The 144,179-nt window shown below is 40.5% G+C and overlaps 1 protein-coding gene across 5 annotated transcripts; it reads left to right on the top strand.

The window, feature by feature from the left end:
* Positions 1–63,695: 63,695 nt before the first annotated feature.
* On the top strand, positions 63,696–142,568 carry FGFR1 (fibroblast growth factor receptor 1). 5 transcript variants are annotated; one of them, XM_075207042.1, is made up of 18 exons: positions 63,696–64,246; positions 78,545–78,710; positions 97,755–98,018; positions 105,733–105,819; positions 115,806–115,972; positions 119,124–119,247; positions 122,477–122,667; positions 124,112–124,262; positions 128,685–128,878; positions 132,228–132,373; positions 132,476–132,597; positions 136,355–136,465; positions 136,747–136,937; positions 137,865–137,987; positions 139,000–139,070; positions 140,147–140,284; positions 140,890–140,995; positions 141,094–142,568. In XM_075207042.1, the coding sequence occupies exons 2-18, from the start codon at positions 78,620–78,622 to the stop codon at positions 141,256–141,258; spliced, it is 2,442 nt and encodes an 813-aa protein (XP_075063143.1). In that variant the 5' UTR covers positions 63,696–64,246; positions 78,545–78,619; the 3' UTR covers positions 141,259–142,568. The 5 variants fall into 5 exon arrangements, with proteins under 5 accessions (XP_075063143.1, XP_075063140.1, XP_075063144.1 ...); XM_075207039.1 differs by having other exon boundaries at positions 105,688–105,819; XM_075207043.1 differs by lacking the exon at positions 124,112–124,262 and adding an exon at positions 125,813–125,957 and having other exon boundaries at positions 63,697–64,246.
* Positions 142,569–144,179: the final 1,611 nt, after the last annotated feature.

Below are 144,179 nucleotides of genomic sequence, written 5' to 3'. Positions count from 1 at the left end.
TGAGAGACAATTACAGACACAGGATAAAGAAAATATCCTGTCCCTTCCAGGAGGAAAAAACAAATATATTTTCCCAAGATATATTTTCCCTTTTTCCCAAGGGAAAATATACCTTCTACACAGCCCGAAACAAGGATGGATTGCCCAAGTCTAAAGTCTACCACTCAGTTTCCTGTCTACTGCCTGTAGCTGGTACACCAATGATGGCCATCATGGGCACTACCCTTGTTTCAACCCCACCAATCTAGTTCCCTTTACACTGACTCAGCCCAATGTGTCACCCTCTGTGTCTGCCCCTTCCCCTCTAGATTGTAAGCTCGTGTAGCAGGGACCTCTTCCCTCCTGTCCTCCTCCTTTCATTACCTAATCCTTCTGCATGTTTTGCACCTCCTCCCTGGGTTGTCTGGCCATAGTCTCCACATCTCCTTTGTCTTCGCACCTCAGTCAATGACGCTGATCCTGTTAGCTGCATCCATGCTCCCGGGCACAGGTTCAGCTTTTGCTGATTCATTTCCTCACCTCTCCTTATTCTAGTTATAATGTGTTGCTATACAGTGGTCAAAGTGGATATTTGGAAGTGTTGGTATGAAAATGTAATGGAAATGCAAGTGAATGGAATTTGATAGTTTTACAATCAAAGCAGTAGGAGAAGTGGCGGTATGGCACACCACCGTATACCATAGTATACCACCGTATACCACCGTATACCATCGTATACCACCGTATACCACCGTATACCATAGTATACCATCGTATACCATCGTATACCACCGTATACCATAGTATACCACCGTATACCACCGTATACCACCGTATACCACCGTATACCATAGAATACCACCGTATACCACCGTATACCATCGTATACCACCATATACCACAGTATACCACCGTATACCATCGTATACCAGCTCATCTCTACCACTGTTGCTATACTGCCTTGCACCTCATTGCCCTGTGCGGCTAATCATAGCTGCCTTGTGAATTGTACTGCAATGTGTATATTGTTTTGTCCTGCAATGCTATGGACTGTTTTATTGCATGCTCTCCGTAAGGCGTTGTGAACCCTGTGTACCACCTGATAAATAAAGTATAATAATAACAACCACTAAGAGGGGAACCTACCTATTAGTAAAGGCAGCTGATGGTGGACTGTGTAAACATCGTTTACACCAGGGACCTGGAACACCCCTTCCCTTCACCCCCATTGGTATCGTGGCCAGAGCCTATCTGGGGACCCTGACCTGCCTCTGTAATGGTAGGAGTGTGAACACGTCCCTTTCTGTGGTTATGGATGTGGACCCAAGAAGTTGCAGCACCGGGTCCCAGAATTCCTCTTGTTGGCCCTTCACGTGGTGAGAAGTAAAGATTATAAGCTCCACTAAGGCATGGACTGATATGAACGCGTAAATATTTCTCCTGCATAATATGTAGGCGCTATATAAATAACTGTTAACAATAATTCATTGTACATTAAGTTTTAGCTAATTCTGTTTGTGTTTACCTCATACATTTGGATGACACATCATAACATTTTTACTTTTACCATCTGTCCTTGCACCAGGCAACAGGCAACGCATTATGATGAAAAAAAAACTATTACTGCATCACCTAAGCTACAAAGGAAGCTACTGTCAGAAGAACACTTATCTTTCTCATTAAATTCTGCTTAATTCTGCATTTCCGTCATAGGAGTATCTGCAAGATAAGCAGTTCCTGCCTTTTATAGCGTAACTATAGCATAAATCCATCAGGGATTAAAGGACTTTGTATTTATATTGTTTTAAAACAACAAATATCTCTCAAGTTAGAGTATGGTCTGGAATAGTTTCATTTTTATTGGAATATAATATCCTGTTTCTATCTCTAGCATCTATGGTACAAACACTTGAATGATTGAGGTTTAAAAATAGATCCTGATATAGCATAATAAACAGATTTTACAGTCATTTTCAATGAACATGCGTAACATTTGTGTATTCTTAATTATTGTTGAAATTACCATGTACAAACAGATCATAAATGCTGAGGAAATTAAATGTTTACATGTTATGTTCCGGAAAATATTAGCAGGTGTTTTATTATTTAAGTTTTTCAACGCCGAAAAACTTTCAAAGACAATAAGGGTCCATTGGCAAGGGTCTTCGATCGATTACTGAGGAGACCCACCAATTGCAATGGACGCTCAAATTTAAGTATTTGGGGATCTGGATTACATATTCAGTAACTGACTATATACCATTAAATAAAGACCCGGTAACCAATTACCTTAGGACCAAGATTTCTACTTGGAAGAGATTTCCTCTATCTGTATCTGGTAGAGTAAATCTAATTAAAATGGTCCTTCAACCCAAATTCATATATCCATTACAGTATTCCCCTACCTATCTTCCATAATGACTCTTCTCCCAAATTAACAGGTATCTTTCCGCTCTGGTCTGGGGGGAGAGGCGGGCAAGAATTAAACTGATCTCCCTCTGTTGTTCCTGTACAAATGTAGGTCTAGCCCTTCCAGACTTTGGGGTTTATTACTTTGCTACACAAATGGTGCATCTGCGAGAGTGGTTGGGAGACTCCCCTACAGCTGACCTGTTAAATCTCCTGAGACGATGGACAGGATTTGATAGAACACCCATAGAAGCACTATTGGGCACCTGCGCCACGAGAAAAGTCCCACCATTAGTTAGACAGGCCTTGCTTAAATGGAATACCTTAAGGGGGACGCTAGGGACTGTGAGAATAGATGCCAACACCCCGTTATGGGCTAATTCTAATCTTCCTAAACTATGTAAACTAAAACAATTCCCTCAATGGCGAACTGTGGGGATAACCTCCCTTGGACAGATATACCATAATGGCAGTATCAAATCATTTGCTCAGTTACAATTGGACTTCCCTCTACCAAATTGCCTATTCTATACTTACCTTCAGCTCCAACATGCCCTGGTGACACAATTTGGAAGCTCCTCTCGTCTTCAGTCTAGATCCTCTTCGCTCACTCCTTAGACAGGTGGGCTCCATCAAAACCATTTCTATACACTATGCTAAAATCCTCTATCTCCTTACCACTGATAACTTAGAGGGATTATGCCAAGGATGCGAGACATATTTGGGTCCTGTTACTGACGAGGATTGGAGTTATATGTTAGACAGCACTAGGGAGGCTACCTCGTGTACCCGATACAGACAAATTCAACTATATATCCTACACAGAGTATATTACTCTCCGCGCAGGTTGCTTTGAATGGGTTCCAGATCAGATGCTAATTGCACAAAATTCGGAGATGCTGATGCTACCTTCTGGCACTTATTTTGGAGCTGCCCTATCATCGGAGAATTTTGGCCGTGAGTAGTGAAGGGTATAAGAAATACGGGTATCAAGATCCCATTGCTGTTCCCCAAAACATGTATCTTTGGTTTGGGACTGGATCTTTTGCTGGATAGAAGCGCTACCAGGTATGTTCTCAATCTCCTTGCCCTGGCCAAAGTAATTATTGCTAGAACGTGGATGGCCCAAGAGAAACCTCAATTTACTAGCTGGGTGGCCCTGGTCAATGAGGCTATAGGGCCTCATTTTCACGCATTATTCAGGAAATACCATGCCAAAATATTTTAAAGTGTGGTCCAGATGGACAAATTCAAAATATGCAGTGCACTCTCTGACCGCCAACTTTGATCTGGGTTAAGCACTCCCACCACCACCACCCTCGTCCTCCCCCTCTCCACATTACTAAATCCATACTCATATACATGTTCTATAAGACTAAACTATACTGAGACACTTGACTCATTCTCATTCATGGTCTTCGACATCTCCCCTCCAGGGCTAAAGATACCCAGTATAGATATGCATATACCTCTTAACACATCACATTACAAATCTACTTTAATATTAATAGAAGGTTTAATATCTAGAATTAATCTACTTAATACACTCATTATTTTGTTATTTTTATTTATGTTTTGTTTGGAAAAAAAGTCAATTAAAAAAATGTAAATATATAATCTGTGCCACAGGAGGCACTGTTTTATTGGAATCTGTCAGGTATTTCATGAAATATTAAAAGTTATTTACAAAGCTGTAAAAACTAACAATTGTCATTTCCTTATGTGCCTATTTTATTCACAAATTGCTCTGTTTAGAAGCATTTATACCACGGCAATAAAAACATAAAACGCTACGATAATATCACATGAAATAAATACAGTCCTAGGAGTAAATGTATTAAATTGCAATTTTTTCAACAATTTAAAATGGCCTCAAATCGCGAGAGTTTACCTGCAATTTTAAGTGCAAAATCACCATTTGTAATTACTATCTGTGATTTTGACTTTCCAAAATCACCCAAGTTTCAACAGAAACTGAAACACGCCCAACATTGAACGGAATTGAAAGCATGTTGTTTGAGCTATCTGGTCATGTTAATATAGGAGGAGGCACAAGTTTAAAGAAAGTATGTTTTTTGTTGTAGAGGGGCAAAAATGATTATTAATTTTCTTACAGGGGAAAAAATATTTTATACATAATTTAGTGGGCCATATTTAATTAATGATTACATGTAACAGATTTTCTTTAATTTTGTTATATTACAGTGGCTTAATATTTTATCACCAGTGGGGCAATATTAATATTTATATTTTTTTTTAACAAAATTATTTTTATTGGGTTATTTAAATGGTAAGGGAAAGGGATAAAGAAAAAAGGAAGGGAATGTGGAGGGGTGCATAGTGGGGAGCAGACAAATCACAAGATACATACAATCAAAATATGAAGTGGCATTAGTGCATGAGGGTTAATATACAAGGCATACTTCAAGCAGATATATAAGCTAGGACCAAACTATTGCATATCTCATTGGAGAGTTTGGAGAGGCTGATCAAGAGGATCAAAAGTAACAATGGTCGACAAGTATGGTGGGCATAACATCTTAGAACCCTCACCTTCAATGGTGAACACCTGCCAGGCCATTCACTTGACTAAGGGTGAGGATGGTGTCATAGAATAAAGAACCTCGTATGTCTCAATTTCATAACTGAAGTGGATTTTAGCCACTTCAGTAAATGGAGGGAGGAAAGGGTTGCTTCCACTGTTGTGCAATGGCTGCTCTAGCGGCGATAAGGATATGGTCCCACACATATCTATGTTGTTTCAGTAGTTGTTTGGGAAATAGGTGGAGGAGGGCGATGAGTGGAGATGGGGTTAGTTGCTCGTTCGTGACTTTTTCTGCTAGTCGAAGAACTTCTACCCAAATCGTCTGGATTACTTTTGAGGGACCAGAACGCATGTAGGATATCTCCGACTGCCCCGCATCTGCACCAGCAAAGCTGAGAGTGAGAAGGCCATATCTTATGTAGGTGGGACGAGGTTAGGTAGGTCCTATATAAAAGTTTACTAAACATTTCTAGGTGATTAGTGCATTTAGACATCTTAGATAAATTATTATAAATATAATCCCATTGAGTTGGGGAAAGAGATATATCCAGATCGGATTCCCACTTTGTTTGAGATGTATGTTTAGTCGTAACAAGGAGAGTGGTGAGGTAGGTATACCAGATTGTAAAGCCTCCTTTATTGTTGCCTCTAGTCAGTTTAGAATAAAAGAGGGGCAGAGGTGGGTTCAACGGGCAGGTCCAGCGGAAAAGGTCAGTGATCCAATGCCACAGCTGCAGGTACTTGTAGAAGTCTTTAGAGGGAAGGCCAAAGCTATCCAGCAGCTGTGCAAAGGAGCAGAGACCCTCAGTGCCAAATAAGTGCACCAAAGACCAAAAACTCTTGGAGATCCAGCCAGAGAGGTCAAGATGTGGGATAAGTGCAGAATCACTGGAGAGAGAGATATTACTGGTTGGGGGTACAAAATCTGAGAAGGATATAACCGTCCTATCCCAAACCTTAAGTGCATCCCAAATGGAGGAGGGGGTCTGCTAGGGATGAGGTCTCAGGAAATCAGAGAGCCAGATCAGTTCAGTTATGTGAAATGAAGGATGAAAGGCACGTCAGGCCTTTTGGCAATTAATTTAACATAGATCTCCATGTCAGTATTGAGAAAAGCAATCGGCCTGTAGTTTCGACAATCAGCTGTATCTATGCCTGGTTTCGAGATCGTCACTGCTTGAGCTTCTAGCATCTCCTCCGGGAAGACCACAGTTAGTGCCCGCATTATATAGTTCAACCAATATGGGGACAATATCTTTACTAAAGGTAGCATAGAAATCATTAATGTACCCATCCGGACCCGGGGCCTTACATTCCGGGAGTTTTTTTATCATTACAAAGAATTCCTGAGGGGTCCAGGGGGTATTCATTGATTGTAAGGCATCAGCATGTAGAGAGGGAAGGTTAAGTTGTTGTAGGAAGTCCTGAATGTGGGTAGGTGTGGGTTGTGGGATGGCTGGGTCATGTTTAAGCTTACAGAGGCTCTCATAATATTTAGCAAAAAGATTGGCTATGTTTTGGGGGTTCGAAATCTTTAAACCGACGGGTTTGGAAAATATGTTGAATTCTGTTTCTGGCCTGTTGGCCCCTAAGCTTCCTGGCCAGCATCCATCATGCCTTATTGCTTGTGGTGTATAATTTATGCAGGATACGAGAAAGTGCAGCCTGGGTACGGGCCAAAAAGAGTTTTTGAAGCTGTTGCTTAACTTGGGTCAACTTCAGTTTCCGTGCCAGCGAGAAAGAGGATTTGTTGCGAGCCTCCAGTGTTGAAAGATTAGATTCAAGTTCCTACTGAAAGAAGGCATTCACCTTTATCACTCTAGAGCCCTCTTGTATCGCTGTCCCCGCAGGACTGCCTTAAGAGTGCACCAATAAGTGAAAATAGAAGTGTTCTCAGGTTTGATAGTGTTCATGTATAAAGTAAGGGCTTCTTGAAGGGCTAATTTACTCTCTAGGGTTTTGAGGAGGTAATTGGAGAGATGCCACGGCCTAGGTGGAGTGGTTTCAGCAGAGGGGGACCACACCCAAAGTAAAGGGGCCCTGAACTGACCAGGTAATTGGGAGGATGGAAGACAGTTTTAGAGTGTTGTAGGGATCATTTGTCAATGAGTATCATGTCTATGCATGAGTAGGTGTTGTGGATATGTGAGTAGAACGTTTAGTCTTTTTGTAGGACGTGTAGTCTTTTTGAAATAAACTTGCGGAAAGCCAAAGACGGGCCAGTGATTTTTGGGAAGGTGTCGTACCAGTAGGGTAGGTCTTATCTAGTTGGGGTTAATATTTCCTGGTGGGGACACCATTAAAAGTACATACTTGTGGCATTACAATTGTCAGCATGCACATGAGCGTAGCGCGTCACAAGTGTGTAGTTCAAATGGTGTCCCCATCAGGAAATATTAACATAATGAGAAAAAAAAAACTGCCCCATTGGTAATTAGATAGTAAGCCAATATAGTAAAATAATTTAAAAAAATAAATACATTTTTTTTTACATACTTTCAGTACAGAAATTTGCACTCATCATGTGTAGGCATTGAATTTGCTCTTGGTAAGGGACATATTTCAAAGATAAGTATATGTCAAAATACGATGTATCTCAAGGGGAAGGGTTGCTTAGCATGCACCTTACTATACTATAATATCTGAATACCCCTTATTTGCCTCTTGAAGTGAAGAGGCTACAGGTGTTAGATACATGCATCTTAAAATAATTGTGTAATTTGGGCATATAGGCAGTGAAACACATTTTGCAAAATGTACAAAATTACAACTTTCTGAAGCATTTACAAACAACTCTAAACTTTAACAAATGCAAATAGGCCATCAAAAAACCTGCACCAACATACATCTCCTCTCTTGTCTCAAAATATCTCCCAACTCGGCAACTCCGTTCTACACAAGATCTGCGTCTCTCATCCACCCTCATTACATCCTTCCATTCCCGGTTACAGGACTTTTTTCGGGTTGCACCCACTCTATGGAATTCTCTCCCTCGCACAATAAGACTCTCCTCTGGTCTACAAACTTTCAAGCGTTCTCTGAAAACCCACCTCTTCAGACAAGTTTATAATATTCCTCAACCGCCCTCTTAACTACACTACCTTAGCCTATTACCACCCGTTACACAATTTCACACAAGACAACTACCTCCTGACCAACATTGTTGTGTGACAGGATCATTTAGCCTATAAGTCACTTTTACCTTTACAGCCTGGCTGGGCCGAAATGCAAAATGTAGCCTTAGCCTCACGTGTCAAACTCCCATTGTCCAATAGATTGTAAGCTTGCGAGCAGGGCCTTCTCACCTCTTTGTCTGTTTTACCCAGTTTGTTTATTAGTTTATTATGTCTGTCCCCAATTGTAAAGCGCTACGGAATATGTTGGCGCTATATAAATAAATGATGATGATGATGATGATGAAATAGGTAGATGCATACAGGTGTTGCACAGTAATGTCAGCCACCAATGCCTATTTTTGTGAGAGGATCATAATGCAGATGGCTAAGAATAGCCACAGGCACTTTACTCACCAGCAGCTACAACAGTTTACCTTAAATATTAATTGTTCCCTACACCTCTTTTTTATTGTAAAAAATTTGGCCAGGCCCATCTTTACCTTCTGTTCCGCTTCATTGCAATTAACTTTTTTGTGTCATGATCCCTCAAATTTTCATCGATATGTAATATGTTGGTGCTTTCTACCTAAAAGATAATAATAATAATAATAATAATAATGTAACACATACTCTAGACTGACTAAAAAATATTACATAAATGTGCTCAACGAATTTATTTGTAAAACAATTTGTTACCTGTAAGCTAATTTATAAACATGTTTGCCCCTCTCCCTCTAAAACATCAATCATGCTTTATTAAAGCTCCCATTGTACCTCCTGTGATATTAACATTGCCCAACAGTGTAGCAGTGATGTGTTTGACAATCTCACCTATAGCAAACAGCAATATCACAGCTTCAATATCACATCTTCATACATTTGGCAATTTGTATAGCTAGAGTGGCAAAACATTGGGTACTGCGATTTGTAGCGATTTGTGAATGGCGATTTTGAAAGAAACACTTTTCTGGCAATTTTACATCAAATCGCCGTTTAATAAATCGATAAGTTTAAACTCGCCTGAGAAAATAGCTGGAAATGCAAAATCGCAGCTTGATACATTTACCCCCTGGGATTGATCCTAAAGTGATAGTAGGCAGGAGTTTTAAGTTACTATTGTCAATATGCACATTTCCATTTGGATTCACAGTCCCCCAAAAGTAGGGACAGAGTTATCGGAAAGGTTACCAGAAGTAGAATGTGGACGTGACAAATAGACACATGTATCATAATTAAATGTGCTTGAACTTCATGGATTATACCCCTATAGCTATAATGCCCAAACATGTAGCTTGAAAAAGATTGTGAATATGAAAATTTACTTGTAGCAAGAGTATGTTTTTTTCTCCTTAATGTATCATTGGCATGACATGAAAGACTGCTTGCAGCGTTTTATCTTGTCAATACAGCCATTACTTTTGTCTCTCTCCCATAATCCCCTCCTATATTACAATATCATGAAGCATAACCTAGTGGCAGGGGAGTGTGGTATGTCATAATTACAGATATTGCCAGATCTGGAAGTCAGACACAAGTCAGACACAAGCCCTTAAGTATACTCATAAGGCATGATTCATTATGGAACACAAAACTAATGTAAATTGCGAATCGACACTGATGTGTGCGCTCGAGCTTTGCACGCCCTTACTGTACATTGACTATGTGCATACGCCCATTCCCAGGGCCTGATCAACCAGTAGGCTGATAATTCTACAGCCTGGGAAGCTGAGTGTTGGGGAGAGCAGAGTCGGCACACTATAGCAAGCATTTTTTATGAGGGAGTCCCTGACTGTCACTATCCAATAAGGCTGAGGCAGGCAGCTAACAATAAATCTGATGAGGTTAGCTGCCCTGTCAGTGAGGCTGTGGGCTAGATGGAGGAATTCTCTACGAAATGGAGAAATTTTCTGAGCTTTAACTAATTTGCCCGCTACGTAGCAGGGACAGCAGTACCAAATGCTAGCAATTTGCGAGGCCCAGGTGGAGAGTAACCGACTGCTATGGGCGGAGCTCAGTCAGATCCAATAGAGTGAGCATGAGCCGGCTGTCTTGCAACAGATGACATCCTCAGATGACATTGAGGCATTTCTGTTGTCATTTCAAAGGACAACCATTCAGCTTAAATGGTCAACAGGTAAATGGTTGGCGAAACTGGCTCCTTATTTGACGGGTGAAGTCCATTGGGCCTATGTGGATATACCTGAGGACCAGACAGCGGACTTTCAACAGCTAAAGGCTGCAATCTCAGCGCGGATAAGGGCGAGAACAGCAGTAACGAAGGAGCCAAATATAGTTCAGTTTATGGCCCAATTATACGATCGACTACAACAAATTGGTTCATTGGTAAAGCAACATCTATTGGAAGCACAGGGACTGCAAAAGAAGGGTTATGATACCCGAGCCAGCTTACACATTGTTAACCCAGGTGACAAGGTGCTTATCCTGGTACCAACTCAAGAGAGCAAATTGTATGCACATTGGCAAGACCCTTATGAGGAAGTAAATTACCAGGTATGAAAGCTGAGTAGATGGGGAAAAGAGCAAGTTTATCATGTTAACTTGTTAAAGCCACGGGTGTAGGAAACCTCATCATTATCGTTGGGAGCAGTAAAAGTTGAGGACTGCATAGTCCCTGTGGAGTCTTTCCTGACACAGACTCAGAGTCGATTTTTAGCTCAGAATAAGGGTGTTTTTTAGGCTATTCCAGGGTACACCAAGATTATTGAACAGAACATTGCCACGCCACCAGGGGTTATACTTAACAAACAACCATATAGAATACCTGAGACAACAAGATCTGCAATAAATGGAGAGGTAGAGGGCATGTTGCAACTTGAGTAGTGGAGGAGTCCTCCAGCGAGTGGAATAACCTCATAGTCCTTGTGCCAATGCATCAGGGGCCATCCGCTTCTGTAATAATTTTAGCAAATTAAATAGGGTTTCAAGGTTTGACACATATCCGATCAGGGCCGGATTTACCGCTAGGCAACCTAGGCAACTGCCTAGGGCCCAGCAGTACCCAGGGGGCCCTGCCAGAGCCGACGGTGAGCAGGGTAGGCAAGGCAGAGGAGCGCTCTCCTCCGCCTCTCATCCCCCTCTGGCCGCCGGCATAATATACAAGAATCGGCAGAAAATAGATTTAAGAAAGAAAAAAAAAAACAAGTCAGCTGACCGCTCATCGAGTCCCGGCAGCCTCTCCTCCTCTCAGTGTCTCAGTGATAGAGAGAGAGGAGGAGAGACTGCCGGGACCCGACAAGCGTTCACGTGACTCTTTTTTTTTTTTTTTTATCTGTTTGGACTAACCGAGGAGGAGCAGCGCTGCCGGAGAAGAAAGGCAATAGAAAGATAAGTAAAACAACGGAGGGACAGAGGTGGTGATGGTGAAGGGCACAGAGGTGGTGATGGTGATTGGCACAGAAGTGGTGATGGTGATTGGCACAGAGGTGGTGATGGTGAAGGGCACAGAGGTGGTGATGGTGAAGGGGCACAGAAGTGGTGATGGTGATTGGCACAGAGGTGGTGATGGTGATTGGCACAGAGGTGGTGATGGTGAAGAGGCACAGAGGTGGTGATGGTGAAGGGGCACAGAAGTGGCGATGGTGATTGGCACAGAGGTGGTGATGGTGAAGAGGCACAGAGGTGGTGATGGTGAAGGGGCACAGAAGTGGTGATGGTGATTGGCACAGAGGTGGTGATGGTGAAGAGGCACAGAGGTGGTGATGGTGGAGAGGCACAGAGGTGGTGATGGTGAAGGGGCACAGAAGTGGTGATTGGCACAGAGGTGGTGATGGTGAAGAGGCACAGAGGTGGTGATGGTGAAGGGGCACAGAAGTGGTGATTGTGATTGGCACAGAGGTGGTGATAATGAAGAGACACAGAGGTGGTGATGGTGAAGAGGCACAGAGGTGGTGATGGTAATGGGCACAGAGGTGGTGATGGTGATGGGCACAGAGGTGATGGTGAAAGGGCACATGTGATATTGTGAAGGGGCAAAAGTGACAATGAAGGGGCACAGTGTGATGATAGAGGGACAAAAGTTACAAGAACACATACTTGAATTTATACATATTATTTTTGCAAACAACTTAAGAATTTCTGCCCTGACTTCAATATTTATTAAGTTGTTTTGACCCAACTACTTAAAAAAACGGGACTGCTCGGTAATTATTTAGGGGTGCCTTTTTCTGCAGCAGGGTGGCCTTGCTCTTTTCACATGTTAGGTACGCCCCCAAAGATGCAAGCCACGCCCCCACCTCCTTTGGCGGCACATGCTTTCACATCTACTTAACTAAAGGGGTATATGGTAGGCATGCGGCGGCACATGCTTTCACTTCTACTAAACTATAGGGGTATATGGTAGGCTGCAAAAATATAGTGCTATGAATTGTTTCAGGGAGGGGGCCCAAAAACAGTATCCTGCTTAGGGCCCTATGAGGTCTAAATCCGGCTCTGTATCCGATGCCGCGTGTGGATGAGCTAATGGATAATCTGGCAGTAGTCAATATCTGACTACCATAGATTTAAAAAAAGGACACTGGCAGATACCACTCACTACCTCAGCCAAACCCAAAACAGCCTTTTTGACACCTGTTCCAGTACAGGGTGTTGAGATTTGGCCTGCATGGGACACCAGCCACGTTCCAGTGGGTAATGGACAAACTGACCGCCTGAATTACCCGTCAGCCAATCAGACTTAATCCCTCTCTATCTAATGGTGTCAGAGTATTAGATCACACTTCCTATGCTCCAGCGTTGCTTGTCTCATGTGCTGACACTCTATATGATACATGGTTTGACTTTGGCTTCTCCTGGACTCTTCTTCTGGTTACACCTTGGTTCTGACGTATCAGAACGGCTTTGGAGAAAGTCACGTCCTCATGCTGACTTCCTCCACTTCAAGTTCATGCTTGCCTTTTATAGTTCAGCCCTATCCCTCTCTAAACAATCTTTCTTCAAAGCTCTCATTTCTTCACAATCCTCCAACCCCCATCGGCTTTTTGCCACCTTCAACTCCCTCCTCTCCCGTCCCCCTCTCCCACTCCCCCCCCCACGCTCTCTGCTGTCGACTTTGCTACCCACTTTACCTCCGAGTTTGAGTCTATACGTCATGACATCTCCCAGCAGTCACTTCTTACCCCACCCCCTCCCCCCTCCATGCTCAATCTGTCCCCCTTCTCACCCTCCTCTGCTGCTGCTATCTCCTTCCTCCCCTCCTCTTCAGCTAGCTCACCCTCCTTCTCCGGTATCTGCAGATGAAGTCCATACCCTTCTCTTTTCCTCTCCCCCCTCCACTTGCACACATGACCCAATCCCCTCCCACCTCCTCTGCTCCCTCTCTCTCTTGATGCCTGCTCCCACCTTGCACTCCTCCTCAACCTCTCCCTCTCCTCTGGAATCTTCCCCTCCTCTTTTAAACATGCTCTTGTCTCCCCTATACTCAAAAAACAGTCCCTTGATCCCTCCTCTCTCTCTAATTACCGCCCTATTTCGCTTCTTCCTTTTGCCTCCAAACTCCTTGAACGGGTTGTCTACAACCGCCTCACCTTCTTTCTTTCCTCTCACTCACTCCTTGACCCGCTCCAATCTGGTTTTCGCCCCCTCCACTCCACTGAAACTGCCCTCACTAAGGTCACTAATGAACTTCTCCTCGCTAAATCCAATAGACACTATTCCCTTCTTATCCTTCTTGACCTCTCTGCTGCCTTCGATACCGTTGACCACGCACTCCTTTTGCAAACTCTCAAATCTTTAGGCCTATGTAACACTGTCTTCTCCTGGTTTTCCTCTTACCTCACCAACCGCTCCTTTTCAGTCTCTACTCATGACTCTACATCATCCCCTCTTCCCCTACCCATTGGCATTCCTCAAGGCTCCGTTCTTGGCGCCCTGCTTTTCTCCCTCTACACCTCCTCCCTTGGTGTCCTCATCCACTCCTTTGGCCTCCAGTACCAACTCTATGCTGATCATACCCAAATCTATCTTTTATCCCCTGACCTCTCCCCTTCCCTTCTTTCTCGTGTCTCCTCCTGTCTCTCGGCCATCTCATCTTGGATGTCCCAACGCTTCCTTAAACTCAATATTTCCAAGACCGAGCTTATAGTCTTCCCCCTGCCAGGACTCTCCCACCTCCCCCCCTTTCTATTTCTGTTAATAACACTACCCTCGTTTCTGTCCCCCAAGTCCGATGCCTTAGGGTCATCCTTGATTCCTCCCTCTCATTTAAGCCTCACATTCTGTCCCTCTCAAAAACCTGCTACTTCCACCTTCGGAATATATCTAAGATACATCCCTTTCTCACCACGGAAGCCACGAAAACCCTTGTTCACTCGCTTGTTATCTCTTGCTTTGACTACTGTAACCTTCTTCTCTCTGGCCTACCTGATTCTCGCCTTGATCCTCTTAAGTCTATCCTCAATGCTGCTGCCCGCCTCATTTTTCACTCCCACCGCTCTATCTCTGCGGTCCCCCTCCAACAGTCACTACATTGGCTCCCCATACCCTACAGAAATTTAAACTCCTCACCCTCAGCTCTTAGTCAATCTTCCCCTCCCTACATCTCCAATCTCATCTCTACCTACACTCCTACCCGCCCCCTCGGCTCTGCCTCTGACCACCGCCTCACTACTTCACTGATCACCTCCTCTCACTCTCGTCTTCAGGACTTTGCCCGGGCTGCTCCCCTGCTGTGGAACGATCTTCCACGTTCCATCAGGTTAGCATCTACTCTCGAAGGCTTCAAGCGTGCCCTTAAGACTCATTTCTTTATTCAAGTCTATCAGTCCTCCTAACTTCCTTGTCCTGGCTCTCTCTTCCAGTTAGTACCACCCTTTTTGTGTCTCCCCCTTGCCTTTAGGTTGTAGAAGGATAGTGTTGCTGATTAGGAAGAGTTGGTATACAAATACTGATTACAGAGACAAGAAATAGGCTTTTTTGATGAACAGGACTTCAGGGAGAAGAGCAATAAGCAGTGGAGAATCTGATATGGCAGAGTAGAGAATTCCAAGGATGGGGAGGTTAGAGGGAGAAGTCTTGCAGCCAGGGCCGGTGCTAGGGTCCACGGTGCCCCAGGCATTTTTAAAAAAGCGCCCCCCCCCCCCCCCCCCCCGCAAAAATCGCCGCCCTTCCCCCCCCCGCAAAAATCGCCGCCCTCTTCCCTCCTCCCTCCTCTCCTTACCTTGTCTCACCACCGCCGCCTCTCTGCTCCGTCTCCTCCCCTCCACTCACTGACACTAGTAAGTGGAGGAGAGGAGACGGAGCAGAGAGGCGGCGGTGGTGACAAAATAGCCTCTTCCCCCCTCCCCATCCATTTGAATGCTGTGCGGCGGCCGTGACAGGTATGGTCAGAGGTCGCCGCACAGTTTTAAAGTCTTTTAGAATTCTGTGGCGCCCTCCAGGCGCCCTCCAGAGCCCGGCGCCCTAGGCAAGTGCCTAACCTTGCCTAATGGGAGCGCCGGGCCTGCTTGCAGCCATGTATGGATTGATGCTATGTAGCAAACATAAGAATGTCACCAGAAAAGCACAGAAGGCGACTAGGAGAATATTTAGCAGTGAAATCAGAATTGTAGGTTGTACAGGGGTTGCGAAGGGGTTTGTAGACACAGTAATATTATGAAAGTTATGGGAAGCCAATGTAAAGACTGACAGTGAGAAGTAAATGTGTAATGGAGGGATGTGTACATGTGCCTTGTCATCAGCAGGCCAGAAAGAAGGAGTTTTAAATAGTCAAGGTGGATCAAGGAGCTCAGCGGCAATCTAGCATGAGGAAGTAACAGTGGCTTAACTTGGTGATTGCACTTTCCTTTAGCTTCATATGCAGACAGTCCAAGGTAACACAAGGGCAACAAACTTGGAAAGTTGGTAGGTTAATATTGCTATTGATTGTTGTAAGGTAGAGGTTTAATAAATAAGCCACCTACCTGCCGATCCAATGATAGGTTGTTTTTTTATAGACACCATTTACCACTCAACTCCCTTCATTAGCAAAAGCTGCTTCTTTGTAAGTGCCGTTTGAAGTCCTTTACTCACCATAAGCAAGATCCTAATAAAGCTTAGCTATTAATTAAAGGGTAGTATGGATAATAAAGAAAATAGATGGGCAATATATGACCCATTTGAATATGGTTCTGCTGGATTCACTGAAATATAATATAACTTTACAAGCCTAAATAAGGTGGCATTTACTTTACTGTGCATTTATGCAATTTTTATTAGTTTGTTTTCACAACTCTAGTATGTATCTCCTTTGACCTCCAATATCACCTCTTTGCCAATGTCCCTCCCGTGTGTCCAGCTGCCTCTCTGCCATCTCCACCTGGATGGCTGTACACTACCTCAAGCTCAACATATCCAAAACTTAGTTTATCATCTTACCACCACCTAGCGTCACATCCTCTTAGCTGATCTCCCTTAGAGTTGATGGCGCTGCCCTCTCACCTGTTCCTCATGCATGCTGCCTGGGGGTCATCAATGACTCCGCACTCAATTTCACTTCCCACATCCAGTCCTTTGCCAATTCCTGTTGCCTCCATTTTTGCAACATTGCCAAGATTAGCGCTTTCTTCTCCTTTGATGCAACCAAGATCATTATCCATACTATTGTCATCTCCCGCCTTGATTATTGCTATCTTCTCCTGTCTGGCTTGCCTGACAAATGTCTGTGTCCCCTGAAAACTGTGCTGGATGCGGTGTTGCGACTAATCTTTCTCCTGACATTCCTTTTCCGCTTTGTCTCTCTGCAAAATCCTCCATTTTCTCCTCTACAGAATGTGATTCAAGTTGCATACCCTCACTTATAAAGCCCTCTTTAATGCCTCCACCTACTACATCTACAACCTTGTCAAGAATTACTCCCCTACTCAGTGGCGGATCACCCCGATCGCCCCCCCTAGCAGTGGCTTGCTGCCGGCGGCTGCACACTATGTGCAGGTCCGTTCGGCAGTGACAGGCAGGGACAGTGTGCTGCCCGGCTGCTCTGATTGTGTTTTAAACACAATCAGAGCACCAGGGCAGCACACTGTCCCTACCTGTCACTGCTGAACGGACCTGCACATAGTATGCAGCCGCCGGCAGCCTCAGATGTAAAAAAGGGGGCGGGGCCTAAATCCCATTCCCCCTAAATCGCCCCGGGTAGAAGAATTCTCTAGATACACCCCTGCCCCTACTCACTCACTACGTTCTGTCAATGACCTTCGCCTCTCCTCATCATCTATCACCACCTCACACTCTTGCCTTCAGGACTTTGCCTGTGCTATTCCTCACATTTGGAATTCCCTGGCCCACACAATCAGACTCACTCCCAACATCGAATTTTTCAAATGTTCCATCAAAACTCACCTTTGCACAGTTGCCTAAACCACCCCTTCCTAATACAATTCCCTCCTCATGCTCCACATGCCCCTTTCACTCCACCTCTATCATCTCTGTTTACTACCCTAATCTTCTTAATGTTAACTCTCAGAAGTTTGTTTCTCTTTCTCACCTATCTCCTCATCCTCTTTAGAATGTTTCCTTTGTTCTAGTTGTTTCGTCTTATGTAATTGCTTTTTCTGTTGTCTCTTGTATTGATTGTTACTGATTCTATTGTTTCTCTTTGTCCTTATCTGTATTTTTTTCTGGGTTTTTTTGTTCATTGTGCAGCACCACGGATTCTGTGGTGCCAAATAAATAAATATATTAAGATGATTATGAGGCTAAACTAGGCAACATTTTAGGAGAAAAACTGAAAAGATTAATTTAATGAAAGGGGTAAAACTAAAGTGTCAGGACGTTGCACTTTGATGTGATTTTTGCACAATGTGCCTCTTCAGAATTTTGCAGTGCACATCCAGCACCAAAATAATGCAGCGCACTGGTATGACAGGTGATTGGTACCATGCGGGAGTAAGCCAGAGGATTACACTCTGCCTACTTTCCTCTAGGCTGTGAAGCACACTTTTATACCAGGGACGTTGTACGGGCTCCTAGGTACAAGCTCCGCCCCCAAGCTGCAGGACGTGAGTGGTGAACGAGAAAAGGGAAGGATCCCACGGAGTGAAAACTTATTTGATTACTTCTGATATAGGTTAGCACAGTTCTAAATAGTTTGTTGTCATATGCAATATAATGCATTATAATATTTAGTATGCATTTTATATAGCATATTTTAAATACTTTTTTTATACACGGTAAGTTGGAATGTTATATTTTATATTCAGATGTGTGTTGTAAATTATGCATATTATACAGTAAGTAATTTATTTTGCATATATCCTTCTCACCTCTTTGTCTGTTTTACCCAGTTTGTTTATTAGTTTATTATGTTTGTCCCCAATTGTAAAGCGCTACGGAATATGTTGGCGCTATATAAATAAATGATGATGATAATGATGATGATATATCAAACTATACTATCATTTACATTCTAACATAGAATCGATAGTGAAGGGGACCAAAACACTACTCCTGCACAGAAGCCTTGTACTGCCTATGTCTGCCACTGCATCTTGCGTAATTCCCTGGCAGCGACAAGGTTAAAGATACGTGCCGCTCCATCGACAAATTAAATTGAGGAGACAGTCGTTCTGTTAATTTCATTAATACGTGCTCCTTGGCAAGCAGCCAGTAGGAGGTATAAGCGTAACACAATTAACAGCAATTAGGACGTCAAAACGAAGGACAGGTGCCTTCATAAACCTGACTCCACAGAAAATGCTTACGTAAAAATACAGAGAACAATGAGCATCTTAACAGTTTCCACCCTGGATTCATTATCATAGAAAGTACAATTTTATGCAAGTTTAAAAGGCACAGCTATACCAATTAACATGACTGAGTCACTAAATAATACTTTTCAAGAGCTGCTATATGCTGCGGTACTATGTATAGCCAAACATACCCATTGGTAGTTGTTTAGTAGCTTAGCACATAGCAACTAGTCAGCAAATAGCTTTGATAGATTGAATTAATGAATGAAAGCTAAAGCCTCATTGGATGCTATAGGTTTTGCACTTTGTTAGTAAATAATCCACAATTTTGTTTACAAATGCTTACCCTATACCATTGTAGAGAAAAAGATGGGGCTAAAATTGGCAGCACCACCAATCTACAAAGCAATGCCTCTAATCCGCCCAATCACTCCTACATTGTAAGGAGGCAATGCCCCTCAACTGCTAAGCTGCACCCCTTTCAGTCCCTGTAAATCGAGATTGTACCATGACAATCAGGAGTTACATGATGTACTGGAAATGCATTATGGACTGATTTGGTTTTCGTGTGTCTATAATGGGCACTTAAACTTAAAATAGTTGCCAGAGACACTGGGCCTGGTTCATTAAGGAAAGCAAAGAAAGAAAAAAAAAGGATAAATTTGCACTTTTGCAAAACCATGTTGCATTGGAGGGGGTGGTAAATTTAAAATTTTGGGACAGATTTATAGCTGGGATAGGTCCTATATCAACTTTAAATTTCAGTGTAAAAATAAAGCTATCAAGTATTTGTGTGCTACATGAAAAAGTAGCCAGTTTTTTCCATATTTGTAAAATAATAAACTAATTTCCACCCTGTGCATTGAGACATGGTTTGTCCAGGAGCAAATGTACTCCTTTTTTTGCTATGCTTTCCTTAATGAATCAGGCCCACTTTGTACCCCTGGTGACCGCCTAACTGTGCTTGCAAAAAAGCGGTCAGAGCAGACTCTGGTGCACCACACTCCCAAGATGCCATTATAATAATGTGCAGTGAAGCACATTATTTATAATGTCATTTTAAATAATAGTTAACAATAGTGACACAGAGACAGTCCCGTTATCCCCTCACTCTCATTATTAATTTAAGATATAACTGAAGCTCAAAAAAGCAAAAAGGAGAAAAAGGAAAAAATATAAGAGGGTGGTAGAATTTTAAAATGATAATTATAACTGTATGCATTACCATCAAGACCTGCGAACCTACTAGCGAGTAAGCACAGAGTGATTTCACCAAGAACTGATTGAGATTATGTATGCACTGGGCAACTAAAGAAGTACATCTTAGGGCCTGATTCATTAATGATCTTAAATTAAGAAGTATCTTATTTAAGTCTCCTGGACAAAACCATGTTACAATGCAAGGGGTGAAAACTAGTTTTTTGTTTTGCACATAAGTTAAATACTAACTGTTTTTTTCATGTAGCACACAAATACTTGATAGCTTATTTGTACACTGACATTTAAAGTTGATATTTGTGTGTTACATGAAAAAACGTGCTAGCCCAATCTCTGGTCTTCCCAAACTCTTTGTGGGTCAGACTTGACATTGTGATTTTGAAGAGTTCTCTATGAGCAGGATACCAGCTGAGATCTATCCGTTGAAGATTTGCCTCACAACATTTGAAGGTAAACAGTAAAAACAAGTTTGGGCCCACCCATAATCTGTCCAAACCACCCCCCAAACCACACAGCCATACCCGTATCCCCCAAACCCAGACAGTTGATTGATAGGCCACATGCCTGAAAATTGTGACTTTCGAACCAAAAATAAGGGTTTTTATTTACATGATAAGGTCAAAAACCATAAACCACCGTAAGTTTAATCATGGTTTTGGAATGTTTTTATTGAACATAAAAGGTGCTTTTGCATATTATATCAGGTTGTATTTTAGACTTTAGTCCCTTAATTGGTGATCTATTAACACAACAAAATAGCCGAATACTAAATGCACACTGAAACCTTCCTAGTAATTTCAGATTTTTATTTTTTTCCAAACACATTTTTTCAGATTAAAAATAACAGTGCGCAAACCACCTGTTGTAAAGCAAGTCCCACTGTGAATATTACAGTCCACTTCACAAGATCTACGTTCCTGTACCTTAGTAACTTTTTATTCCTTTTCTTTATAACACCAAGTAGATGCATAAAACAGTCAAAAGTTGATAAGACAAAGGGCACTTCTACAGCTTACATGAATTCATTTGATTTTTTTAATAAACACAATAATTATTCACTATTCCCATTTATCTATTGGGTACACTATTCCCATTGCCCACTGCACATTTCTGCTCCTCTGCAAAACATTGCAATCTTGCACTGCAAACCCATCCACTTTGGTGGAAAACTAGATGCACCAGTGCAATGCTTCACACTACCAAAGATATAATATTATGTACAAGCATTTATACATATATTAAGATCACTTGTCATATTACACTGCCATTATACCCACAGGTGTTCAACATCCATTATACGTGCTTTACCCATTTCTGACAAAGGAGGAGCTGCAGGAGCAGCAATGATCAACATTACAACCCTTTCAATGTTGTGAAACTATGTGCACCTCCTTTTCAAAATATGACATGTGATATAGATAGGGATGTTAACAAATGAATCATGGGCATTTGGATAATAGCGGTCACTGGTCATCTTTCTCAATGGTGACAAATGACAATGTTATCATCACTCTAATCATCATCACCCTCATCAAAGATGTCTACATCAAAGATACACCAAGTAGGCAGCATGTGTGACACATTGTAGAGGGATAGCAGCAATTTGTGGGCCAAAATTGGTGAAAATGTGGACAGTTTTGAAGAGATCATTAGAAAATAGATTGTAAATGACTGTTAATGCTATAAATAGTAATATGGGTGGGTAGTTAGGTACAAAGGACAATGCCATCTTCACTTACACCATTTAACATTTTCCCCTCTCATCATTTTTTAAATGTCTACTTATTCTGCTGTCCAGTTAAAGTCTTGTGTCCACTCTTGTCTTAATGAAGGACTTTGTAAATCCGCCATCTTTGCATTTGTTTTCTCAGATTCAATTAAAAAAATAATTAACCAGTCTAAACGGTTCTCTAACTCCATCACATAGCATAAATTATCAGCCATCATATCTCCATCTATACATGTATTCTTTGCCAGTGCTAAATTCTGCCCTCTTAATTTCTCAGAATATGGACTTCCTGATGTTTATGGCAACCGAATCTGCATCAATGTCAGTTATACACTTACTTGTATGGAAAGGTCAACCATTGGTCTATCTGAACTGTCTGGTCTACACTTCACTAATATATATATATATATATATATATATATATATATATATATATATATATATATATATATATATACATTACAATGGTCAACACTCATTTTATTTCAAATCATAACATTGGTGGAGTGATTTTGGGCTAACTTTGTGGAGTTGATTTTGAATACGACATCAGGTTTTCGAAATTGGCTCTATTTTTTTAAGATAATTGGTACCCCATTGAAAAAATAAAAATGTAAAATATTTTACATCAGTGTTAGGGCCCACGACCACAACGATGAGCTTTTAGAACAGATGGAGTAGAGATCTTCACCTTTAGCAGCCGCCTTTCCCGTATAGCTTTCTGTGCTCACAGGTGCTTAGATGCCCCCAGGTCTTAGAGTAGTAACAGCTCATCAAATATGGGCGTAGCCGGCAGGGAGGCTAAGCCCTCCCTGCCTTAAATACAGAAGAGAGCCAATAAGAACCCCACCCAGTAAATACCCCCAGGGGCTGCTTAATAAATGAATTAATAATTAGCCCACAGGCTTTACTAATTACCGCGTCCGGCTGCCCTGTATTTCCAGAACGCGACGCTCAGCACCTCGGCGTCCAGCCATTGTCCTAGCAACAGCGGGGCTGGAATCCGGAAGTGACGTCCCAATCGTCTAGGAGATGGCCGATATGCAAGGCACAGAGGAGAGCGGGCCGTGGCGGCTATGGACACCGCCGCGGCTCGTAACAGTACCCCCCACCTTGAGGAGGGGTTAGGAAACTCTGACACCCTGGCTTTCTGGGGAATTGTTTGAAGAAGTCTTTAATTAGTTTATCAGCATGAAGACTCTTCCGTGGGACCCAGGCACGCTCTTCTAAACCATTAGCCTTCCACTGGACCATGAAGTGAATCTGCCCCTGGCTCTCTTGGAACAAAGTATTTTTTCTATCAAAAATTCCCGGTTTCCTTCCACATTAACTGAGTGTGGCCTCTGAAAGTGAACACTTTTAAATTTACTAGACAAAATGGCAGGTTTAAGCAAAGAGCAATGAAATGTGTTTGAAGTTTTCAGAGAACCGCAATCGTAGTATAAACAACCACTTAAGTAAAACATGGTGCGACGACACAAGTTTGATAACACTGTAACCAGCCTGTTTCTTGTTTCTCACAAAATATGGGTTATAGCATGTACTTTTTATAGCCCTTGCTTTTGTTCCCCATCATTGTCTTTAAAGTGAAGCCAGGGGGTTGTGGGTAGGGATCAGGTTGAAAGATACTGGCGGGGCTAAACTAATTAGTGTCCATTGTTCTCAGACAGGCCATCTAGCAGGGGAGGTTCTGTGGAAGGACAGCTCATCTTTACTGCCCTCTCCAACCCCCCCTAGTCCAACACTGACCAACTTTTAAGAAGATTAGCCCCAGGGGTTTGCCCAGGGAGGCGAATAGACTGTGGAAATTTGACCCTAGATATAAGGAGCCATTCCAGGTGGGAGGGGGTGTTCATTCTGGGATTTCATTCATGGAAGGTGTAAGATTTGGTTTTGAGTTGTCATTTTCAACTAGAGTCTACATCATGGTTGCCAACTCTCCCGGAACGTGCGGGAGACTCCCGGGACACTGGGAAATCTCCCGGACTCCCGGGAGAGTACTCTAAAATCCAAAATCCCGAATTTCCCTGCAGAGTTTGCGGCGGAGCGGTGATTGCAAACAGCGCATGCGCCGATGACGTCATCAGCGTGATGACGCGACGCTCGGCCTCTCTCCCAGAACACCCCGGCCATTGCGGAGCACGGAGCTCCCACGCCCATGCCCTCTGCATACAATATATACAGCTGGAGAGTGGAGACGAGTAAGTGAGGACTCGGAGCTTGGAGGCATATATAATAACAATACCAACAGGTAATTACCATCTAATACTGCTTTCTAACAAGACAGCTTGCAGAAAAATATTGATTAATGTTTTATAGTGCTTCAAACTTACAGCTGAGTTACCTGGCACCATATACGGAGATGGTAGGTAACTCAGTTCTAAGTTTGAAGCACTATAAAACATTAATCAATATTTCTCTGCAAGCTGTCTTGTTTGATGATTTATTTTAAACAAATTAATAATACTTTTTAATGGGGTAGGAATGCTTATTGTAGTTAGGGGGCCTTTATTAGAGAGAGGGATGAGAGGGGCCTTTATTATAGATAGAGGCGAGTGAGAGGGGGGCCTTTATTACAGTGAGGGGGGAGAGAGACTTTTTTTTTTTGAGAGTGGCCTTTATTACAGTGAGGGGAGAGAGAGGGGGGCCTGCCTTTATTACAGAGAGGGGGGAGAGAGAGGGGCCTTTATTATAGATAGGGAAGAGAGGAGGGGGCCTTTATTATACAGAGAGAGAAGGGCCTTTATTTCAGAGGGGTGAGAGAGAGGGGCCTTAATTACAGAGGGGGGGGGGGTCTTTATTGCCGAGAGAGGGGGAGAGACATATGGGGGGGGCAGTTTTATTATAGACATGGGAATATGATAAAGTGGGGAGAAAGTGAGAGACCTTAAGTACAGAGAAGAGAAACTGAGAGATTGGCTTTTATTACAGTGAAGGGAGAGCGAGCAGTGCCTTTATCACATAGGGAGGGGGCCTTTATTTTATTTACAAATATTTTCAGTTTTGAGTCTGTTAATAAAGTGTGGAGTAAATGAAAACCTGCAGAGAAAGTCAATACTCATTCAGTATTACAATAGTTTGTTTATGTTGCATACTTGCCCTCTTTATATTTCTATTATGGCCCCCGTTGTGAAATAACGCAGTTGCCTCATTTCGTTTTGGGTTAGTAGGCACAACATGACGCAAATCTGTGGGCAGGATGCAGCAGAACAGGCTGCAGATCTTTTTTTTATTTAATCAAACCTCACTAGGGATAATTAAATTAATATATATATATGTAGAGCCGTGGGTGATATGGAGACACAGGTTTTTTGGACGTATAATTCCCTTCCCCAGTCATATCTATTTTTTCAAAACATCCCTAAGCCTAAATAATTACTCAGTAGTCCCCCGCCTTGCTTACCACTGACCCTGGCTGTGGCACCCCTGTGAGATTGCTGCTGCACCCCATGTCAGTGTGTACCCGGTGAATGATGTATAATTTTTTGCTCTGTTTTGAAATATAATATTTGTGCCACTCCTTTAGAGATTCTGCATTTGCATTCGGACAGCATTCTGCGTCAGATATCAGTACATCTGGGCCTTACCTCCCAACCAGGAGAAGGCAGGAGTTAACATTTTTATTTTTCACATACACAATTTGCTTTGAGTGATGTTTAATTATTTGCTCGGTTCTGAAATATAATTTTTGTGCCACTCCTTTAGAGATTCTGCATTTGCACTTGGACAGCATTCTGCGTCAGATATCAGTACATCTGGGCCTTACCTGTCAACCAGGAGAAGGCAAGAGTTAACATTTTTATTTTGCACATACACAATTTGCTTTGTAAGCTGTTCCAATGGTGGAAGACACTTTAGTACAGGGGTCGGCAACCCTTGGCGTGCAGCATCCTGCATTGTAGCACATTGATGGGCTATCAATGCAGCACATCTCCACTGATCTCCAACACTGAACTGTTGCACATTTTCTGTATTATATGACCTGGGGGCATTACAGTGGAATAATATGAACATGATGCACAACTATATGGTATGTTATGAATTGTGGCAACAACTATTTGGCATAATATTAACTAGGATTCTACTATGAGGCATGATTTTTGGGCACAACTGAGGCATAATATGATTTGTGAACACAACTGTGAGGCATAATCTGAATTGGGGGCACTGCTCTGTGGCATAACTGGTGGCACTACTGTGTGGCATAATATGAATTTAATTAAAATAATATGTGCTCTTGATTGTAGTAGATACTTTATAAAGTACAGGCAATAAGCTTGTTCTCAAAGTTTTTCCATATCCATATGAAGCTTAACCTCCACATTTGCCCGAATACAATAACACGAATTTATCTACTTTTAATTATTTTGCAGAAGACTAACAGTAAATAAATTAAAAATCAAAGGGACGGATCAGTTCCCTAAGAATATATAGCAAATTGGATATTTGAAAAAAACTTCAGAATGGATATTCGGAATTACTTTGGCAAACCAGGTGTAAAGCAGTCACAACCCCTTGTACCCCAACCAAGTGCGGAAAGTGAAACTATGATTGTAGCACTTAAATCACCTGAATGTGTACTAAACAGCGATGATGACAGCAATTATCCCAGCACAAGTTCCTATAGGTGTGAGGAGGATAACCAGGCAGAGCCTTGCTCTGGTAATAGGGAGGAACAAGATAAAACACAAAGTGTGCCTGCCAAAAAAAAAAAATACTATTGTGAATTTACACTGCGAGTGACAAAAACATATCCAGTGTTAAAGAAATCCACACGTGGAAAGAATTTTGCTTACTGCACTGTCTGTAAAAGTGATTTTGATATAAATCTGTCGAACAGCGCTATGTTATAGAGTTTTGTTAACTTTAGTAATTGTAATGTTATATTGTTGATGCCATAATTTAATTTATTTATTATAAAGTTAATAACTTATTGTTGATTATTTATATATAATTCTGTTGATAAAGTTTGCGTTACTTATTATAATGTTTATTTAATGTTTAAAACATGTTTGTTTTCATATAAAAATCTTTCTCTTTGGAAATGAGCAAGTCATTACTTTGTCACCTATACACAAACACATTATGATTACATGCTGATCAAACTACAGGCGGAGCTGGTCACTCCCAGTGGGCGGAGCTGGTCACTCCCAGTGGGCGGAGCTGGTCACGCCCAGTGGGCGGAGCTGGTCACGCCCGTGGTCAGAGCTGGTCACGCCCACAATGGTTTTTACAATCTCCCTGAAATGAATTTTCAAAAGTTGGCAAGTATGGTCTACATATACAGCTGAGAGAGATACATGGGTCGTCAAGTGACTATAGTCACCCAGGTGACTGTAGCTCCTTAAGGTAGTGGGATAAGGGACAGATGATGTGGTAAACCTGCCTGGCATTTATTTACTGTGTGTACATAATAATTTAGTGAGTGGTTTTGTTACAATAAATGTATTGTACTTTCTAGCTGCATTTGCCTGAGTGACTATTCGAATCCTAGAAGGTGCTGGGTAGACTTCCCTGGCATAGTGAGGTACCTGTGGGTAGTCAGCCATTGTGAAGTGGGTAATATTGTGCCAGAAAACACGGTCTCTTCACTCATGGTATTTGGAAGCTCAGGTCTTTCCTAACAATGAATGCTCTGCCCATTGAGAAGTGCATAGTGCTAGTCTTTGAAGTTTTTAGTATGAGTGTAGGCCACCTTTATCTATCATCATCAACATGAATTTATATAGCGACAGAAAATTATGTAGCGCTTTACAATTGGGTATCTACTTGTCTAAATATCTACTGATGTCTCTGTTCATCTAATGACATCTGATTGCTACTGCTTCTTCACTCTCCATGATGCATGCTGTCTAACGTTCCAAATTTAGTGTGTGTGTAGCATTTCAACATTTTTATCTCTCACTCCTTACACTCCATATACTAATTTTTTGGAGCTGTTTAATTTATCTAATTAAATTAATTTCCTATCAATGATACACCCTATACACTGCACTCCATCCTACAAATCCCATTGTTTGATTCACAAGGGCAGCATTACGGAGCACATCTACCGTAATCATAGCATAAACAACCACTTAAGTAAAACAAGGTATTTGAAAGCTGTGCTCTTGGCTAATGATGAATGCTCTGCCCATCAAGAAGTGCATAGTAGTAGTCTTTGAAGTGTTTAAGTATGAGTGCAGACAATCTTTGTCTGTCATCATTATCATTATTATTACAATTTATTTATATAGCGCCACTAATTCCGCAGCGCTGTACAGAGAACTCACTCACATCAGTCACATCATCAATATTTATCTATATAGCGACAGCAAATTACATAGAGCTTTACAATTGGGTATCTAAATATCTACTGATGTCTCTTTTCATCTAATAACATCTGATTGTTACTGTCTCTTCACTCTCCATGATGTATGCTGTCTAACTATCCAATTCAGTGTGTGTTTAACATTTTATTCTCTTGCACCTTACACTAAATTTTTTTTGTTGTTTAGTTTACATGTTCTACATGTGGTTGTTGAATGTCGAAAATGCCCACAAAAAAACCTCACATGCAAACACTCTTTTGTCCCAGCTTAATACAGATGTCACTGCCCCACACAAGATTACTTTCACTAGAAAAACTTACATTTTTAAAGAAATAAATCTATTTTTTTTTATTTGGCTGCTAACAGTCATACAACAAAAGCACACTGTTTTTCTCCACTAAATATACTAGTTAGTTCAGAATGACGTCTAACTCAGTCTATATACTAGTACTATATATATAACCAGTAACCACTACATCGCTAACACATTGAAATTAAAACAAATTGATCAGCAACCTATTCTAGTTGACTGATCCATACAGAACTGTTTTACAATAATCACAACTATTCTATTGTTTTCTGTGTCCCTCTTTCACCCTGAAGGCTATTTTCAGAGCAGAGCACTGTAGCTATCATCCTCCCTGCACACTGTCTGGTTTAAAATGGCGCATAAGAAAAAGAGGTATTACTATATATATAAAAGATATCAACTCTTGAGAGTTTTGCATCAATATTTTCCAGGAAATTACATTTGCCTCATTTTGAGATCCGAAATTGGCGTTGAAAACTGAGTCATGACGAGTTTTACTCAGAACCACAAATCTCGGATTTGTTGTCTTTCTCCAAATCCAAAGTTCTCATCTCTAGTAGTTACTCCCTGTCATCCAGAGATTCTAATTGGTAGAAAGTTGTTGCCACAAACCACCCTTATATATGTTCTTTGGCTACTGACCAGTAGAAAACACATATACTGTACATTTCTGAGTTTATAAGCCCTAAGACTAACTAGTGTTCAACAAGGTGTAACAGCCGAGCTTTCCAGGACCCTGTTCATCAGTTGTCAGAGCTGCTCTGAGGCCCTACTCTCCTTTGCGGTGTCCGCAGTCGGCAAAAAGTTTAATGAGAAACATAAACAGAGGAACCCTGGGAAAAGCTGTTTCTGTGTGTAGTTCCTGGGGCTCCTCAAGGTGAAGCAGGTCAGTGAAAATTTACCAAGTAACTGGTAATGCTGCTTTAAGTCCTAATAATTTGGTAAAGCTATCCCAACCAATTAATTTTCAAATTATAAGGGGCTATTCATTTTCCCATTTTCATGATTGTTAATGCATAAAACAATGAGGAATTTTTAGCATCGGTTAATTTAAATATTCCTTTTCTCACTCTCCCATGTAAAAAAAATAGTTTTTTGTCAATATTATTTCCTTATGCAAAGTATAGGGTAGGCATCAAAAGACCTATTCAATTCATTGTATGCATAACTTTCTCACGTGTGCAATAAATTATCACCTGAATTTGCTCACCACACAAAAGGGGAAGAAAAGATACAGGGACTTATATGTATGTATGTATATTAATGCAGGTCTCAAGCACAAATGTGCTCTGACCCGACTCTAATATACATATATAGAAATATGTGTAGCGTGGGCAAAGTGGGCAGGTGTACGGTGCAATGCCATACCACTGCATCTCCTACTGCTTTGATTGAAAAACTATCAAATTCCATTCATTTACATTTTCCATTCCACCACTTCTAAACTTCCACTTCGACCACTGTATACATGTATTAATAAGCCAAATTAGTTATTGGTGGAGGTGATAGCACTTCAAACACTGTGGCCTGTTAGGAGTCACGGCTCCCCGCCGGGCCGCCGCGACTCACTTCCGGTGCCTCGGACGTCCCGGCCGTCTTCATGACGACCGGGACGTCACTTCCGCCCCACACGTCCCGGTTTCCTGGGCAACAACCGGGATGCGCTGTCTGACTGCCGCAGCGCCCGGCCAGCTGTTCTACAGCCGGGCACATGCGCGCAATAGGTAATACAATGTTTTTTCCTGTGAGGTTTTTTCTTTATTAACGGGGATGTTAATATTGGTAGATGCAATCTCCTTCAGTTGCAGTTTAGAGGTTCCTTAATAAGTGGAATACCACTTACTATAATAATGTGTTACACGCTCTGATTTAAGTATGAGGAGGAGTCTCGCTGGCACTCTGCTCCTATTGGTCCCTCTCACTACTTAAGGCAGTGAGGACAGAGCCTCACTGCCAGTTATAGCTCCCAGTGTAGCTAGGCTCCTGTTCCTTGTTTCCCTGCTCCTGTGCTGTATTCTAGTTTGGACTTCCCGTATATGACCCCTGGCTTGTTTCTGGACTTCCTTGTATTGCCTGTGACCCCTGACCTCGGCTCGTTATCTGGTATCGCTGTCTGCTGCCGGCCCTTGACCTTTGCTTGGATCTCACGCTGCTGTGTACTGCTTTATGCTACCCCTGGGTTCTCCCCAGTCAGTGCACATTTCACGACCCTCCGTTCGTCTGCAGCCAAGTCTGTCCCCACCACTAGGGGCTCCAGCGAACACCAGGCTCCAGAGCAGACTCCTGGTTTTGTCGTGCTGACTGGAGGGGTTCCTAACATGGCAATGCTAAATAAAGAAAACATGGAGTCCCTGTGCCTGTCCTCCGCTATCAGCAACACAGTCGTTTTAGTGGAAACCAGCACAGGCTGTCTGTCACTGGGGCAGTTGAGGAATCGGGGGCGTGCTGCCTCTTTTTTTTATTTATCTATTAATTCATTCATATAGTGGTACGGCAATCCAGTTTGCAGAAATCTGTTGCGCGCCAAACTTTTACTTTCACGTCCAACTTTCCTCCCCAACAAACCCTGTATTTTCCAAGTCAAGTTCTGCGAGCAGACACTTTGTTTGAATTTGGGGATACTTTAGACGTGATAACTAGAAAGTCAATGGCAGCGGTATCTTGGCATGCACAAAAGCCCCCACTTATCCCGCTCAATTAACTCTGCCCCTAAACATATAAGACACTCTTGCACAACATAATGTATACTATTGGAAACAAATGAAACATTTTTGTTGAACTTGAGCTACCCTACTGTTGGGATATGGTTGCAATTCTTTGTTATCTGCAAAAAATTATGGAGGCCCACAATAAATTATTTTTACCCTTGGTCCACTAATGACTGAAAGAGACCTATCAGTAATGTCAATAAGACAGCAAAAAAAAATAAAAAAATAGTTTCAAATAAAACAAGTGAATCTTAATAACTTCATTTAATAAGTAACCTGGAAACAAACATGTAAATGGGATTTTTTGATGTGGGGAACTACACATCTGTGTACTTCCCAGGATGTGTCTATGAAGACTGTAAAGAACAGAAAACTACAAACAGTCATTACTGAGGTCTAAATACATGTTTTCCACAGTTCACAAACATTATATAGATACATGAATTAGAGGGAGCTCTCTAGTGTCCTGATGAATGGATCAACGACACAAGATTAAACAGTGCAGCCTGTCTGATGAAGACACATGTTTTTTTCAATTTATTAAAGCCAATGTTAAAAATTGTCATCAGTTTCACCGAAACTGAACACTCTTTAATGTTGTCTGTTTACTCAGAATACATGTACATTCTGTTTTACTTTTTTTAAATAAAAGAAGAAAAAACAAAAATAGAGCTTAAGGCTAGTACACACTGAAGCGTTTTCGTCCAATAATCGGGCAAATCAGCCGACATACGAACGTTCGGTCGGAAATTGGGTTAGTGTGTATAGTGACATGATGGTCGTCTCACTATACAGTATAGTGACACTTTGGAATAGTGACACTTTGAAAGTCGTTCCAAAGTGTCGTTTGTCGGCTCATTTTGTTGCTTGTGCTGTTTAATATTTTCCGACCAATCCACCTAACCTTCATGCAGTATGTATAATTTTCCGATCGATCCACGACCAAGTGCCGATAGTTCCTCGAACTGCGACTCCTTTGGGGGTCTGTGTATGTCTGTGTATTCTGATGCCTGTACCAGTTACACATAGTGTGGTGTTCGCACGTCCTTCAGTTTGTAATTAGGTGCTTCTAGCGGTAAAGCAGTAGCAGGTGTCTATTGCATTAATGCGTATAGCATATGTCTGCCAGTTTAATTATAAACCTTTGCCAGTATAGTCTTATAACAGAGTTTTATTTATATGTGTATTGCTTATGTCTGCCTCCTTAATTATATCTATGTGTCACTTGATTGTACACTCAATACACATTAATAAAAAGGTTACGTATGTGTATTACATTTGTCTGCCTGCATAATTAAATACATTTCTGTATATAAGAATATATATTGAATGTATGAAGAAAACGTCTTGCCTTCGCTTTTTTTTGAGGTTTGGGTGGTTACTATAGTCGTTTAAGTGTGTACAAATTCCTAATCTTTGTTCACGACAATATGGCGGTGAAAAGTCGCTTCCCGGACGGTCGGTCGCTCGTTAATCGTCTAAAACATGACTAGTGTGTACGCATTAATCGTCCAAGCGATCGGACCTTCGGTCGAAGGGAAAGATGTTGTAGATAACACGTCGCTCAAAAAATTCTTCAGTGTGTACCTAGCCTTAGAATTTGTTTTTATAAGGGTTTCTCAACTCCAGTCCTCGAGTATCTCGAACAGGTTATGGGCTCAAGGGAATTAACTTACTTGACTCAGTCAGTATCTTTCTTACTTTGGGAAGTTCTTGAAACATGACATGTTGGCAGAACTTGGAGTTGAGAGTTGACTTACATGACCTACAGCTCACCTGGTCTCTAGCACATTCTTGCTGCTTCTGAATTCTGTTCAAACGATTTGGCTAAACCAAAGTGTCAGAAAGTGAAATAAGTTTAATGTCACAAGGTTAAAAGAAGTATAATAAACCCAAAACACTGGGAAAAACATTGCTTTTGTGGCTAACAGAATTATTATTTTTCCAGAGCTCTTTTTTCTCAAAGACACATGAACATTTGATCTAATATTTACTGTCGGTAATTGAACAGAAAGTTGACTTGCTGTATGAACTAAACATTGGATTAAATGCCTCTATACAATCAATTCAAATGTTGACAACAACATTAGTCCTTTCTTTAAGAAAAATAATTACTTTGCAACCTCAACAAAAGTGCCATCTGCAGGCAGAACAAAAAAAAACAAAAATCCAGTTTGCTGCTTGATTCTACAAACTATGCTCTTGAGTTACATGGACTGGGCAGGTTTTCAATGAAAAATGAATAAAAAGCATCAACCTGGTGAAAAGTGCCTATGTAGTTTATGTGCAAATATTGGCAAATATCCTATTGCCTGGGGTAAGTAGGAGTTTGCCGGGCTGCTGATTGTGCAGATGCAGTTAGTGGAGAGACGCACACCATATATTATGTATTTTCATTTTGATTGCACTGAGAGTAAATTATTTCCATATGAACACAATTGCTTTCCCAACAGACGCACACTCCAGCTTCAAGAAGTTTTGTTTCGTATAATTAGATGTTAGCCACACACAGAGGATGTCAATTCTTAATAAAATGGGATTAGAGCAATCACCATTTATATTGCTCTTGATACGACATTACAGGTAAATCTGGCTGTAGCTTTCTGTCTCTTCCTCCTATCTAGTTATATATTTCAACTCTCTCTTACTATGTGCTGTGATAATTTGTCTCTATTCCATGATGACGTGTGTTTCTCATCTGTCACATCTCCTACACCAAAACTAATTCAGTGGCAGAATCACAATGTAATAGCATCGGTTTATACAGAGAGAAAGAGCTATATGGTTAAAGCTGCTCAAACTAGCAGTCAAAAAAGCACTGTAATAGAGGTCCTCCTGCACTTAGCGGCTTAGTAGTATAGTGAGCAGAGTGCAGCACTGTAATACAGGTCCTCCTGCACTTAGCGGCTTAGTAGCATAGTGAGCAGAGTGCAGCACTGTAATACAGGTCCTCCTGCACTTAGCGGCTTAGTAGCATAGTGAGCAGAGTGCAGCACTGTAATAGAGGTCCTCCTGCACTTAGCGGCTTAGTAGCATAGTGAGCAGAGTGCAGCACTGTAATAGAGGTCCTCCTGCACTTAACAGCTTAGTAGCATAGTGAGCAGAGTGCAGCACTGTAATAGAGGTCCTCCTGCACTTAGCAGCTTAGTAGTATAGTGAGGAGAGTGCAGCACTGTAATAGAGGTCCTCCTTCACTTAGCAGCTTAGTAGTATAGTGAGCAGAGTGCAGCACTGTAATAGAGGTCCTCCTGCACTTAGCAGCTTAGTAGTATAGTAAGCAGAGTGCAGCACTGTAATAGAGGTCCTCCTGCACTTAGCGGCTTAGTAGCATAGTGATCAGAGTGCAGCACTGTAATACAGGTCCTCCTGCACTTAGCGGCTTAGTAGCATAGTGAGCAGAGTGCAGTACTGTAATAGAGGTCCCCCTGCACTTAGCGGCTTAGTAGCATAGTGAGCAGAGTGCAGCACTGTAATAGAGGTCCTCCTGCACTTAGCGGCTTAGTAGCATAGTGAGCAGAGTGTAGCACTGTAATAGGGGTCCTCCTGCACTTAACAGCTTAGTAGCATAGTGAGCAGAGCGTAGCACTGTAATAGGGGTCCTCCTGCACTTAACAGCTTAGTAGCATAGTGAGCAGAGTGCAGCACTGTAATACAGGTCCTCCTGCACTTAGCGGCTTAGTAGCATAGTGAGCAGAGTGCAGCACTGTAATAGAGGTCCTCCTGCACTTAGCGGCTTAGTAGCATAGTGAGCAGAGTGTAGCACTGTAATACAGGTCCTCCTGCACTTAGCGGCTTAGTAGCATAGTGAGCAGAGTGCAGCACTGTAATACAGGTCCTCCTGCACTTAGCGGCTTAGTAGCATAGTGAGCAGAGTGCAGCACTGTAATAGAGGTCCTCCTGCACTTAGCGGCTTAGTAGCATAGTGAGCAGAGTGTAGCACTGTAATACAGGTCCTCCTGCACTTAGCGGCTTAGTAGCATAGTGAGCAGAGTGTAGCACTGTAATACAGGTCCTCCTGCACTTAGCGGCTTAGTAGCATAGTGAGCAGAGTGTAGCACTGTAATACAGGTCCTCCTGCACTTAGCGGCTTAGTAGCATAGTGAGCAGAGTGCAGCACTGTAATAGAGGTCCTCCTGCACTTAGCGGCTTAGTAGCATAGTGAGCAGAGTGTAGCACTGTAATACAGGTCCTCCTGCACTTAGCGGCTTAGTAGCATAGTGAGCAGAGTGTAGCACTGTAATACAGGTCCTCCTGCACTTAGCGGCTTAGTAGCATAGTGAGCAGAGTGCAGCACTGTAATAGAGGTCCTCCTGCACTTAGCGGCTTAGTAGCATAGTGAACAGAGTGTAGCACTGTAATACAGGTCCTCCTGCACTTAGCGGCTTAGTAGCATAGTGAGCAGAGTGTAGCACTGTAATACAGGTCCTCCTGCACTTAGCGGCTTAGTAGCATAGTGAGCAGAGTGCAGCACTGTAATAGAGGTCCTCCTGCACTTAGCGGCTTAGTAGCATAGTGAGCAGAGTGTAGCACTGTAATAGAGGTCCTCCTGCACTTAGCGGCTTAGTAGCATAGTGAGCAGAGTGCAGCACTGTAATAGAGGTCCTCCTGCACTTAGCGGCTTAGTAGCATAGTGAGCAGAGTGCAGCACTGTAATAGAGGTCCTCCTGCACTTAGCGGCTTAGTAGCATAGTGAGCAGAGTGCAGCACTGTAATAGAGGTCCTCCTGCACTTAGCGGCTTAGTAGCATAGTGAGCAGAGCGTAGCACTGTAATAGAGGTCCTCCTGCACTTAGCGGCTTAGTAGCATAGTGAGCAGAGTGCAGCACTGTAATAGAGGTCCTCCTGCACTTAGCGGCTTAGTAGCATAGTGAGCAGAGTGCAGCACTGTAATAGAGGTCCTCCTGCGCTTAGCGGCTTAGTAGCATAGTGAGCAGAGTGCAGCACTGTAATAGAGGTCCTCCTGCACTTAGCGGCTTAGTAGCATAGTGAACAGAGTGTAGCACTGTAATACAGGTCCTCCTGCACTTAGCGGCTTAGTAGCATAGTGAGCAGTGTGCAACACTCCTGCCTTCTTCTCCTCCAGGGCCGGACTGGCTGTGTGGGCCGGTCCGGTCCCCTGCACAGCGATCATGTGAGTATTTGTATACTCACATGATCGCTCGCATCCAGGACAGTCAGTGTCGGTGCACGCACCGACGCTGACAGCCTGTCAGTCAAAGGCTTTCTGGTGACTGGCTCCTCCCCAGGAACCAGCAACCAGATCACATGTGCCGTGCGCAGCGCCGCACATGTTCTGGCCGGATCGGGTCCTTAAAGCTGTCAGAGAAGCAGACACAAGAAGATAGCAGAAGACAGCAGAAACAAGTAGAGAATTGAGAAGGTAAGCACACTAAAACGGGGGGGGGGGGGGGGGCAGAAGTGAAGGGATGCCACACGGGGGGGGGAGAAGTGAAAGGATGCCACACGGGGGGGGGGGAGAAGTGAAAGGATGCCACAAAGGGGGGGACAGAAATGAAAGGATGCTACATAGGGGGGGGGGGCAGAAGTGAAAGGATGTCACACAGGGGGGGGGCATAAGTGAAAGGATGCCACACAGGCACACAGTGGAGGGGGGGGGGGCAGAAGTGAAAAATAGCCACATGGGGGGGCAGAATATGATTGGGGACACTAATGTATGCCATAGTATGATTGGGATACTACTGTATGGCATAATATGATTGGGGCACTACTGTATGGCATAACATGAATGGGGGGAACACTGTATGACATTATATGATTTTGGGATACTATTGTGCTATAATATCAGCTGGGGGCAGTATTGTGGTATAATATGATTTGTAGGCTCTATGGTGGCTTAATATCAATTGGGGGAATGTACTCAGGCATGAGGGAAGGGAGAGAGTGTTAATATAATGTAGTAGGTAGGCTATTAATTTTATGGTGGAGTTTAGGTTGGGGGCTATTTATTTAATTGGTGCTATTTTATGTGTGGGGTGATGTAGGTGACTTTAATTTAATATTGGGGCCTAGCAATGTAAGAAGGGATGATTGGACCTTTAATTTAATGTTGCGGTGGTTTGAGGGCTCTTATTCGAAAGTGGGGCTCTGGAAAAAAAAAATAACATCTATTTATTAAATGTGAATATGAATTATTTAATGGTAGTGATGGTTGCGGGAAATAGGTATATTTCTTAAAAGTAAATGCTATTTAATTTATTGCTGGGGTTGTTTGGAGGGAGGGAAATAGATTTATTTATTAAATGTGAATACTAGTATTTTAATGTTTAGGCTGGAGGGAGGCCTCATTATAAAACATGGATTGTACTGATTAAACACCAGGGTTGGTTGAAGTTTTTTAAATTACATGTACCCATTTTTTTTCCAAGTAGGGCCTCCAGCATCCCAGGATCCAGACAAGCAGCAACTAAAGACACCAGCAGCCACTGGTGGTGATAGTGACAAGAACAGGTAGGAGAGAGCAGGACTGTCTGCCAACTGTCCTCAATTTTGGTGACTGTCTCGTTTAGTGAGATTTGGGCCGACTACAAGGACAAGTCCCACTTCACACTGTACTGCTTGTGAAGGCAGAGCTGCATGCAACTAACAGTATTGCACACAGTATTGCCTGTGTATTTGTCTAACATTTGTCTAAAATGATAACCATGTTACATAATAGGGGCCCCCTGTCTTAAATACCCCGTGCCCCCTGAGCTTTAATCCAGCTCTGGTTAGCAGAAGAGAGTTGATAGCTGCTCCCAGTTCCCGGAGAGGACACAGCCTGCAGCAAGCCAAGGAGCTCTAAGTCTCACAAGATTTGATAATCTTGTGAGACTTAGAGCTTCCCTGCTCACTCTACAGGAAGTTCCCACCCTGATGGATGTCAGCAGCACCAGAAGCATAGATAAGTACAGTGGGCTGGGGGTGTGATAATGTGTCTGGGGGGATGGCGTGATGTGGCTGGGAGGGCGTGATAAATGTAATGTTTTATTATAATGTATGTAACAATGCCCCATGTTGGCCACACCCACAACACAGTGTGGCCATGCACTTTCCGGCACCGCTGCGCGGCGGCACACGTTTTCTTTCCTGGCGGAACTGAGGTGGGCCTGTGTACTTTAAATTTTTAGTCCCAGTCCGGCCCTGCTCTCCTCAGTCACCTATAAATAGGGCTTGGAAAATAGGGCTTGCTCACCCAAATGTTGGCTTTTATACGTATTTATACGCCTCATCTAGAGTTGAGACGTAAAAGTTAAAAAAAAAAAAAGGAGCAAATATGCAACATGATCTGTCCAGGATCAATCATATACTTTTTTGCTTTGTTCCTAACGCTATATGAGGCCCATAATGTCTCCCACTCAATACATTTTTCTCAGAGTTTTCACGCATCTTTGGTGAGTGCCGCTGACTTTGTATTTGTATATGAATAAAACGGTTCTATACATTTCAGAGCCTTTTCCATAGACAAAAGTTGGTATTTCAGTGACCACTGGTTACAAGGCACAAAAGCACTAGCACAGGGCTTCCAACAAGTATGACTAACCTTGACCATTTACAGTCTGGGTCAAAATAATATTTTGCACAATAGGCGGCCCGTGAATTGTGATGGAACAAGGGACAGAGGTAAGGAGGGAGTGTTGCTTACTACTCTATCTTCATGATCCAACTTCTATAACAATATAGTGATTGGTAGAACTATCCTGCTGCTTTTTTGGATATCTTATAGAATCCATTCTACAGACCTGTCAGGCAAGTGCTTATGTATTTAGCCAAGGTATGTAGCCCTAGATCAAAATCCAGACCCAAACACTATCAGATTTGAACCTGCAGGGTGGAAAACAGGTCAAAACTTTGACAAGTATAACTGATCAATGTCAGGCGCCATCCCGCGATCCTTCCGGGACGGTCGCCAGCTCTCCGCCCAGAGAGTCTGGTTGCTTAGCAAACTGCAGCGCTGATTCTGATTGGGGCACCCCTCTATTTAAACATCCTCTGGCACTCCTACCAGTGCCAGAGTATCAGGTCTTCCTGCCTCCAGTGTTTGTGTGTACCAGTCTCCTGTATTTGTTCCTGACTATCCTTGTGCTGCCTGTGACCTTTTGACCCGGACCGTTTGACCACCCTATTTGGATTCTCCTCTTGTACTGCGCTACCTGAACGTTATCGACCCGGCTTGTCTCACCATTCTTCTGGATTTCCTTGTGTACCTCGTACTACCAGAACGTTACTGACCCGGTCTGTCTGACACCTCTTTGTATCTCGCTGTTGACTCGCGGGAAGGACTGCGACCTGTGTGTCCCTGCAGCGGAGTCCATACTTCCTTGCGGGGTTCCTGGTGAATACCAGGGGCATGTTAGACTCTGCACCTTCCTCTGTGTTGCGCCAACAATAGCAGGTACGCTATATAGTTGTGACAAATCAACACTGTTACATGCAGATACACAAAAGATGATATGCTCATAATGTCTGACCTGACAGCAGTGACTTCTCCTGTGCCAGTACAGAAGACACTGGATAGGATGCAATCTTGGATTATGGTTGACAACTTTCCTGGAAAAAAGAAACTTGTCTTCTATCACTGATATGACTCTGCTTATAATCTCAAATCTTATTTGGACTCACCAAGAGGTAGCAATTCAATCTGTGATTGATATCAGTGGCTGGATTTCAATGCAATGCTTGCCTTTTACTGGAGGTTAATAGGGTCAGTGGTAGAAGCAAAACACACACTCCATTGCCTAAAGGCAAAAAAACAACTCTGCTGTTTATCAAAAGGAAACCACTGCATTCATAGTACAGAAGGACTCTGTACTCTATAGTTCAAAAGATCAGCAATAGGAATCTAACCATTAATGCATTAGTCCACTGTTTCCCAACTCGAGTCCTCATGGACCCCTAACAGTGCAGGTATTCCAGGTCACAAGTGAAATAATTATACCACCTGTGGATCTTTCAAAATGTGTCAGTTAGTAATGAATACACCTGTGCTCCAGCAAAGAGATAGGGAAAACATGCACTGTTAGGGGTCCATGAGGACTCGAGTTGGGAATGACTGTTTTAGTCCATGCACATTAGGAGACTGAAATATAAATATTAATGTGTTTTTGGATCACTATGTTTACTGTCATGACATATGACAGTGTCCTCCAACCCTCGGATTCAAAACCTCTAGCGTTCCACCTCCTCTACTTCCTTGCTGAAAAAGCAGCGGCCAAACCCAAGAGTCTTCACTCTCTCTTTTATCAGACTCACTGAACAAAGCTTGGCCTAACACTGGACACTGATGTACACTGGTCTGACAGGAACAAAAATCTCCAGTCAGTACTTGTGTCCTCTGCTATGTTAGCCTCCACTAGACAAGGGAGTGACACAATAGGGAGCAAATATTGAGGACAGTGGCTACTTAAAGTTGCAATTCTCTGTAAAAATGAGCTGTGTTTCTGTAACATGAATCACACTGGTTATCTGTAAGAAGGGAAATTGTTTTGCTCAAGTTTCATTATAATGATTTAATGCACGCCAACAGTATTTCCACATTATGACTATGACATTAAGGTAACATGCAGTAAATCTAGGGGGCATAAGCCATTATTAACCCTTGGTGAAAGGATGTCCTAAAAGGGCTTGACCTCGAATAGCTAATATGGTATCCACCTTCCTCGACAGCAAGATGACCAGTTATTTTATTTTCAGTATATATTTTAATTCACTTCTCAGAGTGCTGAGACAAGAGCTTCCATGTTTCAAAAATGTAGGCATTTATGAGTATTGAATGAACATCTTCTAGATAGAGAGACAAGCAAGGTCAATGAAAGGTAGGGCGATGTCTTCAGGCCCGTAAAAATGGCTAACTAGGACAGGAGCTTCACAATTATTCTTCTATATATGAAGCCTGGATAGGAGAACCATTAATGAACATCTATCTTGTGTCCTATGAATACACAAGGCAGTCTGTTCTTTCAAGTGAGTTGTTTTTTGACCAAGTTGATACCATGACTTTCATGGTCAAATAAAAAAAAGTAAATGTCAACCCATCCAATAAAATATGTTGAAGTCCCTCCGATATCATAACAGTAGGGTCCTGGAATATCAGAGATATTCAACAGGTTGGCTCCTTTGTAAACTCTAATTCTCCTGCCGTGGCATCTACAAATCTTATGACATATAGTATTACCAGTAGCTGTCCAAACAGTGTTATTAACCCACATTAATCCCTGTGTGTCAGAGGCGCTGAAATTCAAAATTCTCTTATTAGCCACTGCAGGAGAAATAGCTGTTATGGGTTGCTGGTGGGAGGGGAGGTATTTTAAAGAACCTCAACCTCAATTTAACAGTCTAAAATGCTAACCCTTATATCTACCTAACTATAAAAACTTCCAAATATTTCATGGAACTTAAAAGCCCGAGAATTTTCTTTTTTCCTCCTTTAGTATAATGCCACAAATTAAAAAAATGTATGTCTCACTGAAATGTCAAGTTAAATTATTTTAACATTTTTTTATATATATAATTTGAAAAACTTTAGAAACTTGTATTTTGATTGCAGTATTCAATATATAAAATAAGCTTACTTTAGATTATGCAATATCAAAATGCAGAAATTAACACAGAAACAGTGCAAAGACACAGTACAACCTTGCTCCCAGTCAGCGAATAACTTGCTGATCTGTGACAATTTTTAACTTGTGTGCTCATCAATAACCGCTGTGAAGTAGGACTTTGTAGCAATATGTGGATATTTTTTAAGGACAATTTTAGTTAATAAGAATGAGCAGTGATCTAATTTGCTGGTGATATGTTCTACTTAACCAAAAAAAATCCAATATTTAGCATATTATTGCTATATTCTGTAGAAAACATTCAATAACCATGAGATGATGAGGATACTACTTGCGTAAAGTACAGGAAAGGTAACAATATATCAAAACTTACATAATACGTAGACTTGTGGTGTGAGTTTAACCAAAACAAAGTGGGACACATTGCATGATGACTTGGAGAAAATGTAAGGCACTGTGGGGTATATTTACTAAACTGTGAGTTTGAAAAAGTGGAGATGTTGCCTATAGCAAATTCTAGTTATCTTTTATTTAGTACATTCTAAAAAATTACAGCTAGAATCTGATTGGTTGCTATAGGCAACATCTCCACTTTTTCAAACCTGCAGTTTAGTAAATATACCCTTGTGTCTCCTCATACTCACAAGCGAAGTGGATGTGATTACGGTGCGCCATGCTCTGCACCCCACCATTTGTTTCACTCAAACCTGCTCCACCTGTACATGCAGAATCAATCGTATAGGTATATCAATGACACATATGCCATCTGCCAACAGTGATAGCATTGAGAATAACAATAGCAACATGGCAATAACTAGAAGATGCTGGAATAGCATAGTGCATTGAGGGGGTAGGTTTAACATATACAAATTAACACACTCCAGTTGTTCTATATAGTTTGAAATGTCTCAAATATGAAATATCTATTTGTTACGAGTAGAAAGAGCCAACTAGCATTGTACGGTTTACAATCTAAGTGCAAATTTAGGGCTAGTCAGAGAAGCCATGTAGAGGTCCATAGTTTACACTAGTTTCAACTTGAGTTCCATATTTTAATATCTGTATTTAAAGCTGTTGGTCCTCCTAGTCAGACCTCCACAGAGGCCTAGAGCTTCGGGTTTTGGCCAAAGCTGCGAGTCATCGAATTATGGAGCCCCAGGAAATACACATACATTGAGCATTCCCTCGGGGTATAAGGACGGGAGATGGTAATGTGGCTTTAAGAGTTTTCTTTAAACATAGGACACATTTTCAGATAATTGTCTTTTTTTGGCTCTTTGCGCTGAGCCTCAGGATCACAAGTAGGTGGTCAGATTATGTGACATCTGGCCATTCAGAGTCATCTTCTGACTGTGTTTGCCAACATGAGTGCACTTCTAACTCTTTGGTCTCAGATTAAATTCTAGACACAGGAACAATTGTTTCTACAGTATCTGAAATGAATCCAAGAAGCCCACTGGTGTGTGTGTTTTTTTTTTTACAAGCCATTTACATTAGATATGCACTTCTGGCCACTTTACATTTCCAATACATTCCAATTTATCTAAAAGCCAGGCTACAATGTAATGCCTTTCTTAATTCCAACTGCTTTAGCTAAATGGAAATGATCATCAGCAACCAAAGACTCTGAATGCCAGAACCCGTGTTACATTGTTGGCATTCATATAAGTAAATTTGCTGAAAAGCATATTACTTGGCTATTAAATATCCCCATTTATTTAACATATTTTCCACAACTGACTTTAGTGATTTGTGTTTCAGTATTGTGAGTGATCTCATCTTTAAAAAGTTTGAACACTTTTGGACTATATTATGCTCTGTCCCATCATGTAACAAATAGTTAAGGGTCCAGGCAGCCACTGCAGTTCATATTGAATTGGGTGGGGGGGGGGGGGGGGCCATTGGGGAGGGGGCTTAATCAGTCCAGTTCAGTTTAAGAGATCAGAATAGAATAAACACATGGAAATGGTACAGACCTAATTGAACTGTTGGTAAATGTTTATAAAATATAAATAACTAAGTATTCAAATACAAAATAAAATATAAAATAAAAACATTTGTAAGAGTTATCCATACATCTGACATTTATAAATATGAACATTATAGTGATTTATGTGAGTTCTACAATTCAGCCTTTGCTGGAGCTGCCATGATGGGTCTGCTCAATATCCTAATAAAATCCTGTATTAACATAAAGGCTTTCCTCTGAGTATGAAGCGCAAAATGTCGTAATAATAATATGAAATGCTTTATGGTGACGCCAGGCTCCTCGATTTGTGAATGGGCACTTAGGGGCGTATTCAATTGTGAGCGTTAACGCTGCAAAACAAGCGCTCGTAAAATATTACCGTTTATACGGTAATATTGCGCGCGAAAAGCGTTAATACGGTAGTTTACTCGCGGAATTTCAGCTCGCCGCTCAAGGAGATTCCGCGAGTAATTACCGTATTAAGGGTAAGATTTTTTGAGCGCTCGTTTGTCAACGCTAACAATTGAATACGCCCCACAGGGTTATATTTACTAAACTGCGGGTTTGAAAAAGTGGAGATGTTGCCTATAGCAACCAATCAGATTCTAGCTGTTATTTATTTAGTACATTCTACCAAATGACATCTAGAATCTGATTGGTTGCTATAGGCAACATCTCCACTTTTTCAAACCCGCAGTTTAGTAAATATACCCCTGAGGCTTCCATCAAAGCACTTGTGTTTGTTGATTGAGACGTTGGCATTTGTGATGAAGTAGAAGTTCACATTGGCCAATCAAAGGTGATGGGCATCGTGAAGTTGTTCCTTGCAAAGTATAGGTGAGTCTAGTTTGGGTGAAAAGTGCAAAAAAAAAAAGATTTTGTTTTGCAGATCATGATTATTAAAGTATTAAATGGTGCATTTTATTGGCCATTTTATCTCAGCAGATGGACTTGATTTCTGCACCATCTGAGCTGGCAGACATTGAAATCCTATACATTTCATTGGAAGAGATACAAAAGCAAAGTTTTTTTGTGCTGCACATCTAATCCATTGTCATTGAGGTCCGACATCTATTAATCATACCTCATCATCATCATCATCACCATTTATTTATAAAGCGTCACTGATTCCGCAGCGCTGTACAGATAACTCACTCACATCAGTCCCTGCCCCATTGGAGCTTACAGTCTAAATTCCCTAACATACACACACACACACACACACAGACAGAGAGAGACTAGGGTCAATTTTGATAGCAGCCAATTAAGCTACCAGTATGTTTTTGGAGTGTGGGAGGAAACCGGAGCACCCGGAGGAAACCAACACAGGGAGAACATACAAACTCCACACAGATAAGGCCATGGTTGGGAATTGAACTAATGACCCCAGTGCTGTGAGGCAGATGTGCTAACCACTAGGCCACTGTGCTGCCTACTTTCTCGGAATGTCTGGAAGACTCTTGAATTCCAGGTAGTTCTCTCGGATTCCCAGGAGTGCAAGCCATCCTCCCACATTCTGCCCACCTCCTAGTGAAGTGGGCCGGAGGTGGGTCTGGATAACGCAATTTGTGGAGAAATGTATCATTCAGCCCCTCCCGCCACTATATGATGACATGATTTCAGCCATAATTATGCTAATTACAGCACTAAGTGAATTACTATTATATCTACACAGGTATCTCCCAACCCGCCAACTCCGTTCTGCACAAGATGTGCGTCTCTCATCCACCCTCATTACATCCTCACATTCCTGGTTACAGGACTTTTTTCGGGCTGCACCCACTCTATGGAATTCTCTCCCTCGCACAATAAGACTCACCTCTGGTCTACAAACTTTCAAGCGTTCTCTGAAAACCGACTTCTTCAGACAAGCTTATAATATTCCTCAACCACCCTCTTAACCTCACTACATTACCCTATTACCACCTGTTATACAACTACCCCGTGACCAACATTGTAGTGTGACAGGATCATTTAGCTTATGAGTGACTTTTACCTTTGCAGTCTGGCTGGGCTGAAATGCAAAATGTAGACTTAACCTCATGTGTCAAACTCCCATTGACCCATAGATTGTAAGCTTGCGAGCAGGGCCTTCTTTGTCTGTTTTACCCAGTTTGTTTATTAGTTTACTATGTTTGTCCCCAATTGTAAAGCGCTACGGAATATGTTGGTGCTATAAATGATGATGATGATGATGATGATGATGATCTACACAGGTAAAGAAGCCTGAAACATTCTGAAGCTCATTCAGCAATTCGCTAATTGCGGTGCTAGTTGCAGAGATTGCAAAGTGCACCCATGATTTTTTATTACTAAAAACATTGATTACTCTGGCCATACTAACAAAGCAGTACCACTTATTTAAAAGTAGTCATAAAATTGCCAGAATAGACTCCAATTGAACAAAATACCAAGTTGTGAATTGAACATGCAAATTGATTGAATGCTTACTGAATTCAGCAAACAATAACTTTTGAACAAGTTTGAGACATAGTAGTATCACTGTTTTATACAGTAACAAGACAAGTGCTGTAAAAATACATTTATTGTTTTTAAATAAGTAATGTTTCAGGATAATGGGCTTTTAAGTATTGAAAACTTCCTTGAGTGGCAAATTAATCAGTCTCGGATCCTAAAAAGCTGTCTTGTCTACTGCATGAAGTCCTCCAGTATTCCTAACAAACACATACATTACATTAGTCACAGTCGCTGATATGGATGGTTTAAGACCACAAGTTCTATTAAGAATAAGTGACACATAAACAGGGTCCTTAGCAGACAAAAGAGGGTCTTTGTAATGCAGTTTATGACAGGACACTAAGAACAGACAGTTATCTGATAAAGGATTTCGGTGACAAATTGCCTGGTTGAAATCAGCTGTGTAATGTATTTCTCTTTAAGAAATCCCCGAGAGGTCTACTTTAAAACATTCTTTCCAGTCCCATTGGTTTATTGAAGGATACTAGAAGGACTCTTGGAGAACAATGGTTTTAGCAACACATCACTAGAACCATGGATACGGGCAAGTATGTTAGCCTTGAATCAGGGCCGGAGCTAGAATGTCTTTTATTATAAATTATTTGTTGATTCGGTAATGCTTTTCTGCTTTTAATGCAAATCATATAATAACCTTTAATAAAAAGAGTAATACAAATAAATACATTAAACAGCAAACAGGTATTGCTATATGAATAATTTAAATGAAGGCTATTAGGTAAATTTATCAAGCTGAGAGTTTCCGGCGGGTTTGAAAAGTGGAGATGTTGCCTATAGCAACCAATCAGATTCTAGCTATCATTTTGTAGAATGTACTAAATAGATGATAACAAGAATATGATTGGTTGCTATAGGCAATATCTCCATAAATTTACCCCTGTGTATTAATTGTAATAAAAGGTTACATTTGTGGCAAATTAGTTTGGGGAAAAATATAGAAGAGAAAAAAAATGCCTCCCCCTTCATCACACTGTTCCCCCCCCCCCCCTCCTCATCACAATGTGCCCCTTCATAAGCACAATTTTGTCCCTCCATCATCACTCTATGCCCTCCTTCATCACATTGTATCCGCTGCTTCATTACACTGTGTGCCCTCCAACACACAGTACCCCCTCCATAACACTGTACCTCCTCCTTTATCAACACTGTGTGCCCTCCATCACACTTTTGCCCCATCATCACACTGTGCCCCTTTCAACACACTGTTTCCTCTTCATCACAATTTGCCTTCTCCTTCATCACACTGTGCCCCCTCCTTCATCAAACTGTTCCCCCTCCATCATACTGTGCCTTTACATTATTCATACTGTGCCTTTACCTTCATCACACTGTGCTCCCTCCATCACACTTTTGCCCCTTAATCACACTGTGCCCCCTCCTTCATCACACTTGAACTCCTTCATCACACTGTGACCTCTTTCAATACACTATCCCCCCTCATCACACTGTGCCCCTTCACCAGCACACTTTTGTCCCTCCATCATCACACTGTGCCCCTCCTTCATCACACTCTACCCCCTTCAACACACTGTGCATCCTCCTTCATCACACTTTTACCCCTTCATCACACTGTACTGCCCTTCACTACACTGTCTCCCTTCATCTCACTGTGCACCTCCTTCATCACACTGTACCCTCCTTCATCATATTGTGCCGCTTCATCATCACAATGTACCCTTCTTTATCACAAAGTGTCCTCTCCTTCATCACACTGTTACCTTTCATCATCACACTGTACCCTCCTTCATCACACTGTACCCTCCTTCATCACACTGTGCCCTCCTTGATCACAATGTGCCCTCCTTCATCACACTGTACCCTCCTTCATCACACTGTGCCCTCCTTCATCACACTGTGCCCTCCTTCATCACACTGTACCTTCCTTCATCACACTGTACCCTCCTTCATCACACTGTGCCCTCCTTCATCACACTGTACCCTCCTTCATCACACTGTGCCCTCCTTCATCACAATGTGCCCTCCTTCATCACACTGTACCCTCCTTCATCACACTGTACCCTCCTTCATCATATTGTGCCGCTTCATCATCACAATGTACCCTTCTTTATCACAAAGTGTCCTCTCCTTCATCACACTGTTACCTTTCATCATCACACTGTACCCTCATTCATCACACTGTACCCTCCTTCATCACACTGTGCCCTCCTTGATCACAATGTGCCCTCCTTCATCACACTGTACCCTCCTTCATCACACTGTGCCCTCCTTCATCACACTGTGCCCTCCTTCATCACACTGTACCTTCCTTCATCACACTGTACCCTCCTTCATCACACTGTGCCCTCCTTCATCACAATGTGCCCTCCTTCATCACACTGTACCCTCCTTCATCACACTGTACCCTCTTTCATCACACTGTGCCCTCCTTCATCATACTTTTTCCTCTCTATTACACTGTGCCACCTTTACCAAACTGCAGCTTTTATCACACTGTTGCCCCTATATGACACTTCCACCCTCTGTCTTTTACTTACCTTTCTATGAGCTTCTTTTATTTTGTCTTCTTCTGTTCTGTCCTCTTTCTTCAGTCTTCTGGCTTTTCTTCACACAGCTCCTTACTGACAATGTCGGGACTTGAAGACTTCACGCCAGACAGTCATTGAGAAAGGAGCGGTGAAGAGGGTGGAATTATTTTTTTACTGGGCCGGTGGACTGGACAATCGGGGAAGGCAGGTGAAGACGAGTGCCGCTCAGGCATGTTGGCCCCTCATCTTGCTTACCCTGTTCTGCTGGCCCTGCTTTGAATTAAAGAACAATTACCCCCAGAAAGACAATGACAATGTAAAACACCCTTTACCCAGTTAGAAGAAATATAGGTGCCTGGTGTCAAGGTCCCCCTCCATTTGTGAAATACATCCTCCACCCCTTCATCTCACTCCCCTTGATATCTACTTCCAATGGGGGATGTACGAGACATTTGACAAGCTTTGGCCAGTTATTCGGAATGTACTGAAGAATCAGATCCCTGGGATCCTCATTTAGAGGGACCTAAAAAAAATGTACTAAAATGGATCTGCATTTAGATTTGAGTGTAACTTAGACTTGCAGCCCCTTACACCTGGCAATCATAAGTTGAGATTTCTTATTTGTCATTTCGATATGGATCACTGCATGACACATGATTCCCTACATTTTATGTGGAAAATGCAACTTTTGCATTTATTAATAACACTGTCAAGACACTATTCTCCTTTATGTATATGACATTTCATTACATTACATTGGGGATTAGTCTGAGAAGTTGTCCAAACACAAAAGAGTGAGTGGGGTTCATCTATTCATGTGTTTTATTTGTTTTATTTTAAGAAACTGTTTTGCATTTATAGTTATGTATATCAATTTGTTATCACAATTTCCATTTAATAAACATTGTGATTTTTTAGTTATATTAAATCATATTTGATAACATTCTTAGAAGAGGCAGGTCAGTTAGGATTATTTTTATTATATTGCTACTTTATGAATTATTTGGTTTACAGTAACTAATTAAATTAGGTTGTGATTGCATTTTGGGATATGTCAGGGAATATGTAAAGACTTCCTTAAACTGGGTACACACTACAGGATTTTGTCCAATAATTGGACAAATCAGCCGACATCCGTTCGTTTGGTTAGATATCGTCTGAGTGTGTATAGTGACACAATGATGTAAAGTCATCCATAAGTGCCGATCATCTTTGCATTTGGTTGGTCATACCATTTAATACTTTCCAATCAATCACCTACTGATCATGTAGTGTGCATACACTCATGCTGACAATCACCATAGAGTTTACAGAGTCGGGCTCTTTTTAGCCGGTGTTAGCACTAAATATCAGAGTGAATAAATGTAGAGAGTGCTGTATATGGAATCATTTATTTGTTCGTCCTGAGACAGAATATTTTGTTTCAGAGTCACAGATGCTAACGAAATTCGTTAGGACATGTGGATAGCTATAACAAGGCAGTTTTAATCAGTGTGAAAATGTGACAGTATTGAATGAATGAATATTGTGCTGTCATTTTCTGGACTAGAGGAACAGATAAAGGACCAGATGAAGAGCACAGATCTGAAGGTAAATTGTGTCAGTGTGTACGCATGAAACGCCAGACTGATCGGACCTTCAGTCGTAGGTATAATCGTTTGAGATAACACCTTGGTTGGAAAAATTCTTCAGTGTGTACCCAGCTTTAGAGTGTCAGCTCTTGTACTAAAATTTACGAGTGACAGGATTCTGAGTTTCATTTTACATATCTCTAGGCTATAGCTGGGTGTAAGGATACACATTTGTACGCTCAACTTAGAAATAATGCTGTGTTTTGAGTTGGACATACCTTGAGATACATGCGACTCAAAATACACGCGCAAGACCCCAATTTTTGCAACTAATTTTTTCCCCCTATGTTCAGGATGCAAAATGCGGCAAACTAAGTGTGTAGCTAGCTCTGGTAAACTAATGATCTGCAATGTCTAAAGCTGGGTACACACTACACGGTTTTCATCCAATAATCGGCTCAATCAGCCGACATACGACCGCTCGTTCAAAAGTCGGGTCAGTGTGTGCAGTGACACAATGGTCGACAGTCTGCCCAAATGGACGATTATCGCCTCATTTGGTTGGTTGTACCGTTTTATATTTTTGTTCCAATCTCGTTTCCGCTGTGTAGTGTGTATAAACTTCCGACCGATCCACAACAGTGAGTACGAAATTACAGTCATTGCTCACCACAACATGGCTGTAAAAAGTCGCTAAAGGGACGTCCGCTCTTCCCTTTATCGTCCTAAACAAGGCTAGTGTGTATGCAGTCCATGGACCGAGCGATCGGACCATCGATCGCATGTAAAATCGATCGGCATAAAAAGTTGGTGGAAAAATCTGTAGTGTGTACCCAGCTTTAGAAGTAGAAGAAAGCAAGAAAGAAAAAGCATTAAGTTCAAAATTGTAAAAGTTGCTGCACGTAAGTAACTAACTCTGCCAGTGCATGCACAGATATTTATTGATCTCTTTTAAAGTGGCAATGGGTAAAATATACAATATTAATCATAGCACCCAATCTGTGGGTGCTAAAGCACCATTGATATTTGTGCTGTCTCAGCCAATAACCTTGTCTTTCCAATCATAGTGGTGGGGGTAACATGAGCACCCCCTTACATTTTAAAAATTGCTATCACTCTATATATCTAGATAGATAGATAAATATATATGAACAGGTAAGAGGTAAAATACAATACTGATTAAAGCTGTCTGCTGTGACGTAAATTATAGCTACTACCTTGGCAGTCTATGTAAATAACATTTAAGTGTGAGATGTATTCCCAGGATATATGACAGCAGATCGGAGATGTTTTTTACCTGGTAAGATAGTACAGTTCACTACCCATCTTCAGATTGTGAAAATTACTTTTCAACCTGTTCTTCAAGAGAATGCTGTTATGTTGTATTTATGGCAATAAATCAAAAAGTTTATTATTGATTAGTCTTTATTTTTACCAACTGATAATGTTTTTATATGCGACATGGGCAGCACAGTGGCCTAGTGGTTAGTATTTCTGCCTCACAGCACTGGGGTCATGAGTTTGATTCCCGACCATGGTCTTATCTGTGTGGAGTTTGTATGTTCTCCCTGTGTTTACGTGGGTTTCCTCCGGGTGCTCCGGTTTCCTCCCACACTCCAAAAACATACTGGTAGGTTAATTGGCTGCTATCAAATATTGACCCTAGTCTCTGTCTCCCTCTCTGTCTGTGTGAGTGTGTGTCTATATTAGGGAATTTAGACTGTAAGCTCCAATGGGGCAGGGACTGATGTGAGTGAGTTCTCTGTACAGCGCTGCGGAATTAGTGGCACTATATAAATAAATGATGATGATGATGATAACATAGTGGCTCACGCAGACATTTATTAGAAAACACAGCAATTTTTTACTGAAAGAAGAGTATTGATAATAACCTGCAGTCACGGTAGCTCATCATAACTGCTTGCGCTGAAGAGAAAATTGCTGAAGCAATTATGGACGTTAGTGTTGGCTATGTCTACAAAAACATGTGTTTAATAAGAAAAAAAGCATTCAATTGGGTATTTATGTTTTACATCTTAAGATGTGTGTAGGTTGTGGATGGAGAGAGGCATCATTTTACGTGCTGTAAGCTGGCATTCTGAAATAAAGAACCATACGTGTTCAGATACATTTTTGGCTGGCTCTTGTGTCTGCAGTTTGTGTAAAGGAAACAAACTTCAAGTGATGCTGACATAAAAAAGCAACCAAATGACCTACTGTTTCCTTTTATCACTGTTTCAGTGAGTTTGCTAATCACTTCTCCTTACGTAGTACTAAAATGCATTCTCTGAAAAGATGGAGGTCTTTGTTCATTTTTGTGGCTCAAAATCTATTTTCTTTATGAATAAACACAATTGTAAACGGACTATTTACATCAGAATGGATGGCAGCAGGAGAGACTACACAATGTCTACTTGTCATGACATGTCCCTGAGATACGAGTGGAACAAGGGACTGAGAGTTAGAAAGAATCCATTTGTAACCAGCAAAAGGTTTTAATTAGAGGGGTTCATGAAGAATTAGATGCAGACATAAAATGCATCCAGAAAATAATGCAATTACATAATTATGCTGATTTGCACACATTTCTTAAAAACATATATATATATATATATATATATATATATATATATATACATACAAGTTAACCCGTGCATGATACTCATGCATTCTAGTCAAATCAAGATACTTAAGGTCTTAAAAAGGTTCTTGTCATGCATTTGGGCCTAGCCCAGGCCTCCTCAGGGGAAGATCGTTACTTCCCGACGCAAGCGCCCTTTTTAATGTGTGTTCATGAGGTAAAATTACCTCACGAAAATGAGTTTGACCCCTCAACTCGTAAATTTAGCCTTTACTACCCCTCCCACAGGGGGAAGGGGGGATGATGGAAGTTAACTGACTGGACTATTTTAATTTTTTTGTCAAATAATGTCAGTATACCAAATTTCAGGTCAATTGGATGAGCCCTTTCTGAGAAAATAGTTTTTTCCACACACACACACACACACACACTAACGCACGCCTCTACACATGTGTGTTCATGAGGTAAAATTACCTTACAAAAATGAGTTTGAGCCCTACCAAATTTCAGCCCTTTTTGAATTTTTTTTCCCACACACACAAGAATTTAGTAGGTCAGTGTATAACTCTGCCCAGCAGGTGGCGCTGCAACTTGGTTTTTTTTTTTCACACACAGACGCCACTAAGCATTTATATATTATATATATATTAGGTTTGTGATGATCATCATCATCAGCACGGATCATGCACCAGATGTCGAGCACCAGTGACAGATATGATGCCTCCTGACATTGCTGCTTCCACCTCTGATTGCGCCACAATTACATGACCACATAGAGTTGTATAGATCTGACAGGGGCCCATGGCGAGTGACCCAGATGCACTTTCCTCCCTGTGATTCCCTCCACTTACGGTTTGGCCACTCATATCACACCATTACCAGAGGTCATATTCAGCGAGTTATTAACCATGGGTCAGGATCACTTCCTTTCTGTGTGTCAGTAGAAGAGATGTAATAAAATGATCAGTTCACCAAGTATAAACTATGGCTACGCGGAAGTCCTTTCTTCCCAATGGTGCCGACAACTCTACAGCCTGTGCGGTTGTCAGAAAGTGGCGGTGTGGTCTACGTCCTACCCAGGATGTCAGGGCTGCACATACTGTGTCCATACAATGGAAAATATGATTTTAAAAAAATAAATACAAATAGAACATTAAAATGATATAATTTTGCAACATTTATCACAATGGGCCTTAGTCATCAAGGCACATATACTGAGCACATCCTGTGTTTAGTATTAAAGGCGTGGCTCACTCCCAAACTCATGAAGGCATGGGTCTGTAGATATGTGTACTGCTAAAATTGAGGGCAGATTTGCTGTGCTCTACAATACAAGAAACTGCAGGATATGCACAATACTATGTGGATTATAAATTTGCCAAAGAACGCACAGAAAAAAATAGACTAATGTCACCAGTTAATAATATAAAGATAAACAGTTATAAAAAATATAGTGCTTTTTCCCCTATGAAATACATTTATTAGGATGTTCTCAATGTCTACTGAGCATAAAATAAATTTTTACAGATGCTCGTGATTTCAAACACATGTTACAGCATACATAGGAGACCGTCATCACTAGTGATCAGGACTTACTAGCCCTGTAGCTGGAGCAAGAGATACGGCAGAAAAACAAATAACTTGGAGATGGCCAGCGCTATGTCTGGACGTGGCTACATTGTCTTGTGTTTGTACATTGACTGCGACAAAACACCCCTCCCCTGCCTCACTCACTCCCTGAAATCGTAGGCTGTAATAAACAGAGCCAGATTTAGACCTCATGGGGCCCTAGGCAAGATATTGATTTGGGGCCCCCTCCCTGAAAAAATCCATAGCACTATAGTTTTTAGCATAACATATACCCCTATTCAGGGGCTGCCTGGCAGACTTTAGCCTAGGGGGGCAAGCACATAGCACTAACCCATAAGTAGCGGCCCATTTTTAAAGGTTGGTCTCACCGCCGGCCCTGGGAGGGCCCTCTGGGGACCGCTGGGCCCTAGGCAATTGCCTAGGTTGCCTAGTGGTAAATCCGGCCCTGGTAATAAGTGTCCTTTTTATACAAAGATGGGGACAGGACTGCGTTCACGGATGTATATCCCGGACCTGGATATGTGCAGTGTTATTTTGCATACGATACCCTCAAAATCGTCAGATACGTGTCTTGGTGAATCAGGCCCTGGTCTTGTGGCTCTAATTTTGCTGAATAGACCACAGGTCCTCTCATCTCTGAGAGACACTTTGTGCGTATACATATAATAAATATGGTTTCCTGAGCACATGTGTTTTACTGACACATCTCTGTTAGAATATAGTATATTTTGCAGGATGGTATGGCCAGGACCAGGGAGGGATAGCTGATATAAAAAGGGTCAGTTAACCTAATTTCTAAAACCTATTAAGTTGGGACTTAAGGGTGTTCTTGCAATCTGGTGCCATGTGGTCATCTCTGCATGCCCCCCCCTCTGACTTGGACACTCAGCTGTCACCACCTGGGAATAAAAGGTGGAAGAGCTTTGTAGTTATACTGTTTGGTTAGACCACTAAATTGCTCTCAGTAGTAAAGCAGAAGGTGAAGGTTTGGGATAAATGCAGATGAACTGTACAGCTGACTCTCCAGGGAGAACAGAAGGTGAAGATGTCATGCAGAGCGCAGGACCAGCTGTGCAGCTGGTCATGTCATGGGGGGGTGGAAGCTGATGGATTTAAGGAGTTTTATGATGGGCTTCCCTGGTGAGGTGAGGTGGACTCACTGATGGCCGGATGAAGTGCTAAATGGAGATGATGAACCACAATGCATCTCTCCCATGTGCATTCCATAAATCTACAGCAACGTATCTCTTACAAATGAAACGCTGACCACTAAGTTTGGCACAAAATGTAATTTTGATAAACACAACATTTTCCTTTCCAATCGAGCAATAAATAATTAATACAAATAGAGTAAATAGCTTAGTTTTGGCATAATATATGAATGTCTTTACACTGATGTGACCAGTGATTCATACAGAAAAATGTACAGTCTATGTTACACACAGCATATTAAACCACACAACCAGATTTAGCTTTTCTGAAAAAGGAGTACTGTATATAGATATACAATCCTCTTCCTATATCTATCACATATATATATATATATATATATATAATATATATATATATATATATATATATCTTCTATAGAATCCTCTTCAAGCTCCTCTCCCTCACCTACAAGGCCCTATCTAACTCCACAGCTCCTTACCTCTCCAACCTCATCTCCATTCATACTCCCTCTCGCCCTCTACGGCCAACCAACGAGCGCCGCCTCTCCTCTTATCTTGTTACCAAGTCTCACTCCCGCATCCAAGATTTCACCCGTGCTTCCACCCTTCTATGGATTGAACTCTTTCACTTCGCTTTCCCCTAACCTGCAAATCTTCTAACGATCCCTCAAAACCCACCTGTTCAGGATTCCCTACCCTTCCTTCGTCTAACTTCTCTCCTTCCCTTCACTACCCTCTTTCTTTATCATTCCTCACTTATCATTTTCATCTCACCCTCTTTCTTCCTCCCATTCTCATTTTATCACCCCTTTTTCTGCTCTCCCTTCAGATTTACAGTCCCCTCACTCAGAGGCGGGCTGGCGAATCTCAGCCCGGGGGGCGCACAGGCGGCCACATCACATGACAGGTAAGTATTAAAAAAAAAGTGCATTCCCGGCGGGGGGAGGGGCCACCCAAACAGGGGTCAGACGGAGTGGCCCGGGAGACCAATGCCCCCCTGCTACCCGGGCCAGCCCACCCCTGCCCTCACTACTCTAGTCCCCTTTTCTACTCTCCATTCAGGTTTCTAGTCCCCTCATCATGACTCCCCTGGTGTTTCCTGTTAAGTCTACCTCCTCCCGTAGATTGTAAGGTCCTGCAAGCAGGGCCCTCTATTACTTCTGTCCTCCTCCTCCTGTCGCTTCTAGCACCCCAGCTTCATTCCTCAACCTAGACTCCGGGCTCCTGCCTGGTTCTCATCCTCTCCCTTCCCCTCCATTACTAACTCTGGCCCTGCTAGTTGCACCCACACTCCTGGGCCCAGGACCATCCTACTTTAATCCACTCCTTACCTCGCTTCCTTCCCCTTTCTGGCTCTCAAGCATTCTTTATTCACTCATACCTCTCTGCCTGGTCTACCTGTCCTCAGCCGGGTTGTCAATTCAATTGCACTTTGCTTTGTTTTTGTAATTCAGTGTATGCTGTGTTCTGTTTTCTCCTATGCAATATGTACATCACTGTGGAACCTCTGTGGCACCATATAAATAAATATTAATAGATCTCCAAGTAATGGAGACATCCAGAGGAGTTCCTTACAACTCCAGGTATGCCTAGCTTCATAATAATAATAATAATAATAATAATAATAATAATAATAATAATACAAATAAGCATATTCTGATAACATAAGATAAAGCTTCTTATCCACTGGATAATTTACAAGAAAGAATAACATCAGGCAATATGATCCATAATGGCTTCCTTCCCTGGAAAAAACAACACAGGAGCTGATTATAAATGTCAGGACAGTTTTCCACTCACTGCGTAGATTTTACTTCAGACCAAATAAGGTTCCAGACTTTAACCCATTCTTCTCTCCCATTGTCCAAGCACAAAGTTAAAAATGCTTAAATCTATCCAGTGTGTAAGATTAATACCACATATGGCAATAGATGCTGAAACTTGTAAGCAATGTACGGCTTAGTACAGTATATTACAGGGCCGATGTTTGAGGTTGGTGCTGTTCTAGTCCTGCCTGGATAGATAAACCCTATTATATATGCACCCCCACATACAGGTGGTACTCTTCATAGCATCTTCTACTCTATGGTTTTGGTTGATAAGATTAACAAATGGCAAAATAAAAACTCAGAGATCCCTACCTGTAAAATGCAAATTACCAGTCACTAAATAAATTATGCTCAATGACTATTTACTTTCTACGGTCTAGAATTCTTAATATCAATGGATTGTTGTAAGTTGTTTATATCAGGCATGGGCAACCAGTGGCCCAGTGAGCCTTCACCAGTGGCCCCAGCTCTATGCTCCCTGACTGACTTTGTCTACATTATGTAAGACAGGAGCAGAAGGCTTCCACATCACTGTATAGGTCAGTGTTGGCTAACCTGTGACACTCCAGGTGTTGTGAAACTACAAGTCCCAGCATACCCTTCCAGCCATAAGCTGCTATATATTGGCAAAGCATTCTGGAACTTGTAGTTTCATAAACACCTGGAGTGTCACAGGTTAGCAAACACTGGTATGGGTCATTGATACGGCCTCATCTAAAATACTGTGTTCAGTTTCGGAGACCATATCTCCAGAAGGATGACAAGTTCTTTCAGGTTGTGAAGAGTTAAAGAGTCGTGACCACACGGTACAAATATCAATCTTTTATTGCAAACAAGTAAAAATATATTAGTCATATACTTAGCTTCGATAGTTCTCTTAGAAATATGTTTAATCAGCAATTATCCAGGGCCCCACTCTTATCTCTCCCGAGCTGGATAGACAAATGGCACCATTACCGACAGTCCAGGACGAAGCAACTTGTGTCGCAGCAAAATCAGCTTTTATAGAGAGGAAACTAAGGCTGTCGGATATTACTAACATGTAAGGTAGAAACAGAATTAATAACTTATTATTGGTACAACTATGAGTAATAAACAGTTTCACTTATTCTACGCAAGTGCAAAGCAGTGAAGTTACACAGAACTTTCCAGTACATGCACAAATAGCACTGGGACTACGCCTTGCTGATATATGTATATAGACATATCCCGGCTTTGCTTTGGTTACATAGCATTTCATAATACACACAATACAACTACAAGGATAATAAAATGGAGTTCAGCGGCCATTTTGTTTGGCCTGTCACAGACATAAATGCATTAGAGACTGTAGAAAGAAGGGTAACTAAAATGGTGCATGACGTACAGCACAACACTTAGCCAGAAGGACTAATAGATATTAATATGTATAGTTTGGAGCAGAAGAGGGAAAGGGGGGACATGATAGAAACTTTCAAATATATCAAGGGTTTGAACAAGGTACAGGGGGGAAACATTCTTCAAAGGATGAGAAGTACTAGAACATGAGGACATGCACTGACACTGGGGGGGGGGGGGGGGGGAAGTAGAATCAGAGGAACTATGAGGAAAAACTGCTTCACAGAAAGGGTAATGGATAAGTGGGAAAGCCTCCTATCAGAGGTGGTAGAGGCTAATACAATAGATCAATTTAAAACATGCTTGGGATAGACATAAGGATATTCTTACAAATAATGGATCAAATAGGGTTTGAGGTTACCATAGGTTAAAAAAATAGGCAGACTAGATGGACCAAGTGGTTCTAATCTGCTGTCAAATTCTATGTTTGTATCATGTGACCTCCTGTGCAAACGCAACACATCAGAGCAGGTGGAGGAGGGGGTGTGAAGTGTTCTGCTCTCCCACCCATCTACCTCTGCGATATTGATGACTATTATACAACTTCCTTCAGTGTTATAAAATATTCCAGGTATGTGTTAAAGCATTTCATGAAGCATTCATGTTTGCCTAAACCAGAAAATTTAAAACCATCTAATAATGGTCTGAAGGTGCAATATACCAATGGCTGGTCGCATGACAGCAGAACATAACTAACACATGTAATCCCTGCGGCTACAAATCCCTTGGAGAAAACGACAGGCCTGATACATTAACTCTGTGAAATAATCTGCACCTCCCATTATTAATCCAAAAACTAGCAAACAGTAAATGTTTTATTTTTTATGTAAATGTAATGTGCTTGGAGCAGAAAAACTATATAAAAAAAATACCTTGGTGTACTTTAACTGTAACTAGTTTTTGCTACCGATAAATACAATTAAATAAATTGAATAAGTGACTAATTAGTTAGGTTACTAGATTAGTAATTGGTGGTTACTGGGACGCCCAGTGAGTGGGGGAATGTGCGGATAAGTGGGGGATTTGATGTGGTTTGGAGTACGTTTTGTGCATACATGCCAACTTTTAAGATTTCTCCAGGGGGAAAAGTCATGTGACAAGGGGTAGGAGGGGGGGGCCTGGTGACATCATCATGTCACCATAGCCCCCCCACTATAAAATGCCGAAATTCACGGCATTGAATGGCGTGAAATTCGGCGAATGCGGGATCTTTGCCTACTCTTCCAGACTCCCCGAAATTCGGGAGCCTCCCGGGTATTCTGGGAAAGTAGGCAAGTATGGTTTTGTGGCATGTGGGGATCTGAGTAGCATTTGTGGTCAAGTGATGTAGGGGTGCAGAGGTCATTTTGGGGCTGTCCCCTCCTGAGATTAAGGATAATGTGTGATCCTTTTGAAGGTTGGAGATCTGCATATGGCCTTTGAGTATTGCCCATCACTGGTTTATACTAATAACTAGGGGGTATATATACTAAACTGAGGGTTTGAAAAGTGGAGATGTTGCCTATAGCAACCAATCAGATTCTAGTTATTTATTTAGTACATTCTACAAAATGACAGCTAGCATCTGATTGGTTGCTATAGGCAACAACATCTCCACTTTTTCAACCCCGCAGTTTAGTAAATATACCCCTAGGTGTGTTTTCCCATTGCTGATCCACTTATGAACTCCTTTATGGAGCACAATTAAACATGAGCGATTGCAGCATTTTGCTGCCTGAGTGATGCTAAAATAAAGCGATTTGCGGTGCCACGCCTCTCCTGCACTTGCCACTTGATCTCCCCTCCAGGATCTTCGCGAGATGAGATTTTTAAAGACGGCGAGTACGATTTCTGTCAGAAGTCCATTTTGCTACCAGTATGTTTTTGTACTGTGGGAGGAAACTCTAGCACCTGTAGGATACCCATACAAACACGTAGAGAACATACAAACTCCACAGAGATAGGGCCCTGGTCAGAATCCAACTTAAATAGGACAAGTGACAACTTGCTCATAATAACTGTTACGGATGGTCAACAGTGTAGGTGTTTGTAATACAACTACTATACACATAAATAAGAATCGAGTAACAAACTTTTTTTACTTAGCTTTGTAGATATGCGCATTTACCTTGTAACCTTTTAGATCAGGCCTGCCCAACCTGTGGCTCTCGAGGTGTTGAAAAACTACAAGCCCCAGCATGCTTTGCCCTTAGATAGCTAGCTGATAGCTGGCAGAGCATGATTGGACTTGTAGTTTCACAACACTTAGAGAGGCAAAGGTTGGCCAGCACTATGTTAGATACAGATTAATATACAACTAGTTATCATGTCCTTTAATGCAAACAATGTCCACTGTGTCCGGTTGTCATGACACTGGTGTGTTTAGCAGGAGTCAATGGAGCTTATTTTACACAGCATCAATATACTAAAAGTAACTCAAGAGCATTCAGTTGCATTTAGCATAATCTCATTGGGGGTGGGGGGGGAGTAGCAGTGTCCCAGTTTAGGATTTTTAATTGTTGAGAGGTATGTAGAGTAGCTGATATTCAGAGGAAACCCAGACTGGCCCACAAAGCAGGTAGACAGTCCCTAAGATAGGTCATATAGAGGAGCAGGGACTCAAACAGGAACAGGTTCAGATAACAGGAGCAGAGCAAAGAAAATATTCAAGCAATAGGAAATACCTATTTATGCGCCCAATCAGGAACCAATATGGATTCTTCTGAGGTAATTTGCACCATCACGCCCTCATCACTTTCTGCACAAGGAAGAGATTTGTCCACTTAGTGTGGGATCACTCACTTAGTGTGGGTGGCTTTCTTTCCCTGGAATTCAGAAAAACACCCTGAAATTTGGGAGTCTCCCGAACATTCAGGGAGAGTAGGTATGTATGCTCCCGGGTATCTTGTCCTTCCCCAGCATCTAGCACTCTAGCTTCCTCTTCTGATTTCTCCTCAAGGACCCAGTATTCATTCCATTGCTGCTGCCACAGATGGGAGCCAACCTCTAATACTATGAAATCCTTATCCTGGTTGCTTCCTATTGGCCTGATCAGAAAGTGCTTGATAAACAGCCAGTGTTAATGTATGATCACTGGAAAATCAGATTTGTCATTTCTCACTCACAAAATTGACAAATTGGGAGCCTATCACATGAATGGTGCAGAAGCAGAACTACCCTAAGGGGTATATTTACTAAACTGCAGGTTTGAAAAAGTGGAGATGTTGCCTATAGCAACCAGTCAGATTCTAGTTGTCATTTATTTAGTACAATCTACAAAATGACAGCTAGAATCTGATTGGTTGCTATAGGCAACAACATCTCCACATTTTCAAACCTGCAGTTTAGTAAATATACCCCTAAGTGTAGTCTGTGTGTCTGCATAGAATTCAGTGGAGAATAGAGAACCCTTTTCTCTTTTTATTGCATACTTTTTTTTTATTATTATGGGGATTTGAGGATGACTGAAGTGGAACAATGTGGTAATCATTGTAACTTGTTTGCAATATAAGTGTAAGCTGTTCAATTGCCAGTGGGACCTTGTAGAATTCATTAGACAGATAGTGTTGTAGACAGTGGAGGAGTTCATATTGAAGGATCTATACATAAAGTCAAAACATAGCACAGTTTGAATGGCAACAGGGATAGGGTCATTTGGGTACAAAACTCTTGGCCCTTCCGACTAAGCCTGGGTACGAACTTCAGGATTTTCAGCTGATTATTGTGCCAATCACATGATAAACGACTGTTAGTTCCAATATCGCATTAGTGTGTACTCTCCCACGTTCATGTTTTATCGTTCCAGTGCACATCGTATTGCTTGATTTGATTTTATAAACGGACTAAAAATTACTATCAACAAGGGAACGATGTCGTTCCAATTCTGCAGTGTGTATGCACTCACCACCAGCAGTGTAGGCAGATCTCCATAGAGCTTACAGAGTGACAATCTTTGCAGCAGATGTTTAGGACAGATGAAGAGCACAGATCTGAAGGTAAATCTGGTAAAACACATATAGCGTGTACACAGGGATCGGAGTGCTGATCAGGACTTTCAGTCGTTGGTAAAAATCGTTAACGATATCGCGTCGGAAGGAATTTTCTGTAGTGTGTACCCAGCTTTAGCCTGACATGAAGTCATAAAATCAGGCAGTGAATACCAATGGGAAAAAGGGTTATATCCTATACTCAGTGGTGGATGTGGGCTGGCATACGATGGCATGCCATACCGCCACTTCTCCTACTGCTTTAATTGCAAAACTATCAAATTCCATTCATTCATAGTTTCCATACCGCCACTCCTAGACTTCTATACCACCATCTATAAATTTCCACTTCGACCACCGCCTATTCTAATAAATTATAGCGAGACATCTTTCCGACAAACTTCCATACCAAAATAGCCTGGGAGGGTGTGAAAAATGATCTTAATAATTTATATATGAAATGACAAATATGGTAGCTTTGTACAAGGGTAAAGGAGGTGCACATAAAAATGTTTTATTATACAGGTCACGAAATTCTGAGGTGACTTGTATACATCTCTGCTGTGTAAAACAAAGTCACATCCACACACAAAAAGATAAAAAAAAATGTTTCAATGTTATTGTTAGGCAATGTATAGGCAAAAGTATATGTTTTAAACAATAATATGGCAAGTATGGGTTTTATCAGTGCCTATGGAAATTCACTACACCTTGGTAGAGAAACCATGGTGGTAGTTAGTAATTGTGTTTATATACATATACTACAGGATTAGTTCCATAAAAGTAAGGCTAATGAATTAAGCAGTACTGCTGTTAGATAGATCCAGCAAGGAGTGCAATACACTACCGCTCACAGCTTGCTGCCAGCAGCTCCCATGATCCGTCCGCATGTGGATTGAATTGCTGCGTTAACCTGCGTTTGTACCTGTGTTTAATGCAGCTTGAGAATGGAGAATGCCTGCCGTGAGTTAAATGGCATGTAAACTACAAACCCCAGTGTGCAAATGGAGAAATTTGAGAGGGTAGGAGGGGTTTTTTTTTTAAATGAACTCTGCCTGGGAGGGGTTGCAAATTCTTGTAGGGAACATGGGGGATGGGACTGCTCTGTATTGTTAAGTCTGAATAGGAACTGGCTCACTTCTCCATGCTCAAGGAATCTTGCACACTTGGAACTAGCCTCATGCACATTTTTAAGAGAGGTGGAAAAATTGTTTTAGGAATCTTCGTTTAAAGCAATAACGAGATCCATTTTATTGGGGAAAAAACTGACTACTTTTCAAGAGTTTTATGAAATGAGTCGGTTTGTTTGAGTCTTGCAACTTTCTTTCTACGATCTGGATTTCTCAAGGTGTTTTTTTTTTTAAATCTACATTTTTTTTTTCCTCCTCTTCAAGGCACCAGATGGTTTAAATTAATCTCTTCTTTTTCTCGCAATAGTTGAACTATAGAGTTTTGTTTTTTTTTTTACCATTTTTCTCAATGTAATAGATGTCGTAGGAGGAAAAACGTAAGAGTGAACATTTTCTACAGTCTGGGAGAAACTATTTTTTTTATATATATTTTTTTCAACGTTTTAAGCTACATTGTTACTAGTTGTTTATATCTTCGGAAGGCTTCTCTGGGAACTTGAGGATCAAACATCTCGAGGGTAAATATTTTACTTCTAAATGTACATGTTGTATTCTGTAAATATGAGCTTAGTTTTCTGTGTTTTTGTTGTAAGACCATATTGTTTAATGTAGAAATAAGCGTATGAGATCTGTGTAGTGTTTTTTTGCTTTTTTATTCCTTTCATGCCAGGAAAATCAGTCTGATCCATTCTGCACATATGTTTTCTATCAGGGCTTCCTGCTCCATTCGGTATGTTTTCATAATTGTACAATAGGTGACTTTAAAGTCTGACTCCTCCATGAGTCTCTGTCCAACTCCCATCTAGAGCTTTAAAGTTTGGTTGATTTATTCTTAAGTAACTGAGAAATGTTTTCTTTAACTTTAGTGTTTTTAACTTTCATCTTTTTACTTATTGGATAAGGAGCATGTAGTTTATTTTGAATGGGTTGGACTGAAATAGGTCTTGTTAGTTTACTGCACCATGTGGTATCCACTGGTTTTGTGGACAGTCTATATAGTATATCATTCCATACAGCCTGTTATGCTGCACCATGTGGCTGTGATACATCTTCTTTTGGGGACTCTGTTTTTTTTTTTTCCTATACTGTTAAGTGGCACTCACATTTTTTTTTATCCTACATTTTACATAAAGGAAATGTTAACTTCAATCTTATTTTTGCAATATTTCAAATGGTCACTCAACATAGGGGACATAAAAAAAACTCTCAAAGGCTTCTGTATTAGGGGTAAATGTAACCCTTGCCCCATGCAGATGCTAGAGCACTCTTTGCCTGCACTCCTCTGTATCCCCACCCACACTCTCTGGCAAGGATCTTAGTTACTAAGTTACCCACCTTTCTATCCATGTTGTGCTAACCATAGTGTCAGTCTTAACCAGGCTTCATATCCCAGCATGACCTGCCAGCCAGGTTACTGGTACTTGTTGTCCCACAATAGCTGGTGATTTGAAGGGCACATAATCCTAGGTTAGGATGACAGTGATGGTCCTATGCATGTCTCATCAAAGATTATACACCATCCTGAATGCCTGGTCTGCCTATGTGGTCGTTGCTGTTTCTACAACTTGCTGAGTGGGTGATCACTGAATATGAAGTAAAGAAGGGATAGCTATTTCTGCTACAAGAAGACTGTGAACAACACATATATTCATACGCTGGAGGCTCAGTGTTTTAAATGGATGTTTGGAAATTATTTGTCAAAACTTATTCAATTACAGCACTTTAAAACAGTATATTTATGTGGTCAGTCATCTATTTCATTCATCTTCATATCTGTATATCGCCCATAGCACCATATTGATACATTCTGATCCCATCTACTGCTGGGTGTTCCTACTACACCCTGAAATCATCCAGACTCCCTGATATTCTGATTTATGTCTGATTATATAAACTAAACACAGGTACAAGGCAAACTGACTGCTGCAAACTGCATGGAATTTAGAAGCCAGGTACAGCACTAAGTACACTATTAACGATAGGCCAATAGCAAGACGGCAGAGACATATTGCACAGTGCTGTAGCAAAGCAGACTGAAAATTGCCTATTAAAGGAAAGATTTTGAAAAGTACTTGGCAGAATTTCCTTTCTACCGCAGGCTTAAATACTCTGTGGCTCTCCACTAGTCGTGGAACTAATAATCCTAGCATGTCTTCTAGCAGGATATGCTGAGTGTTATACAGCGACTGAAGAGTCACAGATCACCTGTCAAAGATCTAAGGCTCTAGAGCAAAACCACCAATGGTAATAGTGTATTCTACCTAGTCTTTATATAGCTGAATATAATTAATCCACTTATTAATTCAATCCGTGCCCTTCCTTCCCTAATGCCCAGACACACTGATGTCCTAATCTGTATTACTCTGTACAGTCTCCTAGGTAAGATCTCATCACAGGAAGTTTGTTGTGAGTCAGAATTACCAAATTTTTATTGACTATTTTATAAACCTTACCGATGGCTAGCTCTCTGTTACCGATGGCTAGCTCTCTGTTACCGACACGTCATTATGATCTGTCAATATGTGTGACGTGCTGAGGGTGACAGCAGCATGTGCCACCAAAATGTCTCGGGATTGTAAGTAAGAGGCTTACAACATTACTCAATCACATAATGTACATTGAGGTCGCACTTCTCTGTACATTATTGCTGTGTTGGGGACTGACTTACTGACCACTAGTTTCTTCTTACTGACGGGGGAAACGTGACTTTGTTACTGGCCATGCGTAACACTGCTATGGACCCCAGTTCTTCACTGTTCTCAAAGTATTGTTAAATCATTCTTGTTTTTCTGCCAATTCTACCACCGACATGATTTGGACATCATGGTAATGGTGGCACTTACTTTGCAGTCACTCCTTCCCCAAAGCACTGCTTATAGAATCCTGGTTCTATTGTTTCCAGGCGAGTGTTGTAAATGTCTGAATTGCAGTAAATAATTAGATTAAATGGTGGCGTTTTGAATACGTTGATTTCTTTCGCTCATCTTCCTTGTTGTGACTCGGTGGCAAAGGAAAGTCTGTCTAACCTTCCAGTTCTGTTCATTATGGTGACTCTTCTAGACATGGACTTTTTGTTCTAAAATTGTGTGATGTATGCCCCTTCCATGTAATTATGGTATGTTGCTGCAATTTATTTATCATAAAGCATACAGTGGACTTTTCTGTAGTTAGCATTAATATTTACCCTTGGCATTTTGTTTTATAGAATCAGTAAATCTAAACTGATGTAATTCTTAATTAACTGCCCCCACTGCGTCCTATTACCCTGGCAGTACAGGGCTTCAGTGAAAGACTCTGTTAGAGAAACATAGCTACTCCAGTCACAACTATGCCCATGTTCAGCTGGTCAGCCCTGCCAGCTGAACCCAACTGACACCCACCGTTGACTACCACTCTTCTGACCTATACACCAAGGAGATGGAGTGGCTGGGATTGAGGAGTTGGTGGCTGGATCTGACCTGAGCACTTGGAATTTCCTTGTATGACTTCATCCGTCCATTGGAACATATAACTGTGTGTGTCATTGGCCGACTAGGTTTGACATCTTTTCTGACCAGACACAATGGACAGGATATTGGATCTATTGATCGTACATGCTATAATCTTGGCCCAATATCTTTCGTGTGTGTATAGAGACCTTTACACAGCACTTGGATATAAAGAATTATTTAATTCACTATACTGTATTCCATGTCACATATCCCAAGGAATACGGAATAGTGATTAACTAGAACTGTTTGTCTCTTTTCATTGTCCCTATTTTTAAAAACAAAACCTAACAGCACAGTCCAACTTTTCCAGTACTATCTGCAGGAGGAAATTCTCAGATCCTTCTTTTATATACTGTAATGTTTAAGTATTACATTTTTGAAGAGGAGCTTTTATAACACAAAAACAATACATTATGACTATACAGAGTGGTCGTATCATGCTGACTTTTCTAGTATCTAGCAAGATGCTAGAAAATCTAAATGTTTAATCACTGTCGAAACGTAGAAAATTTAGAAGTGTTTGACGAACAGTCTGGGAATAAGACATACATTTAGAATATATAACCTGGTTGCAAATGGAAGAAATGTTTGTTTAGTAGGTTTAACTGGCTGTTTTGCTGGCCCAGTTCTATATAAGCAACAATGACCATCTGGTTTACTTGCTAGCCTTTTGAAGGGGCGCTGTTTGGAAGAAGCATAAGGTTAGGTGTCAAGATGCTGGAGGCTGCATGATCTAAACATGAAATTGTTTTCACAGGTGTTTTGCAAGACCATGAAAATATTTGGTTTCCAGATGGAATGGGTTTAAAACACAGTCAAAGCAACTCATTCATGTAACCACCGATCTGTGTTGTTTAATTTCACATTTTCTTGCATAGAGAGCTAGGTAGTTACTTGGTGGCTATGTCCTCAGACAGTCCTTCTTCAGACCGGAAATTCATTTCGAAGATTGATTTGGAATATGTGTCTTAAAGGTATTTGTTTCTTCTGCTTATCCCATTATGGACAATCATTGATTTACTTTGCTGCACTTGGCACTGACAATTTAGCATAACGTTGCTGGGTAATATCGATCATTTATGGGACTGATCCTATTAACCCTTTATAAGTCACATGGTCCCTATAACAACAGTCTAGAATTATTATTATTTTTTTTGGGGGGGGGGGGGGATGCTTAGAGAGGGCAAACCTATGGTTCCCAAGCTGTTGTGGAACTACAAGTCCCAGATATCTCTGCTGCTTTGTTTTGCATCCGTTGGAACTATAAGGTTACCAACAAATGTTATGGTCCATTGGTGCTTGTAGGTTTTGTGGTGTTTGTTTACAGCTGGACTGTAGACTTTGACCTGCTACATAATAATACTTTATTTTTATAATGGCTCATTTCTCCGAGGCCACTAACCACAGGGCTACAGTTAATTAAAATATAAGGCATCAATTACCTGTGCTCTGTTGATGGTGAAGCCAAATGTACAGGAATATATAACCCCTAAAACAAAACACTCGCTCATAACAACAAGATACAGAGCTGTAAACCTGTGGTGCATCCAGTTAAAGGGCTCTCATCACTTGCTGAAAGAGGGAGTGCTGCACTTGGTGTTACCCTGTGTGCTGCAGCTTACGGCACCCACCAGACTTAGAGCTTTGTGTCTGATGGCGTTGGTTACGTGAGCGACTGTGATCACTGCTGTTGCTTTTTGACCTGATACCTGTGTGGAAAACTTGCATCTGTTCTATTCGCTAGATAACATTATGTCTAATCCAGTGGAACCCAAACTTTCTCAGTTCGAGGCAGGGCAGGGTGACACCTAAGCCAAAATAATTACCAAGAAGTCCCCTGCCTTGCTTACCCTTGCCAAGGCACCCATGTGAGATTGCTGGGGCACATAGTTTGGGAACCACTAACCTAATCCATTACTGTACAGGAGTCTTTCTTATTCCTGCACTCCTTATGGTGTACTCTTTGCCTGCTCACATTGGAGGCAACCGCTTTATTGGGCTGAATCGCTATTCATGAGAATCCAGCCTATCAGTTCACTAGGAACTAGTAACGTCACTGAGGGGTGACGCACTTTGAGTAGTGAATCAGGACATAAAATGTGTAGGTAATGGGTACATTTGAAATGCAAATCTGCAAATCCGGAGCTAATCTGTCTGCAGAGTATAGTACACTGCCCACCGGCACAAGTGATCACTTCTTATATGGTGTGGACAGGGCCGGATTAAGAGAATGGAGGTCCCTGGGCTAAGGGGGCCTCCATTCCCCCGTGAGGGCCCCCCTGTGATCCGAGCTGCCCGCTTCCCCCCCCTTGGTGAGCCGAGCCGCCCGCAAGGAACTTACCTCCTTCTCCTGGCATTGCGGTCCTTCCCCGGCGCGCTGTACGCTCTTTACTGAGGAGATCTCGTGAGAGTGAGACTCACGAGATCTCCTCAGTAAGGAGATTACAGTGCGCCGGGGAAGGACCGCAGTGAAAGTGCTCAGTAGCATTGATCGCGTCGGGGACGCCCCCGACCGATCAATCAATACTACTGCTGAGCACTTTCAAGGGCCCCCTGGATACCCGAGGCCCCTGGGCTGTAGCCCAGTTAGCTCTAGGGTTAATCCGGACCTGGGTGTGGTTGACCTACAAACTTCAGCACGGTTACTGTGTGTCTCATATAAAATCTTTGCTTGCTCAACTCACTTCTTATGCTCCCATCAGGAGTGTTGCTAATTTCTCAAATGATTGAGGCCCATCCCCAAAACTATTCTTTACCACTATACACAGTTGTATCAATGTACATGGTATAAAGCTACAAGCTATTTTGTTGCTGTTTGGGTATAACATGACAATTTAAACATATCAAATTGTATTTTTATGTTCTGCACAAATCTGTCAGTCTTTTAGCTGACTCCTCCTATTGCATTGTGGGAAGTTGCAAGGTGATGTGTCCACTCTTAAAGACAATATAAGAAGACAGCACTCCAATTTAAAATAAATAAACAAATAACTTGATTCATGCTGGTGTTGATGTAACATTTTGAGACCTCTTCTGTTAATATGCATGCTGTCAATCTACTATAAGACTAATCCCAGCTCAACACATTATCATGTCATTGTGGAAGGTGTGCTGTGTATATAGTTACAGCCACATTGACATAAATCTAGGATTTCATGTTAATTCCAGAATAACATTGCCTTGTTTAGTTTAATGTTCCAGAGTGTAGTGGATTTGGGGTTCAAATCTACATTTTTACTATATTTCTTTTAAAAGGTTCTAAATGTAAAATTATATCCAGTTTTTGGGGTAAATTTATCAATTTTTGGGTTTGAAAAATTCCAGAAGTTGCCCATAGCAGCCAATCAGATTCTAGTTGTCATTTATTATTAGTACCTTCTACAAAATGACAACTAGAATCTGATTGAAAAAGTGGAGATGTTGCCTGTAGCGGCCAAAATCGCAGCTTGATGAATTTACCCCTTGGACTTGTGTATTCTTCGGATAAGGATTGGTTATAACTATTTACAATTGACACATTTTTAAGCCTTTGGATCATCTGCTTATTGCACTAATTGTTTCCAATGTTATCCTGTCATCGGGCCAGACCGCTATCTAACAGTCTCTGTTGAAGTTATCCACCCACGTGTGTTACCAAATTTGGCACAGGTCTAGTCAGTTGTTGATCTTGCAGGATGACTTGTCCTATCACTGTGTGGGCAGCATTACTGGAAGTCACTGTTATGTGTTGCTAGCCACATTAGGATCTAAAAGGATTTTGAAACTGAACTTCAGTGGAAATACTGACACCATGGGGCACATTTATCATTCATTCATCGTTCCGAAAAACTGCTGTTTCTGTGATAGAAAAAATCATACTTACCCCCCTCTTCGGGACGCGCTGTCTCAGGATCTCCTACTGGTCATCTTCGTTCCTCTTCTTCATTCAATTGCGCATGTGCAGTTCGAAGATCCCCGCTCTGTCTCTGCAACTATCGTTGCGGTGAGTGACAGGGAGGGATCATGTGATCCCTCCACACATGCGCTATCCAGCTCTGCTCTTCGGAGCAGAGCTACAGCATTGGATTTTTTCAGTTTTGATAATGTACGCCAGCTTCAGCTTGCGTACATTAACATGACAAGTTCCCAAAAAAATATTTTTTTCGGGACTTGTTAGATTGCGGCCAGGAGCAGTCACCATTCTGTTGATTGGTGACTGCTCGCAAAAACGATCAGGAGTGTAAAGCAGCAGATATCCATGATATCTGCTGCAATGCACCTTTAATAAATTTGCGGAGGACACATCGGGACCTGATTTCCACGGTAAGTGCACTACCGTGATTTCTTAAATATGCCCCCATGTCTGATGTATCTTGGAGACAAGGCTTCCAAAGTTATAAAAATGTTAAATCCTAAATATTCCAGGTATCTTTAGTATGGACAGTTCTGGATGCCAATATAGTGTGAGTTAGAATTTCTCATGAGCAGGGTCCTCCTTACTCTTTGTTTTCATGTTTGTATTTATTTTGTCTATGTGTGTATGTCCTGTTTCCTCTACTGTCCTGCACTGGGGCACCTTACAAAGCAACAACAATAATAATAATAATAATAATAATAATAATAATAATAATAATAATAATAATAATGCTATTGGCTCTTTCACATAAAGCAACTTGCACTTTAGATTTACCGGTACTTAAATCTTGATGTAAATATTTTCCATATAGCTCTGAGTTTCCGCTAAGCAATGAAATATGTTGCTATAATTACATTTAATAAGGTACCGTACGCCCCTAGCTGGTTTACAAATATATCTGCATGTGTTATTTTCTGCTAATTCTTTCTGGCGCTGTGCAAGGAAAACATTCATTTCTGAGAAATGAATAAAGTAATGATTGTAAAGTAGTTGGGTTATTATGCTTTGTCAATTTGGTATAAAATACTTAGCCGCCGGTGTATGATTGCAATATTATTTGCACTTAAAGTAATATATGCAGTATTTGTTGTCATGATTTTATTGCTTGCTTTGTTAAGGGAGTAGAAAAACAAATTGGCAACATTTATGTGTGTGGTTTTATTTGATGTGTTTCCAGATTTCAACTAGCTTTTATGGGTTAGAATACATTTACTTATTGTAGAAGGAGATATTAAATGATCCATAGACAGCAACATCAACAGCTCCACCTTTTAAATTTATAGTACAGCCGGAAAAAGTAATTTTATTTTTTAGAAACAATAAGTATGTGGTGTAATAACACGCATACATATAATATTTTGTAAATTGGATTTTCCGCAGCAGGTCCAAGTTGTAGGTCAGATCGAAGTGAGCAGAACTGAATGATTAGTCTACAAATTCAAACAGAATTAGAATGGGTACACCACAATTGTTAACGGACCCAATTACAATATAAACATAAACGATAACAAAATATGCAAAATGGGCAGCATGGTGGCGTAGTGGTTAGCACTTCTGCCTCACAGCACTCTGCGGTCATGAGTTCAATTCCCGACTATGGCCTTATCTGTGTGGAGTTTGTATGTTCTCCCCGTCTTTGCGTGGGTTTCCTCCGGGTGCTCCGGTTTCCTCCCACACTCCAAAAACATACTGGTAGGTTAATTGGCTGCTATTTAAAATTGACCTTGGTCTCTCTCGGTGTGTGTGTGTGTTAGGTGATTTAGATTGTAAGCTCCAATGGGGCAGGGACTGATGTGAGTGAGTTCTATGTAGAGCGCTGCAGAATTAGTGGCGCTATATAAATAAATATGATGATGAACTTAGATAGTTTTAATTAATTCCCTTTTGCACTATTATGGGGGAATTCAGTTCCCCGCAATGTGGCGCTGGGTGAATTTACCTGATACCATGGGTAATATCACAATTCTGAAAGTGTATAATGAGTCAAGTCCAGTGAAACAGAACTTCTACCCCTGCTGAAATCTCTGAGCGGCAGACCTAACCCCCTTATATCTGCCTGTTGTCTATGTAATAATCCTGAACAAGAGAGAAAGCAGATGTCCCCCTGGAATTGACCACTGGTCAGCAGTTAAAATGTGTCTGTTGAGTAGTTTATGCATCTCTTGATACTTGACATTGCCTGTGATCAATTGAGGAAGTTTGTCGTTTTTTAAATGTTTCCTGCTTTTCAAAGTCTGGCTATCCTTCCTTTTAGTAGAATGCATATACTAAATCAAAACTAAGTGAGAGCCTATGTTTGGAGTGTGTGATCTTGCATATATAGGATGCTTATCCAGACCATGGGCTCTCTCCAAAAGTTTTGACCGTTTCAGCAGCAGTGATCAGAGTTATAAGGTGATCATGGATGCCAAATCTCATCAGTTATTAAAAGAAAATGTTTCTTTACAAGAAATCTCCAAACATTTCAAAAACGAAATTGGGATAAAAAAAAATAGAAGAAGCTCAGACTAGATGTGGTCAACTGTGTCCCCCCATTCTCATGAAGCCACACCCACTTACTGATTTCATACAAATATGGTAAAGTACCTACTCTATATTTGTCACACTGTATCTGTATAAATGGTTGTTTGGAGTAAAGTCCAAGGTGTGTGTGTCACCTACACACAAATCTATCTATCCTCTCCTGATCTTTCACCATCTGTGTTGTCTCGCATTACTGACTGTCTTTCTGCCATTTCATCTTGGATGTCTTCTCGCCAACTCAAACTCAATCTTTCAAAAACTGAATTAATAATATTCCCACCCAAAAACGGAAGCTTCCTGCCTGACATCTCTATTTCTGTTGATAACATGACCATAAATCCCACCCCGCAAGCTTGTTGCCTAGGTGTAATCCTTGATTCACAACTGTCATTTATTCCCCACATAAACTCCATATCTAAATCATGTTACGTACACCTAAAGAACATTTCCAGAATACGCACATATCTGACACAAGACACCGGAAAAACATTAATTCATGCACTCATCATCTCCCGCATCGACTATTGCAATTCCCTCCTTACTGGCCTTCCCAAAGTCAGATTTGAACCCCTACAATCTATTTTGCACGCAGCGGCTAGATTGATTTTCCTTACTAACCGTTATTCCTCTGCTGAGCCACTCTGTCAGTCTCTACATTGGCTGCCTGTATTTCAATGAATCCAATATAAAATTCTTCTACTAACATACAAGGCCATCAAGAAAATTGCACCGACATACATTTCCTCTCTCGTCTCGAAATATCTCCCAACTCAACACCTCCGTTCTGCACAAAATCTACGTCTCTCCTCCACTCTCATCACATCCTCCCATTCTCGGTTACAGGATTATTTTCCGGGCTGCACCCACGTTGTGGAATTCCCTCCCTCGCACAGTAAGACTTTCCTCTAGTCTTCAAACCTTCAAGCGTTCACTGAAAACCCACCTCTTCAGACAAGCTTATGATATTCCTCAACCACCATCTTAATTTCCCTAGATTACCCTATTACCATCCTCTACACAGCTAACGCAAGACAACAACCCTCTGACCAACACTGCAACACACACAGCCTACTCAATACTTTTACCTTTGCATTCCAGCTGGTCCAATGTGCAATATGATGTAGCACATGTCCTTGTGTTTCTAACTCCCATTGTCCTATAGATTGTAAGCTTGCGAGCAGGGTTCTCTTACCTCTCTGTCTATATGTATTACCCAGTATTGTCTTTTTAATGTTTGTTCCCAATTGTAAAGCGCTACGGAATTTGCTGGCGCTATATAAATAAATGTTGATGATGATGAAAGGAGGTAGCTGTGTTCGTTTAGGCTAACTGATATTCATCCTATTACATCCTTCCCAATCATCATCAGCATAATTTATTTATATAGCGCCAGCAAATTCCATAGCGCTTTACAATTGGGACCAAACACTAATAATACAATACTGGGTAATACATACAGACACAGAGGTGAGAGGGGCCCTGCTCGCAAGCTTACAATCTATGGGGTCTTCCCAATGTTACTGATTAAGATAACTTTCTCGTAAGTTGGCACCTTTATTCCAATTGTCGGGAGATATGTCCGTGCTCCTACTTCTTGTAAATTAGGCAGCACGGTGGTGTAGTGGTTAGCACTTCTGTCTCTCAGCTCTGGGGTCTTGAGTTGAATCCCGACCATGGTGTTATCTGTGTGGAGTTTGTATGTTCTCCCCGTGTTTGCGTGGGTTTCCTCCGGGTACTCTGGTTTCCTCACACAGTCCAAAAACATACTGGTAGGTTAATTGGCTGCTATTAAATTGACCCTAGTCTGTGTATGTGTGTTAGGGAATTTAAACTGTAAGCCTCAATGGGGCAGGGACTGATGTGACAGCGCTGCTTCACAGGTGGGGCCGGGCGCTTCAGAAGCGCTGGGAACACTATCTGGTGTCGTCATTCTTTTTTTCCCCCCCCACCTCCCTGTGTGCACCTTTGGGACAATTTTGGGAGCTATGTTATCCATTCACGAGGAACTAGTGATTGAAGATGAGACACAGATACCCTTATGCCTCAAAGTAAATTAATCATGAAAATTTTGATAAAGCCATCCCACCATTAGAAGGCTGCTTTCTCTGGGTAGGCGATGGCTGCGGTTTAATAGTTCCCTTCTTTAATAACCTAAAAATTTTCTCTAAAGCCCTTTCACTTTTCCCAAAATGACCATCTATGCAGCTGATCGACTTGTTATTCATCAGTCTTAACTGATTGGGCTAGACCACCAAGCATTTATATTTATGACTACTGATAATAGCAAATCACAAATATCTGCTAATACAGGCCCTGGCTTATTCACTTAAAGCTGCCTCATCATTTGGCCAAGCATAAAATATTGCATATTTATGAACATCTCATTATTGGTAGATAATGTACACTGTTTAATAAAATTTTTGGTGATACATTGGACTAATATTTCTATTTTAGATAATTATTGTAGCTTTGCTTCATGAGATGGAAGAGCTTAAAATAAAAGATAATGAAGATTATATCTAAATAATAAATGCCCAACATAAGTCATGTTTTATTCATGTAGCAAGGCTAAGAACAAATTGGGACTTTCAGAGAACTCTCATACAGGGGAAAATTTTGGAGTGAAACAAGTGTGTGTGTGTGTGTGTGTTATTTAAACACATATTATGGAGACCTAATTTTGAATGTTCTATTTATAGAGACATCTAATGTCATATATGTTTATATAGGAGTCATTTATTTACTTTTCTCCTTATTCTCTACCACATGGTCTGCAAAGTAATTTTATATCCATTAGAATGATTGCTTTGCATTTTATAGAACATCCTTGTAGGTCTCTTCAATGTCTATAATGATCTAGATTCCTAGCCACAGTGGGCTTTCAGAACCCTCTTATAGGAGGGATGGATTAACACACACGTGATAACTAAACTGTACTGGGAAACCTGTTTCTTGTAAAGTATGTTATTCTTTTATGCATTGTTTTTGTTTGTTACGCTTATTTTTTACTCAACTTTCTCTTTATACATATACTTGCATGAACCCTGAGATTTGAGCTTGCAAGTTTACTTGTTTTCATACAAGATATGTTTTCTTCTTCTCTCTAACTTATTTTTTTTAAAATAATTAATAACAATAATGTCCTGGTTTTCTCTGTAACTATGTAATGATTAGTCCAGAATTTGGATACTTTGTACTTGCAGATTTGCAGAAATTAGACCATATTTATCTGTATAACTGTGTTTGGCACCGAAAGAAAGCAAGAGGTGGCTTTTTCAAACACAAACAATGTGTCCCTATTTTTTTCGCCAAACAGTGGTGGAAGTGGGGGTATATACAGTAGTATTTCATACAGCCACTTCTCCTACTGCCTTCATTGTAAAAGTATAAAATTCCATCGACTTACATTCTCACTACTTTTTCAATGCCACCACTTCTAAATTTCCACTTTGACCACAGTCTCCAAAAATGTAGGCACTCTTCTTCTGAGCATCTAAACTCTAGTTCATGTACCAGCAACATTTCATATCTTGAGGATTTCTCTCTGTGGAAACAGGAATAATTACTGACCCATTGCAAATGCTCCATTCACTTATGCATTACGGATATCCTTAAAACATTACATCTTAGGAGTACTTGAGGACCAGTGTGGATAAACCCTGCCCTTCCAATATCTTCTACTCTCCCTCTCTGCATATTGTGTCAGTGTGGTCTAAACCGCTTTCCCGGAGCATTTGACAAATATTATAGAGTGGACAAGTAAGGTGCTTTGGCCTAGGGGTATCCATGACACTGAATACCCTTGCAGTTTCAGCATACTGTGCATTCGATCAGTACAGTAAAACTGCACACAGCAGCTAAGTGTAACTGTGTAAGTTAGCCATTAAGTTACTCTCTACGGACAAAGTGCGAGTAAGTGACTCGTCTTTAGGAGAAGAGACTTCTGGGAAAACACATTTCCATGCTTTATCCACTGGTAATTGAGCATGATGCAGGCCAATGCAGAGAATAATAATAATACATTATTTATTATTATTATTTTGGGACATTGTGAACCTTCCATGTGATAATTATCTCATGGCTGTCATGAATTAACCAGAAATAACATCTCCTGAATAGAAATTGTATACAAACTGCTAACATCTTTGTCTGATCACTGCTGTAGTGTACATTACAGCAATACTGACAAGCAAGTTTTTAGGGGGCACTTACCATTCCTAAGCCAATGTTAACTATATTGTGTGCAAGTAATGAACTGAGATACACAAATGTGCAGCCCCAAATTTATGATGTTTTTTTTTTTTGGCACCTCTGGTTCTTCTCTCTGGAATGTAGACACTAAACCTTTTTTGTTTTCTGACTATTTGTATTCAAAATTCACTGACTTATGTTCTGATAGCATATCCCCCCGTTCATGTGAGTATTCTGGATTTATAATATTAAGGGACCCAAAAATATGTATATATTTGTAATTCCTTGTTACTGGGACACTACTGCCTTAGAGCAGTAAATTCTTGTCATAGAAATGGTCACATGTCTGTTCTTTTACTTTGTGTATTTAAAAGGTATAATCATCCTAATTTGTTTCCTGACTTTCTGCTCTGTCATCTTTACCTACGAGTTGTCTCATAGATTTATTCACATGAATAGTCTCTGACCTTTTATACATGTCCGTTTAGTTGTTGGAAATGGTGGTGGGTTAAAGATTCTTCTGTAGCACCCATCCTGTTCGTATAGATACCTATATAGTAGCTTGCTGAGATCTTCTGTCATGAAACTGATTATATATATATATATATATATATATATATATATATATATATATATATATATATATATATATATATATATATATATATATAATGCCAAGTGGTCTGCATATAACTTTATTATCTTTCCATTACCAGGAGCAGAGTAAGACTTGTCTCCCCTCGACACTGGAGGCCTCATGGATTCCCGCGGCCTGCACTAGCCGAGCTGGGATGTTCTCCGGAAGGTTCTTGCTCCTCTGGGGTGTCCTGCTTGGCGCTGCTCTCTCAGCTGCCCGGCCCCCCTCCACCTTGCCGGACCAAGGTAGGACTTCCGTTGTTTTGGGGTTTCTGTTTGTGAAATTGGCATATCCCTTTAAGAGGTATATTGAGGAACAGGAAGTAGCCATCATCTAAATGTATGATCCTGTTTATTTTCTGTTTTAAAAACCCTGCATTTAGTTACTTAGGAGGATGTTCTTGAATGGTGGATATAAGTGTACAGTGCATGTATTTCTATGCATACTGCCCTCTTTTTAGTCAATGAAGATAAATGCAATCCTAACCCTGGTAGCTGACAAACAGTACGTAGCAAAGCAGGTTGCCAGCCCTGGGGCTCACATAATCCAGCACAGACATCCTGTTCTGCCTTTGTCCCGAGAGAAGGACTTGTCTTCCTTTCCATAGCCCCAGGGTGTCTGCACTCATCTTCTGTGTAAACATATCGCATACCTCTCTGGCAGTCTGTTGTACATGTACCAGAACACAGCCCCGGGTTACTGATTGCTGTATACACCTATACAGATAGGATTTCATGCAGGCACATGATAATGGGGGCATGAAATGTGGAGGTAAAAAAAAAAAAAGTAGTATTGTTACAAATGATATGTTTATACATAAACTGACAGAAAAGGAGCTTTCAGCAAGATGTTCTTACAAACTGTCTTAATTTCTAGAAAATTTGATTATATAAATCTCTAACTGGTGTTCAGCAACTGTGGATTTTTAACCTAAGTTCCTAGACGATCCTAAAGCGGATTTCAAAATGGTGCAACTCTTGCACACAGTCGAGTCGGCCATTTTGTGGGCAGAACCATTATTCTTATAAATTCACTGAGCACTAATGACATCAGGAAGGTATGAGGCACAAACTGGCTATCTCCTAGCCGAGTAGGCAACAAGAACATTATGAAGTGAGGGATTGTTTTGGTTGCTATGTTAAACCCTCCTGTTCTTGCTTTATCTCTGGTAACTCTGGTATTTCTGATCATTATATTATACCCATGAGACATTTGGAGAGGAAGGAACTTTCCAGTAATCTTTCTCCGAAAAAGAGTGGTTGTATATATTGTATTCTTCCGGCAGTCCTCGGTGTGGAGAACATCTGGTTTATCTCTTTTGGAACTCATATCTATAAATCACTAGTAGTACCTACAGTGCTCCAATCTCAAGTCGCATCTTCCATACTCTACCAGTCAGATGTGTAACATATACGTTGCTCCTCAGCAATATAAGATCTTTAGACAGTGTTCACATATTCTTCATAAAATTCCTTTAATTCACAACGCGTTGAAGTTTACCCATTCCTGACACCTCTAGCGTCCAAGGGGTATATTTACTAAGGGGGCGGTTTGCTGTCATTTGTTAAAATGTCAATTTTATTAAAGACAAAACCCATCGAGTTTAATAAAATTAACGTTTTAAAAACGACAGCGCCGAGAATCATAACAGCTGCTCAGTAAATATACCCGTAAGGTTTCCTCTTTGGGAACGGAGACTGGGGCTTCCCAACCTTTGGTATGTGTACCCCCAGGCGTACATCCAATGTAAGCATGTGGTGCTTCCACCATTTAAATTAAACTCCAAAATAATTGTTTACTATATAAGTAATGAATAAAAAAAAGGTATTCTTTTGACCTTTTTTAAAGACCTAAATAAACATGTATACAATGTCGGTGGTACTGTACACTTTTTATTGGGTACTTTGGATGCACTGATTCACAATAAGGGGTACTGTCCTAATTTACCAAGCTTTGCGCTAGACTGGTTAAAGATTTGTCCCTCTAAACCAGATGTCTTAAGAGTCTTAACAGAAGAAGTTGTCCAGTCAGCACTCATTAGAGGCAGTCTGAATCCAAGTGTGAAGATTTACTTATATCTTTAACTTTTTAACTTTGAGTAGTCATTGTATAGGCAACTATTTTCTCTTCATCTAATGACAACTAGAGTGTAAAATTCTGTTATGCAATACAAACAGAACCTTTGTGCAAACATTAAACAGCCAAACTTCTATTTACAGTGTAAATATATGTGCGTATAAATAGATATATATGATATAATCAATAAGGTTCATATTTACTTTCAAAAACTTGAAAATGAAAAAGTATGACTAAGTTGTCCAGAACTTGATGTGTTTGAGAATGTATGTACTTCTTAGCGCTATTTATTATCCATTTCTGCCCTAGAAGGCAGTTTGAGGTGTTTATCAGTAGGCTTATAGACGGGCCATTTGATGCATAGGACAACAAAATCCCTCCCCCCTCATTATCGCAACTTTATTTCAAATATTTTATTACGTTCTAATAAGCTCCTGAAGCTATTTGTGAATGTTTTTGTTTTTTATTAAAACGCTGCCTGCTGTCCGCCGCTGGTCTAACATTACATAATATTTTATTTAGTCGGTTTTACCTTGCATTTGAATTATGTTTTATCAAACATTGTTTTAATGTTTAATGTTGGTTATTTAGAACATAGTCATTTGTCATTGGGCCATAGTAACCCCTGGGTGATCCTTTAATGTGAGATGTACTTTTTATAATTTATTACATGTTATAACTGCGAGTGCTCTGATGTACAGTTTACCAAGAGATGACCAGCTGTCATTCCAGTATAAGCTACCACCTGATCGCCCTTTTTAGAGCAGAAACTAAATTTAAAAAAATCATGAAAAATGACAGTGTAAACCGGGGTTTTGGGTCTTGTCCCCACCCTATGCCTGAATGGTTACATCCACAACTAATGTTTATTGGTGGTTTTATTGATGTTAATGGTTAATGTTCTCTGGCTTTGTATTTAGTTTTTTTTTGTTTTGTTTTTTTTAAACCCTCACAGCAAAATATGCTGCAAGTATAAGATTTGATAGCAATGTGGGATTTTAGTTGTCACTAAATATTTTTTTAAAAAAACTGCAATTATGTTGCTGTAGTTCATTGTGACTTATTACATGTTGAAACAGATCCCCTTTCTAAGTTACATACTTGGTATTGTTAGTTTAACTTCCCTTTCACAGAGTTTTGTGACTGTTGCAGTGTCCATAAATGGAATTTGTTGTAGATGGAAGCAAAATATATTTCTAATGTGTCACAAAGTGGTGTATGAGCCATTTTATATTGGGGGAAAAAAAACAATAAAAAAAACCAACAACTTTTGAATATGTTTAGTTTTAAACAGGTCATTAGAAAATTATTATGAAGACCAGTAATAAATACTTTTTCAGTGTAAAGGTCACATTCAGGTGGTTTGAGGGGCCCCAGTGTGTGATCTTTGCTCAGTGGTATAAATCTGTCCTGTGGTCATAACTGTGTTTAAGGTATAACGTCACGTCGTGTTTACCGTTTCACTTAATTGATATTATGCAATAAATATACTTTTTTTTTTTTCCCCCTATAAACATCATTTTATTTATTTTAGCTATAGTAGTGTGCTAGTGTGCATGACTTCCTAATTCACCATGCCTGAGCTTGTGTTTAGAATGAGAGTCTGTCTCACACACAGAGAGAGAGGAAGTAGATTAACATACATAAACAGTGATTTTGACCCACACACTTCATTAGCCAAAGGGGCCAGCAACATTTTTGTGCTGCCTCAAACAAGAGGGACTGAAGAAGCTTTTGTGTCTGGGCTTGTGATGAAGGGGGAGGGAGAGTGCTGGCTTCACAAGAGGGGTGAGGGGCAAAAATCACACTTAAGTATAGCAGAAGGTCAGAGGCCAACTGGAACAGCTGGGGCCCTATTTCTCCCCCCTCTTCAGGAATTAATCTCCCTTCTGAGGAATAAAATCTTTACTCACCCAAGTTGAAAATATAAAGCACTCACCCATGTAACACCTTCCTGGGTTTTTTTTTTTTTTTTTTTTTTTTTGAGCCAATTATTTCCTAACCAAAGTTTAGTAGCTTTGCATAATTATAATTTCTGGACTTCCAATTTATCTTATGTATTTGTTTGCACTCTTATCCCAATATGTAGAGAAGGAGTGTGAAAATATTTCTGTACATTCAACTTTATTGACCAAGGGAATCCTTGTGTATAGATTATGGTTGATCTGTAGTTTAGGGTAGGACAGCCTAAAAGTGACATTTTAGTTAATGTATTGTAAAATCATATGTAAATCTGATTTTATAACATTCTTTAGGAAATGGATATATTATGTATACAATATAAATGGTATTGAGTGAGCTTTTAGAGGGGCAAAGATCTCTGAGCTGACATCTAATAAATTAGAGAGTACATATTATGCCTGTATAGTATCCAAGTTTTCCTAATAAACACGGAAGATGTGACATATAGGGGCATATTCAATTGTCCGTGGTTTCCGCCACGGAAAAACTATTACCAGTAATTGCAGCTGAAATCCAGCGAGAAAAGTACCATAATGCCGGTATTTACACGCACTATTACCATAATGACGGTAATAGTGCGCGCGCCGCGAGATTTTTGCCTATAACGCCAACAATTGAATATGCCCCTTAAACTTGACATTTGTACAAATATTTACAAGAATAATAAATATATATTCATGTCACTTGCATACTAATGAGAGATCCCATATCATTATGCGATGCAGCAGACAAATACTTTTATATGATGAGCAGCCTAGTGGCAACAATATAATGTCTTATTTGCAGGCTGACAACGGTGCAGCTTGCAACAAAAGTTTGTGTACCTCTTACCTGCACACGGTACAGCAGACATTATTGGTATGAACCAATATTGGAAGTCAGCCTATCAATTCATAAGGCAACAGCGATGTCATTAGTTCCAGATCAATTTGAATGTCTGCCTGCATTATAATGGATGCTCTTTAAAAATATATATATATAATCTAATCAATGTATTTCCCTACATCAAAGTGGGAAACCACACTGACAAATGTTGCCACCTTCCCTTAGTTAGGTACTAAGCCATTATAATAAGATTTACTGTAGATATCTTATGCTTTATTTGTGAGCTGCATGTGTTTTTTTTTTTTATTATTATTTTTGTGTTTTTTTGTGTTCTTTTTCTCTCCCTGTTTACACATTTTCTTTTTCTTTCTCTTTTTTTTTTTTTCTTCAAATCTTTGAAAATCCCTGAAGATAATTGGATTGGTGAATTGTGCAATCTCGTTATTTTTTTGCCACTTTAAATCCTTAAATTGCATCACCAATAAACAACTGAATTAATGACACACCTAATGAGTGTCTTGGAAAGCAGAATTCCAGTTTTGTGTCTTCTAGAATCTGTGCTAACTAACAAGGGCAAATGTTTGTCTTTTTTTTTTAAAAGTGGGGACCCAGATGGAAGGGTGCGACTCCAGTCTTTCATTCCAGTGTACACATTGAATTGGCTGCATTTTAAGCCAATGTATATGTCTGTTGCATATATTTAACTACATCCTATGTGATCAACATCACTGATAAGGCATCTTATCATTGTTTGTCAAGCACACTGTTTACCAGATGGAGCAAATGAAGATAAGGGCAGGGGGGTGGAATTGTTTTATTATGTCCTGCTAAAACTGATGGGGCAGCCTACATCCAAAGTTTATTGGGGATTTTTTGCTTTTGTCCTTTTGAATACTGTATGCTTTTAAGACATATGTACTTGAATCATAGATATTGACAGCAGGAGAGCCCAACTGGTCAGCATAGGCTTCCTACTTCAGTGTGTGTATGTATATATGTGTATGTATGTAGCTTGGGTTAGAGTGGAGACATATTGGCTTTTAGTTATTGTATGGGCAGCACAGTGGCCTAATGGTTAGCACTTCTGCCTCACAGCAATGGGGTCACGAGTTTAATTCCCGACCGTGTCCTTATCTGGTTTGAGTTTGTATGTTCTCCCCATGCGCACGCAGGGTTTATAGGGGGGTCTACCCCCCCCCCCCCACCCAAAAAAAAAAAGGGGGAGAGAGCTGCTGCGTTTCGGCAGCACTGTGCTATACAGCAGCCGCGGTGCTGTCAAAGAAGCGTCCGAGGCGCTGCTGGATACAGCACCGCCGTGGACGCTTCGTTGACAGTGCCGTAACTGCTATATAGTACAGTGCCGTTATGTGGACCCAGAAACCCCCCCCCCCCTCATGCACCCCTGCCGTGTTTGGGTTTCCTCCTGGTGCTCCGGTTTCCTCCCACGCGCCAAAAACATATTGGTAGGTTAATTGGCTGCAATCAAAATTGACCCTAGTCTCTGTCTGTCTGTGTGTGTGTATGTTAGGGAATTTAGACTGTAAGCTCCAATGGGGCAGGGACTGATTGATGTGAGTGAGCTCTTTGTACAGCGCTGCGGAATTATTGGTGCTATATAAATGACTGATGATGATTTTATCTTTATCTCTTACATTTATGAGTTCATGACCGTATTCTTCACTGGTTTTGCTGGTAAGTCTCTGGATATATCATAAAGCGTTTGGCAAAAATGAAACTGTCATTTAATATTTTTCTTTTTTAAAAGGTTAGTCTTCACAATAATTCAAAAGTATTTTTATTGGTAAAGTATTTTTAGTACTTTTGAAACCAAAAAATTCTGTAGTGCAGAATGTATTTTATTTATAATGGGTCATATTCCTCAAAGTTGTACTAAACCACACATCGCTCATGAGTGTATTCTTCATCTCTGCGTTGATTTACTAACACAATCCAAGTCTTGTATAATCTGTTATACTGATGAATTTATAGTTGGGCACTAAGGCTTGTGTGTGTAGAATTAATGAATTCTCCCCCCCCCCCCCCCAACCCCCCTCACTGCAGACAAAGGGTGTTTACTTGTCCTAGAGGTATTTCCTGGGTCAGGATGGATAAGGGATTTGAGTGTTTAATGAGAAAACAAATGTCTTTTTCTTTCTTAGGGGAAGGGGGAATAGTTAACCAATGATCGTTTTGGGGAGAGTCCAAAATGCAATTAAATGATATTTATCCCAGCATGCGAATAAATAATGAAGTATCATTTGTAGAACTGGCACGCATAAGTCTTCCACAGCCAAATTGTACTTCGATTCTGTCATCTGCACAGTGACTTTCATGTAGATATTAGTGTAAGTAGATGTATTCTACAATACCAACAAGCTGTGTGTGTGCCACCCTGTCTAACTCATTTTTTATTTTTTTTTCTGTGTTAGATATAATTTTTATTTTACATGTTTATTTTCCTCTGGAATAAGTGCAAAACATGCATACAATGGATACATTCTCACAGTCGGTACGTACATAGAATATAATACGCAAACTGCTTCTGTACTTAAATGTGCTTAAATGACCTAATATAATACAATGACACATCTGAAGAGCATAGAGATGTGCCCTGTTTAATAGAAGTTTGTGTAACCCGCCATTGGACACCGGCGGAGATCTCCCTCTGTAACTTCAGCAATCCCTCTCCACTCCTCATCGAAGAGGTCTCTCACATCCCTTGTGGGTAAGAGTCATAGTGGCCTTCTTGGCAAGTGGGTACAAAAAAAATGTGTGAAGAGGTGTCCTTCCAGTAGTATAGGATCAAATAAACTAATAAATTATGTCCTAGATGTAGGTGCCAGATGGAAGTATTTTGAATGCAGCGCTTTTAGCACTCAGCAATAAATGGGAAACACTGTTTCCCACACACACAATGTGTCACTATATGAGATGCTTTCTGGAAAAGCTTTTAAAAATTAAAAAAACAAAACACTTCTGGCATCATAACCCGGCCCGTCAGTTCTAATAAGCATCTAGCTTGCATGCTTTATGCAAAGGTAAAGAAGATTGAGGACTACATGCAAGATACTTTATCTGATCTTTTTACCATATGCCTGAGTCAGCTAGTGCTAGCAATCTAATCCTATCTACGCTGCGACAATGCTTTCTGCACTGAGAGTGCACATTTACATTTTCAGATTCTCCTGTAGACCCCAAGCCTAAGTGGGTTCGTATGGTATGTCTGGTGCACTTAAAACATGCTGTCCTCTGATATAACAGGCCGTAACCAGATATTTCCATATTGTATATTTGTGCTGTACCATGTGATACATCATCATCATCATTTATTTATATAGCGCCAGCAAATTCCGTAGCGCTTTACGATTTGGAACAAACAATAATAAGACAATACTGGGTAATACATACAGACAGAGAGGTAAGAGAACCCTGCTCGCAAGCTTACAATCTATAGGACAATGGGAGTTTGAAACACAAGGGCATGTGCTACATCATATTGCACAATGGACCAGCTAGAATGCAAAGGTAAAAATTATTCAGTGGGCTGTGTGATCGGTCACACAGCAACATAAAATGCTACTTGGAATTTATTTAGGGCCCAGCAGTAAAACTAGTGTCTACGGCCCATTTTAAAAACTATGTTTTGATTTCTAAGGACAAAACTGTTGTTCTCTACAGCCCATACTGGATTATAATTGATAGCAAAAACAATCATTCTCATACTAACCACGTTTACATAATCTGCTGTGGGTTACTATTAATAATAATAATAATAATAATTATTGGAACAAAAACTCATGTGTGCACATGGATTTATTGGGCTTTAGAAAGTTACTTGTAATACATGGACTTAGATCTGCACTATCCTCTAGTAAAAGATGGTAGTGCGGACCCCCTGCCCACAGTCAGAGCCACAGGGAAAATGGCTTCAAGTTACAGTCCAGGCTGAAGACCGATCCCGAGCAGCTTATGATTGGCCCTCCCTCTCACACACCCCCTGCACTATAAAATTAGGACATTGCACTACCACCTCTTACTGGCTTTCAGGCCACGAAAAGTCATCTCCTACAAAGTGGCCATCTCTTCCATCCTTTGTAGTTTTACAAGTTGTTCCAAATGAATATAGATCCCATATAATGCATTCTTCCATCCCATAGCTAGGAAGTGTGATGCTTTTGTAGTTCTTAGTTTGATTTGTTGGTTAAATTCTAAAATCTGAAAGCTCCTAGGCATGATCACCTCACAACCATGCTATACACTTTGTTTTTGATTTTTATTTAATGAGTTATATTAAAACGTCCAGTGTGTGTGTGTGCATTTCCAAATTCATCAGTTCACTTTCAGTTTTGGGAAAATGTGGCAGTTATCGAAATCGGCAGCATTTTTTGCCACTGATTATGCCTCTATTTGTTATTTTTTTATCTATCTATCTTTATCTCATACTGCTTCCCTGTCATTGAATGGGGATTAAACAGTGGTACGTGGCTGAGTGCTTTTGCTTTATTCCTGCTCCAGTATGTGAGAAACTTCTGACCCCCCCCCCCCCCCCCATCCCACCACCAAGGTTTTAGGATTAGGGTACCCACGGGCCTTTTTGTATGCTTCAGGAAGTAGAAGTGAAAAATTTAACTAGGCCCTGTTGGTGTCTCCATGGAAACCAGCCAGCGCCTGCTGCTTAGGACCATTCACTACCCTTTGTCCTAGTTAGGCTTTGTTGAAGGCCTTTATAACTAAGTCTCCATCAGCATCAGCTTAAGTAAAGTTTTGCATCCATGCTTTGCTCCATTTGCATTTGAAAGCAGCAATGTTTTCCCCCGTTTTTTTCCCCTCCTCTAGATCTCTTTCCCTCAAAACAAGTTGCATCAGTTTCCCCTCGGTTTGTTTTTTAAGATTCCTTCCACATGCAGGACACAGAGGGCCTGCTTTCACTTTCCTAGTGATTTTGTACATGATTGGTCTTCCTTTCTGCTGAATCTTTATTAACTTAAATTAAATCCTTTCCATTGAGACTAAAGTATAAATTTGGAAAAGATGTGCTGATATCTTTTGAGGCACAGTCGGGGGAATTTCTTTTTTAAAGTTTTATTCAAATAGCATTATATAGATCATTGTTTGCATTTACTGGTTTCAACTTTGTTGGTTGTGATTTAGTTATGTGATGTCTTTATATTTGTTTTTAATATATATACTACAAGAAAAGCTGCAGTAGATATTTGGACAGTTGAAAACTTTTAAATTAATAGAGAAAAAACAAAGTTCTTTCACCGGCCAGACAAATTTTATATTTGTTTGGCACATGAAATTGAAAGGTTAATGTGTGTGTATAGAATTTTATCTTGTTTTTACTTATTTTGTTGGGAGGTCAATGGGAGGAGGTGGATAGGATTTAATTTCAAAGGAAACCTTATTTCCACCTCTAAGAAGCCTCCAGCAGTTCATACAAAAGCCTGAAGCTAGATGTAAGGCTGGGAATTACTTGAATGCCTGAAACAACAGATTCTTCTATTTTATATTTGCTTGTTGTACAAATACATTTGTCTGGCCAATCGATGTACGAAATTGTCTGAATAAAATCTGATGTGTTCTATTTTACGTGCACTGTATGTAATGTAGTTTATATACTTTTGACCCTATTCTATGAAGCAGAACACTGTTAAACATTATCAGAGTTGCAGAAGGTAATAGTTGACGGCTCTTGTTATATGTAGTCCAAGTTAATGAAGTGTTATGGTGTTTAGTGATACAGAAATCCTTTCTCTAATCAGCTGCTGAGATTAGGTGCCCATAAAGTAAAAGTGCATTGCGGTTCAGGAATGTCACTAGTATCAAGCGTTACAGATAAAATGTATGGTAGTCTTATGTTGGCGATTCTTTTTGAAGTGAGAGATTTGGGGGTCCTTTTATTTGTTTTTTGTTTTGCTTGTAAAAACTGCTTAGTGGAACATGCCGATGTCTGTGTCTCTGATTGTATTCTAAAATATCACTGTTAGTAGACCCATCAGGTTAGAGTAGACATTAAGGAAGCACTTACATTACTAGGATCAGTGGTGGAAGTAGGTGTATATACGGTGGTACGCCATACCGCCAATTCTCCTACTGCTTTTATTGTAAAACTATCAAATTCCATTCGCTTACATTCCCATTACATTTTCCTTACCGTCACTTTGTAACAAGTAATAACATCCCAGTCAGTGGTCAATGTTTTGCAGTATTTCGCATATGTGAGGGATCATCATCCGTTATTTATATAGCGCCACTAATTCCGCAGCGCTGTACAGAGATCTTTCACATCAGTCCCTGCCCCATTGGGGCTTACAATCTAAATTCCCTAACATACACAAAGACAGACACAGAGAGAGAGAGAGAGAGAGACTAGGGTCAAATTTGATAGCAGCCAATTAACCTACCAGTATGTTTTTGAAGTGTGGGAGGAAACCCACGCAAACACAGGGAGAACATACAAACTCCACACAAATAAGGCCATGGTCGGGAATCAAACTCATGACCCCAGCGCTGTGAGGCAGAAGTGCTAACCACTAGGCCACTGTGCTGCCCGATAGGGATAGAAGGCAGCCATTTTAAAAATGAAGCCCATCAATTCACTAGGAGCTAGTGACATCTATAAGGCATGTGCAGTAGTCAAGGGAAGACTGGTGACATCACAATTCAACCAAATGGCTGGCTGTGTGGTGTTAAACATGTTACTGGTATTAATTAAAGAAATCCCAAGAAATGGAATGCCCTTAGCGAAGTTGCTAAGTTGATTCATTTGGATAGGTATTCAATCACATCTCCACATGCCGTGTCATAAAGGGCAATTTAAAACATTTGGCTGGAATTTTATCCACTGGTATTGGTTTTGGTCAGTATTGTTGTCCGTTAGCCTGGTAGCTTCTACTTTCATTAAACTAACTTATTTTCTGTTGTGTTATACGTTTGTCATTTCACTTTCTGATTTAGTTTAGATCTATTCTTCAATCATATCTCAATTAAGTTTTTTCTTGAATAGCGAGGAAGGTTGGGGAGTGATTTGGACCCACTTTTTTATTTTATGTTTAATTTAGCAGTGGAGCTGGAATATGTGGTTTCATTTTGGAAGCCAGCTGAGGTATGTGATGCCCATGACATAAGAGAACGACATGGTGAAGCCATGACCAAAGCTCTGGGCCAGTATTGCTGGGGCATCTGCAAATAATGTTCGATTATATTTGGTCGATAGATCATTTTTCTAGTGACAATAAATTTACTCTTTGTGCTTCGCAAAGTAATAATAATTGGGCCTACTAATACTGTGATTATCTCTGCTACATTTTAGACTGTTTATGTATGGATTTGTCTTTTGGTCAATACCAGAGTACACCTTGTTTGTTAGCAGAAAGCGCACGTAGACTTATTATATTTACTAAATAGGGTGTATCTGAGAAACTGATAGCTGGACTGGAATGTATAGAATTCAGAATTGTCTCTGAGGGGAAATTTAAACATATTACTGTTTCTTTACCTCAGAATTCTTATTACAATAAAGGATCATGTAACGGAAGAACAAAACCTTTGGATCGAATGTTCACTGCGTTATAGAGAACTTCTTTCCCACCAAAAAATGAACTAGAGGACAGATGTTTTTGACTTGTATAGATACAATTAAACAGTTTGTTTTTTAATATTACATAGTTATCTACATTGTGCATATAAATACAGAAAACATTCAGGATATTTTTGTTCATTTTACACCTTAGTGTCCAGTCTAAAAGCCATTAAATAGAAAACCAAGGAGGGCACTGTACCCTTAGGACATGTTGAGTAAGCTTCCGGTAGGGTTACTAAACCAAATCTGTGCTTGCAATATGATCATATACTATGGTGTCAAGCAGGAATGAAGATTGTCCAGTACAAGAGGTTGAAATAATAACAGTTTTACTCCAAATAACAAACAATGTTAGTACCACCGCAAAACAATAGCCATCTTACAAATGAGAAGACGTCTCTGTTGGCTTCAGTTCCAATGCTCAACTCTCCATTCTTCACTCTTGAGGCTAGATTTACTAAGCTGCGGGTTTGAAAAAGTGGGGATGTTGCCTATGGCAACCAATCAGATTCTAGCTGTCATTTTGTAGAATGTACTAAATAAATGACGGCTAGAATCTGATTGGTTGCTATAGGCAACATCCCCACTTTTTCAAACCCGCAGCTTAGTAAATCTAACCCTTTGTGTTTATGGGTTACAAGTTGCACAACTAATTACATATTCATGATATTCTAACACGTACATTCCTATTTCTAAGAACACACAAGATATCATCTCTTAAAGGAGAATGCTTCAATTCTCATAGTCCAGAGGCGTCGGTTACGCCCTGATGCTCGATCATCATTGGTTGATTCCATTTCAGATTCAAAGAAGAGAGAGACGTCTTGCTTTATTGGAGTATTGGAATAATGAAAGGTCTTTTCATTGTGCCGGCCCAATGTCCATACAGATTAGATATTTAAGGTGGTCCCTCTGGTTACTCCAGGATTACAACTCTGAGCAATAGTTAGTCTTGATAGGAAGCTGCTGTTGATAATTAGTGTCATCCTTAATTCTAATAGAAATTAATATAAATGTATATCAACTTGTAATACAAATGCAATACAACTCACATCTAATTTAATATCTATGCAATAAAACCCTTATTATAGTGTTGGTAACTAGCTCTAGAAACCTCGAACACCATCCTCAGCCAACTGAAAAGTTGTATATTCAAAAAACTGGGAGCACACAACGTTACTAGTGTGGCTTCCTATTAGGATTGCTGGCACCCAGTGTAATAGAATCATCTGGAGCTATATTACAGTAACTATAAGTATTCACTCCCTTGAATAATTTATTTTCTTGCATCAGGGAGCAACATATTTATTCAGACATTCTTACCTTTAAACAACACTCTAAGGTGGAATAAAATTGTACCATATCTTTTATGATGGGCTTGACAGTGCTCCAGGGAATGTTGCAAGTCTTTGAAATCTTATTATATCCTTTTCCTGATTGGTGCTTTTCAATAACCATTTCTTGGTTTTAGTTTGATTGTTCTATGATCTTCACAATTAAGCTCTTGGTTGGAAATGCAAAGGCCAACTATGGGACCTCTCACACAGGTGTATTTATTTTTAAAGCAAAAGGAAACCTTTAAATTGTACACACACATACTCCAGCTTAGAGATTTTTAGTGTGTGTGGTTTTGTTTTTTTTGTATTTTATATATATTTAATGTTCGTGTTTTGTGCGTTTGATCAATGGTAAGAATTAACAGATTATTTATTTGAAGAAAATGACAGCAGTGTCAAAGGGGAGAATATTATAGCCACTTTCTGTTCAAAGGTTGGTGGACACCTGTATCTATACATGTGATAGGCAGACTGATACACTTCAGGGGTCACATGGGCGGCCCTCTAACCTTCAAAATGGTCGCACATTACCGATAATCACATTTAATCAAAGAAAGCAATGCCTCTGTAATAAACATATAGGCAGTGTTGTAAGCTATAATAAACAAATCTAACATTAGGGGTTCACAGTTGAAGGTTCTAAGGTCACCTATTGTCAATCACTGATCTATATATTACCCTCCTTTTTAGACAGTGTGTGTGACTAGCATAAAGACAACACTGAAGATTACAAGCTATTCATATGATTGAATTTTTCACTAGTTTTTGCCCTGCAATTTGATATAACAAGCCAGGGGCACATCTGAAATTAAATCCTCTCCCCTGTCCATCTTGCCACCTGAGCATCATTATTTAGGCCAGTTGCCTCAAGCGAAAATTTGAGCTGGTAAGTTAATTTTTCCGGCAGCTCCCCCGTCAAAGGAGAGAAATAGCAGATTAAATTGGGGCTGCTGCCGCAATTGTCAGCAGATCTGCAACTGGCAATAAGCGAGAGCCCTCGGTCATGTAACATATCAGAAGTACCGGTATTTAATTTAATTATTAACAATACAAACATTGTGACTTTCCATGCGACTAGAACCAGTCTGACCTTGTTTAGGGCCATTCCTTTAATGGCCCTGTTGTGGGTGTAACAAAGTTATTCTCTCCTATTTAGATTGTTTGTCTGAGTCTGCTCTTAGTGTGATGTTTTATGACCATATAAAACAGCATAAAGAGAGCTGCATCTGCCTCTCTTTTGGAACCTCTTTAAGAAAGCCAGGAAAAAAAAAATGCTCTTTTAAATGCTAAATAAGGTACATGTCTGTCTGAGCACCCTTTCAAAAAATAATGGTTGCTGAGCAATATATCACCTTTTCTAAAGCTTCTTGAAATCTATTTTAAGGGACTCTATAAATTATTTTACTCTCAAACATAAATCTCGCTTAAAGACCAGTGACTAACAACATTAATAATACTTATAAATGTAGATTTTGATTTATTTTCTCTGGAAAAATAAACATATATTTAAAAAAATAAATAAATAAATTATATAATAATAATAAAAATAATAATAATAAATTTATATATATATGTATGTGAGTGTATATAAAATTATTATTATTTATATAGTGTGTGTGTATATGTGTGTGTGTGTGTGTGTATATATATATATATATATATATATTAATATATTTTTTTTATGTACAATATTTTATTTATGGGACCACTTTTAGGGCTTGTTTACTGGTGTTTTTTGTCTGTGCATAGTCCACTGTGCTAGATTCATATTACAACGGTTGGTTTGTTGCGAGCAGCCATGTATGTACAGCACAAAAGTATCCTTATTTTTTTATTTTTTTTTTATGTATGTAGTCTGTACGAAATACATTAGTTTACCACATGGACCTTAAACACCAGCGGTGAACATGAACCCATCACTAGACACAGTGGCAGCCATTTTGTGAGCTCTAACAGTGTTCCCAAAAATGCCCTACTTATTCAAAATAACCACCAATGACATGACTGAGACTTAAAAGGGACTGAACCAAAGTTAATTTCCCAAAATAGCTTCATCCACTGTCCTAGAAAATATGTTGTCATGACATTTTTTTCAGCCCACAAAATGGATGCCACTGTGTTTTTTTTTACAATGCACTTCAAGAGTTAAAATAAATGACTTTTTTATTTTTCTGTTTGCAGAACCTTTAGATCTTGAAGCTTTAGTTATTGTAGCATTAAATCTCCTATAATCTAAGACAGACGGCTATAGTGGGAGTTGCAGTTATGGATACAATTTTTCTATCGGTTATTACTTATGATTAGGCTGTGGGGTGAAAGTGCGAATGATTTGAAGATCTTTTACTAAAAAAACTTTATTGTTCTGGCAAACGTTTACTGTTCAGCGTTTAGTCTCCTCACTATTGCACTTTGCTTCTTGAAAGAACACTTGGTACTGATTCATAGATTGTTGGACTCTGTCCTGTGCCGAGGAGGTTTATAAAAGCTGAGTCCAAAGGTCAGATAATATTAGTCAGTTCCTTTTTAGAAACAAATTTTTCATAGGTTAAATCATAGAAAATGCTGACACATTTGCATACTTAAATAATACTTAGGTCCTCAGACATATTGTATCCTTACTGAGCTGTTCCGGAGCATCCCTGAGCCTCTAGATATGATCCCTAACTTTGAATGCTATAGCGGAGTTATTAATCGTATTGTGGCAGCCTGGACATTTATTTAGTGTAAGATATGGCGTATAGGTCCAAATGTTAGTAGCCAGCAATGTTATAATGTGCAATGTGATAAGCATGTTTTTATTTTATGTAGGGATTCAGTTTATGCAAATTTGCAGGTGTTCAAATGAAAATAACCAGCCTATTACATCCGCATCATAGCCTTCACATAATGGCAGCCATGAGGTTCAAATTGTAGTTTACCATCCTGTGTCCCCGAACGATATGACAACCATTTGTTCTATACCAACCGTGTGCATGTGCCACACACAACAAATTAGCCCTGTGCACCCATGCAATGTGCAAGCCCTGGTCACCCACTATATATCGGCTCTACTTGCACACAATGTACTATCTGTGCCATGGATCATTTTACCAGCCTGTTCCCTCACACACGCTACCAATGGTCTGCCCATACATATGGTACAGTTCCTGCATGCACGCATATCCATCATCTGCCCACAGATTATTATACAAGTACAGACTTAGATGCCCATACACATACCAGGCAATATCTCACTTACAATATATCAGCCATTTTCCATAGGCTATTGTACTAGCTTGGACTTTATGATGAGGTGGAGATCGGACTGTTGTAGAAAGCCTGCTACAAGTGATGGATGGAGGATGTGCCTCTGATGTAAGAGATAAGAAGATCCCTTAGGCCAGGCATGGCCAACCGGTTGCTCTCCAAGTGTTGTGAAACTAGTAGTTTCACAGCAGCTGGAGAGCCACAGGTTAGCCAGGCCTGTCTTAGGCACTATCGGCTTGTGCAGCCCTGTATTGTGGGTATATACAGTACTCCCTCTTTATACTGGTGTACATCACTGTCCACAGATTACATGATACTAGTACTGACCTAAGATTTTCCACCGATATAGCTGGGTGTGGGCAGTGTTATTAGGAACAATAAGATGAGTGATGAATATCTGGATAAGCAGTGAAATATTTCCCTTATATTTGGTGCTTACCAATGTCCTCTCTGTATTTGCTGCTAAAACTCATTCCCAGTGTTGAAACTATACCTATCGCTTTATTCCTCTTGCTATACCAATTATCCCAACCAGATATTATATGGTCCAGAACACTCAGGTGTGGCCCTGAGTCTTGCCATCTCTGCAGTTTGTGCACTGATATCCTATAGGACATCATTAGTCGATAATAAGTTACCACCCTATACACCGTTCACACAAACAACAACCCTTTGACCAACACTGATGTGTGACTGATCATATAGTCACTAAGCACATTTTCCTTTTGCAATCTGGATGGACCAATATGCAATAAGTAGCACTTAATCTCATGTATCAAACTCCTATTGTCACATAGATTGTAAGCTAGTGAGCAGGGCCCTCTTACCTCTCTGTATGTATTACCCAGTATTGTCTTATTACTGTGTATGCTTCCAATTGTAAAGCACTATGACGCTTGCTGCCGCTATAGAATTAAATGATGAGGATTAATATATTGATAGGTTTGCCTCTCCTAAACATTGGTTCAGCCCACAAAATGCCTATGTATAGGGGAAGGGGTTGTGAAATGTATTGATGGACATTCCAAACTGTACATGAAATAGAAAGTGAGAGTTGATTTCCTCTGAGCAAGGAGCGTTGTCCTGTATGTACAATGTACTCATAATTGTTTTGAAGGATCCTGACACGTTTGCGTTTGAGCTAGGCTCTTCATTATGTACTTGGGGGGAGTTGAAGTGCTTGGATTAAGTCTGTCTATAGCCTAAAAATAAAGTATGGGGAAACTGTTAGATAAAAATGCACAGAAAGGGATCTCTGTGTAGAACTTTTTGAGCATCTGAAAATAAGAGTTTGCTTACATAGGGCATTAGGGGAAGCTGTGCAAATATATATTTATAATCTTCCTGTAGGTCTAAAAAGAGTTTGCTCAAGTAAATATCGCTCCCCTTATCTGTGCTCATAGTGATAAGGATGGAGCTAAGAAAACACTGATTGCTTCTTAAAATGTTTGTCAAACATCCAGTGTCATTATCTAGCTTCCCATCTCATGGAAAGGATCACATGTTAATTTTTTTATAAATCCATATTTTGTTTGCTTTAATAAAGTTGAGCAGAACTTTTTTCTCACCTTTTTGGTCTTTAAGGTTTGAGCAGTTTTTAGGCTGCTGTTAGTGATGATTTTAATTATTACAGACTTCGCATTTTCAGTCCGAAAAGCCTATTTCTGTTTTTACTCTATTAGATTATCTTTATATCTGCCTGTGTGTTGGCCCACTTTATACCACTTTTCTTCTACAATGATGTTGTGACTATTTTTATGTTCTCTTGCTTTGAGATCCTATATTTGTTTCTTATTTATATTGCACAATTTGTTACGAATGGCAGCTACAGTAATATGCTTTTTTGCTAATTTCAAAATTAACACTATTAAACCTGTTCTTCACCCATGAAGTACCTGCATAGCTTTATATTTGGCCATCCGAACCAAACTTCAAATCACTTCAAATTAGTCGTGAAAGTGTAAAGAAGATTCCTATACCCGTGGAAAAATGCTGTTTAAAGAATATTCTAGATTTGGTCAGATCACCCGACTTCATCATATAGTCTATGATGGGTGGCCTGACTTTAGTTAATTAGCAACCTTGTGTTGAGAACCTCATTAGTTTACTCATAATCAGGAGGTGGCACTTCTTTTTTAAGTTTTAATTCGCCATTTATCATAAAAACAAAGAAACAATGGCTATCCAAACAGCCATTTTTATTTTTTTTAATGTAAGATTTCATTTTAATTCGGATTTTTATTTTTCCCACCCATCAGTTGTCCCAGAAACCAAACCAGACATGGAATCGTTTTTGGCTCGTCCTGGAGACCCGATAGTTTTACAGTGCAGGCTTCGAGAGGATGTTCAAAGCATCAGCTGGGTGAAAAACGGAGTTCAGCTTTCGGAGACTAACCGTACGCGCATTACAGGGGCTGCTATCCAGATTCTCAACGCAGAGCTGAAGGATTCTGGGTTGTATGCCTGTGTTACTAGCGGCCCATCTGGAACAGATACCGTTTTATTCAAAGTTAACATATCAGGTTTGTAGCTGGTGTCCACCTGATTGTGAAAACCATTCATTGTTGTTTATTTATGGAGGGGAATGCAACGCCAATATTTAAAGGACCACAAAATTAATTTCAGCTTGCTGTATAAAGCAAGGGGGGGGGGGACTGCCATTAATATTCACAAATACATATGTAAATGTCTCAGCACATTCAAACTGAAGATAGAGAATTAAGTTATAATTGGTGAAACCTTTTTTCCAGGCTTACCATCTGCCAGACACTGGAATGGAATTTTCCAAAGCCTAGAAAATAGCCTTACACGGTGCAAAGAGCATATCGGGTTGTGTAAGCTATACAGTGTACACATACCACCTTCTATATAATATTTTAAACTATGTAATAAAATGAGAGCCTTCTCATATATGTTTGTGAATGTTATAGAGCATGTTTTATTGCTTAAGCCTGTATTAACTAAATTTGCTTTAATAAATAAAAAAAAAAATCTGTTATTGTTTTTGCTTGTGATTGTAAATTTTTTTTTGTTATGGGGCTTTTCTAACATTGTATTCTTTATTGCTGCTTTTATAAGGCGTAATATATGTATCTTTATATATGTAAGAGGAAATGCTCATTAATAGCCTACATTTGTACCATGACTGCTACAAGTTTTTAATATTCATGGTTTCCATTTTATGTGACATGTTAATGAACAGCTGTGCAGTGCATCACCAATGTGACTGCCGTTACCCATTAATCTAGAATGAAATGCATTCCATTAGATAGCTTTCTAAAGTATTGTTGGGAAGAGCCTGTAGGACCCTTTGGCCGATAATTTGACCCCTCACTATTTGAGCAAAATGGTTTAGGATGGCTCATTATGTAAAACCTCTAAAAATCGCAAATAATCTGTGACTTGGTTTGGAGTTTTAATTGACTGTAGCACTAGTTTGGAAATGTCACCTCCTTAGAGCTGTAGTGTGTGTTTGTGAAAGTATTGGAGATGGTGTTAAGTGGTGTTTGTTTTTAGACTGTTAGGTGCCATTTGGCTACAATCCTTTCAAATGGGTAATCTACTTAATGTGACCTTTTGGTGTAATGAAATGCGTTTTCATCTGGTTGTATTTGCCATTTTGTGTAATGCAAAAAAACTCATTCATGGTTTGTTTATTTTATATAGAGCCTGCTGTGATTTTAATTACTTTTTTATGTTTTAGGACTGCACATGCTTGTAATTCTTTCCACCTATATATGCATACTTTGCATTGGCCACCTGGGACCAAGGACATTTTTGGAATATATATAGATAGAGATAGAGCTATATATCAGCCATTTGAAGCTGACTGTTCTACTGTGGGATCATTAACTGAACAATCTTCTGTATAGGAAAATACCTTCCTCCATGTTCGCAAAAAACTTTTTAGCTTTCATAAACCTTAAAAACTATTACATATACACTAGATGGCCAAAAGCATGTGGACACCCTCCTTGATTAGTGAGTCTGACCATTTCAGCCTACCCATTGCCAACAGGTGCATAAAATCAGGCATACGATCATGCAATCTCCATTGTCTGGTATTGGCAGTAGAATGGATCGTACTGAAGAGCTCAATGACTTTGAACGTGACGCTGTCATAGGAGGCCACCTCACCAGCAAGTCAATTCATCAAAGTTTTATGCCATGCTAGAGCGGCCCCGGGGACGGCAAGTGCTGTTATTGTGAAGTGGACATGTGTAGGGGCAACAGGGCAGTCACAAAGGGGCAGGCCTCAAGCTCACAGAACAGTACTTTTGAGTGCTGAGGAGCATAGCACATTAAAGAAAATAAAAAAATCATCTGTCTTTAGTTGCAACACTCGCTGGATTTGGGCTCCAATCCTCAGATCACCATGTGCAATGATAAACGTCGATTGAAGGGATTGTAAAGCACATCGCCATTGGACTTTGGAGCAGTGGAAATGTATTCTTTGGAGGGATGAATGGAGCTTCACCATCTAGTAGTCCGGCAGACAAATCTGGGTTTGGCGGATGCTAGGAGGACACTACCCAAATGCATACTGCCAGCTGTAATGATGCTGGAGGAGGAATAATGGTCTGGGGCTTTTTTCATGGCTTTTTTTTCCAACAGTTGATGGCAACCCTTTGGAGGAAGGCCCTTTCCTCTATCAGTCAGACAATCTCCCCAGCACACATGGCGAGGTCCATCAAACGACTTTCCAGAGTTTGGTGGGAAAGAACTTGACTATAGCCTGCACTGAGCTGTGACTCCAACCCCATCGAACATCTTTTGGATGATTTGGAACGTAGACTGTGAGCCAGGCCTGATCACCTAACATCCGTTAGCAACCTCGCTAATGGCTGTGGCTGGTTGAATGGATGCAAATCACCACAACCATGTTACAAAAATCTAGTGAAAAACCTTCCCAGAAGAGTGAAGGCCTTTATAACAGTGAAGCGGGGATCAACTCCATATTGTCCGTAGTTTTGGAATGAGATTTTCAACAAGAAAATGGATGTGATCCGGGTATCCACATACTTCTGACCATGTAGTGTATATTTATCAATGTTACTCTTGACCGGTCTCCGGAAAACTCGCATAATAGTAGGTGATCTCTGGGACTCCCCTGGCAATTTCCCTGAGACCAGACCAGACAGGAAAGTGCAAGGACATGAGCGGGTGACGTGAATTGCTTCATTCCGCTAGTCCTCAAATTCACAGAGCTGGCATCTCCCTGGGTGGAGCTCTAAACAGTTAAAAATATGGTTACTAGTTTAGTAACTACTTTTAGTTTTAGTGATACTTTAGCTCTCTAATTTTGCACACCATGTTCTCATGCCTTTTTATATCCTGGGATGTATCTTTTGGGCACCATATGATTGGGGCCCCACCTTCCTCATCTTTCCTTCACTTAATGTCTTTAGCTCACCTATTGCTGCCACATTGTCAAAATAAAGCTTCCTTAGCTACCCCCCACCTTCTCCAGAATACTTCTGGATCTTTGGTTAATACCATTAAAAATAAAATAAAAAAATTCCCTGCCTCGGTGATCCTTTCCTGCACTGTGTGTGTTGTGACGAGATGCAGGCATGCCCAATTTTAATGTTGGTGCCGTATTACGGTATGTATTAGCGGGGCGGAGCACAACAGTTGTTCCATGCAGATTATGTTGCGTCATACCGTGGTAACAAATATCAGTATGTGCTACAGGGCTTAAGTTAGGGCTTTCATTGGACAGAGGACTTGCTATGTTTTGCCTATGTAGCAAGAAGAATAAAATCATTTGAAGTTAGGTGCATGGGCTGTCAAGACTATAGTTTATGCTACTGCATCCTTGACACATCCTTTCCTCTATTTTTATTATTATTTTAGGAAGAGGGGTAGGGGTGGAACTTGGCTAAGACCAAGTAAGTAAAAAAATGCTAAATTAAACCTAGAACAGTAATTTAACGAGTAGCTTTCAGTTCTGCTCTAACTAAAACAATCCAGTATATGTTTAATTTGAGCTAATTTTGTCTTTTTTTTTTTTTTTTTAAGTCCACAAAATTCTACACAGCTGTTAAATCTTTTAGATGTTTGAGCATTTTTGAAGCTTACACTCATTAATAAATACAAAGTGCACCTGTTTGCTATTCACAATGTGAGTAATCATGGGCCCCATCTTCCGCTAGACAACGATGGATTTGCATCGTTGTGTAAAGAGGGGTGGCAATGGTGACGATAATCGCGTTATCATGGTCCTGCCCTCCTTTAAAAGTAGTGATTGGATCTTTCAGGAATTCCCAAAGCTTGGCAGTCTTCCTGAGAGTAGGCTACATGTTAGGATATATTCTCAAGAATAGCTTATTAAGGAACTTTGTATCTCCAAAGATGTTACTGGCTCTACTCTTAATATGTCTGCTTTCATAGGCAGCGAGTGTACTTTAAATGCTGATGGATATAGACAGAACATAACTATTGTATACAAGTTAACCCGTGCATGATACTCATGCATTCTAGTCAAATCAAGCTACTTAAGGTCTTAAAAAGGTTCTTGTCATGCATTTGGGCCTAGCCCAGGCCTCCTCAGGGGAAGAGCGTTACTTCCCGACGCAAGCGCCCTTTTTAATGTGTGTTCATGAGGTAAAATTACTTCACGAAAATGAGGTTGACCCCTTAACTCGTAAATTTAGCCTTTACTACCCCTCCCACAGGGGGAAGGGGGGATGATGGAAGTTAACTGACTTGACTATTCAAATTTTTTTGTCAAATAATGTCAGTATACCAAATTTCAGGTCAATTGGATGAGCCCTTTCTGAGAAAATAGTTTATTACACACTCACACACTCACACATGCCGCATGGTGGTCTCCATTTCACCCACACCCCCAGACCAGGAGGCAGACAAGGAGGGGGGCTGGACTTCTTCTCTCCCCACAGTGCACATTCACAGTTCTACCAAGTATCCCTTCACTCACATTCACATCTTTTGAAGTACATGCTGTTAGGATTTTTAACTCATTCTCTATGCGTGTTGCTGTCATCTATCGCCCCCCTGGTCGACACCAACAATTTCTTGAACACTTCTCTGCATGGCTCCCTCACTTCTTATCTACTGATATCCCCACCATCATCATGAGTGATTTCAACATCCCTATTTCTAATCCACGTTCCAATGCTGCTTCCAAACTACTCTCTCTAACCTCCTCACTTGACCTCTCCCAGTGGATTGAATCTGCTACTCATCAGGATGGCCACTGTCTTGATCTTGTTTTCTCTAGACTATGCTCAGTTTCTAATTTCCTTAACACTCCTTTCCCCCTCTCGGATCATCACCTTATTAGCTACGCGCTCACCCCCAGTTCTTTACCCTCCCTAGTGTCAATCTCTTCCAAGCCTCCTCGTACCCGCAGGAATATCAACGCTATTGATTTTCAACAGTTTTCTACCTCTCTCCAACACCTCCTCTCTCCAATGTCTACATTCTTCTCCCCTGATCGGGCAGTACACCATTTTCATCAAACCCTAGCAACTGCCCTGGATCAAGTGGCTCCAGCGACACTACATACTTCGCGTAGAATTCGTTGCCAACCGTGGCACACTACAGTAACACGAACTCTACAAAAACTTTCTCGTAAAGCAGAACGTCACTGGCGTAAATCTTATGCCTCTAATGATTTCATCACATATACTGATATCTACCACTACTACAGAAATGCTCTGGACACTGCTAAACAAGCATACTACCGATCTCTCATCTATGCTCAGGCTTCTAACCCCAAACGCCTCTTTAACACATTTAACTCTCTTCTGAATCCTCCTGCCCCAAATACTCCAACTAACATCAGTGCACAGGATCTTGCTTCCTATTTCAAGGACAAAATTGATAAGATCAGGCTTGAAATGATATCTCCCTTGACAAGCAATCTGCTCAATTCCTTTGTAGCACCCTCTGACACTCTCTCTTCATTTGATCCCACAAATGAAGAGGAAGTTTCTACTCTCTCCTCATCTTCCTACTCTACCTCCTGTCCTCTTGATCCCATTCCCTCACAAATGGGTATGTCCTTGTCTCCTGTGCTTATTCCCCCTCTAACTAAAATCTGTAATCTATCTCTTTCTACTGGTATTTTTCCATCTATATTCAAGCATGCAATGATTACTCCCATTTTAAAAAAACAGAATTCTGACCCTAACTCTCTTGTAAATTACCGCCCCATCTCCCAGCTCCCTTGCCCCTCCAAGCTTCTCGAGAGAATTGCCTACACACGCCTCACACACTTTCTTACAGCAAACAACCTATTGGATCCTCTTCAGTCAGGCTTTCGCTCTCAACACTCCACAGAGACTGCGCTGACTAAAGTTGTCAATGACTTGATCACAGCAAAAAATAATAACCAATACTCTCTTCTAATTCTCCTGGATCTCTCTGCTGCATTTGACACTGTTGACCACTCTCTCCTCATACAAATGCTGCAATCCCTAGGTCTTGAAGGCACTGTCCTATCCTGGTTCTCATCCTACCTATCTAATCGCTCTTTCGGTGTTAATTTCTCTGGATCCACCTCTGCTCCGCTTCCTTTATCAGTTGGAGTTCCACAAGGCTCAGTCCTAGGTCCTCTGCTATTCTCTATCTACACCACTTCTCTTGGAAAACTAAAAAGCTCCTTTGGATTTCAGTATCATCTCTATGCGGATGATACACAAATTTATATCTATCCTCTCCTGATCTTTCACCATCTGTGTTGTTTCGCGTTACTGACTGTCTTTCTGCCATTTCATCTTTGATGTCTTCTCGCCAACTCAAACTCAATCTTTCAAAAACTGAATTAATAATTATTTCCACCCAAGAACAGAAGCTTCCTGCCTGACATTTCTATTTCTGTCGATAACATGACCATAAATCCCACCCCGCAAGCTCGTTGCCTAGGTGTAATCCTTGATTCTCAACTGTCTTTTATTCCCCACATCAACTCTATATCTAAATCATGTTACATACACCTAAAGAACATTTCCAGAATACGCACATATCTGACACAAGACACCGCAAAAACATTAATTCATGCACTCCTCATCTCCCGCATCGACTATTGCAATTCCGTCCTTACTGGTCTTCCCAAAGTCAGACTTGAACCCCTACAATCTATTTTGCATGCAGCGGCTAGACTGACTTTCCTTACTAACCAGTATTCCTCTGCTGAGCCACTCTGTCAGTCTCTACATTGGCTGCCTGTATTTCAACGAATCCAATATAAAATTCTTCTACTAACATACAACGCCATCAACAAAATTGCACTGCCATACATTTCCTCACTTGTCTCGAAATATCTCCTTACTCGACACCTCCGTTCTGCACAAGATCTACGTCTCTCCTCCACTCTCATCACATCCTCCCATTCTCGGTTACAGGATTTTTTCCGGGCTGCACCTACTTTGTGGAATTCCCTCCCACGCACAGTAAGACTTTCCTCTAGTCTTCAAACCTTCAAGCGTTCACTGAAAACCCACCTCTTCAGACAAGGTTATGATATTCCTCAACCATCATCTTAATTTCCCTAGATTACCCTATTGCCATCCTCTACACTGCTAACGCAAGACAACAACCTTCTGACCAACATTGCAACACACATAGCCCACTCAGTACTTTTACCTTTTCAGTCTGGTTGGTTTATTGTGCAATATGATGTAGCACATGCCCTTGTGTTTCTAACTCCCATTGTCCTATAGATTGTAAGCTTTCGAGCAGGGTTTTCTTACCTCTGTGTCTGTATGTATTACCCAGTATTGTCTTATTAATGTTTGTTCCCAATTGTAAAGCGCTACGGAATTTGCTGGCGCTATATAAATAAATGTTGATGATGATATATTAGATAATGCTAAGAATTTAGTAGGTCAGTGTATAACTCCGCCCAGCAGGTGGCGCTGCAGCTTGTTTTTTTTTTACACAAACACACTAACACACGCCACTAGGCTTTTATATTATAGATTACACTTTAGTATGGGTTGTTTTGTTTTTTGTATTCTTTTCCCCTTTAACTTGACAATTTTGTTAGTTTTGTTACATAACAAAAGGTAAATCTTCAAATTTATCCATTCAGTGATGCATGTTTTAGGACCTGTGACCATTTTTTTTTATGATTCCTGCTAATTTTATCATATAGTGGAAAGCCTATTTAATATTTCAAGATTGTTTAGATCAGTATTAAAGGTATGTCATGTCTACTTATAGATTTTCAATCAGTCAACTCTACATACCAATATGTTCTTACCATAGATGCATTACCTTCTGCTGAAGATGACGATGATGACGACGATAATTCTTCTTCTGAAGAGAAAGCTACAGAAAACGCCAAACCGAACCGTGAGTACAGAACTAATGTTTGTTTCATCCTTCTATGTAGGCCTAATGTCGCTCTTCTGAGCCCAAATTGTTGTGTTGCTCTTTCATTTTGAGGTGGTCCCTTTCTTGTATGATGTGTATAGATAATCTGCTTGGCTCCTCTCTCTGTCTTTTATGTGCTTAGCCCGTTATGTGTTTTAGTGCTTTGTGGAACTTGTGTCCGTATACGTATAAAATGCCATTAACTTTTAATTTGCTTCTGAAAATTGCAGTACGGCGTGTCTATACTTTTAGGGGTATATTTACTAAACTGCGGGTTTGAGAAAGTGGAGATGTCGCTTATAGCAACCAATCAGATTCTAGTTATCATTTATTTAGTATCTCCAACAAAATGACAGCTATAATCTGATTGGTTGCTATAGACCAGGCCTGTCCAACCTGCGGCCCTCCAGATGTTGTGAAACTACAAGTCCCAGCATGCCCTTCCAGCTATCAACAGGTTGTCTACTGGCAAAGCATGCTGGGGCTTCTAGTTTCACAACACCTGGAGGGCCTCAGGTTGGACAGGCCTGCTATAAACAACATCTCCACTTTTTCGAACCCGCAGTTTAGTAAATCTAGCCCTTGGTGTATGTGTGTGTTTCTTTTTTTTTTTTCCTGCCCACTGATATGTTTATCTCCCAACCGCCGTAACCTTCGTCTGTATAAAATAGAACCATATATTTTACTAGCAATTAAAATAATTTAATGATGGTGGATAAGTGTGTCCCAACACCATGTATAGATAGGTTTTAAAAATATTTAATCTTGTGAATTACAAACCACCAGTTACAGCGAAAGAAAAAAGTTGTAATACGAGGAGGGGGGTATACTGTTCTCCATGATGCCTTTGCCCTAAGCCCAGTAAAATGTATATACTTACAACAGACCTCCTAGGTACATGAGCAGATACCAGATATTCACAATGACAACATTGACTCTCTGTTGGTAATTTTTAGACAGGTGGGTACAAATAGACCAAGTTCAGGGATTAATTTAATAGCTATGGTGTTAGGCACTATTGCTACACAACATAGCAGACTTAGACTGGCCCACCAGAATACTAAGGAAATCCCCATTGGGCCCCACCGCCTGTAGCACTACTTCCATCCTCTGACACAGCGACATTCCCTCTGCAGTGAGAGAGCTGAGCCAACAGACTGCATCTCCCATGGCTCTGCCCACTGGGGAAGACATCTACCAGCTGTAGAGTGCATCACACACACTCGTGCCTCCCAGATGACCAGATCTTGGTGGGTCATATCAATTCATGGCCCGGAAGGGGGCTTGACTTATTTTGTCCAAATTCCATGATTGTAAATGATGGGAGGTATGCTGTGTGTGTGTGTGTGTGTGTGTGTGTGCATAGAGGTACAGCAAAAAGTGAAGTGTAAAGCATTATTATCAGCATATAATACTATGGAGGGGTGAGAGATTGGATGTGAGAAGGTACAGGTGTGCCGATTCTATTGGTGGGCCCCCGGTTTCCTGCATATAGAATATCTGTTGATGCATGGGGGAGTCTTGTTTCCACCATGCTTCCACAGTCTTCAGTAATTCTTTAACTAGAATATATAAACCAGCTGTGCTGGAACTGCCTGTACCAGCATGACATGGCAGTAATTATGTCCATACGTTGACCACAGCCCCATATGCTGTTACTTTGGCCCCTATATCTGGACCAATCGGGCCTCAGTCCAACAGTGCAGTGTTTATAGGCTTGCTTCTGTGTGTGTGTGTGTGTGTATATGTATATGTGTATATATATATATATATATATATATATATATATATATAATGTATATGTGTATGTATGTGTGTGTGTGTTTTCAAAAATGATGCAACATTCACCATGACAGAGCCAGTGAGCAAAGTAAGTTTCCAACTCTGACCATGGTGTTCATCTATTACAGACAATTGTACTGCTGTGTGTAGACGTGATGTATGATCAGAATTATGCAATATTTTCACTGTGCATGTTCAAATTTCCAGAGTGTCATACGAAGATCTTTCTGTATGCGTACAAATCATTCAGTGAGAAAATCTTTTAGCCTGACAATATGAGTGAAATACATAAAATGGACTGTGTGGTGGAAAGGTTTGACGTTTCCACCACATGTGATAGACCCTATTTCAGAGAAGCATCGTGGACAAAGAGGGTCTTCCGATACCATAAATTTGTCAATTAGAGTAGAGGTGTACTGTGCTTTCTGAAAACTAATTATATAAGACTGGCAGGACATGCTGGCACATGTAGTTCCTCAACACCTTGGGAGCCATATGTTAACTTCCTCTGGTGATTGGTAAGTGAAAGGTAGATCATGGTTTCTAAGGCTTTAGCCTATACTTGCTGCTCTCCCAGATTGTTCAGGAGACTGTGTAATTCCCGGTAGGTCTTACGGGAGAGCCGGCCATTCTGCTGCATCCTGCCCACTTCCTAGTGAAGTGGGTGGGATGGGGGTCTCCATAACGCTACTCGCGGTGCCTCATCCCTTCCCAGAGGGAAGGACATTTTTTTTTTATAATGGATGGTATATCTTATTTTAGAGTTGAAGTAAGTAAATGAGATAATTTAATATGATACTATGCTGTCTGTCTCTTATGGTTTCCTTTGCTTCGTTATTTGATAAGGACAATTTCTTTAACAATGTACGTATACCCAAGACATAGACAGCAGAGAAATAATCTACACAAATACTTGGGATTTGACAATGCTAGTATCCTTGACATTTCTAAACAAAACAAGAAGAAGCAGGAAAGAGAAGTGGGGGCGTTTGCAACACCCACTTATAAAAGTTCCCTTTAACAGTCAGCAGCGGTTGGCCATTTAGTCATCACAAAACACAATTATGTGTAGGAAAACAATAGCTTATTAGGTATAATGTGATCTTTATGCTCAAAGATCAGTCAATTGACTCATTATCCTTCATCAGACGTGATCTACGGATAGAAAACAGAGTGCTTGTCCCTCACACTTTCAGTAATTGAAGGGCACCAAATTCACGGCAACAGGAAAGTTTGTGGCCAAGTTGTACAGCTTGTCCTGTCATATTTTTTACAATGGAGGCTGAAATGTGGCTGAATTATAATTAACGGGGACCAATTATCCGCACACAAACTACAGTGATATTTTTAAACTTGACACACAGATTTGCCTTTGACTTCACACACTGGTGGTAGCCATTTTGTGGGTTGAGCCACTGTTCATGAGAATGCTGCCTATACATTCACTAGGATCTAGTGACATCACTGGGGCACTGGATACAACATGCCTCATGTACTATGCCTGTCATGTTTGTTTTTCGTTCCTAGTGAATTCATGGGCTGATTGTTTCATGGCTGAGTAAGAGCATATTAATTAACAGGTTCTCTCAGTGACGTAATAAATTGAAGTGTACCTGGAGATCATCATTTAGTTTGAATATAAATATATGCTCACAAAGGGTGAATATAACTTACTCAAGCTGAAATATTTTCCTAAAACAAATCTGCAGAAGCAAATCCTAAGAGATATTTACATAAAGGCTACACCCAACCACTGGTGTGTGTGTATATATATATATATATATATATACATACATACTGAAATTTTGTTCTCTCTGATTGTTTTGTTTCAAAGGACTGAAATTCCAAATGAGTTTTTCTGTGACAAAATGTCTTCAGTAAACTAACTCCCCAAAATAAGCCGCTTGTATAAGTATTGAAACCCTGTGTTGTAGAAGTTTCAAATGTACACAGGTTAAAAACAATTTTCAAACAAGGGCTCATTTGCCTTACAATTGCCATTGGAGATAAAGGAATATAAATGCATAAATTGGGAAAAGGATACAAAACCAAATCAAAATGCTCTCGGAATGACAAAGTGGGTATTGTTTCAATTACCAAGAAGCACTTCAAAACTCTGACTTCACTCACAACTCTCCTCGTTGTTTGCATACAGCAGGGGTGGGCAAACCTGTCCTCAAGGGCCATATCCAGTTCATGTTTTTAGGATTTCTGTCTGTAGAAACAGGTGGGATAATTACTGACCCAGCCAAATAGATTAACTCAGCTGTACATGATTAAAGAAATCCTAAAAACATGAACTGGATATGGCCCTTGAGGACAGGTTTGCCCACCCCTGGCATACAGAGATGCCAATAATCACTTTGAAGGAGCTATAGAGTTGAGTAGCTGAAACTGGGGTAAAATTGCACCACATAGCCATGTTTAAGTGTAAGACTGGTCTGTATGGGGGATTGGGACAAAAGATCCCATTACTGAAAATGAACCATGAAAAATACAACTGGAATGTGCGGGGTGGTTAGGGGTATGAGTGACCCACTTGCAATAAGGGGAAAGGCTCCAATATAGAGGTTTTTATTTTTTAGACCAATCAATGGATGTGGCACAACTCCAACATTTCCCACGCCTCAAAAATCACCAGGGGTGATAGCCCGGGTAGTATGGTATGCTGTGAAGGCAGCTTCTCGTCAGTAGGGACTGGGCATCTTGTTAAACTAAAATGAATTAATAGATGGTTATAAGATGCCAGTCAAATCCCTGACCTCATTCTATTGGAGAATATTTGAAAATTGAGTTCACAAGTATCTTTCGAATGAGCCACAATTGCTGCTGAACAGTGTTCTCAGATAGTGCATACTTATCTCAGAAAGCTGTAATGGGGCAGCACGGTGGCGTAGTGGTTAGCACGTCTGTCTTACAGCACTGGGATCAAGAGTTCAATTCCCAACTATGGCCTTATCTGTGCGGAGTTTGTATGTTCTCCCCGTGTTTGTGTGGGTCTCCTCCGGGTGCTCCGGTTTCCTCCCACACTCCAAAAACATACTGGTAGGTTAATTGGCTGCTATCAAATTGACCCTAGTCTGTCTCTGTCTGTGTCTGTCTGTGTTAGGGAATTTAGACTGTAAGCCCCAATGGGGCAGAGACTGATGTGAGTGAGGAATTAGTGGCACCATATAAATAAATGGTGATGATTGTTGCAAAAGGCATTTCTACAAAATATTAGGCTGGCATTTAAACTTTGTGTGTATGTATATATGTGTGTGCATATTTTATTTTCTTAAGAACCCTAAAACTGTCTTTAATGTCTAGCATTAAATAATGGTGAAACCATTAAGACAGGCCGCCACATGATCCCCTGTCCTCCCGTAACAATTTGCGTTTAGACAACGCATACCTTAAATTCCTGTGGGATTCCGCAGGTCCCATGCCATCTTGATTGAATAAAGACTTGCTCTAGTGTAGCATTAACACTTTCACTGCAGAGATCTGTTAGTCAGGACAGGAATGATGCATGGTAGCATTATTTTAACTACGCTGGACCAAGAGGCCCCCCCTTCCCCATCCGACGACTAAAAGTAAAACCAATATCCAAATGGTATGACGACCTTTGCAATTATGGAGTTTTTGTCTACCCTAGATAATTAATCAAATGTATGGGAAGGTGCTACTCTGCTGTGACTGGCTGAATAAAATCCAAACCAAAGTACAGGAGCACACTTTAGGCACTAAAGCATAGTGAACATAATAGCAATGTATAATAAACTGTAAAACATTGCTGGGTAATGGAATCTATTGAATAAAAATGAGGTTCTTGTTGCATTAAGAATTTTTTTTGTCATTTGAGATACATTACTATGCAGAAGTTTTAGGCAGGTGTGGAAAAAAGCTGCAAAGTAAGAATGTTTCAAAAAAATAGAAGTGTTTATAGCTTCTTTTGATCAATTAACATAATGTAAGGTGAATGACCAGAAGACGAATCTAAATCCAATCAATATTATTATTAATAGTAATATTGTACATTTGTAAGGCACCACAGTGCTTCACAATGCCGTACAGTAGGGCAAACAGGGACAGGGACATACAAGGGAAGCAGACCTAATGCAGACATGAAAACAAAGGCTATGAAGGACCCTGCTCATTAGAGACCTTACATTCTAAGTGGAAGAGGGCACAGCTGAAACATATGAGGAGCAAATGTGGTCCAGAGTGGCGATTGGGACAGTTGTGAATGTGCATTAATGTGAATAGTATTATGGAGGATAAGGTCCCCTCTAAAATAGAAATGGGTTTTCAAAGAGTGTCTAAAGATTTGAAGGCTGTTTGAAAGTCTGAGTGTGGTAGGGAATTCCATAAGTGGGGAGCAGCACGGGAGAAGTCTTGTAGTCGGGAGTGAAGGGTGGTAACCAGAGACAAGACAAGGCGCAGGTCAGAGGTAGATCTAAGTGAGCGGAAAGGATAGTGTTTTGATTTGAGATGTATGCAGGAGTAGTATTGAGGGCTTTGTAGGTAATGGTGAGTAATTTTGAATTTGCAAATCCCTACACTGGCTCCCTGTGTCCTCCTTGAATCAAAGTGATGTAGATTGGAGAAAGGAAGATCAGTCTTGCAGCAGCATTTAGGATGGATTGAAGTGTGGCTATATGGGTGTCGGGAATGCTAGATAGCAGGAGGTTGCAATAGTCAAGATTTGCCCAAAAAGAAGAGATGTACAATGAAAAAAGTAAAGGGCCAAGAACAGAGCCTCGTGGGACACCAACTGATATTTGGAGTGGAGGATGTGCCAGAGGTAGAAACCCTAAAGGAGCGGTTCGATCGATAGATATGAAGTGAACCAGGAAAGAACTGTGTCACAAAAGCCAATGGAGTGAAAGGTGTGTAGGAGAAAAGGATGATCAAAAGTGTCAAAAGCAGCAGATGGGTCGAGGAGAATGAGTATGGAGAAATAACCCTTAGGGGGATATTCAATTGTTCCTCCGGCCGCCGGAAAAACGAGCGCGTTAAAACTATTACTGTTCGGTAATATTGCGCGCAAAAACCGTTAATACGGTAGTTTACTCACTCAGGGAGCTGCGAGATGAAATTCAGCGAGTAATTACCGTATAAACGGTAATCGTTTTAAAGCGCTCGTTTTTCCGGCGGCCGGAGGAACAATTGAATACGCCCCTTAGACTTTGCAGGAAGTAGATCATTAATCACTTTTGTGAGAGCAGTTTCCGTGGAATGTTGGGGTGGAAGCCTAATTGCAGACGGTTGAGTATGTGAGGAGAGAAAGTGACACGTGTTTGTACACTAATTGATCAAGTAGTTTAAAGGCAGAGGGGAGGAGATAAAAGAGGACTGTAGTTGGAGTGAGAGGCTGGATTGAGAGATGGTTTGTTTAGATTTGTGAGATGAGCTCATGTTTAAAGCAGAATGGAAATGTGCCAGTGGAGAGAGACAGGTTGATGAGACGAGTTAGAGGTGGGCATGCAGTGGAGGAGAGGGAGTGGAGAAGTTGGGATGGAATAGGGTCGAGGGGACAGGTTGTAGGGGTGGTATTGGGGTGGTCCTACCCTCCCCTTAGATTGTACGCTCCTTTGAGCAGGGCCTCCTCTCCTTCTGTTCTCCACCACCTTAACTCTGCTCTTCAGCTCCTTGTCTCTTCCACGAGGTCCTCCTGCCCTTCTACCCCGCTTGGGGCTCTCACCTCTCATCTAGCTGTACATTGAGCTTCGGAATTACTGTGCTTTTTGTTAACTATACCATGCTGTCTGGCGCTACGGATAGCTAGTGGCGCCCTATAAATAAAAAATAATAATAATAGGGCGAGATGATGAGATGAAAACTCTTTGCCTTCAAAACAGCATCAATTCTTCTAGGTACACTTAAACTCAGTATTTGAAAGAACTCGGCAGGGAGGTTGTTCCAAACATTGTGAAGAACTAACCACTTCTGTGGATGTAGGCTTCCTGTAATCCCAGACAGACTCTATAATGAGATCAGGGCTCTGTGGGAGCCATGTTATCACTTCCAGGACTCCTTGTTCTTTACATAGAAGATAGTTCTTAATGACATTGGCTGTATGTTTGGAGTTGTTGTACTGCTGCAGAATAAAGTTGGAGTAAATCATGGTTTTACATGATGGATAAGTACCTGCCTGTATTTCTCAACTTTGAGGACTCTATTAATCCTGACCAAATCCCCCAATTTCATTTGCTGAAATGCAGCCCCATACTTGCAAGGAAGACACTCATTATTGTATCGCTTTCCAGATTGTTCGTCAAACAATCTGCTTTCTGTTACAGCCAAATATTTCAAATTTTGACTCATCAGTCCAGAGCACCTGCTGCCATTTTTCTACACCCCAGTTATGATGGTTTTGGCTCAACTATTGAATGTATGGGTTTTTTTTTTGCTGGAATTCTTCCATGAAGACTACTTCTGGCCAGACATCTCCAAACAATAGATGTACCTGAGTCCCACTGTTTTTTGGTTTGGTTGTTATTTCCAATTCTGAGCTGATGGCACTGCTGGACATCTTCCGATTTTGAAGGGAAGTAAGCATGATGTGTCTTTCATCTGATGCATTAAGTTACCTTGACACATCTTGAAACCCCAGTCTGCTTTGAAATCTTTGCCTGGGAGAGACCTTGCTGATGCAGTATAACTAACTTGTGTCTTGTTGCTGTGCTTAGTCTTGCCATGGTGTATGACCTGTGACGTGAAATGGTCACCTACAACCTCACCATTGCAGCAGGGCTTGGCTGTCCCTCACCCAATATTAAGCCTCCTACACAACAGTTTATTTTTCGGTTAATTACTGTGTTTCAACCTACATATGAAAATTATGATCATTATCATCTGTTTGGTGGTATTGGTTAATCATACACCTGACTATATAATCCTAGAACATCTCTAACTTTGTGCAAGTGTACGTGAGAGAATTGATGCTATTTTGAAGGCAAAAGGTGGTCGCACCAAATATTGGTTTGATTTAGATTTTTCTTTTGTTCATTCACTTTGCATTTTGATAATTGATAAAAAAAAAAAATATTAACACTTCTATTTTGAAAGCATTAGTATAGTGCATAGTTTGCAACATTGCTATGTGATATACCATACTATGCAAAGTTTTATACATGTTTAGTATGTCCTTATTGATCACTTTATGTTCAAGTATTTTGGTTTATAATTTAAAACCTGGAATTTGTAGCTAAAACGCTTATTTTGTTTAGTCTACGAATTAATTGATTGTCCGCTTTGCCATATGTTAATGATGATCCATGCACAGGTGTTGGAGTATCAGGTTTAACTAGCAATATAGTAGTAAAAAAGTAGGTCACTGTAAATTAGGACTAAAAATTGGCCGAATAATCACAGAACATAAAAATGTATCTACTGTATAGTGTGTAAATAAAATAAAATTGTTTAAAATAAAATTCATTGTGGGCTATCTGTGTTTATATTAAAACGTTGCGTTGTCCTCTTTTGGAGAATCCACTCTTTAATATCTGTCTCATTCCCTTTGTAGCTCTTTGGTTGAGGTCTTCCTCTTATTAACCCCCCCCCCCCACTCCCTTCCCCCTTCCCAAATATACAATAGTAGTTGCCACAGCAATTCTGGAAGACTAGACCAGGCAGTGAATTCAAATTTTATATACGTGAGAAGTGTGTAGTTAATTGGATACATCGTTGGACAAGAGTCATAGCTATCCAATCAGGTGACACATTCACTTCTGCATTTTCGTGCATGAAAGACTGAATATAATTGGCAGCTTCTGTCTCCCAGACGAGGGACCTATCTGAACGACATGTTCTGAAATTGTGCGGCCTACGGTGGACAACCCCTTTATTTCCATGAAAGAACTAAGTAATAACCCACTCCTGTAGATACTCTTTATGGCAACTGTGACATCACATCTGTTTAAGTAGGCACAGTCAGTAGCTGCTGGAGGCAAAACAAAACAATAACAAGCCCAGTATGTCAGCATTTTTGTGCGACACGTAACACAAAGCTTTGTTGTAGAGGAGAACTTGAGACCGGAATTGCACGCCTTCACTAACAATAGCTTAGTCACTAGGACAAAACTTTAAAAAAAGGAAATTCTATAAGTTTGTAATGATAAACAGAAATATAGTTAAATGAAAATTCTGTATTTGGACATTGTTTTTAATGGCTCTCTTCTCTTGTGGTTAATCTATAGGACCTTTTTGGGCAAACCCGGAAAAGATGGAGAAGAAGCTACATGCTGTCCCAGCGGCCAAAACTGTAAAATTCAGGTGTCCAGCAGGGGGTATACCTGTGCCTACACTACGTTGGCTGAAGAATGGCAGAGAGTTCAAGCCGGATCAACGCATCGGTGGATATAAGGTATAGAGCAATTTCCCAGCATATACAACTCAAAGCATTGATGGGTTATAGAAAGCCATGCAATGATTTGTTGGTCTATTGGAACCACATCTGATTTTTAGTTCCGTTTAAAGCACTTTGTGGAAAACTATAAGGATAAGGTTTGTTAATAAAGGTTAAGCCTGCTTGGGACACCCCTTTCAACTGAGGTTGGTAAGGGGCAGTAGTCCATGGACTTGTTATTTAGATGTATGTATTAGACACTGTGGCAATACTGTTGATGGCTATTTTTGGTACGTGTGTATATCTGCTAAATATATGTTAAAGCTTTGTATGGAGGACAGCTTCTGATGGCCAGGATAGAGAATGGACCATTTCTCAAGAAGGAGTTATTTTCACTTGCAATCCTAAACCGGACCCTGGTCAAATATTAAGTGACAATTGTCCTCGGTGTTTGCCCACTATTGTCCTACTGCCAGACCTAGCAAACACAGTTGGAGGACAAGAGGTGGAGCACAGTAGACAAGTAGCATCTTGTTAATCCAATCGTGATAAGGGCAACCTATAGTTGTCCTTCCCTGGGATACCCAGGGAAAAAGTATGGTATAAAAACACTGGCTCAAAGGAGAAACCTGCAACTTCTATGTTGTCCTGGCTGAGGTCTTTAGTTGCTGTCAGTCCATTGTTTGTGACGGCCTAATGAAAACCAATAGAGACACATTGGTGTCCACTTTTGCTTTGCAAGAGTGAACCGGCTAAATTCTGGGTGACTTTTTGGCTAGGATTCTGCTTGGTCGGTAGGTACATGGAACCCCATAGGTGTTGGTTCCCAGAATTGGAATAGTTATCAGTAAAGCTGCTTTCTTTGTTTGTCATACTGTGTTTTGTCTGCTCATATTGGTTAGTTCATCAAGGGGCTTGTAATGGTTAGGTAGCCCCTCAATGGTATAGTGAGGGGACATCCTGCTAGTAGAGAGGTAGGACCACCCTTTCACCAACGTATCGCCACATACATTTTTAGTACAGTTATGTAATCTGAATGCACGATGACATCCCAGTACACACACAATACAAGGAGAAGAGTTGACCCTTCAATGTACATATAAGAAAGGGATAAGAGCCGATACTTCTCCCTGTGTTTGTATGGACGAGCTGACATTGTAATACAGTTACATTGCAGTAGAACAGCAGTTGTTATACAGGTATGCTATAATATAGTGGCTTATATCTTTCTAATATGGAATCTATGTGGTGTGCTTCTCAAGACTAGTGATGTCCCACTTTAATTGGGAAGCTGCCAGGACATGAGCTCACCTTGCGTGCCAGTTTGGCCTTTGAAGTGGGGCCATCTTTTCTCCTTCCCCAGCATGTTGTGTCCTCTTTAGTTTGAAAGGGGTTTAGACGTTGACGCTCATTAAGCTCTTCCCTGCTGATTACTGAGCTTGTTAGATGGTTTAGCAAGCGGAGGGTAATTAATAATTATAGAAAAAAAAAGAGAGGACGTTACTGTCAGTACTATTTTCCCATCAATTTATCTTGTTCTTTTGTAAAAGGCTTAAACAACCTGTGACTCCCCAGCCAAAGTGGAACTAAAAGTCCCAGCTGGGATGTGCAAGTCCAAATCCTGTGGAGAGCCACAAGTTGCCTACCACTGCTTTACAGTAATCCTGCTATATATGAGCTTCTCTGTGTAACATAATAATTGTCCTGTGGTTATACATGCAGAGAGCTCATTCTGAGAAACTCTATTCTTAGTGCTAATATGATCACATTTATATGTTTCAGCATATGTTTGTTATTACAATGTTCCTGCACTTGATTCCTCCAAGCACAGGATAAATATTACAGGGTGATCAAACTTAATGTCATAGGTGGACACGGTTTTTTGTTAAAGAGAAGAAAATTGTTCCCACTGATAATTGGCTTAGACGTGGCCTGGACAACCTGTAGCTTCTGAATACCTTTAGAGCCACAAGTCCCAGCATACTGGTGCTTGTAGTTCACAACTCCTGGAGAGCCACAGGTTGTAAAATCCTTGCTTGGACTATTTGGGCCTGAGTCATTAAGGAGAGTAAGGCAAAAAAAAGAGTAAATGTTCTCTGGGACAAACCATGTTGGAAAGCAAGGGGTGCAAATTAGTTTATTATTTTGCACATAAGTTAAATACTGGCTGTTTTTTCATCTAGCGCACAAATACTTGATAGTTTTATTTTTACACTGAAATTTAAAGTTAATCTAGGACATGCCCTAAGCCAACTATAAATTTGTCCCTATATTTTAAATTTACCTCCCCCCTCCAATGGAACATGGTTTTGCCCAGGTGCAGAGTTACTCCTTTTTTATGCTTTGCTCTCCTTAATGACTCAGGCCCTTTGTGTCTTCAGAGATGTAACCCAAAATGTATTTTTTCTTTTTATATTTGCTATTGGAGCCCTTCACCTATGCTACCACAAAGTAATACAGAGTGGCACCTGTCTGTCATCTACACTTGCATACTATATTCAAGAACCAGTGTACATTAGTAAAAAAAAAAAGAAAAGAAAATATATGTAATCATTCTGGAACTATGTATTTCTAACTTTAATTTACAAATTACTTCTGCTTCTCTCCCCCCTGTTCTTCATTTAAAACAACTTTTGTTTTGTGTTTTTATTAAATAACATACTAGTCTTCTGTTCTAGACTAGGCATAGTCGATGACTGACTTTGCTTCATCCCAGCTCTAGATAAAGACACATGAGGAAAAAATAAAAGTCATTACTAATATAGTCTTGTAATATAGAAAATTACCTATTCATAACAAATAGTGTTCTGTTTCACTCTGTGTAGAATTGTCCATTTCTTTCACTCTTATCAGCTTCCCATTGTTTCCCACTGAAAGCTCTAATACAGCCATAAGCTAAAGTAAACAGGGTGAATTTATTGTAATTGTTTCACAGCAGCCCTGAAGTGACACTCTGGTACAGGGAAGGAACGAATGAGAATGTAGGTAGAGAGGTAGACAACCCTAACTAGATGTAAAAAAAAACCATGAAAGGAATATTTTAAATGTAGAGTATAGCTTAAACAAGCATGCCTATTGTAAGCAGAATTTATCTATTTGTTTACTTGTTAATTATGTTTTTATAAGTAACCTGTTTTTTTTTTTTTGGTATTTTTTTCACTGCTTCCAGGTTCGTTCTCAAACCTGGAGTCTTATTATGGATTCAGTGGTTCCATCTGATAAGGGGAATTATACTTGTATTGTGGAAAACAAGTATGGCAGCATTAACCACACATACCAGCTGGATGTAGTCGGTAAGAGCTCTCACAATCCTAATGGTGGACATTAGTTATGAGAATATCTGTTAATCAGTTTATCATGTTTTTGTCTTTTGATGATTGTGCATCTGTTCTTGGCTTTTTTATTATTTAAATGTACAAAAAAGTACTTTTGTGGCCCCCACCAGCCCTGACAACCTGTATTTTATGACAGGACTTCCAGCTTGCAGTATATGGTATTTAAGATACAGGGAGACAAAGAGACTTGACCAAGGTTATAGGGAGGACACTGATTTGAACCAAGGTGTCTGGCAAGTCTGAAATTATTATACAATCAATACTTGTCAACACCTTTTTTTTGTTTTAATCTTTTCATGACCAGTTTTTTAGTCAAAATTTTTAGAACAATACAATAACAATAAATATTACCCATATAACACACTTTTTGTTCGCAGTTGATTAGAGGATGAACTGGACTTTTTTCATGTTTACCTAGGAAGGAATTTAAACCTGAAAAATATTTGGACACGTGATAGATCTTTAGTAAATTGTTTGTTCCTTGGAAGTCAGAACAAGTCTGCTTACTCAGAAAATGATTTAGAAGTTGTTTAGTGCATGCTGCCCTATTGTTGTGAAAAGCCATCTTTAGTTCAATAGATAAACTGCCCTGTGTGCAGCAATCCCTTTTCACCCCCTTGTTTTTTAGTGCAGTGAGAAGGGGCCAAGATATTCCTGTACAGCTGCTGTTATAACTACATCAGGCAGCATGCGTTACCAGCTGCTATTGTTCTCCATTCATTCTTGGACCACAATACAGCTGTTTTGCTTACAGTGCATGCTGGGAATTGTAGTTCAAAAGCTAAAAATGTATCATTTTTACCTACTGAGTTCAGTTTTTAGGAGACTGGAGAAGCTTTATTAATTGAACAACAGCTGAAAATGTTCTGATCTGTTCAGGTATTATTATTATTAATATGTATTCATACATTTACAATATGTATTTTATGTAGAAATAAAGTAGCAGCTTTTTTTTTACTGGTTCACAGCAGTATGCTTTTTTTTTGTGTGTGTCTCCTTTTCCAGACCACATAATGGCTGGCTCCGCTGTGTAGTTGAAGGTACATTTTAATTTGAGGTCTAAATTTACAGTTTATTATGACTGTGGTCTGAGGTGTACTATAGTTGTATAGAGTAGCAAGCCTTATGTAGCCTGTTACCAGGGTAAACTTAGAAGTACAATATTGGTAGTTTAATTAGATCCGAATAAAGGCCAGGGCCCAAAGTAATTATATGCTTTTGAACTTAATGACTTTGTATATGTTCAAAGAAATTCTCAATATTCTGCTTGAATTTTTAATACAGAAAGCCTCAGGGCCGAAATCCAGAATATAATAAATGTCATGCATTGTATTAAAGCACACTGATCGCTTTTTTCTATATGCGGTAATTTTGGCGATTCCAAGCTGGGCATATCCTGACGGAATGCTGTGTAATAACTCTGAATTGACCATTTGCAATTTCCCCATCACACAGATGTCCCGTATGATACGCTCCAGGAACAAAAAAAAATTCAAAACAAAGATTTCACAACCAGCTGTGTTATTTGAGACAAGAATGGAACGAAATGAGGCATTTATTTGTGCCTGTTATGATAGCACTTGGGCAGTTTCAATGAGAAAAAACATTTACTTGTGTTTCTGCCCTATATCTGACAAATCAGGAAATTATCTTCCATTTCCTCAAATAAGTAGCCAATTCTCCTCTCAAATATTTCCTTCATTCAACATCCGCCTTCAGTTAGGCTAACTTTTTTGTTTCTCTAACTTCCCCCCATTTCCACCTCACAGATCCTATTAAATTTCAGATATTTCCTGTGCAGGGGGCAATGTGAGGCCTACTTTAAGGTGCTGAGTTTATTTAGCCTGTCAGCCTTTTTTTGCTTTTTTTTTTTTTTTTACTTTCTGTCTCCACAATTCTTCATTCATTCTCATTATTTTTTTTTTCTTACTTGAAAAACGAGACACGTTACGTCTAAATGTCAAAGGCAATCTGTCGTGAAGACATGTCCGTTGCATAAGTTGCCAGATGTACCTAATTTTCATGGATTTTCTTCTTATAAAGATTTTTTTGCTTCTTTGATAGTATTTTACCTTTTTGACTCAACAACTACACACTTCTCATGTGTCCTGTACTGGATGTGTTTTCTTTTCCCCAACTGCAGGTCTTATTCTGTATTATTTAATTTTTAAAGTGAAAAAGTTAAAATGTAGTAAATATTTCTAATTCCCAACGCTTGTTTGTATGAATTGCATAATAATAAACAGCAGCAACTGCTGCTATTGACTCCACAAGTGATGCGATTGCTTTTAAAATTATATTAAAAGTAACACTGAATTTAAACATATAGGGTACAGACTCGTGTCCACGCTCAGCAGAAGGTGAATGGACCTCGGGTCCGTAGATCTGTGTGCAGTACTGTTGCTATTGAAGATACTGACTTCAAGCTGAATATTAAGCAGGGATACAGAACCTGTGTCCATAATACATCCTGCATTTGAAATTTGCATATAGGGTCCTCCTGACATCAGCGGCAGAGAGGTGGCACAGTGGTTAGCATTGCTACTTCGCAGCGCTGGGGTCACAAGTTCAATTCACAACCAGGGCCCTATCTGTGTGAAGTTTGTATGTTCTCCCTGTGTTTGTGGGGGTTTCCTGTGGATGCTCGGAGTATCTCTCACACACCAAAAACATGCTGGCAGGTTAATTGGCTGCTGACTTAGTAGACCCTAGATCAGTGTTGGCTAACCTGTGACACTCCAGGTGTTGTGAAACTACAAGTCCCAGCATGCTTTGCCAATATATAGCAGCTTATTGCTGGAATGGTATGCTGGGACTTGTAGTTTCACAACGTTTGGAGTGTCACAGGTTAGCAAACACTGCCCTAGATTGTGTGTGTTTTAGAGAATTTAGACTGAAAGCTTCAATTGGGCATGGAGTGTGTTTTTTGTATAATAAATCCTCTCTGTACAGTGCTTCGCAAAGTGGTGGTGCTATATAATAAAACTCTCTAATAATCTAATGATCACTGTTTCGAAGTCTGTTTTACACAGATGTAAATGTAGGGTAGGTTAAAACACTGTGGATGTCTGCACAAGAAATTATGGCTAGGTAACCATGGCGAAACACAGATGTAGAAAATATAATCCATCCACTTTTTTTTTTTTTTTTTACTATGGTTTTAATACTTTTTAAATTTTTCCTTCAGAGCGTTCTCCACATCGGCCAATCCTTCAAGCTGGACTGCCGGCGAATAAGACTGTCACCATAGGGAGTAATGCTGAGTTCTTATGCAAAGTCTACAGTGATCCACAACCTCACATTCAATGGCTCAGGCACATTGAGATCAATGGGAGTAAAATGGCCTCGGATGGGTTTCCATATGTGGAAATTTTAAAGGTATGTCCATGTATGTAGTGTATCAGAAGTGCCATTTGTGCTTTGGTTTCTGGATATGAAGGTGTTAAGACAGGTAGCAGTTCTTGGTTTCATTTTGTCATTGCCCCAGGAGAAAGTAACCCAACCAGATGCAGCATATTATGTATTATATATTAACCAGACGTTTGCTAAATATAGTCTTATCTATTGACGTATTCTAACAACAAGCAAAGGGACTGATACAAGGGATCATTCTGTTTGACGTGTCTAGTAGTATACCCTTGTCTGGGTTAGGCCTTAAAATACATTTTGGTAATTGGTGTGTAGTGTTAGATGGACTTTTACTTGGCAGTGTATTAAATTAGAAGCATAATTACGTTGAATAACATATTTTGTTCTAATGATCCTCATTATTGAGGATCATCTATGAACAACATCACCAAGTCACTTAGAGGAGAAGGAAGACAATTATTTAATTAACTGTCTAGTTGCTGATGCTTAAGAGAACTACTTGCCTATTGCTGAGATCTTAATTTTTTTTTTTTAATGGAATGTTCTTTTGTCCATCATCGAATATGTTTTAAAGGAAAAGTAAACATTAATTTCAACAATTCCTCCCTCTCGCTTTTCATATCACATGTATATCTGCCTCCTCTAACCCATTATACAAGACTTAAGTGATAAGACCTGCTATGGTACCACTTTTACCGTATAACAAAAGTTGTCCCATCGGCTGTTGGATTATTCGAACTTCTTCCTGTTTTTATCTGGGAAGAGGGGTGCCGGGTACGAAGGCCATTGGGCTGCTTTCCTCCCTTAATGTAGTGCTGCAGTATATAATGACAGCTGCACAATGTTGAGGGCTTTGTGTGTGGCTGTCTTTATATACTGCAAGAGTAGTCTCATAGCACAGTGTTCACCTCCTCTGTCACCCTTCTTCCCAGGCCAGAACCGGAGAACAGGTGAGTGTTCCAAACTGGGCATCAGAGCATACACTCAGCTGACCAGATGAAGATGGGACATCAGTAGTTATGGGGTAACTGTGTCTAACTGAAACCCTGTACAATGGGAAGGGGGCAATGACGGGTATATTAATACAGAGACAGTATTGATTGTGTTTACAAGTTCTTTAATAACCTATCAAATCTTAGAAACATTTTTAATGCTTTGTGTGTAGTGTATTTAAAGATAACAAAAGGTCTTAACAAACTGCCATGATATTTTGGGAATACCCAAGACTATAATTAATAAAGGGAGCATAATCTTCATGTGCCAGAGAGGTTGTCATGCAGGACTCCGTCTGTAAAAGTTGGAAAGTATAGGATGCTGTGTACTCTTGTTTGACAACATTTCTCGTACATGTGGCACAAGTACCATTTACTAAATCTGGATCTCGGTGTATGTCAAATATCACCGCTGACTTTGTTGCTGTGTTGACTTCCCTCGTGTTATCGGTTTATTTCAGCACTCTGGGATTTATAGCTCAGACGCAGAAGTTTTGACCCTGTACAATGTGACAGAGGCAGAGAGTGGGGAGTACATATGTAAAGTGTCCAATTATATTGGTGAGGCCAATCAGTCTGCGTGGCTTACCGTCACCAGACCCGTGACAAAAGGTAAAAAAAAAATAATAAAAAAAAAAAAAACCGGTGGCACCTCCTGAGAAAACCAGAAAAGTAAAGTAAAAATGTAGGACTCTGGGTCAACTGCTCTGCAAAACTCTTGGTGGGAAAATTCTCCACTTTTTTTTGTCTGCTTTATTTCCATGGAAAAATACTTTTGCGTGTGGCCTTGTTTAGTTTAATTTATCTTTTTCTGACCAATTCTTCTTTTTAATGTACTAAACCTATAGCATCTGCACATTTCTAGTGGTTCTATTGCTTCCAGTACGCTATGCATTCTGGGGGATTATTTTAATCACACATAATGCCTTCCTCTAGCTAGACACTTTAATCTTCCCTACAACGATACTTCCTGTTACCATTGGAATTCATAAATTATACACATCACAACAATCCATCTGGAAATTAAAGATGTCTTTGTCTATCAAGAGTGGAAAATGTATTTCGACTCCAGTTTGAACAGCTTGTCAGAATCTTGTGTTCAGAATGCTTGGCTACTTTCCTTGGCTCTCAGAATGGTCATGTCAATAGCTGCAAGTGTTCCAAAATGGCTGAGTAGGAAGTTTTGCAATTTATTCCTTCATATTATGAAGACTATCACTAAATTATTAATATTATTAGTGGGATGGATCCACTGTTGTTTGGCTCAGCAACTTCTCAGCTTCTATCTTATTGCCTGCAGAATGGACAGATTTAAATGATTACCCTATTTCGGTACATATAGACTTTATAGTAGTATCAAGTAGTGACTTGATGCTACTACCAAGTACGATCAGGTAGTAGTGACCAAAATTATGCCCATGTAGAGTTGTCCACAAAGCGGTTAACCACCTTTTTAGACAATCCGTAAATGTGTCCAACCTCTTCTGTTGAGCTCTTTTGAACTGGACAAATTAAAATGTACACAATTAGCTCCCATGTCTCAACAGTGACAACAAGACAGTGCTATTTGGTTCATGGGTTCCATAAAATAGGTTTGTTATTTGCTATATATTGGCAATGGTCATTTAAGGGGAGTGGATAGCACCTTTAAAATTTTACCTCTGTTAAGACCCCATATTGTAGCTGTTCATCATGATTGCTAAAGTTATCTAGTATTTGAATTCCTTATAGTTGAGCCAAAATTTTCCAAACGCATACACGTTAAGGTAGTGGTGTTATGGCATATAATTTAAAATTATTTAGGCCAGAGATATTTCTGAATTACTCTTTTTTTTTTTTTTTTTTCACCCTCCTTATCTTCTTTTTCCGAAACAAACAAGGCTATCATGCTAAGGTCTCATTTTTCCATGTTGCCAATCTTCAGCATGTTTTAAGTGGGCAGGAGGTCTCGATTTTGGTGATGGGTTAAACTAAGGTAGCTTCTCTTTAGGTCAGGCTTAAAGGAGAAGTGTTCCTCAAATCTTCTAACCAGATTTCTTCCAGTGGTTTCTTTCTCTGCCCTGGCACCCCTTGGTCCCAGGACAGTACCTGCCCACACCTCTTCTGGTTCTCATGGTGTTTCGCTTGTCCATTTCCTTCTCTTTCGATGCACTTCTCTGTAGACTGCAGGAGTCAACACCACCGACAAGGAGATGGAGGTTCTCCACCTGACGAATGTTACTTTTGAGGATGCTGGCCAGTATACCTGCTTGGCTGCTAATTCCATTGGGCTCTCTCATCATTCTGCATGGTTGACCGTTCTTGAAGGTATATAAGGTTCTCTACTGTCCTAACTTCTAAAATGTAACATGCATTTCGGAGCCAAAAGACACCAACTGTATATTCAGATACCATATTTAACACATACACAGAGTAACAGCTGTAATTATTCCTGGAACCCTTTGAAATGTTTATCATTTGTTTAATGCAGCTGGCAGCTTTCAAACTTTATCTCCCAAAACAGCACAAAGAGAAGCAAGGAAACTTATCACAATTAATAAACTTTTTTTTTTTTTTAAACAGCCTCTCCCACAATTCCTTATATGTAATTAAATACCGTTTTGGTAAATTTTTTTGTATGCATTCAATGTTGGTTGTTGCACTCAGCAATTAAGTCGTTCTGAGTCAGACTGGGTATATAAAAGCTTGGGCTTCAATTCCCCTTTTAATATTGTTTGAAGGCTCCTGTGTTGCCTTCTGCCACCTTTCTTATTAAAATCCAGTTTTAGTTTGACAGTTTAATCTATGTGAGGATCAATCCGTAAACCCCAATAAATGACCTTTTATAAAAAGAGAAAAAAATCTTATTACACAAGTCTGTAACCTAATCAGAATAAAACGTAAATGTTTAACCATAGTAAAAATCTCTTCCAAGAATTATTCATGTTTCATTAATGTTCCACGTTTTTACATTAAAACAGAATGTGTTTGTCTAATCCTGGTGGTTATGGACAATGCCGCACCTTCCTCAGCTATGTAATCCCTTTTAGTCCTCTCCACTATTTTCTATAATGCAACCTTGTTACAAAAGTAACACAGAACAAATACTATTAAGTGCACAAGTCACCTGAAGAAAGTGAAGGCAAACATTTTGAGAATGCCGCCCATCGATTCACTGCAAAATCAGTGACACCACATAGAAATTATACTTTTATGTTCGGAACCAGTGGTATTACTGGGATATTTTGTCTCCTTCAGATCACTGGTTTCAAGCAAGTGCTCTTGAGGGTTGACATGTCCCACAAATCCAAAGATGTAATGGGTGGATTTTAATGCTTAAAGTTTTATATCACTTTATGGGGTCTAATTATTAACATGCGTGAATAAAAATAATCACCTATGGTTGCAATTAATGATTAAATTCTCCCAGAGGCACCTGAGCGTTACACTGCTGCTTTGGCAATATTGGCCCACAGCGGTAAGGGCACACTTGCTAACTTTGAGGCTTCAAGTTACAATAAAGAGGGAGAGGTGTGGTGCCGCAAATTGCAGCTCTGCAGCTGCACAGCTGCGCCAAAATGCCACAATAGCTATGCAGTGCCAGTGTCTGGAAATAGGCACATGAGTGACCCAGATAGCCACCCACTTGGTGGAATAAAGAATAGTTTCACTTTTTTTTTTTTTTTTTTTTTTTTTGTTAAAGTGAAAAAAAAATTCCCAATTGTTTTTAAAGTATCACGTCGGTACTTTTGAAATAAGCCAATGTCTCGTTAAATCGGACCACCGGTGGTACCCCTGTTGATGCATAGGTTGAAGCTCAATGATAAATATACCCCTATATCTTTTTTGCTGTTGTGCTCACAGCCACAATGTATGGATTTCATTAAACTTTGTCGAACCAGTTACTATGGCCTGTGTCCCTTCTTTTTGATAAATATGCAAAAAAATCAGGTGATATGTGTAAAATCACTGGTGTGCACATTTATTTCTAACCAGTTGTAGAAACAAACACAAACAAATTACTGGAAAATAAGAGTGTGTTACTTTTATGTAATAAGTGTCAAAATAATTCAGTTTTAACTGCACCATTTTAATGTGTCCTAAAACTCCCCATCACAGACTCACTAGTGGGCTTTTATCAAGGAAGTTTGTGAGAACAAATTATTTGATTTATTTACAGCTTGGTAAATAGAGCATTTAATAGGCCCACGTGACTTGTATTGTCCTGACTTTTACTCACAGCTGGGGATTACGCTGCAATTTTTAAAGATTTTAAAATGTTTCACTTTGAAATGTCCCCAGGACCGGATCCTTTTGGCTCATATGAAATGCATGTGTTTTGTAAGCGTGCCAGTGTTTTTCCAAGTTGCAAAGTCAAATCCGGTTGCTTACATTTTTATTCCTAAATAACAACAAGCATTTGGTTTACAGAATGCCGTTGGTATGGCATAAAAGGAAAGATTAATCTAAAATAAAGTAAAAGTAAATAGAGATTTGATTTCACAACTGCAAAAAATAACAAAAAAAAAACACTGGCAGCAAAATGTATTTATTGGGGGTTTTCTTCCTTTGTTTCCTGTTTACCCAGCATGGGAAATCTATTTGTATATATGGCATTTGCTCCTATCTTTCGTTTACGCCATATATATATTTTTTTTCTCTCCCTTAATCTCCATCATATTGTCTATTTATTTGTCCAAATCCAAAATGCATTGATTATTATAAGCAAAGTCATCTACATATCATTTGTGCATATCGTTTGTTGTCTTTTATTGTTTTATTGCTTTTGTTGTTTTTTTATTTGTGATGGAGTGCATAGATAACATGTATTAAATGTATTTTCTTTTATTTTTTGCTAAAATTCACACTTGTGTATGTAAATTATGTGAACGTATGTCTTGTAATGGTTGATTTGTGTGTATAGTAGATGTTTTTATGATATGCATTTTCGTAGCCACGCACACACTGACATGTTAGGAGATTAGGACGCACAAATGTGTTGATTAAAGTGGTGTTCTTGTAATAATAACAAAACTCTTGTGTACATGAGCACAGCTGTGGATGAGAAACCTGTTATGACATCCTCCCTACATCTGGAGATTATAATCTACTGCACGGGGGCGGCCATAGTGTCAGCAATGTTGGTGACCATCATCATCTTTAAAATGAAGCACCCGTCCAAGAAGTCTGACTTTAACAGCCAGCTGGCCGTCCACAAGCTGGCTAAGAGCATACCACTGCGCAGACAGGTAACAGAAAGTATATAGGGGGTTTATAACGCATTATGTACACGTCAAACAAGAGGTTGAATTAGTGCATTACAACCTGTTAGGTTAAGGAGTCTTAACTTGCAGCTGTCGCCATGAAATTAACATTTTCTGCTTCGGTAACACAGAGCTTTCAAGCGAAGGACCATGGGAAAGAGCAGTACCTTAAATGCTGCTTTTATTTTTATTATTTGTGAGCTTCCTTACACCAATCCTGGCTCAAAATTTATTTGATGCAGAATAATTATATTATGTAACGTTTCCTTCGGTATTAGAACAGCTCTGTTTATTTAATCAGAAGTTACTCACTGCATGCTGCTATATTTCTGTTAAAGACTGTCCCACATCCTAAATCACTGACCTGATCTAGTAAATACGTGCCAGGTTAGAAGCATAGAATTTGACAGCTTACCTGTTTACGCAACTCTAAAAAAATGTATTTATTTTTTTTGGAGCATATCGTTTTCTGCTTTCTCCTTCGGCACAAAACAAACCCTTTGAAATGGGGCGTATACTATCCCCACGTGTCTCATTTTTGGGTTGTTTACTACCATTATATTGTTGGCTCTTGGACCCACACATTTGTAATGACCTCCCTACTAATATCTCTGTACACCTCCAAGTACTGTTCACTTTAATAAGGAGATATGTTACATATTTGTATGAAACAAAGGGGTGGAGGGGGCATTTTCATTGATTTTAAGGGTTTTACTTAAATCCTTCTTTAGTATATTTCTACCAGAGACGGATTTAGACCTTATGGGGCCCTAGGCAGGATATCGGTTTGGGGCCCCCTCACTGAAACAATCCATAGCACTATATTTTTGTTGCATACCATATACCCCTATAGTTAAGCAGAAGCGAAAGTATGTGCCGCCGATGGAGGTGTGGCCATACCATTGGGGGCGTGGTTTGCATCGTTGGGGGCGTACCCAACATGTGAAAAGAGCTAGGCCAACCTCCTACAAAAAAAGGCACCCCTAAATAATTAACGAGCAGTCCCGTTTTTTAAGAAGTTGGGTCAAAACAATTTAATAAGTATTTAAGTCAAGGCAGAAATACTTATTAAGTTGTTTGCAAAAATAATACGCATAAATTAAAGTATGTGCTCTTGTCACTTTTGTCCCTCTACCATCACACTGTGCCCCTTCATTGCCACTTTTGTACCTTCATAATATCACCTCTGTGCCCCTTCACCATCACCTCTGTGCCCCTTCACCATCACCTCTGTGCCCCTTCACCATCACCTCTGTGCCCCTTCACCATCACCTCTGTGCCCCTTCACCATCACCTCTGTGCCCCTTCATCACACTGTGTATTACCCTATTAAGATGTATAGCTAGGGCTTTTGCACAGTCACAGATTAGGAAGATGATGGGTCTATATGAATCAGTGTCAGGTTCTTCTCTGGCTTATGCAGGACAATTATTAAAGCCTCTAGCATAGAGCCAGTCTAGGTAGAGAGCTTGTTTGATTGGTGTATAAGTTTACCTCACCCTATGTGCCTCAGTTGTTTTACTTGCCTTTCTATTGCCTTTTTCTCTTTTGTATTCCTCTTTTCTGGTCGTCTTGTCTTCCTGTCTTTCTTCTCCGGCGCGGTGCTCCTTTCTGCTCCTCGGTTATTCCTCACTGTGGCCGGAAACAGATTAAAAAAAAAAAAGCAGTCACGGGATCGAGCGTCTGCTCCCGGCAGTCTCTCCTCCTCTCTGCTGCCACTGAATGCTGGGCGTCATGAATTCACGTCCGACATTCAGTGGGAGCAGAGAGGAGGAGAGACTGCCGGGAGCCGCCGCGCGATCAAGTGACTGCTTTTTTTTTTTTTTTAATCTGTTTCCGGCCACAATTTTGTTTTATTATGTCGGTGGACAGAGGCGGAGGGGAGTGCCCCCCCCCCCCCCCACCTTACCTACCCCGCTCACCGCCGGCCCTGGGGGGGCTCTCTGGGGACCGCTGGGCCCTAGGCGGTTGCCTAGCGGTAAATCCGGCTCTGATTCCTACTTTAAGCAAATATGACCCCCACGTGTAACAAACAGTTGAGACTAGGGAGGAGGTTTCTGGGTGGTGGGTTCAGGAGTTGAACTTTACTGTTCTTGAACTTGAGTAAGCTGTGATCTACTAGAGAGGCAGTTATCTTTTAATATACAGAGCTGCGTTATATTCTGGCAGCTAGTATACACTGCAGAAATGTTATTATTTATTAACAATTATTAGTTTTATAGCAATGGTTTGGCATTGAAGCTTGATATTTGCATGTCCGAATATTTAGTAAGTGATGACTAGAGTCCCATACCTCCCAGAAGTCCTGATTTTGGCAGGACTCTCCCAATTAGTTGGGTTGCACGAAAGTGGGTGGACTTTGTATAAAACCAGGCGGAGTTTGGTCAGCATTGGTGGGGCTTGTTTTTTCCCGGTTTTCTCAATTTTAAATGTTTAGAGATGTGCTTTCGAAATTGCTTTTAAGCTGAAATGTGAAGATCTGCTTTTCTTGGACTCAAAGCATGGGCAATGCACTTCTTATGGGGGGGAACTTATCTAGTGGATCATGCTTCTGTCTGTGACCAGATACACACAACATAATCTTTTCAGTTTTAAGGCTGCACCACTCTCACCTAACAGAGGGGAGAAAATATACTTGTGCCTTTTACAGTTTTTCTATAGCTACCTCCCCAAATGTCTTTATTTGTACAGGACTCAGACTCTTAAATGCCTGTCACTTTTATTTGAAATTGTTCCTATTTTTGGGTCTATGCTGTAGATGACTATGCATACATGATCTTATTGTTTGCCAACCGGCTGCCTCACCCCTACATTTGTAATAGTCCCCACATATTTGTGTATTTTAGTGATTTGTGTTACTGAGTGTAGGAAGCTGAGTCTAATAATAATTTGTATCAGAGTCTGCTGAGTTGCATGCAAGTGTCTCTTTAGAACACATTTAAGCTATTCATAATTCATGACTACAGTTCCTCACCTCACAGGGTTAGCTGATACTTAAAATATCTTTGTCTTGCACAATCCCTATACTTTCCTGCTTCCTGTGTAACACCTCCAGGTAAATAATTTTATCTGTGACTCATCCGTAAACCCTGATGTCAGTGACCTAACTACTGACAAGGCTATTTCTGGCTTCTGTCACTGTTTGCTTTACAATGAGCTTGTTCTTTCCTTTTAAACATTTTTACTAGATGTAGATACATATTTGTTCTACATGGAATGTGGACGTTTGTTTTCAGCATCTTAAGAACACTTATCTCTGTAATATAATGTGTCTGTGCTCCTTATGTTCAAATGGTAACCTGCTGTTTTTTTTATTATTTTTCTACCAAATCAGGTGTCTGCAGACTCTAGTTCCTCCATGCACTCCGGAGTCATACTGGTCAGACCATCTCGGCTTTCATCAAGCGGCACACCTATGCTGGCGGGAGTGTCTGAGTATGAGCTTCCTGAAGACCCCAGATGGGAGGTAGCAAGAGACAGGTGAGAATCCGCAATTACTGAGCATTAATGTAGCCTGCTGACTGCTGTGTCGTGTCTCTAACATTCTACATGGGGTTTACACACTGCTGTGCTTATACCTAGACTGATCCTTGGAAAGCCGCTTGGAGAAGGCTGCTTTGGCCAAGTTGTCATGGCAGAGGCCATCGGGTTGGACAAGGAGAAACCCAATCGAGTCACTAAAGTTGCAGTGAAGATGTTAAAATGTGAGTCTCTGTTATTTCATGGAGTGTTTGTTTTATGAACCTCTGTCACCTCTGGAGTCTTAGAGGAGTCTGGCAGCAGTGCTGTCATTTGCCCAAGTAAATTCATTCTGCAGAGTAGTTATAGACCGCACAACAATAGTTTCAGAACAGGCATTATAATAGAGAGAGACTGTTTTTACACTCTAGTGCAGTGGTTCCCAAACTTTTGAGGTTCGCGGCACCCTTAGAGTCTCCAAATTTTTTCAAGGCACCCCTCCAAAATAATTATTGAGCAGTCCTGTTTTAGAAGTAGTTGGGTCAAAAAATTGTAATAAGTATTTAGGTCAGGACAGAAATACTTATTTAGTTGTATGCAAAAATGCCCCCTCTGCATCCAGACACTCTGCCCCTCTGTCGGCCCTCCTCTGCCCCTCTGTCGGCCCTCCTCTGCCCCTCTGTCGGCCCTCCTCTGCCCCTCTGTCGGCCCTCCTCTGCCCCTCTGTCGGCCCTCCTCTGCCCCTCTGTCGGCCCTCCTCTGCCCCTCTGTCGGCCCTCCTCTGCCCCTCTGTCGGCCCTCCTCTGCCCCTCTGTCGGCCCTCCTCTGCCCCTCTGTCGGCCCTCCTCTGCCCCTCTGTCGGCCCTCCTCTGCCCCTCCTCTGCCCCTCTGTCGCCCCTCCTCTGCCCCTCTGTCGCCCCTCCTCTGCCCCTCTGTCGCCCCTCCTCTGCCCCTCTGTCGCCCCTCCTCTGCCCCTCTGTCGCCCCTCCTCTGCCCCTCTGTCGCCCCTCCTCTGCCCCTCTGCCGCCCCTCCTCTGCCGCCCCTCCTCTGCCGCCCCTCCTCTGCCCCCCCTCCTCTGCCCCCCCTCCTCTGCCGCCCCTCCTCTGCCCCCCCTCCTCTGCCGCCCCTCCTCTGCCCCCCCTCCTCTGCCCCCCCTCCTCTGCCCCCCCTCCTCTGCCCCCCCTCCTCTGCCCCCCCTCCTCTGCCCCCCCTCCTCTGCCCCCCCTCCTCTGCCCCCCCTCCTCTGCCCCCCCTCCTCTGCCCCCCCTCCTCTGCCCCCCCTCCTCTGCCCCCCCTCCCCCTTCTGCCCGTCACCACCCTCTGCCCCGCTGTCACCACCCTCTGCCCCGCTGTCACCACCCTCTGCCCCGCTGTCACCACCCTCTGCCCCGATCCCTCTCACTCTGCCCCGCGCCAGGCGCCAGCCATAAAAAAAAACAAAACACATAAACTTACCAATCCGCCGGGCGCCGGGACCCAGCAGCCTCCTCTCTCCTGCAGCTTGTTACTGACGTCGATATTCGGTGACAGCTGCAGGAGAGAGGAGGCTGCTGGGTCCCGGCGCCCGGCGGATTGGTAAGTTTCTGTGTTTTGTTTTGTTTTTTATGTCTGGCCCGCGGCACCCCAGTGACAGTGCCGCAGTGCACAGTTTGGGAACCGCCGCTCTAGTGGTAGTTTTAGATTTGAAGGGGTGGGAGTGGGGTCAGAGATATTGGAAATGTTATATTCTAGAACTTCCAAAGCCTCTGCATATCATTTTTTTTATTTTTATTTTTTTATTTTTTTACCAAGTGCAATTTGCACATATATGAAAAAGTCATGGCAACCGATCAGATATTGGGTTTTATTTCTAAGAAACGAGTGGACATAGTAATTCTACACACCCTTACTGAAATTGTAGGTGTTTGTGATGTAAAACCTGAAATCGAGATAAATCACATCCGACCTCCTTTACCTTTTAATGTGACATTACGTGCAATTGATTTTTTTTTGTGGCAAAGGCAATTTTTAGGAAAACCGCCTACAATACTCTGATTGCATAAGTTTGCACACCCTTAAACTAATAAATCATGGAAGCGTCTTTTGCTTTTATTATAGCACTGTTTTTTTTGTTTTAAGTATTTATCAACTTTGTGCTCCCGGACTTACCAATTATATCTCAGTCTTCCCTACAAAAAAGTTCCAAGGTGCAGCAAATGTAGAGTGGATCTCCTATGTACAGCCCTCCTTAGGTGATTCCATAGGTTTTCAATGAGATTGAGGTCTGTGCTCTGACTGGGGTCATTCCAAGTCTGTAATCTTCCTTTTCTGAAGGCATTCCTTGGTTGACTTGGGTGTGTGCTTTGGATCGTTATTATGTTTGAATGTGAAATTTATCTTCAGCTTTATGACTGAGGGAATTATGAAGGTATTTTGGCACACAACCTGCTGGCCTCTGACTAGAGCCCCTGTCCCAGCTGTGTTCAAGCAGCCCCAAACCATTTTACTGCCACCACCATGCTTCACAATAGGTCCGGTTTTCTTTTGGGTGATGAGCTGTGTTGTCTTTGTGCCAAATACATCTTTTAGAATTAAGGCCGAAAAGTTCAACCTTCGTCTCATTAGACCATAAACCATTTTCCACATGGTTTGGGGGTCATTGAATGTTGTTTTTTATTTTTTTAAGTTAGACATGTTTGGATGTTCCTTTTTGTGAGGAATGGCTGCCGTCCTGTCCCCCCCCCCTTTTTCTCCTTTTTCCAGACTTGTGCAGAATACGGGAGATTGCTGTCACATGTAGGGAGGGACCAGTTCCTGCCAGAAATTCCTGCAGCTCTGTTAATGTTGCCGTAGGTCTCTTGGTAGCCTCCCTGATGTGTTTTCTCTTTGTCCTGTCATCAATTTCAGAGGGACATCCTGACCATGTCAATGTCCCTGCTGTCACATTTTCTCTGCTTATAGATGATGATGTCAGTGTTCCATTGTAACGTAGTGCCCTAGAATTTTTTCTATACCCTTCTCCTGATTGATATAATGAAATCCAGTATATATTTTGGAAGATCCTTGAGGACGATGACTCTCCCAGTGGGATGCAACCAACTGCATGGAAATCCATCAGGAACTGCTTATCTTTATTTAGGGTTAATTATAATCGCTTTCATTGCTGGAAAGTTGATACTAATTGCCTTTGAAAATGATTTTGAATGTGATTGGTTAACTATGAACACAGCTACAGCCCCCTTATCAAAAGGTGTACACACTTATGCAACCAGGGTATTGTAGGTTTTTATTTTTTTACCCTTTTTGGTTCACTTTGACCTTGTATGTAATATCTATGCACATTTTTCCTAATTGTACGCACTCTGTAAAATGTTGCCACTTTTTTACACACAGGAGAACAGTAATTCTAATATAGTGTTGGATACTTTTTTTTGTTTCATTCCTTAAAAACTATATCAAAGTATATGCTTTTGCTTATTTTAGCGGAAGCTAGAAAGAAAGATCTTTCTGAACTTATTTCAGAGATGAAATAGATGAAAATCAAAGGCTTACAAGACGTATAGGAGACCCAGATTAGGAGTCTAGAGTTGGCTTGATCTTAAGGAGTCGTTTAGGGGAGCGACACTTCCATGTTGCAAAATTGCCCTTTCCCAGCTTTAGAAGTGCTCATGCCTAATTGTTATAGCCGTTTCTATCACGGCTGGAACAGCACTGCTGGGCTTGTGAGCTGTAACGTCTCTGCTGAATTATAATGGATTACAACTGGAATGTTTAAATTCAAGCTCTAGGGTTAAGTCCTCTTCAGTTTACACATAGATAATTTCAGTGTGGAGAGGATTGATTACATGCAAGCACAAAGTGAACCAAAAAGGCAGCAATGTCTATGCACTTTTCACTAATTAAAGTTCTGTGAAATATTGGTCCTTATAAACACTGAAGCACAGAAATACTAATACTTCTCATCTTTCTATATTGTACTGTATTTATTTATATTATCAATCATATGCTTTTGTTTATTTTAGCTGACGCTAGCGAGAAGGATCTTTCTGACCTAATCTCAGAGATGGAAATGATGAAAATGATAGGAAAACACAAAAATATAATTAATCTTCTAGGGGCCTGCACCCAGGATGGTAAGTTACATTTTAAGAATGATTAAGTTTGAAAAGTAAAATATCCTATACTGTATGTACAGCCGGGAGTAGCAGCGCTCAGTCTTATCCTGACTTTCTGCTGTAGCTGTGTTTATAAGTAAAGTGTGAAGGTGTATTCCTCCCACTGCAATAAACGTTTATGTCTGACGACAATAACAAAACACATTGTGTACCAAATGGCTGCATGCTCAGTTATTACCTTTACTTAATGGATGAGTGGTGATATTCTCATTGTATTCTGTCTTGTGTGATTATTACAGGTCCTCTATATGTCATTGTTGAATACGCCTCCAAAGGGAACCTGCGTGAGTATTTGCGGGCGAGGCGCCCACCTGGTATGGAATATTGCTACAATCCTATCATTGCCCCTGATGAACTGCTTTGTTTCAAGGACTTGGTCTCCTGTGCCTACCAAGTAGCTCGTGGCATGGAATACCTTGCTTCTAAAAAGGTAAGAAAAGATTTCTTCTTAATAGATTAGACGTGGGGGTAAATTTATCAAGCTGCGGGTTTGAAAAGTGGAAATGTTACCTATAGCAACCAATCAGATTCTAGCTGTCATTTTGTAGAATGTACTAAATAAATGAAAACTGGAATCTGATTGGTTGCTATAGGCAACATCTCCATTTTTCAAACCCGCCGGAAACTCGCACCCCACGGTGATAAATATAGATGACCATGTCAATACTGTTGCCTCTAAACCATGGATAAAATACATATTGAGTCACAGTGGAGCTTTTAATCTTAGTGCTTTTCCAACTTCAGAAGTACTTTTGCCTCATTTGTTATCGCCGCTGGTAAAGCACAGTGGTTGTACAGCTCATGACTTGCAATTAACGCATAAACACTCTGTATGAAAGGCTATGCTGAAATCTAATTGATTTCTATATCCTCTCCATATTTCCCACACAGATTAATGATTTTCATGTGGACCAATTAGACGCTGCCTTTTAAATGCAGCATTCAAGGCACTTGTGTGGTACCACCCTTCGTCTCCAATAATTTTGCTTACAAGTTTAATGTGCAAATAAAATGTACCTGAAACATTTAACATGTAGAACTTTACAAAACTGCCAGCAGCAGGAAAATCATATACTTTAGAAGTGTCCGTTAAAGACTTCTATTCAGAGCTGGCCCCTTGCATTTTATTTGGGTAATCTGAAAACTAAATTATCAGTAAGAAATAAATCAATGAGCAGAATCTGTAGGTTATAGCAAGTCCTAAAAAGCTGCAGGGACGACAATCATGTTGTGTTGGACAGCTGTACGATATTTGTGTTCATTGTACGTATTGTGTTTGTTTCCTTCTGGCTATTGCCTATGTCTTTAGGCATTAAAACATTATTCATATGATCTTGCTTGACCCTGTTTTGTGCAGTGCATACATAGAGACTTGGCTGCACGGAATGTTCTCGTCACCGAGGATAATATCATGAAGATTGCCGATTTTGGCCTCGCTCGTGATATCCACCACATTGACTATTACAAAAAGACAACAAATGTAAGTGATTTTGAAATGTCCTCTGTGATCACAGGCACAAGTGATCTCTGGTGCTGAACTATTCATGGAAACCGATCATTTATGTTGACATGTTAAATGCCAGGCGTAAGTGGCCAAATCAAATCCAGACACCTGTCTATTGAGCCAAGCAGCCAGATCACTTCTAAAGCCTGTTTGTCTGTGGGGTCATATCCCAACTATATTAGACAGTACATTTGGTTGGAAGATGACTGCTAACATGCCATATAATCCTCCGACTGATTTGGATCATAGTATTGTGTCATACTTTGTTTTGGCCCTGCTCTGCAATATTGGGTTAATTGCTTAGTATTGGCTGTAATAATGTAGCAGGAGTGGCTAGCATTATAGTTGATTTGATTTTTCTATCTTAACCGATATAAAATGGTAAACTCTGTTGTCTATAGCTCATAGTTTTTGGTCTTTTACCATACTAGGGGCAAACGCAGGATTTTTAAGGGGGTGTTTCCTTCCCCCCACAAAAAAATCTATATAGAGAGAGAGCTGCCGCATGTGCAACAGCTCCATTTTGGCGATGCTGTACTGTACAGCAGCCGCGGCGCTGTCAAAGAAGCGACAGCGGCAGTGCTGTATTGCAGTACAATATAGCACCGCTGCGGACGCTTCTTTGACAGCGCCGCGGCTGCTGTACAGTACAGTGCTGCTGGTAGGGGCAGTGTTTAGCGCCCGTTCGTTTTTGGAGGGGAGAACCAGAACCCCCCCCCCCCTGCGTGCTCCCCTGCATACAACTGTTAGATTGTTTTTCTTTCAAGTGATCCATATCTTAATTTGTAGTTGACTTCATCATCCAGTCTCTGCTTCTCTCTATTACAGAATTTTGAAAGTGTTTCACTCAGATCTCTCCTCTGTTTTAGAACATTCTCCTTTTAATGAATTCCTGCCAATCAGCGATTCTCAGGGTGTGCTCATTATTGCAACAATTACTGTATTCACATATTCAGGTATTCACTTTATAATTTAAATTTGTTTGTAGGGTCGTCTGCCTGTAAAGTGGATGGCTCCTGAAGCCCTTTTCGACCGAATATACACTCATCAAAGTGATGTGTAAGCATACTTTTATTTATTCCTGATATAAAGTACATATCTTTTTTTTTTTTTTTTTTCATTTCTCATTTTATTCTAGGAAGATATTGTTGATCGTACTACAGTAAAGCTGTCAAATTCACAAATGACTCAAGAAAAAATCTTTTAAAAAAAATATATTAAAATACTAACATGATATTCGTGGACTTATTTACATTGCTTTGTGATATATTATTTGTTCTAAAAATGTTTTTTATAAATTTAGATATTTGACTGTTCTATAATTATATCTTAGAATGTTTTAGTCGTACTTGCCTTGTCTTGCCTCATCCTTTCCTACCTTACCAGAGGCAACCGTTGAGGTATTTGGCGCTTTGTGATAAAAAGTGGGTGGGGGAATCACATTATCGTGCATTGCCCATCGGAGTGCACACTGAGCAGCAGGGGTGTGATGTGGTAATCACTCCCTGACACATGGTGTTCTCTAGGGTGGGAGGGTCTTGATGCAGTTCCTGTCATGGCCAGGGCCTAACTGGGCTACAGCCCAGGGACCTCGGGCATCCACGGGGCCCTTGACAGAGCTCAGCAGCAGTATTGACCAGGGGTGCCCCCGCCCCGGCCCGATCAATAATGCTGAGCCTGTCACTGTTGTCCTTCCGTGGCGCTCAGACATCTCCATACTGAGGAGATCTCGTGAGAGTGTCACTTGATCTCCTCAGTAAGAAGCTTACAGCGCGACGCGGAAAGACAACAGTGACAGGAGAAGGTAATCGCCTGGGGGGGGGGCGGCTAACGGGTGGAGCCTCATGGGGGAATGGGGACCCCCTTTGCCCAGGGGCCTCCATTCCCTTAATCCCGTCCACCTTGTAACAGGTAAGCGCTCCCAGGAGAATTGCTTCCTCTGTTCCACTTCCTGGAACTCCCCATAAATCGGGACTCTCCTGGACATTTCGAGGCAGTAGGCAACTATGGTTTTAATACAGCCACTTCCTGGCAGCTTCATTGAGGGACAATGTATGTTCAATCTATATTTTCCAGTCTTTCAGTAAATTCCATTAGTGATGGGCTACGGTACATAATAACATGGTCTGTTCCAGGTGGTCCTTTGGAGTCTTACTGTGGGAGATATTTACGCTTGGAGGCTCTCCATACCCAGGGGTACCTATGGAGGAACTCTTTAAGTTGCTAAAGGAAGGACATCGAATGGACAAGCCCACAAATTGCACCAATGAGTTGTAAGTATAGACTTCAATGAAAATCATCAGGTTGCATCCTATAATTGTTTTTTTTAATAGATAAAGAAAGCCAACAAACAAAAAACAGGAGAATAATCGGTAAAGTTAGTACGGCGGCAGATCTAGACCAGATTGGAACAAAACTTCCTTGTTATTTTGGCTTTCACAATTGCTTGTCTGAGTCTTGTTATCAGCCACCTGTGATTTGGAGATGCAGCCAGACCATTGAATGGCTGGATTTATTTATATTTGCCACCCTTGTGTACGTTCAAATTGGAGACCCATCATCCAGCTTGGTGATCAGGCAGAATAAGTGGATTGTATTGAGTTGCCAGCTTAATTCTGTTATCCACATTATACCCAGATCCAGAAAATGTTCTGGTAAAAAAATGTAAACTGAAGTCCTTTATATACTCACCCTATCCCAATCCAAGAGTGATTTTACAGCAACATTAGTAGGGTCTTGGTGTTGACATATGAGAGAGGTTGATCCTCTACCCTATTTAATCATGTGCTGCTGCAATGTCTAACATTTACAAATGAATAATTATGGTAATCTATAGCAGTGATGAGCTTGTCCCTCTTTGTTCTTGATGTTTGACCAGATACATGATGATGAGAGATTGCTGGCATGCGGTGCCTTGCCAGAGACCTACCTTCATACAACTGGTGGAAGATTTGGACCGTATTGTGGCTCTGAGCTCTAACCAGGTAATGCACTGCAGTCATAAGCTATTGGATTTTCACTGTAATATATCTGTGTACATATATTATAACAGCTTTCTTGTTTTTGTTTTTCTTTTCTTCAGGAGTACCTAGATCTTGCCATGCCAGCGAGTCAGTATTCTCCATGTTTTCCAGATACACGAAGCTCCACGTGTTCGTCGGGGGAAGATTCTGTGTTTTCTCATGATCCTCTACCAGATGAACCCTGTCTTCCTAAATACCCTAATGGAGGCCTTAAAAAACGCTGACCATCTAATCCAAGGTCTCCTCTTACCAAACTTCAAGTAATGAACATATTGTTTGATGCATTCCCCAAAAATAACTTTTGACCTACTTTTTACTTTCCAAGAACCATTGCACAATTCCAACCCGTGTCTTCAGTCTTACCTCATGCATTGCTTGGAATGGAAACAAGACCCAAGTATTATTTAACTTATGGCCAGTGCACTTTTAACAGTGTCCGCACCAAAACGTCTAACTACAGCATAGGTACTATAATGGAAACTCGAATGGAGAACTTGTTAACTTCATACACATTCAAAGGAATGTTTCGTTTTAAATATCACCTTGATGTCATTTCAATGTCAACTCAAGATATCGTCATCTACCTTCACTTCACCTGATCCCTATGGCTCGGAGTATATTCAGTGCATATCAATCTTGCTCTTTGACATTTTGTTCACATATTAAGAGCATGCCTTAACCATTGAACATTTTTGATATATATATATATATATATATATATATATATATATATATATATATATTAATCTGCTATGCTGCGGCATGTAGATTTTGGACAAGCTTTCTCTCCAAAGAATTCTCAACACGTTTCTGTCCACGGTTAGGTGAACTGAATCACAAATGCACTCAAATAAGGACACCACTATACTTCATATATTATGAATGTTCGAAGTCTTAATAAATTGAAGGAATGTTTTAAAGCATCTACCACAAATGGACTGTGCTCAAAACTCGCACATTGATCTTATCCCTAAAAAAAATGAAACTCTGCTGGTCAGCTGATGATATGGGCAATATACCAGTTTACCTGCTGCTGTCTTTCTTGATTGTTTGAGTTAGGTCGATATTTCAGCTCTTACCCAGAAGCCTTTTGGTACAAATAAAGGTAGTGGTCAGTCCCACCCCCAGAGGTGAAGCTTCAGAAAGGAAGGCCTAGGTCAGATTATCCAGAAAACATGGGAGATTTTTATGGTTTTTTTTTGTTTTGTTTTGTTTTGTTTTGTTTTTTTAACAGGTTTCAAGCTAATTATGTAATATAAATATGGGCAGCAGAACCGTTAATGCTTTCCTCTTGTATATAGCTAGAAAATGTATAAATATGAATTATATATTTACATGTCTTTTTAAGAAAAAAATGTTATGAAATATATACCAGTTTGGTAGTAAATTGGCTGGTAGCTGTCAGTTGCTATAAACAACAAAAAAAAAATCATATATTTTGCTACGTTTTCAGTTTGTATTTTTTTAAATTATGTTCTAAAATGTTCTTATTTCCAGTACAAGTTCCTTAATAAAGAGAATTGGCTTCAGTTGACATTTTTTGTATATGGTTTTAACCTTTCCATTGCAGGCACTTCTCAGATGATTATACCATAACATTTTAGGGGAGTTTGTATAGAGGTTTATAATTCTGATTGTTAGTTTGGTTTTTTTTTTATTTGTTTGTTTGTTTTTTATAATAGCCTTATCTCTTCAAAATCATGTGACACACTAATCATGATTAGATCTACTAACAAAGAAGAAACCAATAAAGTGGGGCTCTGTAGCAAGAATTTTTTTTTTTTTCTTAAACCTGCAACTTTAGAAATCAGCCTCAGTATGCCTAATATGCATATGCCTTAATCTGTAACTGCATGAATCTACATGTACTTAAGTGCTCTATAAACGGACTGTATGTAGTTCTATCATTAATCTTCTGATCCTCATTCAGCATTAACCTATCTGGACGTACATGGTAAGGAAAGGAATTTCAGAAAACCTTCAGAACTTACTGTTCCCTTGTTGCACGTGATGAAATGAACGGAATCACTGGGAGTAGAATGTTTTCAAGAGGATTCAATATTTTGCTAAAGAGAGCAGTTGGCCATGCTCTGGATATCTCATGACATTCCGTATTTAAAATGTCTACTAGGTAGAAGTAACTCTCAAATGTAAGATGTTGCCCACTATTCACATGAATAAGTTATTATTCTGTGTCACATTTAATAAAAGCTGAGATGACCTGGTCTTTGTGTCGTCCCCTCGTAATGATTTATATAAGAAAGGTAGAGTTGGTACTTCAGATTTACTATGAAAAAACAGCACAGGAATGACAGAAAAGGTAGATCTGTCTGGAAGGGACCTCATCTAACAAGATGTGTATGTGGCATGCAAGTGTACATGTTTGGACTCTATTATCCAGAATTTAATTTGTAGTGCCATATATTTTTTTTTTATTTATTTTTTTTCTTCAATAAATTGCGAATACAGAAAAGGGAGACAGTTGAAATTGACGGCACTTCGAAACATGACTCTAACATTTCCGGTTTTAAAATGGCAATGCATGGACCCGGCACTTGACCCTAACTGTAACCCTAACCATTAGATATACTGCGCTGGGGCTGTGCATTGCCGCTTTAAAACCGGATATGTCAGTCGCGTTTCAAAGTGACGTCAGTTTCAACTATCCTTTTCTGTAGTCGTAGTTTATTGAAGCCCTGTGAGAAGTGTGTGTGTGTGTGTGTGTGTGTGTAAGTCTGTATTTCAGGCATGTCATCCTGTTAGGCTTTGGAATTTTCATGTGTCGGAGATATCGGTATAGGAATAAGACTACCACCGTACTGAAGTCATAACTAATTTATTGGTATGAATTTGTGTTGCCAAGTGGAAATCATAAACTTATATAAAAATATGCTGATCTTATACGATCAGTTACTCGTTTGTGTATTTTTTTTATGAGTGCACCAATACTACAAAATATTTTGACAAGCATGCCAAATAAGTGATTCTGACACAGGTTCTTTTGTATGATCCTGACATTCCTGAATAAAATAACAGCAAAGTGGTTCAGACAGCAACTCCTGTAGTTCCAGCAAACAAGCAGAAGTATTTACATTTTCAAACAATCCTGCTTCTAGCTACACACTCTGTCCCCTCACTAGTCACC

This window comes from Mixophyes fleayi, chromosome 4, assembly GCF_038048845.1.
Source record: "Mixophyes fleayi isolate aMixFle1 chromosome 4, aMixFle1.hap1, whole genome shotgun sequence".
Taxonomy (NCBI): Eukaryota; Metazoa; Chordata; class Amphibia; order Anura; family Limnodynastidae; genus Mixophyes; species Mixophyes fleayi.
The sequence above is the reverse complement of the archived record's forward strand: the minus strand, read 5'-3'. Positions and strand labels throughout refer to the sequence as shown.

Coding starts and splice junctions, on each gene's coding strand:
- FGFR1 (XM_075207039.1), top strand. CDS start 78,620: ATGTTCTCCGGAAGGTTCTTGCTCCTCTGGGGTGTCCTGCTTGGCGCT. Junction 105,820..115,805: donor AGAAAACGCCAAACCGAACC/GTGAGTACAGAA, acceptor GTTAATCTATAG/GACCTTTTTGGGCAAACCCG. Junction 119,248..122,476: donor ATACCAGCTGGATGTAGTCG/GTAAGAGCTCTC, acceptor TTTTTCCTTCAG/AGCGTTCTCCACATCGGCCA.